General features: G+C 38.3%; 7 protein-coding genes, 3 long non-coding RNA genes and 1 other non-coding gene across 18 annotated transcripts; 7 read left to right on the forward strand and 4 right to left on the reverse strand.

Annotated features, from left to right (window-relative positions):
- The first annotated feature begins 12,919 nt into the window (after window positions 1-12,919).
- On the forward strand, window positions 12,920-15,661 carry LOC110912253 (alpha-copaene synthase-like). Its single transcript, XM_022156932.2, has 7 exons — window positions 12,920-13,113; window positions 13,363-13,633; window positions 13,745-14,120; window positions 14,211-14,429; window positions 14,567-14,693; window positions 14,812-15,060; window positions 15,360-15,661. Exons 1-7 carry the CDS (start codon window positions 12,982-12,984, stop codon window positions 15,651-15,653), a joined length of 1,668 nt encoding a protein of 555 aa, XP_022012624.1. The 5' UTR covers window positions 12,920-12,981; the 3' UTR covers window positions 15,654-15,661.
- Window positions 15,662-23,190: 7,529 nt separating this feature from the next.
- On the reverse strand, window positions 23,191-43,964 carry LOC118487514. The gene is made up of 7 exons (XM_035984424.1): window positions 43,805-43,964; window positions 36,497-37,707; window positions 35,641-36,385; window positions 30,417-30,484; window positions 26,974-27,487; window positions 26,539-26,916; window positions 23,191-26,453 (listed from the first exon to the last, which is right to left on the reverse strand). The coding sequence occupies exons 1-7, from the start codon at window positions 43,962-43,964 to the stop codon at window positions 23,191-23,193; spliced, it is 6,339 nt and encodes a 2,112-aa protein (XP_035840317.1).
- A 2,307-nt stretch (window positions 43,965-46,271) lies between these two features.
- On the forward strand, window positions 46,272-49,512 carry LOC110912254 (F-box protein At4g35930). Its single transcript, XM_022156933.2, has 5 exons — window positions 46,272-46,357; window positions 47,413-47,852; window positions 47,981-48,055; window positions 48,182-48,291; window positions 49,008-49,512. The coding sequence occupies exons 2-5, from the start codon at window positions 47,466-47,468 to the stop codon at window positions 49,270-49,272; spliced, it is 837 nt and encodes a 278-aa protein (XP_022012625.1). The 5' UTR covers window positions 46,272-46,357; window positions 47,413-47,465; the 3' UTR covers window positions 49,273-49,512.
- Window positions 49,513-62,173: 12,661 nt separating this feature from the next.
- LOC118487667 lies at window positions 62,174-62,788 on the forward strand. Its single transcript, XR_004882552.1, has 2 exons — window positions 62,174-62,502; window positions 62,568-62,788. It is a non-coding gene; the product is annotated as an uncharacterized LOC118487667 (long non-coding RNA).
- A 10,431-nt stretch (window positions 62,789-73,219) lies between these two features.
- On the forward strand, window positions 73,220-75,331 carry LOC110912255 (peptide methionine sulfoxide reductase A5). The gene is made up of 4 exons (XM_022156934.2): window positions 73,220-73,642; window positions 74,402-74,514; window positions 74,595-74,739; window positions 74,919-75,331. The coding sequence occupies exons 1-4, from the start codon at window positions 73,352-73,354 to the stop codon at window positions 75,114-75,116; spliced, it is 747 nt and encodes a 248-aa protein (XP_022012626.1). The 5' UTR covers window positions 73,220-73,351; the 3' UTR covers window positions 75,117-75,331.
- Window positions 75,332-89,367: 14,036 nt separating this feature from the next.
- Window positions 89,368-89,474, forward strand: LOC118487852. Its single transcript, XR_004882795.1, has one exon. It is a non-coding gene; the product is annotated as a small nucleolar RNA R71 (small nucleolar RNA).
- A 5,073-nt stretch (window positions 89,475-94,547) lies between these two features.
- Window positions 94,548-99,845, reverse strand: LOC110914069 (leucine-rich repeat extensin-like protein 5). The gene is made up of 3 exons (XM_022158889.1): window positions 99,754-99,845; window positions 99,415-99,539; window positions 94,548-95,464 (listed from the first exon to the last, which is right to left on the reverse strand). Exons 1-3 carry the CDS (start codon window positions 99,843-99,845, stop codon window positions 94,548-94,550), a joined length of 1,134 nt encoding a protein of 377 aa, XP_022014581.1.
- Window positions 99,846-101,061: 1,216 nt separating this feature from the next.
- LOC110910132 (zinc finger MYM-type protein 5-like) lies at window positions 101,062-102,580 on the reverse strand. The gene is made up of 2 exons (XM_022154852.2): window positions 102,452-102,580; window positions 101,062-101,978 (listed from the first exon to the last, which is right to left on the reverse strand). Exon 2 carries the CDS (start codon window positions 101,783-101,785, stop codon window positions 101,117-101,119), a length of 669 nt encoding a protein of 222 aa, XP_022010544.1. The 5' UTR covers window positions 101,786-101,978; window positions 102,452-102,580; the 3' UTR covers window positions 101,062-101,116.
- A 1,123-nt stretch (window positions 102,581-103,703) lies between these two features.
- Window positions 103,704-110,422, forward strand: LOC110912256 (PHD finger protein EHD3). 3 transcript variants are annotated; one of them, XM_035984794.1, is made up of 6 exons: window positions 103,964-104,102; window positions 104,579-104,707; window positions 106,271-106,456; window positions 106,582-106,884; window positions 108,673-108,759; window positions 109,349-110,422. In XM_035984794.1, exons 2-6 carry the CDS (start codon window positions 104,699-104,701, stop codon window positions 110,159-110,161), a joined length of 1,398 nt encoding a protein of 465 aa, XP_035840687.1. In that variant the 5' UTR covers window positions 103,964-104,102; window positions 104,579-104,698; the 3' UTR covers window positions 110,162-110,422. The 3 variants fall into 3 exon arrangements, with proteins under 3 accessions (XP_022012627.1, XP_035840687.1, XP_022012628.1); XM_022156935.2 differs by lacking the exon at window positions 104,579-104,707 and having other exon boundaries at window positions 103,704-104,102; XM_022156936.2 differs by lacking the exons at window positions 103,964-104,102; window positions 104,579-104,707 and adding an exon at window positions 104,722-105,834.
- Window positions 110,423-130,264: 19,842 nt separating this feature from the next.
- Window positions 130,265-130,594, forward strand: LOC110910133. Its single transcript, XR_002575880.2, has 2 exons — window positions 130,265-130,325; window positions 130,401-130,594. It is a non-coding gene; the product is annotated as an uncharacterized LOC110910133 (long non-coding RNA).
- Window positions 130,595-138,035: 7,441 nt separating this feature from the next.
- Window positions 138,036-143,271, reverse strand: LOC118487668. 6 transcript variants are annotated; one of them, XR_004882554.1, is made up of 9 exons: window positions 143,003-143,271; window positions 142,721-142,780; window positions 142,505-142,603; window positions 142,280-142,388; window positions 141,755-141,872; window positions 140,841-140,992; window positions 140,179-140,307; window positions 138,518-138,956; window positions 138,036-138,432 (listed from the first exon to the last, which is right to left on the reverse strand). It is a non-coding gene; the product is annotated as an uncharacterized LOC118487668 (long non-coding RNA). The 6 variants fall into 6 exon arrangements; XR_004882555.1 differs by lacking the exon at window positions 142,721-142,780 and having other exon boundaries at window positions 138,518-138,623; window positions 138,744-138,956; window positions 143,003-143,268; XR_004882557.1 differs by lacking the exon at window positions 142,721-142,780 and having other exon boundaries at window positions 138,518-138,571; window positions 138,744-138,956; window positions 143,003-143,266.
- Window positions 143,272-144,179: the final 908 nt, after the last annotated feature.

Here is a 144,179-nt window from a genome sequence, read left to right on the forward strand (position 1 = left end):
TTCCACGGTCATCTTTCTTACATTTGAAAACCCAACGGGTGCCAATCTTCTTGTAATTTTCAGGTTTCTCAACCAGTTTCCAGACACCTAGCTTCTGGAATTGTTGTAGTTCCTCCTGTATAGCTTCCACCCAAGAATTATCCTTTAACGCTTCTTTCCAAGACTTTGGTTCTTCTTGTAAGACATAACACACGAAGGACCAATCATTCTGCAAACCCGATTCTCTGATTGCTGCATACAGGCCAGCATTGTTGTTGTTTCTCAACTGATTTCTCGTCTGCACGCCACTATGAACATTGCCAATGATGTTTTGTTGAGGATGGATATTATGGATTCTTGTGTCTGGATTATCTGGAACTGGAACATTTATACCCAGATTGTTGAAGTTGAGATCAACAACCAAATCAATACCCTGAACTGGCGAAGAGGATGATGCAGTAGTTTCAGCTGTTTTAGGGCAGTGCTTAGGGGGTGTTGCCTCAGAAGTACCATGCACTGCTGTTGCAGGAACTTCTTGGTCTGCATCGAGAAATTCATCATCCTCTGAAGATTCGTTCAGTTCAGCAGCATCATGAAAATCCTCATTCTCGAGAGCATTATTGTTAACTGATGATGATTCTTGATTGTTGACAATAATGGGACGAACCAACGGTGAATCTGTTGCGTTGTCACTCTTGAAAAGCATCTGTGTCGTAACCTCTACTACTTCTTCTTCAATATTGATCGAATTGAAAAGGTCATCGTACTCAAACATCCATGGTTGACCCGGACATCTGACTAGCAAGGTGTGCCTTTGTACTCTGACTTCAGACCATTCCTCGATCCTTTTTGTTTCGAGATTCCAAACTCTTAAATTTGGGGTGGCATACCCAAGAAAGTATCCCTCAAATGCTTTTGCCCCAAACTTTCCATCCGGATCGATCATAGTGCAAGGAGCCCCAAACGGTTCAAGAAATTGTAAGTCTGGTTTCCATTTGTGAAGAAGCTCAAAGCAGGTCTTGTTATGTCTTTTTACTGTAAGGACTCGGTTCAACGTGTAACATGCAGAGGCCACAGCTTCACACCAGAATGGAATGGGCAACTGTGACTCTACCAACATAGTCCTTGCAGTTTCGATCAATGTTCTATTCTTACGCTCAGCGACACCATTTTGTTGAGGAGTGTATCTAGCACTGAATTCGTGAAGAATGCCTTTGGATCTACAGAACTCCTCCCATGATTCTTAAACTCGGTACCATTGTTGCTACGTATGCATCTAACTTTCAAAGTATACAAATTCTCAATCGTAGTGATTAAATTTTTGATAATTTCGAAAGTTTCACTCTTGTGTGCCATAAACGCCACCCAAGAAAATCTTGAATAATCATCCGTCACTACCAGGCAGTACGAGTCATTACTGATGCTTTTGCGATTGACAGGACCGAATAAATCCATGTGCAAGCATTCAAGCGGCACTGCAACTGTGTTGATCTTCTTTATCGGGTGCGATTTCTTACTTTGTTTTCCTTTCTGGAACGAAACACAGGCGTCTTGTAAGTGAAAATTTTTTACAGGAACACCATTTACTAACTCATTCTTCACCAGATGATTCATTTTCCTTAGGTGAATGTGTCCCATTCGTCTGTGCCAAGAGATTGTTTCCTTTTCCGTGGCTTTAGAAACAAAACATGTTACTTGTGCAGACATTGTGATTGCTTGGCTCATATCAAGGACATACAAATCATTACCCCTTAGTGCAGATAAGAGAATCCAATCTTTCGGGATCTTGAAACCGGGCTTCAGCACATAACATCCATTAGCATCAAAGTGCACTGAAAACTTCTTATCATAGATTTGAGAAACACTTAGAAGATTGTGATCAAGTTGTTGCACAAAGTTGATCTTGTCGAAACTGACAACCCCGTTGGAAACCATTCCTTTACCAGTAATATATCCGCCTTTATCTCCAGCAAAAGTAACATAACCTCCTCTAATAGATTTAACATCGTAGAGAAGCCTCATGTCGCCTGTCATGTGCCTGGATGCCCCACTATCAACAATCCAAAGACTACTGATAGTTCCTTCTGGAACACCCTGCACATGAACTCAAATGATCAGTTGGAGATGGGTACTCAAGCCTTCGTGGACTTGGGTCTTCCTTTTTCATCGACAAAAGTTATTTCGACTTCGCGATGATTTGGAAATGGTGATGCTCCCCCTGAGTTTGTGGCCAATTTAGGTTTCCATGCCAGTTTAGTTTTACCAGTTTGATTGTTTGAAATTTTAACTTCGTGATTGTTTGAAGTTTTTGAAAGTTTTGAAATTTCTGGTTTAACTGAAACAGATTGTTTTTGTACCACATCGGTTTTAAGAACTTTTTCAATTACCTTGATTTGCTTGTGTTTGTGTTTCTTCTCCCTTTCTTTCACAAGACGGGGATCTTGTTTCGGAGAAACAGATCGCTTTTGGTAATTTTGCTCACGGGGAATATCAACTTTAGCTTTTAACTTATGAAGATACGGACAATTACGAATTATATGTCCAATTTCACCACACTCGAAACATGATCTTCGTTCAACAAACCCCGAAGTATCATGTTGATGTCTCGTTGATGAACTTTGTGTTTTCGAAGTACTTGGTCCTGAATTGCTTTGACCATCTCTTTGCAAAATTTTAACTTGCTTAACATAATCTATGTTAGATTTGTTTTCAAATGTTTCAATTTTATCAGTTCCCTTCGACTTCACAAAGTTCACCTTCTTGTTCTTTCTTTGGTTTTGTTCCTTTCGACCCTGAGCTGTTGATTTTCCCTTTGGTTTGGTGTGATTTTGCTGAATTTTCTCTGTTGGTGTATTTTTTATTGCCATATTGTTTTCGAATTTCAGCTTTTGGAATCGGAGGACATTGTGTTACCACAACTCGTGAACTCGACTCTCCCAAAAACTTACTTGTCGAATCTTCAAAAACTTTGCAGATTAGTGATTGATTGACATTTTTAATCGGAAAATCTTTGTTTGAATAAACTTTATCATCACCAACCAGAGTGTATAGCAAATTCACACTCTCAGATTCTCGTGCAGGAGTGGACTCAACCTGAACAGTCTTAGCCGGTTTTGCGGGAGGATCACACAGAATGTGATTCTCGAGAGGTATGTCCTCTTCTTTGGTAACTGCTTCAAACTGTGCAGAGTCAGTATCATCGGATTCATCATCTGAAGAATCAACATCCTCAACAATGACTGGAGGATCCTGATTTTGTTCAGCAGTTGATACTTTCGTATTTGCTGACCCATCCGAATCTGATGATACTTCCTTTTGGTAACCAAGTCCAGCTGCAAATTCCTCGACACTTAAAGGAACGGATGGCTCAAATTGAGGTTTATTTTCCTCATCAGGCATTGCAGTATAATTGTGAATGTACGGTGGAGGACACTTCTTATATCCAATGCACGTGACATCCTTTTTCTCCTTCTGTATGTCAATGATGTGATCCAGCACATACCTAGAGTTTGAGTAACTATCTATCCTAAGCTGGATCGCTTCATTTTCACACTTGACACAGGCCAACTCCTTTTGTGCTTCCTCGAGCCTAGTGATGTAGTTATTTATAGCAGATTGTTTTCTTGAAACTGTTTTTACTAGCTCGGTTTTATCTTCCCTTAATGTGTCGATTACTTTCTTAAATTCTTTTTCATGATTTTTATGGAACAAGTTGGCCTCTGTGCATTTCGCAAGATCCACGATCAAACTTTGATTGTGGATAAATGTCACGTCATACTTGCTTTGCAAATCATCATATTTGCTTTGCAAGTCAGACAACTCCCACCCAAATCAACACAATTGTCACATTTATCAGATTTAGATTCATCGACACATACCTGACTTGACGAACTGCCAACATTAGCCATAAAGGCTGAATGATGAAAAGACAAAGAAGAAGAATAAGCAGCTTGATCCACCAGAATAGATCTTCTATCATTTCCTGCTTTAGCTTCCCTTAAGAGCTCCTCAACATCTGCATCAATGGACCCATGTGACACTTCATCCGTGCCGTCTTCTCCTGAACTTGAGGTTTCCTCATCTGAGCTTCCACTATAACCAGAACTGTCTTCATCAGAAGATTCTCCACCACATGCGTGTTTTAGATCTTTGACAACTTCAGCAAAACAAGCTGTACCACCTTGATCACCACCACCTAGTTGATGGACCTGCTTGATGAGTGTTGTTTGCAGGCATTAAGGCACGCTCATTATTCCTGGTTTGAGTCTGATTCTGTTGATTGCCTTGATTTTTGAACGGATTCTGGTTCCCATGCTGAGCTGACTTTGTACTTTCCCGTTTGAAATGACCCCGTTCACCACAATTGAAACACTTGACCGCTTGTTTATCGAACCCATACTTGGTGTCCTTCTTGCTTTCCAAGTTGGTTCTACCGGTTCTTTCCATAAAATCTTTTGCTCGCTTCACAGCACTAGCAAATGCCCACTTGATATCCATCAAATCCATTTCATCCTTATCTATCTGCTGATAATCTTCCTGAGTCAAATTGATGTTCCCAATTTGCCCTGCTACTAACCCACAGTAGGCGCTCACCAAAGTGTTTAACAGCTCCATATGTTCCTTTGCCACCTCAACACTCACTTTCGAGAAACTTGAAGTGTCTAGCCGAACTGTGTTTGAATTAGTTGGTTGACCAGCGTTGACTGTTGATGAAGTGCTTCCATAACAGGCTTGTTGTTGACCTTTGTAGTTTGGATCAAGAAATGATGGTACTCTAGTAGACTGATAGCTTTGCTCTGGGGCAGCTAGTTTTGGTGTTCCATACATATCGGTGCTCGAGATGAAAGCCGTTTGAAGCTGAGCATGTTGAGCAGGTTTTGCAACTGTGTTGGTCCCTCCACAGTTTCCATAGTACATCTCGGGATTTTGTGGAACCGGCACTCTTTTTGCCTTCCTGATTTCCTCCTGATCTTTGTTCTCCAAGATTTGAATGAAATCATGGATGTTGGTTGTAGCCAGCGTGCCATTATACTTCAGAATCTCCAAGAAACCATTCCATTGAACTGGCAATGCATCAGCAAACTTTGTGGCAACCTCTTCCGGAGTAACCACTACCCCAAAATTACCCATTTCATTCAGCAGATGATAATATCGGCTTGTAAGATCTCCTAGCGACTCCCTTTCCATACACATGAAACCGTCGAATTCCTTTTTGAGCAGATCATGTCTCAGTTTGCGTGACTATGCATTTCCGTGACCTCGCGCCTTCAATGTATCCCATAGACCATTTGTCGTTTTGAATCTCACAAACTGATGATAAATATCTTTGTTTATGTCACACCCCCCAAAATCCACACGCGGAGTACCACCGCTTGGAGGCGTGACATGACCAGGATCAAGCCATCAATCATATCAAACACAGCATTTAATAATAAAAGTAGATAATGTAATTTATCACGACATGATTGATGTTCAAAACCAAACTTTGTTTAAGTAGCGGAAGCATATAAATAAACCCAACATAGTTAATAGTTTGAAATGTCATAATGTTTAGCAATCAATCACTAATCCTTGTCCACAACGACCTGCTCCTTCCTTGTGCAAGCTCCGTATGTACCTAAGGTCCTGCAAGGCATGCAGCAGAGAGTCAACAACTAGTTGAGCGAGTTCACAGTTAATAGTTCAGTAATAGTATAGTGTGAGTAGTAAGTTCGTTTGTGATAGCATATATCGTATTTCCATCGCGGCCTCCCAGGCAGGTATGCGAAGATGTTAGGGGATGTTCATCCCAAGTATACTAGACTAGGTTTGTTCGTATCGCGGCCTACCAGGCAGGTGTGCGAAGATTAGCAAGTTTAGTTCGCGGCCTTCCTAAGGCAGGTGTGCGAAGACAGTCATAATATCGCGGCCAACCCTTGGCAGGTGTGTGAAGATCAGTTCAGTAAGTGTTACTAGTCTAGTTGTGTCATATCATTCGGTTCTATCAGCTGAGTATGTACAATAATCCAACAAATCCCATTCCCACCCGGGAACCCCATGCCTTGGCTGTGTGAACTCACCTTGGGTTTGCTCGGTATGCTAAGTATGTGCTCAAAGTAAATCAACCACGTCCTAAAGTACGCACGTATTCATAATCAGTTTGAATTCATACAGTTCACGTATAAGCATAGTCAATGATCACCAAGTAGTACACATCACAAATCAACAACACACAAGTCATGCATAGTGTTTAACATCAGTTAGTTAACTCAGTTACACTTAACAGAATTAAACCAGTTTACTGTGCAGGTTTTCAAAGTTGGCGAAACAGAGGTTGGCGAAACACAGGTTGACGAAACACAATGTGTTTCGTCAACTACCCCTTGACGAATCTAAATTCTATTTCGTTAAGGACCCTTGGCGAAACACAACTTCTAATCCGTCAAACATCCTTTGGCGAAACACAACTTCTAATTCGCCAACATCCTGTTTCGTTGACAAGTCTGTTACTTCATTAGTCAGTTACGTCAATCACGCTAATCAGTTACAGTTTTTGCAGGAAAACCCTAATCATTCTAGGACAGCCGTCACAGTCATGCAATCATCATCAGTCACCGAATCAACAAACCCTTGTACAAGAAACGTAACTCAGAAATCATAATCAGTAACGTTTAACAACACCAAACCGACACGAGCTTCGATAATTCCAGTTCTACCAAATCACGTAATCACATCAACTCGATCAGTTTATCTTAAGTCCCCAACCCACATCGTGTTTCGCATAAACCTATGCAACTGATCATTCATGTACATACGAATCAAGATCACTGTATTCAATCATTCACAACCGTTTATGATCCTAGACATGCCTACACAAGACTCGGTCAAACAAGCAAATCACGGTATCAACATAGCACGAATATGAATCGAAAATCATGAACACATAACGACTAACCGAGTAAGTGGAGAGATGAGTTAATCGCTAGCGGGTTTCGGGAACACACACACAAGTGTCGTCTGCGCACAGGAGCTCTAGGGTTTCTGTTTTGCTAAAGTGTGGTGAAAGTGGTTCTTCCGTCTAACATATACGTGTTTTAATGGTACTGGGCCCTTAATGGGCTTGACGAATCATATGGGCCGGCGAAATAGGCTGTTTCGTTAAGAATGGGTTGACGAAACAGTGCTTCTGTTTCGTTGAGTGGTCCTTGGCGAATCACAAGTTTGATTCGTCGAGATGGTTTGATTGGTGAATAAGTCTAAGTGTTTTATACTAATACTCACATCATGACAGTAATCACATATATGCACAATACAATATGTTTCATTAACACATAACATGTACAGTTACAAGTCAACAAGTCAACTATCAACAGTCAAAGTCAACGTGCATTTAAAGTCGAAAGGTCGAGTTGTCACAGTTTAAGGCTTGAGTTAGAATTGAATATGCTTTCTTTTCTAAATCATATGCCTTTTTATCCTCGGTAGAAAGATCTCCAAACGTTGCAGCATTTGAACCGGCTTCTTCAAGTGCTTGATCAAATTCTGTGGTAAAAGATAACCATAACTCCGTGTTTTTCCCAAGAACATACTTGTGAAATCGTTCTTCCCAACCGGGATACTCGTTCATATGCATCATTTTCGGTGGACGATTGTTACTATCGGTTTCATTTTCGCTCAGAAGAAGACTTTGTATACTTTGATTTTGGTTAGTAACAAGTGCCCACTGGTTTGCCGTAATGGAAGTCGTTTGCACTGATGACGAGGTTGTGGGAGACTGAGCCCATGAAGGAACTAAACCTTTACCCGTATACATATCCGCATTGGGATCCGGTTTCCAACCCCACCAATCTGAACTCATGATGGATTGAAAAACAAACAACTATAAACAAGTTACACCCACCAAATCTTCTATTTTGACGAAGTCTACTGGTGACAAAGACTTAATCTTCGTTGGACTCAAACAAATACTTAGTCAAATAATGTTTGTGTGTAAATTATGGTGTCAGCCCAATGAAGATGTTTAAAAGAAATGGCCCACGAAAATTTTTAGATCCACAGGCCCACCACTTGGAGATATTATGACCACGAAACTTCAATTGTGATAATGGCCCACTAAGACTCCACAAGATTTCAATTTTGGTTTGTAGTTTACAAAGCCTATGATTTCAGTTGACTACAGAAATTACTTGTACACAAAAAAAAAAAATATTTGATAGACCAGACTATACTATGTCACGAAGAGTTGTCATGTTGAAATCCTAGGAGCACTTTATGCAGTGTGGTAGGTGAATTATTTCCTTAAAAATGAGAATATTGTCTCTGAAATTTAGAAAGTTGTTTAGTGAATATCCAAAAATAGTTAAGCAACAAGGCATACGACAAAACCACTTTCCAAAAATTTTTTTGAAGATTATCTTTTCAAACAAAGAACATTCCGGTGACCTTTCCGGTGAGCTTGTTCGCCGGAAAAAATGGTGAGATGAGATTATAACTTCAAATCTCAAAACAACTTGTACTTTCGATTGTCTGCAACGATTTTAAACTAGTTTTAAACAAAGACAACACCAAACAACAAAGATTTTTGAGTTTTAATTCATATTTTCAGCCAACAAAAACTAGGTTTTCGATTTTTGTCCAAGAAAAGCTCAAAAACCCACTCGAAAATCGCATCGGAAACTCGGTTTTCAACAAGAGAGCCTTGGCTCTGATACCACTTGTAGGTCCACTAGCGGAGGATCTAGTTAACCGTATCCTTGTTATGCGACAAACACGGTTGTGCGGAATCCAACCGGTAAGTTAAACTGAGATCGAGACACAAAATAAAGCAAAGAAACAATACAACGTTTAAAGCTTCAGATCTATTATGAACCAGAGAGTTTTGTTTACAAAGATTACAAACGATAAAGCTCTCACAAACTCACTCTGTTCTCTCGTGTCTCTCTACTTTGTCTTCTGTCTTCAGTCTTGTTTATATAGGACCAGGTACGACGAAACTGAAGCAGGGAGTCGACGAAACAAGTTCAACGACGAACTCGAAGTTCGTCGTCCATCATCACGACGAAATCACATTTGTCTTTGACGAAATCATTCGTCACTTTGATGGGCCTGGGCTTGGGACTTGGTCTTCGTCGCATGATGAAACTTCGTTGGATTCAAGACTTCGCCAAAGGCAAGCCCAACCAAATGAGTGGCATATATACGTGCATGATTCTCAACAATTCAAATTTGTAGAATTTAGTCAACAAGTGACATCATCATGATGATGTCATGATGATGTGGCGGCGGGAAACGCTCACGGCTCTCCGTGCTTCGCGTGTCGAACTCTGGGGCGCACAACGAAGGAATGTCGTGACGTCGGACTTGAGCCGAACCTAACCGAGTCAAACCGAACCGAAACAAATCGAGTCGAGTCGCGTCCACATAAAGTGTATCAACAAAATCAAAGAAGGTTGATTTGTTGAGCACAAGGGATTCAGTTCTAGATTCACGAGTATCAAGGGGAGCTAGCTGAACATTGACACCTTCCTTTTTGAAAGTATAGATGTTAAGGAACCCATCATGCTTTACACGTCTATCATACTGCCATGGTCGCCCCAATAAAATATGGCAGGCATCCATAGGAATAACCTCACACCAAATTTCATCCGAGTATCGGGTTCCTATGCTGAAGTGAACAAGACATCTTTGATTAACCTTGACAACATTGCCTTTCTTTAACCAGGTCAATTGATAAGGCTCGGGATGCGGTTCCACTGTTAACCCCAATTTTTCCACCATGGCTGAAGCCACCATATTTTCACAACTACCACCGTCAATAATAATAGTGCACACCTTTCCCTTGACCGTACACCGCGTTCGGAATATATTGTTGCGAAGCCAAAGTTTGTCATCGACTGAGCGGGCCGGATTGTTACTTAAAACCCGCTGGGCAATCAAAGCTTCACCCTTGTCTGGGTAATCTACTTCAACTTACTCTTCTTTCGGTTGATCATCGTCCGTATCATACAAGGGTAACGTATCCTCGGTAAGAGTAACCAACTGAGTATTAGGACACTCCCGCGCGAAGTGTCCTAAATCGCCACATTTAGAACACCTGGGGGGTGCACGGGACGAGGCCGTGAGTGCAGTGGATGAGGAGCTTCCTTCGGTTTTAGTGGGTCTAAGTGAAGAGGCCCCTTGTCCGAAGCGGTTTCCCGTTTGGGTAGGGGTTCTCGTGACTTCAGATCGGACCGAGTTCAATCGGGCTACCGGGGTTTTTATTTGGCCTTGAGTGACTTCTCCACTTTTAGAGCTAGTTGGCATACATCATTAAATGTCCAATATTGTTGCAACTGGACAATATCGGCTATTTCGGGTCGGAGAATCCCAAGAAAACAGGCAACAACTTGTTCCTCCTCTTCTTCAGCCCCACACCTCATTCGCAACCTGTCAAATTCACAGATCAACTCCTCAACGGTGGTTGACCGTTGGGAGAGATTATGATATTCGAGAAAGGCCTCTTGGCGAAAATTAACGGGTAAAAACTTTTCCTTAAGCAACTTTTTCATCTTGTCCCACGTTCTGACTTTAGACTTCCCCTCTTGAGTCCTTTTTTTCTTAACATGCTCCCACCATAAAGAGGCATAATTACGAAATTTGGTAGCTATGAGTTTTACCTTGATCTTGTCTGGAATATCACGGAGATCAAAGATGCGCTCCATGGTTTGAAGCCAGACAATAAACACGTCAAGTTGAGCTCTTCCATCAAACTATGGGATGTCACTCTTGACTCCCAAGTTTCGCAACGGGTCAGGCCGAGGTTCACTTCTCGCGAACGGGTTCCGCTGGTCATTCGCGAACGGGTTCCACCGGTCATCTTGGTCAAATGCTCGGGGACTGGCCCCTTCATCCCAGATGATGGAGTCAGTTTCGGTTTCTTCATCGGATCTGATCGGTCGCCGCAGTTCAAGGTCCCGGACCCGTTGTTGCAGTCGTGCGATCTCCTTGATGTCTCGTGGGTCACGTCAATAGTCCTTGTTGCCTCGGTCGGCGATTCTACGGGGATATTTATTCATACGTGCTCCACGGTCGCCCATTGATCTCGCTGAAGCTCTGATACCAACTGGTCCAGTTTTTCTTATGCAATCAAGTTGGACTAAACACCAAACGAAAACAAGCTGGAACGGTTCTTATAACTTTTAATAATCAAAAAACTATCCATAACAATGAGGATTCTGGAACAATTTAAAGATAACCCTGTGCCTCCAAAATAGGCAAAACGCAGAAAAATGAAATAAACATACTCCAAAAATCAAATAGCAAAAATAAAAGATATGGAAAATAAAAGAACGAAAATAGTTCCAGCTTGAAAACATCCCCAATCGGACTAGCCTGGACTGCTGACTGGGCTGTCCACTTCAGTTGGGCCTGCTGAGCCTATGGCGGGTTCTTCAATCAGGCATTTAAGGGTGTAAGGAGTGGTTAAACACTTGAGAGTGGCAAACCAAAAAATCAACCAATAAGAGTGTGTCACGTCAATTAGTGAAAAGTGTTTAAACTTTGGTGAAAAGTGTTGGCAATGATTTAGACATTTGGTGAAGTGGTAAACTTTTTAAATAAAAAAAATGGAAAAAAATGTGATTGGTTGAGATTGGAATGGACCCCACCCCACAACCCCCCTCCCTCTCCTTCCTCCCCTCACCGATTCGGTAATGCATCACCGATTTTTGCCCATTTCGTCAAACACCACATGCGGCAAATGGGTTGGCATTGGTTTGCCACCCATTGCCGATTCGGTAACGTGGGTTTGCCCCTCCCCACACCGAACACCCTAAAAGGGGTTGCATGCGTTTTGTCCCTGTTCGATTCTAGAAAAAAACCTTTTTAGGCGATTTCTATCCATTTTTTCCCTAGTTGATTTTGCCACTTAATTTCTTTTTATTGTTATTTTCTTTCTATTTGAATTTGAGGTACTGAAGTAAATTATTATTTACTTTTTTGTTATTTAAATTAAATATATATTAACTAAATTACTTTTGAAATGGTTTTATCGTTTTATTATATAAAAAACAAGTGAGGCGAACACGTTTTGGGCATATTACGACTATAGTATTTTGGATTTTCAATTTCGTTTATTATATCGAGTGCATCGAAACACACAAAGTTTTCACTTGGCGCAACGGACGGGTTTGATCCCACTATATATATTTTTTTATTTGAAAAAAAAAACATATTTTACCGCTCATTTCTTCATTTTTACTTATGTTTTCTAGTACATAAATATGTACTAATTCAAAAGTATTTTTTTGAACCGCTATTCAAAATGCATTTATCTTTTTTTTTTTAGAATTGAGTTATTACCTTTATACGACAAGAGACTCTTTTCTCTGCTCGCTCAGGGCCTAAATCTTTTCTGGGATTATCGGGGAATACCCTGGTATGTGTGTAAGTTTGACATAAAAATGACTTTTTAAGAAAGTGTGAAGAATTTGAATGACAAGCAATTGAAAAAGTAGTGAATCCGTGAATGGCAATGAATTTGAAAAATCAATTGAATGGGGAATCAATGATAAATTAAGATGATGATTGGGGAGTTGAATTCTAAATTGACAAAATGATGATACAAAATACGTACAAACTTGAACCCTAGAACCCAATTAAGACCCTGTATAATCAGGCTATTAATTATTATATCATATGTCGGACTAACACGTGATTCGTTTACAGTCGGTGCAACCCCAGGTCATGTTTGACTACAAAAACTAACATGTAATTGTCTTCTTGTCATATGTTTATTTATTTATTTATTCATAAATGAGTTCCAACTAACACGTGATTATTATTAAGATTTCTTTATCTTTTTATTATGCTGTATAGTTTTAACTTATAATTTATTATTACTTCAAACTCATGATCATACAAATTAAGAAATCCATGCATGTGAGTGGATACATCATCTATAAATACTACTGAGTAGTGAATGCCCAATATCGATCGATCCATTAAAACAAGAGGTTTTATTGGCTACCAACTCCCATTCCAGAAATGGCTGCAACTGAAGCTAACACTATCCCCCAGGCCAACACAAAATCCACCATACAGTCGGCACGTCCTTTGGCCAACTTTCCTCCTTCGATATGGGGTGATCGCTTCCTATCATTCTGTCTTGACAATTCGGTAAGTGCTCAATCGATTACTCGCACAAACTTGTGGCACACACAGACACTTGCAAAACATTGTTGTGTTGGTATGTACGTGTATCTTAAATTAAAAATCCGTTGTTTCTTAACTGTATGTGGATTATACTTTAGTACATTCACCTCTCATCAATTCCTATCATAGTCACACAAACTTGTGGCGCATACGCACAGTTGCAAAACATTCTTCTGTTTCTTAATATTAAGAATACGTTGTTTCATTTTCTAGCAATTGGAAGCATATGGTAAAGCTATGGAGCAGCCGAAAGAACAGCTGAGAAGATTGATAGTAAACCCTGCTATTGATTCAAACGAAAAACTGAGCTTGATTTATTCAGTGTATCGTCTTGGTTTGGCATATCTTTTCTCGGAAGATATTGATGGCCAACTTGATAAACTTTTCAACCAGCTTAACATGCAAAGTTACCATGACGCAGATCTCTATACAATATCTATTCACTTTCAAGTCTTTAGAATCTTTGGTTACAAATTTTCTTGTGGTAAGTCAGTCATAAAAATTGCTTAAGCAAATTTTTACTTGTACGTTTTTTTTTTTAAATTATTCTATGTTAACATGAACTAACTATCACACGATACCCGGGTTTATGCAGACGTGTTCAACAAATTCAAGGATTTTAGTATGGGTGAATTCACGGAAGACATTACTACAGATGCGAGGGGCATGATGAGTTTCTATGAGAGTGCTCAGTTAAGAATAAGTGGAGAATCTATTTTAGATGAAGTCGTTTCATTCCTAGAAACTAAACTAAAAACCGTAGAGAAAACACTCCAAGGTGCTCTTGCACGGCAAGTGAAACGTGTGTTGGAGAGACCTTTTCATCGAGGGCATCCAATCTTTGAAGCAAGGCAGTATTTGTTGCATTTTGAAGAAGAAATTTCTGGATATGACTCGCTACTAACTCTTGCAAAAGTGCATTTCAACTACTTGCAACTCCTACAGAAGGAAGAACTTCGAATTGTATCAAAGTAAGTTATCGCTGAAGAAAAATTTATGATTTATCATCAATCCATTTCAAATCTGATAAAAAGTATAAACTATTTATACTTGTGATATAGGTGGTGGAAGGAGCTGGAATTACAAGTGAAAACATCTTATGTAAGAGATAGAGTGCCTGAGTGCTATGTATGGATATTATCACTATTCTCGGAGCCTTATTACTCTCAAGCCCGAATCATAACAACCAAAGTTATACTACTTGTGTTGGTGTTAGATGACACATATGATGCATATGCTACAATTGAAGAGATCCGGCTTCTAACAGATGCAATAAACAGGTATTCGTTATAATGTTCGTATATTAAGTAGAGGTCTTTGTGTACATATATGGTGGTCTATCCTTTCACTTCAACATGTTAAGTGCTGATCAAATATTTGGTTAGTATGATATTAATTGTTGTTTCGATCTTTTTAGGTGGGACATTAGTGCGATGCCGCAACTACCAGAATATATAAAACCATTCTACGAAATTATATTGAATGAGTATGCTGAATTCAAGAAACAAGGATTAACTGATCTTACCGAGGCTTCAAGAAAAGCTGTATGGTTTCCTCGTACATTATACTTCGATATATATAGTTTCTTATTTAGGAACAAAGTAAAGAAATTATACTATTATTGCTATGATTTTTCCCTCATTTATGTTGTTATGAACCTAGTTTCAAGAACAAGCAAGAGGCTACCATCAAGAAGCTGAATGGAGGCATAGTGGAGAGGTGCCGTCATTTGAGGAATATATGAGGATTGGGTTACCAACATCAACACATGACCTTCTATGTAAGTCTGCCTTGATTGGTATGGGCAAGATTGTCACCCAAGAGGCTTATGCTTGGTACCAAAGTCATCCGAAGATCATGATAGCTTCACAGACGATTTCAAGACTCCAAGATGACGTGATGACTGTTGAGGTATAATTTAAATTCACACTAATTATATTGTAACTTAATTATGAAAATGATTTTGTTACATTCCAGAAAATTAGACCCCAAGAAGCTTATCCTATAAAACATTTACCACAGTGACTCTTTTGGAGCTTCTTTTAAAATCCATAAGTTAGTTTACATGATTTTTTGGAAAGATTTTGTAGTATATAACATGCATATAGATCTCATAACATTTTTTTATATAGTTGATATAGGCTGAACCGCATTATGTTTTTTTGTCATGGCTAAAATAATATCTTACAACGTTTGATATTCATATGAAGTTTGAGCGTGAAAGAGCTCCATCGGCCACGGGTATAGATGCATATATGAAGACTTTTGGGGTGTCAGAAAATGTTGCTGTGGAGGCAATCAAAAAAATGGTTGAAAATGCTTGGAAAGATATAAACGAGGGATGTCTAAAGCCAAGGGAGGTCCCAATGGATCTACTCGCTCCAATTGTTAACCTTGCACGAATGATAGACGTGGCGTACAAACATAATGATGGGTTCACTTTTCCAGAAAAGACACTTAAGGAAATTATTACACTCTTGCTCTGTGTTTCAGTCCCCATGTAACAACCAGTGTGTTCATTGTTACTGTTTTATATCTTCCTTTGTGTATTGATGACTAAGAATATCCTGTATGGCTATGTGTACGGTGTGTTTTATGCCTTCCTTTCCTTTATGCAACGATGAATAATGTTGATATCCATTATGGATACAAGATATTATATGAAATAAATTTATATGAAGTTAAAATGTTCAAATTTAATAAAAATGGGATTTTCAAAGAACATTTTCGACTTTCTTACCCAATTCAAAACAAAAAACAGGACTCCGTTAAGGGCCCTCTTGGATACAAGAAATGAGTAATATTCCTGAAACAAAAACTGAACCTGAGCCTGAACTGTAGCCCAATGTAGAGCACCGCTTCCTGGTGAAGGCGAAGGACCAAGAGGTACATAATTCAAGTACTGATTGGATTGATTTTGCCATGATAACGGAACCAACTCCTGACAAAAATATAATTGATATTACGACTTATACTGGATGTTAAACCGACAGAGGATATAAGATGATACATCATAAACCCGCTGTTGAGAACGCCTACGTTACCTTTTGTATACAGGCTGGTATTAAAATAGGCGGGCCCAACCCTTTCTTTGCGCTTCCTTCTTACCAAAGTTGAGGAGCAAGTTCACACTATATCATTTGTACGGCCAGTATACAACAAAATATGTTGGTTCAGGCCTAGTTACACACTAAAAGAACACCACAACTCACGAACCAAAGAATTGATTTTCTGCTTAAAACTTTCTAACTTTCTGCCCTTTCATTCATTCTCAAAGACTAAGAAAAGGAAAACCTACCCACTACCTATAACTTTGACTAAAACAAACTACCAATTACTTAATAAAACCACTAAAAACATGCGATTAAAATAAACTTCTAGAAACGTTCTGGATAACTGGTACCCGTTCGTTGTTGTTCGGTGACCCGACTTAACCCGTACTCGACCCGAACCATCAAGATTAACCCAACAAAATATACATTAGTAATGCTCAAACGAAAAATCTGATTAGACTAATAAACCTTTTCGGTTGTAGCCAGTTCAATAAATGCATAAGCCAAGTCGAGATTGTCATTTGTAGCAAGTTAAACTGCATATTCAAGCAGTTCACTTGCAATATTCCCACTAAGTTCCTGAAGATTGTTTCTTAGCTGACTTGATATTGAACCACAAAGAGGTTCTTAATAACATATCAAAATCAGTGTTAATTATAGAATAAGACAGGTAAATTCGTAATTTAAAGATATAAATAAGCAATTCAATAAGAAACCTTGAGCAGATGGAAGCTTATCAAACAAGCCGAAAGCTGAAAAGTCAACTAATATCACCTTGACCAACTAAAGATGGCAATTGTGCTTGTAGAAGCCTTGGAACTGTCGTTCATGAAGAAACAAAGTATGTTCAAGTCCTAAAGTTTGTTGAAGCAAAGGTCTGATAAAGAAGACCAAACATCTGTCCAGCCAAACAGATGTTTGGAACAATGCAACAGATGATAGCTTAGAAGATGTTTCCTAATGTAACAGTACTTGCTTTTTAAGAGTGTTTAGCATACTTAGAACAGTTGTTTGATTTGTATAGATGTTTGCAGTATCTGTGGAATCTTTTATGTTATGAATGCTAGATGTCACTATTAGGGTGATGTCACCCAAATCACAAACAGAGCATATGTCACACCCTACAAAATCAGAGTTGGTGTGATCTGACTGGTATCTTCATTGCACAGTGGAAGTATAAAATGCTAAGACTTCTAGAAAGTTGAACGCCCACTAAGTACTCGAATCACAATGGGTTCTCCTATTCCAAACGTGCCATAGTTTGAACGTGTAACCTGAGAAAGAACATGCAAAAAATCAACATAAAGTTGGCGAGTTCATATTTTTTTTTTGAAAAAGATTCAAAACAAATCTTTTTGATAATCGGTTTCAATAGTGTTGAGAAAACGTAATAAAACCATTTTTCTCGGCATGTCATTTGAATAAAAACTTTGTACTTGTAAAACTTGTTTAACAGTCAATGTCCACGTACGACAAAGACAACATGCCCGCATGAGCCTATAACCAACCTCGAGCTAGAGAGTGCCTCGCCAAACTGTTTACTCAAGACTGTAGACTAGCAGGCGGTTATAGTTCCGATATGTAGCGAGTACTTCACTGTACAGTTTTAAGGGCCCTACGACCCTTATAGTTGAGTAAAGGACAACCCAGTCCTTGTGTTTGTATGTAGAACAACCCAGCCTGTTAGTTGTATGTAGGACAATCTAAGTTTATGTTTGTATATAGGACAATCCAGTCCTATGTTTAGATGTTGGGCAACCCAATCCCTATGTTTAGATGTAAGGCAATCCAATCCCTATGTTAAGATGTAGTACAATCCAGTCCCTAATTGTAACTAGGACAATCCCGTTTGTGAGTACATACGTCTATCGCTTCCGTCAATCACGTATCGTAGCTGAGAAATGATCAAGACAAGGTTTAGATATGTTAAATATAGGAGAAAAGTCCATTCGGACGGATGGGAGCTCATTCGGACGAACGGGGAATCTTTTGTACTAAAGGAGTTCATCCTTAGGTAGAATCCTATAAATAGGAGTCGTCTTGTTTCATTTTAGAACTTTTGGAGAGTTTGAGAGAGAAACTCTTGCAAATTGCTTTCGTGGGTGTAAACTGTCAAGATTATCAATAGAAAGCATACTATAATTACGTTCTTGTGTCTGATCCACTCACGTACACGGACTTCGCACGTGATACGGGATATTCGCATTCAGCGGGATTACAAAATCGATCCGGAAACACACTTACAAGTGGTGTTAAAGCGGGAGATCGATTGCACGGATTCAAGATACAAGGATCCAAGAGATTTCATCAAATTGGAGCTGAATTGCATCAAATTCGTCACATTTTCTCTTCTACTCAATTTTTTTCACTTTTTGGACTGAAAATCTCAGATTTACGAAGATTTAACGGACGAAAATGGCTGAATTTCGGATATGTTATGAAGGTCAACGGTCACCTCCACCTCCGCCTCCACAAAAACCTACACCTCTCTTGACGGTGGCGCTGGTGGTGGTTAACGATGACGGTGGTGCTGATGGTGGTTGACGATGACGGTAGCACTGATAGTTGGGGTGGTTGTTGAAACAAGTTGTGGTAGCGCAGATGGTGGTTGGTTGTCGGGGTTGTGCGGTGCCGGAGTGGTGGTGGAGAGGGAAATGGATTAGGCCATGGACTAGGTTGCCGATGGGGTTGAAGCCACCCACCACTAGGCTGCCGGACACCATCACCCACCTCTACCACCGGTCACCACCTAAGGTTCGATGATTGAGTAAGAGAGAAAGAGATCAGAATCTTGTAAATATGGGAGAGAGAGAGAAACAGATATCTTAAAGGTAGTCTAATTTTTCTATGAGAGAGAAAAAGGGATCTGTCACTGTGAGTAAATTACAAATATACCCTTAAAATAAGACATGTGTATATATGAATTGGCATCTTCTTATTGGTCCATAACAGTTCTCACGGTTCTCACAACTGGGATGATTTTCATTTAAACTGATCCCTATATATATACATATAGATTAAAGATCTTGTACATTAATTCAAAAGTGTGAGAAGTGCGAAAAATATTGTGGAGATGACATGTGTCCTCGATCTAAATTAATTCAAAAGGGTAAACAAGTAATTTTCTCATTGATTAAATTAATTGATAACCTTCCATAATCGCCACCCTTTATTTTAGAATATGAATTAATCTACGAATTTGTATTTCTTTATCGTTCATCAATTATAAATTTCTGAAGATCGCATAATGAAGGTTTTATAGAGTGTTATATAGTGATGGATGTAGAATGAAGGGTTTATACAGTGTTATAGTGTTATATAGTGTTATATTTTCTGGTAGCAGAATGAAGGTTTTATATAGTGTTATAGTGTTATATTTTCTGGTAGCAGTCTATGATGATGTATAGTGTTATATATTGTTATAGTGTTATATTTTCTGGTAGCAGATCTATGATGGATGTATAGTGTTATATAGTGTTACATAGCGTTATATGGTGTTATATGGTGCTTATATGGTGTTATATAGTGTTATATAGTGTTATATATTTCCTGCTAGTAGTTACATGTTTATGAATTCTTAGTGTTAGTTTAAAAATGGATCGCTGGAATTTAGGAGATGTTTCCTTATTTGAAACATATAAAAAGACACTATTACTCATACAATTTTCAAATCAGTCCAAATATTAAAACACAATTTACAATTTGGTCTCTATTGATCGTAACCATTAGATCAAAGATCTAATGGTTTAAAACACTTCTTATACTTATCACACTTTAGTCCCTTTTTACACTATCATTACCCTATATATATAGTAGGAGTTGGGTAGAAAGCCTTATTTTCCTAGAAAGTCTAGGAAGCAATCAGAACGTGACATGTGGCATAGAAGGATTTTAACTAAAAGGGAAATTGTGTAATTTGACATTTTATTTTAATTTTGGAATTTATATCTTATTAACTAACTATGCACGATTTTATGGTAACTGATTCTCCATGATTTGCGAATTACTACCACATGTAAATATCAATCAAATTCTCATTCGTTCCTTTCACAGTCTTGATCAACTTTATTCGTAAATCATTTTTTACGTGAGAGATAGTTATGGCTTCAAACACAATTCTTGATTGCGGATATGGCAAATACACTTCTTTTTATGTTTACTATTATCTGGTCTGTATCGATTTTTAATTATGTCTAGAAACCACCAGAATGTTCTTGACGTTGTGTTTTAACAGCAAGCAGCTTCATACAGTTGTGTTTTAGCATTCAGATTCATACAGTTGTGTTTTAACAAGAAGCAGATTCGTACAGTTGTGTTTTAGCATTCAGATTCATACAGTTGTGTTTTAACAGCAAGCAGATTCATACAGTTGTGTTTTAGCATTCAGATTCATACAGTTGTGTTTTAACAGCAAACAGATTCATACAGTTGTGTTTTAGCATTCAGATTCATACAGTTGTGTTTTAACAACAAGCAGATTCATACAGTTGTGTTTTAGCATTCAGATTCTTACAGTTGTGTTTTAACAGCAAGCAAATTCATACAGTTGTGTTTTAGCATTCAGATTCATACAGTTGTGTTTTAACAGCAAGCAGATTCATACGCTGTGTTTTACCATTGATGTGCACATAATGCAACATATAAATTACATCAATTGTGGCATAAAACTAACCCTTTTTTAGTACTAATGTTGGAAAAAGTGTGTTTTTGTCTTCCTTTTGTATTTTCAGGATTAAATGAGCTCAAATGAACAAAAGAAGCAAAAGGCAGCTAAATCTAACATAAATACAAGAAAAGGAACAAACGTGGCATGCCCGACCCCCCGACAGCATCCTCCCAAGCAAAACAAAAGAACAGAAAGCTGAACACGCCCCGTGCTCAGTGAGCACGGGGGCGTGCCCAAGTGTCAGCAGAAAAGACAAAGTTGTAGAAGCTTCTATCGCCCACCACGGGGTCGTGCTCAGCTGACACGTGGCCGTGGTCAACTATAAGATTCGCAGAATCCAGGCAAATCTTGATAGTACAGATACGCTTCTGCACACGGGGTCGTGCTCAGCGGACACGGGGGCGTGGTCAACTAATGCAGACAAACTGCAATTAATGAAGAAAGAGAGAAGGATGGACACGGGGTCGTGCCCACCGGACACGGGGCCGTGCCCGAGCTTCTGTTCAGCCTATAAATAGGAGTGCTTGGATCACTTGCAACTCATCCCTTGGCACACCACCTCTCTCACACTTCACCCACCACCCACTACCATCACAACACCATCATCCATTGTCCACCATAGAGTGTGTGAGTCGTCTCGGGATCCAAGATTGATCGTAAGAGTTCTTGACAATCAAAGGCCATGTTTGCCTAAGTCTCTTACATCACTTGGTGAAGACAAATGTTTTTTATTTTTAATCTTTTCGTACTTTTTATTTGGTTACGTATCAATGACTTTAATAACTAGTTTCTTATGTTGAAGGTGATTCTTCCTTATCGTTTGTCCGTGGTGTCTTGGCATTATTTTACTTTCTATATAAAATAAAAGTTTTTCACCAATCATATCTCCACGGCCTATATGGAGATATGTTGGCTATCTGGTCGGGGGTTAAGGGAACGGTTTGGTAAGAGTCTGGCCATTGTTCAGTGTATAGATCCTGCAAAGGACCTGGGTCAAATTTAGTAGGACCTCATTGAATACCCACCGGTATTGGATGGCGGGGGTCCAAACTCTTTGATCCCCTCATAAGTTAAACTACTATTAAAACTTTAACTCGGCTACTTAGGACTGTATCCCTGCTGACTCAGACTACTTAGCCGAGGGTAACGTCACCTTCAAAAGAGGGGCATACCACATTATGCATTAATAACTTAATTAATTATCTTTCAATAATCTGACCCTTTAGGATTGTATCCTTGCTGACTCAAACTACTGGGTTGAGGGTAACGTCACCTTCAAAAGAGGGGCCTACTACAATAAGTAAGATAATCTCTTAAAATGTGCAAAAGTGCGGAAATAATCAAAGGTTACACTACACACGAGTCGGATCCAAGCGATACGTCTTGTCTATCTGTTTTTACTTTTATTTTAATTTTCAAGATTTTAGTTAGTTTTATTTTTCTAGTTTAAAACCTTTTCTAACTTTTTGATTTAATTAGACGTTGAGGATAAACCGGTATTAAAAGCTCCTGTGTCCTTGGACGACCTCGGTATCTTACCAACACTATACTACGTCCATGATCGGTGCACTTGCCCATATGTGTGTTTAGTGTTAGTAAATATCGTGTTTTATAAATTTAAAACTTGGCTAAAAAGTGTAAAAAAGGGCTTAAATATACACCTAAAATATATTACACTACACACGCATCAACCATCCATGCTGGTAATGCTGCAGGATTTCTTGACGCTGTGTTTTAACAGCAAGCAGATTAGCAAGCAGATTAATACAATTTGTTTTCTTGATGTGTTTCTTCATGTGTTGGTCCCTGGTTGATCGGGATCTTCCTGTTAATGAATGTCACACTATGATTGCTGTGCGGAATCCAGCAAATCATACATAGATACAGAAAGACATATGATTTCCATGTTCAACAATCTGCAATTCAATTGAAATATATGACAAGATACAAGTTCCAGTTGATCACAGACTTCAGCTCTCTAGGTTACAGGCAGATTCAAAAGTCCTAAATGAGCTGACAGAACTTCTATTTATAGGCAAGTCAGAATAAGCTAAGTGCTGTCCGATCGGTTAGGCTAACCGATCGGTTGGGCCACCCGATCGAACAGCTGTTCGATCGGTTAGGCTGTTCGATCGGCTAGGCCAGCCGATCGGCTTACAAAGCAGCACTTTTACAAAACAAACCCTGTATTCTGACGCCTTATACATTAAACTATACAACTTTAACAAAATAAAGACTTTAAGCTGACGGAAGCTACAGACGTTTATGTACTAACAGACTCCCCCTCGGATGAAGCTGTAGTCCCTTCCAGCAAAGTCTTGATTACTTCCTGTTGCGTCTTCTATCTCGTGCCTTTTGTTTTCTCTTCTCTTCTCGTTCAGCTAACATTTGTCTTCTCTTATGTCTTCCCTCTGTTATCCACCAATTTCTGTACACTGGATCTCCATCTCTTTTTCTGTCCCACTTAGGGATCTTGTTCTCTTCAGACTCTATGGGTGTCTGATCAGTAGGAGGTACAAATCCAAGATTTCGTCTTCCTCTTTCAACAGCTTTTCTCTGAATTTCCTTGGATCTTAAACTTCTCTTGTACACCTTTAGAAACTCATCAACCTCTAGTTCTCTCCATGAGGTTTTCCAGTTCTTACCAGAGTTGATTTCTTTAGCAAAACAGACATCAACTACACTCTGGTACTGCTGAGCAATGGCTTTGTCTTTCTTGTCATAGATTATCTTGTTGACAAACAAGCAATCTATGTCTTTCTTTGAGCAATTTACCAGCCACATCGGGTCTAGAATACAAATTTTCCTAGCTTCACCAGTGTCTTTATCGTACAAAGAGATCACAGCTTCAGCAGTAGAAGGATTATAGAGCCATGCTTGAAATAAATCATAGAAATCCTGCTCAATAGCCCTTAAAGGCATGCTCTTCAAACACTTTGGCGGTTTGACATCAAGAGTAACGTCCTTCTCACCTTTAGCTGTATACTTCACAATTCTTTTAGGAAACTGTGGTTTCCAATCTGGATAATTGATAGTTGCTTGATACTTGATGTAATTCCACAGCTTCTGGTCTCTCTGTTTTACTTCAGGACCGTAGTAGAGTTGTTTAATATTCTTTGTAACCACCAATTCATCTACGTCCCACCAAGGTAAGGTAGCAAGATCAGAAATGCACCTGAAGTATTGAACACCTTGCTCTCTTCGAATTGCATAAACATTCAAGTCTTCCAGATACCCCCAAGAAAGAATATCACCCCAAGATAAGTCTTTATCATGAGTAAAATACTGTAGGGCTCTAAGAGGCTTTCTTTCCTTTGGCATTGATCTGAACCATTTCTTTCTCTCTTCAACAGAAATTTCTCTTGGAACTGGTTCAGGCATATCAGCAGATGCAACTCTTTCTTCAATTTTTCTCTTCAATAATTCTGCATTCATGTCTTCAAATAACTCTGTGAATGTAGGAAATGCCATGTCTTCACCTTCATAGTGAAAATCTATTCTATCTTCTTCCGAATCTGAATCAGTCTCTACGGTCACATTATCATAAAATTCTGCTTCAAGTGGAAATTGTGGTTCAAAGTTTTTAATCGGAGACTCTGGGATTTCATCTTCGATATCAAATTTAAACTTCCCATCTTCTAACCCCAACTCCTCAAGCATTTCAGCTCTTGTTCTGATAATATCTACTTCTCCTTGATGATATTCAGAAAGAGAAATAAAAGTAGATGTGAGTTGATGTACCTGATCACCGGATTGGTTTCCAGAAGATGACCCTTCACACTCTGCATCATCATTCTGTTCATTCACTTCATCATTCATGAGTTCATTTACTTTATCTTGAACAGATGGATCATTGATTAGCAAACCCGATGTGCCTTGATCATCATCATCATCATCAGGCTTATCATCATTATCAGATTTATCGTCTGCTTTATCATCTTTATCATCATCTTCATCTTCTTCCTCCCAAAAATCACTATCAGATTCTTCTTCCACTTCTCCTCTAGCTATTTTCCATTGATCCTTTAATTCAAAAAATCTTAACAGCTTGGCAGATTCTTCTTCACTATAGGGCACTCTATAGGCATTTCCAACTAATACAAACTTGTCGGTAGAGTACTCCAGTAGTAATACTTCTTTAGCCTTTTTCTTTCTTTGTATGATTTGAACGTCTCTCAAAACATTCTCCGGAATAATAGGCTCTACAGATTCACCAACCATAATAAACTCTGGTTCATGAACTACTTCAATTTCTGCTTCCACCATTTCTTCATCATTTACTGTAACATCTTGAGCATCCACCATTTCAATTTCTGGTTGAGAAGATGATCCACCTACCTCAAGTTGATTTTGTGAAGATCCAACAACTTCAACTTCTTCTGCTATGCCTTTATTTTTCAGGTTAGCTTCTTCAGCAAGCTGTCTTTCTCTTTCTTTCCTTCTTTCATTTGCCTTGATAATGTCAACTTGATCAAAAGCCTCGTGGATGTTCACCTTCAGATGTGCTTCAATCACAGCCGTAAGCATTTCTAGTTGCTTATCTTTCATCACCTTATCTGCTCTCATAGCTTCCATCTCTAGCTTCATTGCCTTCATTTCATTTGTCGAAGCTTCATTCATCTCATTTAAGAGTTGATTCAAAGTCTGATTGATATTCTGCAAGTCTTTGACTTTGGCGTTCAATGCAGCAATTTCATCAGTAAGTGCGCTAATAACTTCTGCATTATCTTTTATATCTTCCTTCATTTCATTCAATTTCTCATCTTTTGTAAGCACTGCATCCATTACGTCTTCGTGCCGTTTCTCCAACTCATCAATCATTTCCTTCAACTTTATTTGTACAGCTTCGTTTTCTTCCTTTTCCTTTTCCAAGGCTTTAACTTTTTCTTCCAATTCTTTCATCTTTTTATCATGAAATAGGTCTCCTTCACTCTCTGGCATATCTTTAAAGAAATCTCCAGTAGCACCACCAAGGCTATCAAAATCTAAGTTGAAATAATCTGTCTTTCGTTGTGATGATTCTGGAATATCATGACGATCAGATGTTTGTTTAGCAGATTTGACTCCGGTGATCTCCACATAATCATCATAAGAAGTTTGTGTTTCTATTGGAATTTCTGTTAAAGGAACTTCTTTTGGTATCTCAACTACAGGACTAGTTTCAGCAGTGTCCTGTTTCTTCTTTCCTTCCTTCTCTTTTTGTGATTTAGCATTCTGTTTCTTTGCTCTAACCACTCTTGGAATATCACCGCTGCGAGTAGCTTTTCTTTTCTTTCTGTTTTTCTGGGAATCCTCAGGATTGTACGGTGAATCTTCATCTTCATAATTCTTTCTTTTCTTTAAAGGTCTTTTCTTCAGTTGTACCTTTCCTTTTCCCATTGTCTCTTCGACCAGTTCAGATTCAGATAAAGTTTCTTCTGAATCTTCATTACTGGAATTCTTTTGAGCTTGTGCTTGTTCAGCCTCTTCATGTTTTTTAAAATAGCTTTCCAAAGTCTCTTTTAAACCAACACCTTTATCAACCACCTCCCTCGGTTCTATGACAGGTTCATCAATTAGCTTTCTTTGAGGTTCTTCAGAAGACCCTGCAAACACAATTATTTAAAGCAAAATTAGTAACAATTTTCATAACATACTCTAAGAATCATATAGCTCCCCCTATCACTGTACCCTTTGCTGTTTCTTTAATTACAACCACAGGGGTCGACTTTGGTGTTCTCTTTCTCTTTCCATCTTTGATACACCACCATCTGGTTTTCTTTTCAATCATTTCACTCATCTTATTGTCTTCATTGTCTGAATCACTATTATCATGTCTCCATTTATCATTTTCAGGAGCTACGTATGCTTCATCCTTTAATGCACAGATCAACTCTTTTGTTTTAGCATCCTTCTCCTTTGTGATTCTCTGAATAGCAGTCTTATTCACTTCAGCCATTGTCATAATATCATCATTATTCTTTGGCAAATCCTTAACTTTGTCATTCAAGATCATCATAATGAATCTTGGGTACATAATGTATTTGTCTCTCCCGGCTAAGCAATTTTCTTTTAAAAATTCAAAAATCACTTGTGAAATATTGTATTTCCTGTTTAGCACAATACTTACAACAATGTTCATTATGTAGTCAGACACCTCATCATAGGCTCCCTTTCTGTGAGATAGGGAATGCACTAAGCAATGCATTAAGTATCTGTATTGACTCGAGAAACTCCTTTTGAACATTTTTCCGTTGATGTGTGAAGAAAATCCCAATCTACACCATAGCCCTTTAGCAAGACGTTCTGACATGATCGTTGGATCATTGTCAGAATCTTGTAAATCAAGAACCCTTCTTATGTCCTCTACTCCAAACACTACTTCAACATCAATATCCTTGTTGTTTTCATCTTTCTTCTTGACTACTGCATGAATTTTATTATCCTTTTCTTCAAACCTTGCAGTGTCCCAAAATCTTCTAACATGAGATTCATAAACTATTGTTGTATCAGACAATGCCTTAGCAATTCTGCTTTTTCTTAAACACTCAGCCATTTTTTCTGCTTCTGTTCCTTTTGTAGAGCCCTCATCAATTGCACTTGGAACATTGTGTCCTTTGTGAGTGTCTTTTCCTCGTCCCTGTGAAAAATTTAAACATTAGATATAGAGACTTGAAACACTTGAAATATTTAGAGTGATAGAACAGTGAATCGAATGGCTTGTTCAATCGAATAGTATTTGCTGTTCGATCGAATAGGAAAGATGTGTTGAAAGAACCTTTGCTGTTCGATCGGCTGGTCTGATCGATCGAGTGGTCTACTCGATTGGCTAGCAAAATACTGTTCGATCGATTAGCAAAAGACTATGCAAGATATCTAAGGTCATCAAACAATGCAACTTGAACGGCTAGAACAATGCTATTCGAATGGTTAGCAAGTTGCTATTCGATCGACTAACAAATCTCTGTTCGATCGGTTAGCAATGGGATATGCAAACGGTTAGCAAAATGCTGTTCGATCGACTAGCATAAAGCTGTTCGATCGGCTAGTAAAATACTGTTCGATCGGCTAGCAGAATGCTGTTCGATCGGCTAGTAAAATACTGTTCGATCGGCTAGCAGAATGCTGTTCGATCGGCTAGCAGAATGCTGTTCGATCGGCTAGCAGAATGCTGTTCGATCGGCTAGCAGAATGCTGTTCGAACGACTAGCATTTTACTACTCAAAAGATTAACCAAGATAGTCATGCATATATGAGATAATGCAATGCTGTTCGATCGACTAGCAGAATGCTGTTCGATCGGCTAGCATTTGCTGTTCGATCGGCTAGACTAACCGATCGGCTAGCATTTGCTGTTCGATCGGCTAGACTAACCGATCGGCTAGCAAATGACTAAACAAAAACAACATACAACAGATTCATTCTAACACTTTAAACAATGACAAAATATATCATGGCACACATTTCAAGGCAGAAAAACAAAAGATTTAAATATTATTCATAAATGAAAAATGATGCTGTTCGTTCGGCTGGTCTAGCCGATCGGCTAGCAACATCTTCATCATGAAGAACAAACTAACAGATATCTCAAAATTGAACACAGATTATTATTCTTCCTGATATCGACATCAAAACCCTGTTATCATTTTCTCAAAAAAAACAACCTAAAACCTGTTCAAATCTTCATCTAAAGTTCCGACTGACGTCACTTTCAATCTTAGATCTATCAAGATTAATTAAGATTTTGCAAAAATTAAACCGGTAATCTTGTAGATCATGCAATTCCGATCAAAACCCTATTCTCAGAATCATCTAACTCTATCTTAATCTTTCCTAATCTTGATTTTTCTAACCGACTCAATGAAGAACATCAAACAGTTAAGAACATGAATGAAATGACTGATTCAAAGATTGAATGACATACCTTTACCATTTGTGATGATGAGTGAACCAACAACACAAATTTGAGATGAAAAAGGAATCAAAAATCTTCAAGAACAATGAATCGAGTAGCAGTCTGTTCGAACGGAAATGAAAAAGTTTTCTAGAAGCCTTGACTGCCTATTTATAGGTATGACCTGTTCGATTGGCCTAACCGATCGGCTAGCCTAGCCGATCGGCTAGTCTGTTCGAACCAAAGATCATGACCTCTTTACTCGAATAACTTTTGACCCTTTTTTTGATTTTGAACCTTTTCATTATTTTATCAGTGAATGAGAAATCCATTTAAGCATCTAGGTCCAAGTTAATGACCCTAGAAACTTAATTCGTCTACCAAGTTCAACTTAATGACCTTGGTTGACCTGAAGCAAAACACACTGATTGTTTTTCAAAGATTTTTCTTGAAAATTTACAAGTTACAAATTAATGAACTTGTATTTTGATATTTCAAAACTCTCTGTTTTTGATTAGTTCCCAACTCGCCTTTTCAGTACAGGATCAACTTTCTGCATTTGTATCAGACTGTGAATCTGATGATACGCTTTCTACCTTGGTTTGTCAAAAATAAAGTAGAAATGTAAAATATATTTTTGTATTTACAATGCATGAAGTAGATCAAAAGAAGACTGAAATATTAATAGGAATGAAAGTAAATCTTATTTACAAACCTCTTTGTAAGTTTGTGTAAGAGGATCATATCAGTTCATGAGACAAATCACTAGCACCGTTAAGCTTTTAATCGTTTTAAGTTCTAAACGATTCACCTCGATTGACGATATAGTTGTCCTTTTAAATTTTCACACAATTTTCAATCTATTCAGGATACGATTTAGATGTTTTAGGAACTTAGCTCAATTCATGTGTCCCACCTCTTGAATATACTCCCGTATCCAGAATCTCAATATTCAGTCTTACAGACAAGAATTACTACAATGATGTCTGTACATAATTTAGGGGTTAAATGCGAGAACTGAGGGATCTCAGGTCAGAACTTCCGTTCAGCAGAGAGATATCAGCTTCGACTTAGCAGTGTGTCCCCTTTAGAGGATCTTTTTAGCTACAACAGATGATTATCAATTTTATTGTCTAATCACTGAGGGCTAGAATGCTATGTTTCAAGCATTTACTGCAAAGCATTATCCAGGGACTAGGTCAGAACTACCGTTCAGCAGAAGTCCCGGAATAATACCCCAGACATCATAGAGTATTAACACCTAGTATATCAGAATACGAGACCTTTCAAACGAGATTTCAGGGGTTACCTATATATCCAAGTAGTGTTCCCCACAAATTTCGCAAGTTTGAAATTTTATGTTTATATCCCGAATAAATCTACTAAATGTACGAAAACCTATCGTCACATCATTAGTGAGACCGTTTATCACATTTGACATTACATTTCTTTAGCATGCTGTGATAGTCCACTGATGTACTATCATTTCCTCTTTTATCAACAAAACTCATTTTTGCTTTTTTTTTTCAATGTTTTTGGTATTTTGAAAATTTTATCATGTTTTTGGCTTTTTGAATTTTTACTGTTTTTGTCTTTTCTAAAACGATATATTTACAATATTTACAAATATTTCTATCTCCCCCTAAAGACCAAAACATGTAAAAAGACGACAAACCATTGCAGATTGTTTATCATCATCATCCACAGTGGTTTCTGCATCAACGCTAACAATTCCATCAACCACTGAAAAGAGCATCATACCATTTAGTTTTAAAAGATATTTAAAACGATTTCTGTCAAAAGCTTTGGTATGCAGATCAGCTTTTTGCTCATCAGTGTGGATTTTCTCAATTCGTATCAACTTTTTCTCGAAGCAGTCGCGAATAAAGTGATGACGAATTTCTATGTGTTTTGTTTTAGCGTGATGTACCGGATTTTTAGTTATGTTAATTGCAGCCTCGTTATCAACAAAAATAGGAGTGTTAAGAAACTGCAAACCGTAATCGCGCATTTGTTGCTGTATCCACAGGATTTGAGAACAGCAGCTGCTTGCAGATACGTATTCTGCTTCACATGTGGATAGCGCAACAGATGTTTGTTTCTTGCACTGCCAGGTGACCAAGCGAGGTCCAAAGAACTGGCATCCTGCAGTTGTTGATTTCGCATTTTGTTTGCAGCATCCGAAATCCGAGTCGGAATACCCCTCGAGTGTGAAATCGCCTTTTCTAGGATACCATAACCCCAATGATGGAGTTCCTTTCAGGTAGCGTAGTATCCTTTTCACAATGATTAAGTGCGATGCTCTAGGGTTAGATTGAAATCTTGCTGCGAGGCATGTTGGGTACATAATGTCGGGCCGAGAAGCAGTTAGATACATCAAGGAACCAATCATGGGTCGATATAGTCGTTCGTCTGCCCTGTCTCCGGTGAGATCTGGGTGAATCCCATGATTTGTTGCTAGTGGGGTTGCAGCAGATGAAGAGTCTGACATTCCGAATTTCTCTAGAATATCATGGACGTACTTTGTCTGGTGTATGAAAATTCCTTCAGGAAGCTGATCAACTTGTAATCCTAAAAAGAATTTCATTTCCCCCATTGACGACATTTCGAATTTCTGCTTCATCACTTGCTCAAAATCTTTGCACAAGTTTTCGTTGGTTGACCCGAAAATTATGTCATCCACATAAATCTGAACTATCAGCAAGTGACCATCGACAATCTTTGTGAAAAGAGTAGCATCAATTGTTCCCCGGATGAAGTTATTGGCTAGCAAGTGCTGAGACAAAGTCTCATACCAGGCTCTCGGGGCCTGGTGTAAGCCATATAAAGCTTTATCCAAAAGATACACTTTGTTTGAGTGATGTGGATCGACAAACCCCGGCGGCTGTCCCACATATACTTCCTCTTTCACTTTGCCATATAGAAAGGCCGACTTTACATCAAGCTGATACACTTTGAAATTCTTCCATGATGCAAATGCTAGAAAGATCCTGATGGCTTCGAGTCTTGCTACAGGAGCGTATACCTCTGTAAAATCAATTCCCTCCTGTTGACTGAAACCTTGAACGACGAGCCGAGCTTTGTTTCTGACTACTACTCCTCTGTCGTCCCTCTTACACTTAAACACCCATTTGGTATTTATTTTCCGATGACCTTCAGGTAGATCCACCAGCTTCCAAACTTTCAACTTTTCAAATTGATTCAATTCTTCCTGCATCGCGTTGACCCAGGAATCCTCAGTAAGTGCCTCTTTGTATGTGCGAGGTTCTATCTGCGAAATAAAACAACACAGTGAGAATTCATCTTGTAAAGACTTTACTGAAGAATAAAAACTTGAAAGGCCCTGTTCAAGTTGACGTCTGGTGCGAACTCCTGATTGCAAATCTCCTATAATCTGTTCCTCTGGATGATACGAAAGAGTTCGAGGCATCACTTCTTCTGGAACATCTACATTTCCTTCTAGATTTGTAACATTCTGTTCAGCATCCTGCTCACTAACTTGGTTTGTTTGACTTGATACCTGGATTTGCTCCCCCTCAAGATCTGAATCACTATCATCAAACACTGGCATATTTTCAGCTTCTTGATTATCATTTATCACTGACTGATTACCAGGAGCAACTTCATCCTCATGATCACCAGTATTGCTAGGACCTGCTTCATTGTCATTTGATGTTTCACTAGATCTTCTCGTATATTCTGCTGGAAATCTGAGCGATGATTCATATTCTCGAAAAACATCCAGCTCATCAAAGAAATCTTCTTCCTCTTCAGATTCTTTTCTCATGTCAAACGATCCCCAAAGTCTATCATAGTTATAACGCCATGAATCACCAGGATTTTGAGGTGGCATAGTATAACCTTGACATTCAACATTTGCTGCTTCAATAATACGCTTTTCACTTGGAACAAAGACTCTCCGTGTAGGACCTGAATAACCAACAAAGATTCCTTCAAAGCTCTTTGTACCAAACTTCCCATTAGGCTCTATAACCGTGCATGGTGACCCAAACGGTTCTAGATATTTCAAATTCGGCTTGCGTTTATTGATTAGCTCAAAACACGTCTTGTTGAACTTCTTCACAGTAAGGACTCTGTTGAGAGTATAGCATGCAGCAGAAACAGCTTCAGCCCAGAAATTGATTGGTAACTTGGAATCTGCAAGCATTGTTCTGGCTGTCTCGATTAGCGTCCGGTTCTTGCGTTCTGCAACTCCATTTTGCTGAGGAGTGTATGGAGCACTAAACTCATGCAGTATACCTCTTTCATCACAGTATTCCTCCATCTTACTGTTTTTGAACTCAGTACCATTGTCACTTCGAATTCTACAAATCGGTCTCTGGTACAGATTCTCAATTTTCTTAAACAAAACCACCAAACTATCAAAGGTTTCATCTTTCGTTTTCAAGAACATGACCCACGAAAATCTGGAGTAGTCATCAGTCACGACCAAACAGTAAGAATCTCCTGTTATACTTTTAACATTCACTGGACCGAACAAATCCATGTGAAGTCTTTCCAAAGGTCTCGAAACTGAATTGACTTGTTTTGTAGGGTGTGACTTTTTCTTCTGTTTACCTCTGACACAGCTTATGCACTCCCCTTCCAGATGAAAACCTTTAATATTCACTCCGGTGACCAAGTCGTTATGCACTAAGTGATTCATTTTCCTTAGGTGAATATGCCCCATCTTTCTGTGCCATAACCTTGACTCCTTTTCCGTTGCTCTGGACACAAAACAATGAGCCTGACCCGTGGTTGTAGTAGCAACGCTCATGTCCAACACGTACAGATCATTGACTCTAGGTGCCCTCATGATGATCCACTCTTCAGGTATCACAAATCCCGGTTTCAAGATTAAACATTCTTTGTCGGTGAAATAGGTAGTATACATCCTGTCACAGATCTGGGAGATACTCAGCAGGTTGTTCTCCAGCTCAGCGATGTAGTTAACTCTCTCAAACGTGATAATACCATTTGATAATGTTTCTTCACCTATGATCCTTCCTCCTTGATTACCCGCAAAACCCACATAGCCACCATTAATGTCATTCACATCATACAGCAATGCGGTCTTCCCTGTCATATGCCTTGAAGCTCCACTATCCATTATCCACCTGGATACAAGTTTTGGAAGATCCTGCACATAACAAATCATCATTTAAACAACTTCGAGAAAAATGCCGATTCATGCTTCGCAATCCAGGAAGCTCCGGCAATTCAAATTGTTTAGTCAAACATGGAGTCCACCCAGGCCTTATCAGCCTTAGGGACAACCGTGACTTTTGCAACTTGAATTTTGAAATTCTTTGAGTTAAGAGGTGGAAAATTTGCATCATAATCAATTGTCATTGATTCTTCAGCATTTTTCACCTCAGGAATTGAGACCTTCTTCTCAATTTTTGTTACAACCTTTGGTTTCCACACTTGTTGAGTTTCAGCACCCCGCTTATAAAATTTATCTTGTTTAGGTACCAACTTCTTCACGTGTTTAGAATTTTCTTTCAAAATGTTAGTTTGAACAACTTTCTTCTCAACATACATCGGTGCTTTTCCCTTTTTGTCATCTTTTCTTTGTTGAACCTTCACAATTTCAGTCTTAGGTTTTACAACAGTACACTTTCGTGCAATATGACCCATTTGATTACATTTGAAGCAAGTACGAGTATCAATTATTTGACTTGTGCCTTCAGACTGAATTTGTGAAGCTTTCTTTTCAAAAAATTCTTTGTTGGATTTTGAAAAAATTTTCTGTTCTTCCTCAGCAAGTGAACTTGAGCTGTTCACAAATGTTTTCTTTTTGACATATCTTTTATTTTGATCAAATCTTTTCTGATATGATTTACCCCCCTGATAACCACCTGACCAATTTCTGTTGTTATTATTATAACCACGTGATGGATAGGCAGTTTTCCTGTTATGAACCTTTTCGACCTTTTGAGTGTTTACTGTTGACAACTCGACTTCAATCAATTTAAAAACTTTGGCCAATTTGTTCAGATTCACATTCTCTAATGGAAACTCGGAATCCGAAAACAACTTATCCGATCCTGACATCTTGTACATGACAAGATCAGATTCATCATGTAAGTTGCTTTTGGATTTCTGTTTCGGAATGTATTTGTCTAGAAAACAACCATCCTCCTCAGAAGTGTCACAATCTGGTTTAAGCACATTATCCACCACACTTTTCACCACATCATTTTGGACACCCTCGTCATTGGAAGACGTGAACGTGACATCAATACTCTCAGGGACTGTAACATCATTTTCTTCTTCAATTTCCACCAAACTAGACTGCTTTTTCGTGTAGTTGTCTAAGATTGGCGGTGGAACTCTGTGAAACCCTACACCTTTTCCATCCGAAAACACATCCTCACCAGCTTTGTTTTTCCCTATGGGTTTAGGAACTATGTGCTGCAAAACAAAGCTAGCTGAGCTATAGCTGTTTAATTTTAACTGGATTCTTTCATTTTCAATTTCACTTTCTTGAACCTTCAGTTTTAATTTTGCTATCTCATCCAGTTGTTTGTTGATTGTTTCCTCTTTTATTATCAAAACAGCTCTTAAATGCTCGTTTTCCTTAGTTGTTTTTCCATTTCTATCATCACTCTCTTTAACGACATTTTTCAATTTTTCAAATTTTTCAACAACATTTCTGCTTTCAAGAAGAATTTTGTCATGATCAGCTTTAATTTTCAGGTTTTCAGTTTTTAATTCTTTTATTTGTTCAGCTGATTCTTTTGACTTTTTGTCACAATCAAGAATTTGACTTTCAAGTTTTCTAACATTATTTGTCAGATTCTTGATTTTCTCCCCTTTGAGGTATGTGACTGTTGTACAAAAGTTGCATTGTTTATTACAACTTTTGCAATCAGTATTGCAATTGTTTTTGTTACCTGATACAGTTGATGACTTAGTTTGACTGACCTGTTTCTTTGACTCAGAATTAGGAGTAGAATCTACCTCAAGTGCTTTGACAGCAAGCACTTTATCAGCCATTTCTCTCAAGTTTTCAGCTGTCATCTCCTGTGCAGTGTTGATCAACCCGGTGTCAATTTTCACAGGTTCTTCTATCTTCTCCTTTTCTCTTCTTTCTTTCTCTCTTTCTTCCTCGATCATTTTCGATGTTGGTGTACCCCACCATTTGTGTTGCCAGTACTCATCCTCTTCTTTGTATTCTTGGATAATGGCTTCAATGTCTATCTTCTTGTAGTCGACAGCAATGTTACCATATTCATCCAAATAACACTCTCTATCTGGATCCCATCGGTTTGCACGTGTTGCTTCCTCATAAACACCTGAGAGTCGGATGATCTTTGCTTCAGCAACCATTTTTCGATATTCGTACTTTTGTTGTTCTGTACGATTATCCTTCCATTGAATTGGTTCATTATGACTCGCCATAAAAGCATAACCAATAGCATCATCTTCAGGTAATACTTCCTTACTCCAATCATATCCTTCATCATCGTAAATCACTGCCAAAGCTCTAGATTTTCCTTTGTTGTCTTCAGATTGCTTTATTCTTGGCGGTTCGGACTTATTCTGATGATAGATAGCTTTCTTGTAGTAGTCATCCTTGAATGGATTCTCAGATTCTTCAACATATGCATTTCTGCATTCTCGTTTGAAGTGGCCTTTCTGTTTGCACTTGAAACACTTCACCTTTGATTTATCAAATCCCAGCTTTGTTGAAGGACCACCGATTGTTTTTCTTCCCGTTATCTCCATAAAGCGTTGTGCACGTCGCACTGCACTCGCCATTGCCCATTGGATATCAATTAACTCCATCTCTTCTGGATCTATCTGATCATAGTCTTCTTTTGTCAGATTAGTATTCCCAATTTTTCCAGCAATCAGCCCCTCATATGATTCTAGCACAGATGCTAGAAACACCATCTGTTGCTTCACAGATTCTTCATCAAAGTTTTGTGCATTCTTCAGATCAACAGCAATATTACATGAGAACTTTGAATCAGAACGATTTGTCGAGGCAGTAGAAATAGAAGTAGACCCACTATGATATCCACTGTGACTTTCTTTGTTTGAGTTGCTTTGATTTTCTTTAGGAGCTGGAGATATGTTTTCGGCAGAAAATGCAGTTTTCGGTGATGAGGCTTTGGGCATCAAACTTTTGGGATAGTATAGTTCTGGATTTTGTTGATATGAATGATTGACTTTGTACGTTTTCTTCAATTCTAGCTCATGGCTTTCCAGTCGTTCAATCACTACATCTGGTTTTAGTTCTTCTGGCGGAATGGTGTTTTTCAACATCAAAGCATAGTACCTCCAGTCCATTTCATCTGGTAAAGAATCGAACAGTTTATCGACTATCTCCTCATCAGGATATTTGATATCATGACGTGCAAGTTCCAATTTAAGATGACCAAAACGTTCGATCATTTTGCAGACTGACTCATTTTTGAAACAACTGAACATATCAAACTCCTTTTTTAGTAGTTTAGTTTTGTTCTTTAAGATTTCTTTACTTCCCAGACATTTCTTTCCCAGTTTATCCCACAAATCTTTGGCGTTGGTGTAGCTGATTAGTGAAATAATATCTTCCCTGACAGATTGAAATAGTAGTGCTACACATTTCTGTTCAGCAACGAATAGATCAATCTCTTCATTACTTCTCAATACTTCACCATTGTTTTTACCCGCAGCATACCCACTTTTCATACTTTTCCAGCTGGGGAAAGCAAACGCCATCAGCCATTCTTCAAATTTTATTGCCCATCTTGTATAATCTTCAATAGCCATTAACTTTGGAGGACGATTAAAAGTTCCAAACGCGCTTTCTGATTCCCATGCTTCCTTCCTTTTCTCTTTGATTTGATTTGTGTTGGTATTGTTTGATGTAGAATCATCATTTTCTGGATTTCCTGATCCTCCTGAGCTCACAGTGAAACCATACATATCACTAAAAGGGTTTGTGAATATGTCATCCATTTTGAATGTTCCTGTAAAATCAGACAAACACTTAGAAAAAGTTTGACTTCTTAAAAACACTTAACACTAACACTTGAATCGAACAGGGTAGTCGATCGAGTAGTGTGTTCGATCGAGTAGCTTAGCCGATCGATCAGCTGTTCGATCGATCAGCTGTTCGATCAGATTACCAAGATGATGTCAGCAATAACTTCCAAAATATCTTTGAACGGTTATCTCTTTCAAATCGATGACATCAGCAAACGAATGAATATGCTAATCGATTCGACCAGCTGACATCAGCAAGTTCATGCAGTTTTTCATTGAAATTGTTCAATTTTAACACGAATTTGTTTGAATCTGATTATGAAACTTAGTAGGATTGTAAAATTTGAGATTTCGAACCGATTGATAGTAATTTTATCAAGTTTTATCCACTGAATCTGTTTTAATTTTGAGTTTTTCAAGTTTTATGATGAAAAAGATGAGGAACGGAGAGAAATATGAGAAAGATAGAATAGATCTGCAAGTTTTCCGGTGAAAACTATATCAGAAACAAATTTCCGATGAAATTTGTTCTTCACAATGCAATCTTCGCTTGAATTCAGTTGAATCTCTCTTCAAATCTACAAGAATTTGACTGAAATCGATGAACTATGTCTTCTGGTATCTTCAATCAACATCCATAGCTCTGATACCACTTGTTGGTCCCTGGTTGATCGGGATCTTCCTGTTAATGAATGTCACACTATGATTGCTGTGCGGAATCCAGCAAATCATACATAGATACAGAAAGACATATGATTTCCATGTTCAACAGTCTGCAATTCAATTGAAATATATGACAAGATACAAGTTCCAGTTGATCACAGACTTCAGCTCTCTAGGTTACAGGCAGATTCAAAAGTCCTAAATGAGCTGACAGAACTTCTATTTATAGGCAAGTCAGAATAAGCTAAGTGCTGTCCGATCGGTTAGGCTAACCGATCGGTTGGGCCACCCGATCGAACAGCTGTTCGATCGGTTAGGCTGTTCGATCGGCTAGGCCAGCCGATCGGCTTACAAAGCAGCACTTTTACAAAACAAACCCTGTATTCTGACGCCTTATACATTAAACTATACAACTTTAACAAAATAAAGACTTTAAGCTGACGGAAGCTACAGACGTTTATGTACTAACATCATGAAGGATAGAAGGAAGAGAGAGAGAGAGAGAGAGAGAGAGAGAAAATCGCAAGAAATGTGGGGGTGGTTATAGAATAACAATTATTTCTAGATTTAAAACAAGCTAAATGACATATCTACCCCTGATTAATTAAATAATCCTATTTTTAAGAAACACATATTACCAAAATGCCACATGATGATCTCAACCATTAAACACACCCATTGGATGGTCCAGATCGCTTCCTAGACTTTCTAGGAAAAACACACTTTCCGTAGGATCCCCACTCTATATATATATAGGTAGGGTTCATGAGTGAACAATGGTGTATTTTTGAACAAAATGAACTTATCCTGACCATTGATTTTGTAGATCTAGATTTTTCTTTAGTGGCAAGATTGTAATTATTTTTTTGTAACTTACATGTATTTTAATAGACACAGAGTTATAATTGTATTTTTCTCTCTTTATTTAATTTATTAATTTTTTCCCTCTCCTGATTTCTATGTCCAATTAAAAGAATATTTAATTAAATTATCTATATTTTTTTATCTCACAAATTACCTAACTTAATATTTAATAATTTAAAAAAAAATACAAACATTATCAAATATTGTTCCATCTAGAACACGATTAAAAATATTTAATTACATTGTCTATACATATATGTATTAGATCAATGTTTGATGAAAATATGCATAGTGGAAACAAGATGTAATAATACACGGGTGTATAAGTGTGGTATATACCGACCTGTATACACTATGCACTTGAATAATACACATGTGTATACATATAGCGTATACCGACCTGTGTACACATATATACTTAAATAAAACACAGGTGTATAAATCTGATTTATACCGACATGTGGGAACAAGATGTAATAATACACAAGTGTATAAGTCTTGTATATACTGACCTGTATACACATATATTAAAAACATAATTTAATTAGGTTTAATATGTAATTTTAAAAAGAACTTAAGGGGGTGTTTGTTTTTTGTGAAAAGCTCTTCAGAACCTCTTATGTCTGCCCCACGCAGACCAAGCGTAGACATATGAGTATGCAGTGTGTTGGTTTTCTCAAAAACCTTTCATTAAAAAAGGTCTGCGTGACCTCTTTTGGGTGCAGACATGGATCGATGTCTTCTTGGGTTTGCAGACTCTCTTCTCCTCCACATTTTGAAAACACAGAGAAGCTTCTCCCAAACAAACCCTAGCACCTTCTCCTCCTCCCACCCCCGCCAACCTCCACAGCAGCCATCGAACCCCACCACCTCAACAGCGCCGTCAACCTCCACCCCCTCCACAACGTCGTCGACCTCCACCACTTAACGCCGTCAACTACAGTCGTCGGTTACATGGACGGAAACACACAAAGGATCTGACGGCCATCTCGTTCTACTCATGTGAACACTCTTAATGATGGTTGTTTGATGCACATCTTCAGCTTCTTATCCCCAATCTCAGGTTTGCTTTCCCTAATTTGTGGGTATTTTGCTATTTTAGGTGTTAAATTTCATAAATTTGGTGGTATTTGATGATTTTTGGTGTTAAATTTCAGAAATTTGGTGGTATTTTGCTGATTTTAGGTGTTAAATTTCAGAAATTTATTAGCAGCTTGCAGAAGTTAAAAAACAAACAGTCTTCTCCATGTAGACTGCAGAGGTTTGGTCCACCTCTACTGCTACAGATGTCTGCAAATGTGGTTCGCAGACTGCAGATGTTTTACCTCTGAAAAAATAATCAGCACCTAAGAGTTTATTTACCTCCTCTACGTTCTTGACGTTCTTGACAGCCCATCTTTGTCTCAGTAGAGTCTTTCAGTGGCATGTTTCGGTGCTCTTCCCCATTACTTAGAAAAAGTGAGCCACGAGTTCAGGTACAAGATACTATCATTACTGCCTGGAAAATTAGATATCCAACCCGTAATCGTAACGACCCAATTGCAAAAGCGGAGCTCTACCAACTGAGTATATCCCCCCGAGCCAAATGGAGCATGCATGAAGGAGTCAGACGCTTCTTCTATTCTTTTCCTTGGCGCAGCTAGGACATCCTGGACTTGAACCAGATACCTCGCCCGTGAAATAAATGATCGCACCTATGGTCCAACCAATTGGGAGAGAATCAATATAGATAAAATGACAAAACTACTCTCATGTGCAAGGCACATGACTAGATTTAACCAAAAAATCTAACTGGATTAAGGCTAAAGGACATAACATAGAGGATTTTGAAACGTTAAATAAAAAACTTATCAACTTTAACATCAAAGGACACCGCCTGAAAAACGATGCTAACATAAAGGACAAAACTTGTAATTTACTCTTTATTAATTTTTTTGCGACTTTAGTTCTAAATATACGTTAATTTAGCTTTTGTTGTTAGGGATTGTTAAAAATACATTTTTTTTCCATTGTAAATATTTCGTTCATTTATCTTAAAATATGTATAACTAGTTGGTGAGTTTATTTGTTGTTAGCGATTGTTAAAAATACATTTTTTTCATTGGAAATATTTCGTTCGTTTATCTTAAAATATGTATAACTAGATGGTGAGTTTTGTGAGAATATTTAATATAACTAGAATAAATTTTGATATCTCATGATTTTATACTACGACTTTTCAAATTATGACTTAGTGTGTTTTTACCTTTCGATGTATAGAATTGAGCTGCCACAATAAACCGAACACGTGAAGATTTATTTTGGTTATATTACGATTTTCGTTTTTGTTTCACTCTTTGCTTGCTATAGCAGTATAGCATGTGCCTGTACTTTGAGAATCCAAACAAACAACAATCGAATTCTTGTTGTGTCCCCACGACAACGTTCACGTTCAATTCTGCTAGTTTTTTTTAACTACAAAGAATCTCACGTGCAAACCCACCCTGCTCGGGGCTATATCCAAGGTCGACTCCTCGACCACCATGAGACCATGCCCCCTATGCGCGAGAACCGGATAGAATCCGTAAACCCTCGTCCCTGTTAGGTCCGAACCCGAGATATAAGCCCTGATTCATTAATTCACCCAAATGTCCCTCAAAATGACACAAGCGGTATTCAAACCTTCTTCTCCACTAGAGAGGGGAGGGAGTTTACACCATGAACTGATATGCTGCCAAACTACCGTGGCAGTAAGACACGATGTAAAAATATGGCTAATGGATTCGTTTTCAGTCCTGCAAAAACAGCATAGGGATGTACTCTGGATGATGTTTCTTCTCACTAATTCATCCGTAGTCGGGAGCCTTTCTGGCAGCATTCTCCACCCAAACACATTTAACTTTAGCGGGATCCAGCTATTCTAGTCTAATGTGGGGTTGTTTTGGTTATCTTCACCTAAGGCTATGAGGTGTGGGGGCTCCATGGGGCTCCATCCCCGCCACTAGGGGTGTTCAAGATCAGATAATCCGGTTTTCGGATATCCGAAAATTGGATATCCGAAATTTCGGATAGTGAAATATTGATATCCGAACCCGAATCCGAAATTTCGGATATCCATCGGATATCCGAACATCCAATTTTTTATTTAATTTTTATTTTTTTTATTATTTTTTAATATTTGGAACCAGATTTTTTCGGATAGTTTCGGATATCCAAATATAAATTTCGGATATTTTTCGGATATTTCGGATATTTCGGATATTTTTCGGATACTTCGGATATTTTTTGGATACTTCGGATATTTTCGGATATTCGGATATCCGAAAAAAATAAATATTAAATTTTCGGATATTTTCGGATAATCCGATTATCCGAAAATTCTCTAAATCACTATCCGAATCCGAATTTTCGGATTATCCGATTTTCGGATATCCGAAAATTCGGATATCCGAAAATTCGGATATCCGAAAATTCGGATATTTCGGATACGGGTTTTCGGATATTTCGGATTCGGTTTCGGATTCGGATTCGGATTTTTTTGAACACCCCTACCCGCCACGTCACCATCCATCACCACACCCTCCATGTGGGGGCTCCATGGGGCTCCATCATGGTAACTAGTGGTAGCGCCCATATGCACATATTCAGGTGGGGCCACTAGTTTTAAACCAATCAATTTTTTTTTTAATTTTGTTTAATAAGGGGCTTCATCCACACCCTACAAATTAAAGAGGGGCTCCATTGTTGACGTGGATCCTACGTGGACTTGATAAAGCCCCATGGGGCTCCATCAACACCTCATAGCCTAATAGAATAAGTTTCTTAACTGTAGCGGTAGAGAATGAATCCAACATCTGATCACTCCAAACCCATTTATCCACCCCTTCGCCAAAGCGCATCTGGGACAACATGGCTTTAAGACTATTCAGCTCATTTATGGCTTCTTCTTGGGACAATTGTTGTTTCCAGGCCCATGAAAACTCAACAACTTCATTGCTCGTGTAACATCAGTCCGCGATAGAGCATCCTTTAACAGATTCAAGACGAAATAAACATGGGAACACAGCCTTCAATGGTTTATTATCCAACCACACATCCACCCAAAATCTTATGGTTTTGCCATCACCTACCTTACCTTTTATAGCATTCCCCAAAGGCAACGTAACAGAGAGAGGAAAATTTTCCAGTTTTTGCAATAGAATTCCATGTCCCTGTCAGATGTTTGTTATGAGGAAGCGCCGACCAAGTCCTCGGAGTTGAGTGTAAAGCTAGAATGAAACGTCTCCATAGTTTATTTTCCTCCACTTTAAACTTCCACCACCACTTCGAAAGAAGCGGAATGTTCGAGTCTTTTAGAGGACCTAAACCCAACCCCCCATCTTTTTAGGTCTAGTGACCCGATTCCAAGCCACCCAGCTTGTCTTTTTGTTATTATCATCACCTCCCCCCTCCCCCCCCCACAAGAAACACCTTCTTTTTTCCTCCAATAAATCAATGTTTTTTATGGTGCTTTGTACAATGAAAAATAGTATGTGGGTAAAGTCACAAGAACCGATTTGAGCAAGGTTAACCTACCACCCATGGATAAAGAGTTAGCCTTCCAACCCGCTAATCTAGCATCGGCAATATACAAAACGGGCTGCCAATTATTAATCAGGCTCATGTTGGCTCCCACTTTGAGCCCGAGATGAATAACAGGAATCCTCCCAACTTTGTAATGCAGAACTGATGCCATCCTGTTGACTTCATTATCATCTACTCCCACGCCAATTAAACTAGATTTACATAGATTAATCTTTAGGCCAGATAACAAATGGAAGCACCAAAGTAACCGAGCCAAGTTTTTTGCATTTTTTTTTCTGACCATTCACCTATAACCAATACATAACAAAAGGTGAGAAATATAAGGGCCATCATTAGGAGTAGAATACCCACAGATGATACCCCTCGAACAAGCTTTGTTAAACATGACCGAAAGAGCTTCCATTCCGATAATGAAAAGTAAAGGTGAGATGGGATCTCCTTGACGAATTCCCCTAAAACATTGAAACTCGAAAATTGGCAAACCGTTTACTAAGACCAAAGACCTTCCCGAGGATATGATACCAGAAATCCACCTTTTCCACTTAACCGGAAAGTCCATTTTTTCCATGGTCGAGTCCAAAAAACTCGAATTTAGATGATCATATGCCTTTTCAAAATCAATTTTGAATAGTAAACCTTTCTTTTTCTTTTTCTTGAGCCATGATAAGATATCATTAATAATGAGAGGGCCATCATTGATCGATCTATCTTTCAAGAAAGCCGTTTGAGAGTCCGAGATAACCAAGTTAAGCACCACCTTCAATCCATTCGCCAACACCTTCGAAATCACCTTAGAAATGGAGCCGATTAGGTTTATAGGACGAAAGTCTTGGAGGCGTCTGAGATAACCGAGTTAAGCACCTTTGAGAGTCCGAGATAATCGAGTTAACTGAGTTAAGCACCACCTTAAACACCTTCGAAATCACCTTTGAGAGTCCGAGATAACCGAGTTAAGCATCACCTTCAATCTATTCGCCAACACCTTCGCCAACATCTATTCGTCAAAAGTAATCACATGTTTTCTTTAAAACATATTGAGTAAACTGCCATTTTGGTCCCTAAGGTTTGGTCACTTTTGCCACTTTAGTCCACAACTCAAACCTTTTGCATCTGGGTCCCTGTGGTTTCAGTTTTATTGCCATTTTGGTCCAAAAATAAAATCAGTTCATATTTGTCAAATTAAATCCTGCTATTTTGTCCTTTTTCTCAGTGGCAAAATGGTAATTATATAGAAAATTTATATAATATATAAACTCTGCACTCTCTATATCTCTATACCATCCCGTCTCTCTCTCTCTTCTCTCTCTATCACAGGAACACCCCTCTGTTTCTCTCTGTTCTCTCTCTCTATCACACTCTCAATGGTGGAAATGGTGGTGGATGATCATGGTAAACACGATAGCGGTGGTGGATGTTAATGGTGGAGACAATGGCAGTGGTGGATGTTAATGGTGGAGATGGTGGTGGATGATAATGGTAGAGGCGGTAGCGGATGATAAAAGGGGCAGCGTTGATGTGGAACTTGGATATGGTTTTGGTGTGAAACTTGGATCTGGTTTTGGTTCAGATCTGAAAGATTTGTAAATGAACGAAAGGTTGCGTCGATGAGAAGAATGAGATGGTGGTTGTGAAGAGGAGGTCGTGGTGGCGGTTGTGGTGAGGAGGTAATGGTGGCGGTGGTGAAAATGTGTTGTAGTGGTGGTAGAATGCAAGATTAGAAGCTCCGACGAGATGTTTGGTGCGAGGGTTCGAGCGACGAGGTTTCCGTTGACCCACATTTTTTCCTACCAGTTGTTCAGATCTAAGATTATCTATGCCCCTTCTTCAAACTCCCATCCTTTTCCATTTTGTTCATCCCCGAATAGGTATGTTGATCGGTTGTTTGTGGTAGTGGTGGTTGAATAGATCAGAAAGATTTATAAAATTGACCGGATATTGGAGGTGGTGGTGGCGGTGGTTGAACAAATCTGAAAGAATGGCAGCTGATGGGTTGTTCGTGGCGACGGCGGCGACTTTGTGGTGGTGGTTGGTGTAGTACCCAGCGGTGGTGTGGCGGGGGTGCAATGGTGAAACAGATCCACTTTTAATTAATAATAATGATTATTTTGCCCCTGAGGAAAATGACAAAATAGCAGGATTTAATTTGAGAAATATGAGTTGATTTATTTTTGGACCAAAATGGCAATAAACTAAAACCACAGGAACCCAGATACAAAATATTTGAGTTTTGGACTAAAATGGTAAAAGTGACCAAACCTCAGGGACCAAAATCGTAATTTACGCAAACATATTGAATCTATCCGCCGACAATTCGGCCCATGAACACACGAAACACTTTGGATTCCCACAACCCACGTACGCCTCTGTCACCTTACCAATTACAACACGCCACGTGTCGGATTCTTATTTTCATTTTTATAAAACACAATTTTGGCGGGCGTTTCAAATTGTTAATTCAAAACCCTAGCAAGCAAGCAACCTCTCTTTTCTCCAATCTTTCTCTCTACGGCTGCTGCCTCCTCTGTGTTTCCGCTTCAATTTCAGGTCTGTTTTTAAGTTATCGATGTTATTTATTCTTTTCATTCTCGATTATCTGATATTAATTATTTTGTAGCTTGGAAGTGCATATATAATTGTTGTAATCTAGGGTTTTATTTTCTTAGCTTTTGAGGCTGTATCTTCATTGATTACAGTTACACTTGTTTGGAATTTGAGGTGCTAACTGTTCTCTTCGGTCGGTTCACCAAAAAAAAAAATAATTTATCATTTCCGTAGCATAAAAATATATATAATAAAAAGAATTTTGATTCTTCAGTTTGTTGTTTGTTGAATTTAAAAGTCAAAGTTTAATCGTATGGAAGCGTGACCGGAATACCTAAAACCTGAAACATCCGTAATCGGATATGGGATTAGGTGATACCCGGCTTGGTTACCCAAAACTATATACCTGTTTACTCGAACCGTGTACCCAAAAATTCCCAAGTCGTATATATACCCGGTTTTATAAAAAAAAAGATTAATCTTTTTTCTTTCTTGAACTCTTGTTTAGCAATGCTTTATTTTAGTGGATGATACTCTTGGTTTTAAAAAGCGAGAGGCACACAAAAGCAACGGGGTCTAAAACCGAGGCGCGAAGCGCAAAGCACAAAAGCGGTGGGCTTTTCGTACCCGAGGCGCAAAGTGATTATATAATTTTTTATATATATCCCATAGGTTTTTAGCATCACTTATCCAAAATATAGCTATAAATAAGGTTTATATATGATTTTACCTACAAGTACAAGCCAAAAACCCTATCGTACAACAGTTTGATGCTTAAAAACAGCATAAAAACACCTTATGTACATGAGGCGAGCGCCTCAGGCCAGAAAAACCCCCAAATTTGTGCTTTTGTGGGGCTTTTTGTAAAAAGCGTGCCTCGGGCTACCTAAGGCGCCAAGGCTTGCGCCTTGATGCGCCTAGGTGCGCCTCAGGCACGCTTTTTAAAACCCAGATGATACTATTTACATTTTTATGCTACGAAATACAAAGTGAATTTAGGCATTTGGCTCTAAAGATGAGATTTGAATTGGTTGTAATAGTTTAAGCTCTGATGACAGGGTAAAGTTTCTGTTTCTGTGAGAACAAACGGGCCGGAATCGAAGGAAGTAGGATGGGGAAAGCATCTCATAAGAACAAAACATCGATGAAATCGAAGCAGAAGCTACAGATTCATGACTGTAACAAGTATTTGAAGCCGGGTGCTCTTGCTCAGCTTTGTAATAGCAAAGCATCAGCATTGGTATCCATGTCGTGTTTGGACCTTGGGAAGAAAAGGGTTGCGGTTTTGGATGCTGAAGAAGCTGGGTGTAATCTTTTGTGTCAGAACAAGTCTGGTGATGATAGTCCGATAATATCATCTCCTGAACGATTAAGGGTTGGATACGCGGATGAACCTGTTGATTCGCTGAAAGAGAATAGCTTACAGAGAACACCGCGCCCTGATGAAGGGAAGGCGGATTATGAATCAAGGCTTGAGTCTCTTCCAATGGAAATGCTGGTAAATTGCTTTGTATGAAGAGTAATTTAATATATTCTTCTGTGTTTTTGTCACCATCTTTATATGTAATCAGGTGAAAATTTCTACTTTTGATCTGACTAATTTGTATTATGTGTTTGTGATTCAAGGTCAAAATACTTTGTCACCTGCACCATGACCAACTTAGAGCCGTTTTCCATGTTTCAGAGAGGATCAGGACGGCTGTAAGCTTCTCTCTTTGTTTTTTTTATATGCATACATACAAAACTGTTTTTGTGTTACGGTGTAGAACTTGTTTCTGCAATAGTCGGCATTTTGTTAAATGGCTGCTTGCTTATGCATTGAATCAGGTTATTATAGCGCGTAAGTTTCATTTTAACTACACTACCCCCGATAGATCTCGACAAGAAATGCTGAATATGATGACCCCACTCCCTACACAACACTGGCCTTTTGTGAGGTTAGTATCTTACGTCTTGTTTCTTGCTTTTGCTGGAAAAGATCATTTCTAGTTGACTGTTGGAAACACTTTTTGTGCAGTATTTTTATGTTCAAGGTTTTTTATGAACAATTAAATCATCAAATATGATTATAACATTGTATTGCGTAGCGAAACGCTCATTCATTGCTATCTGATTTTGGCGCCTCCATAGCGAGTAAATAGTGGGATTTTAGGTTTTCTTGTTTTTTGTTTTAATATAAATAACGTTAAAATATACGTTTACAATAGCTGGAATTTAGGTTTTTTTTTGTTAAATACGTATAGAAACACCGTATTTGGAAATAATATACATATAAAAACATTTGTTTGTAATTTGTTGTTTTGTCGTTTTAATGAAATTTAGAGATTTATACCTTACATGTTAATAACACAAAAAAAAAGTTCTGAAAACCTTTTCTAGTCTAGTGTATTGCTAAACATAAAATAGCGCCTGCTATTTCAGCGCTATCGCTACGTAGCGTATGGGTTGCTTGTCGCTACCGTTCACATATTCGCTATTAACAACGATGGTATTATCTTAACAATTAGTTTTCATAATACATTAGTTTAGGATTTTTTATGCTATAAAAGTACACTTTAATTTTCTTTTGACTCGTTAGAGATTGACCCATCAACAAGTAAATGAGTAATTGACATATGTAACTTTTGATAACATTATTTTGCATCTACTACAGTAAGGAAGATGAGAAAAAGAAAGCACTGACGTTACCAAGAACTCCGAAAGCACCTAGGCATGGGGCCCGCCCTCCTTCACGTTACAAACTGATCGAGATGCGACAAGTGGCGGCTGTTTTGTTCCAGGAATCATCGTTTTCTCCAAAGTACATTGTTCCATCTGTACTCCCAAAACCAATATGCAAAGCGATTCCTTCCAACAGAGTGTTGTTTGATGAGGAACTCGAGCTTTGTCAAGCCGTTGCTCAGAATAAACTTCGTTAGTAACTTAGTATCAGGCTGTTGCTCAGAACAAACTTCGTTAGTATTTGAATATACTTTATTTATATGCATGTACAGTAGCCATTTGTTTTCCGCCTTTTTGTTATTTAGGTTCTTACAATTTTCACATGGTGGATTTTGTTGGATGGCGCTGTGGTTTGTGCTAGTACGATAGATCGGTTGTGAAGCGAATAATGTTCTAGTCTTTTGGTTTTTAGTTGTTGTGAAGACATGTTATCTATCTTTGAGAAATATTACTACTATACTGCTATAGAGTTTGTTCTTGTATGGTTTATTTTGCTCACCTTTAAATAGTGATCTTATGCATGCAACGTATTTATGTCGAAAGCAGTTAGACCGATTGGAAATATCATTTGTATCTGTATTCGAATTATGTTGTGGCGGATACGAATTTGATTTGTATTTTTATTCTTTTGGGTATGCATATATATGTTTTGAAGTATTACTAAATCATAAGAAGTTGAGCCGAAAGAAACATTTTTCTAAGTAAAAAGACAAATTTATAAGGCTGGAGGGTGTGGGGGCGCCACCCCCGCCACCTCACCATGTATAGTGCCCATATGAGCTCCATCACCACACCCTCCAAGTGAAGAGAGGGGCGCCATAGCTTCATCGCCACCATGGTAACGCCAAGCTTGAAGGTTGAAGTGGGGCCCACAACATGTCAACCAATCATTTTTTTTTTAATTTTGTTTAATAGGGGGCTCCATCCACACCCTGCAAATTAAAGGGGGGCTCCATGGCTGACGTGGATCCTACGTGGCCTGATAAAGCCCCTAAGGGCCTCCAACCACACCCTCTAGCCTAAGCAATTGTAGAGCATGGAACCATGAGTAAGTTAACAGTAATTTGTGTTTTAACTTTTGATTAACAAAATGTAAAAGCTACTGACAAAAAGAGTGTGGGGCGACTTCATAGATGTTTAGTAAAGAAAGCTATGATGCATGTTACCTTCTTTCATTTTCACTTGATTAATCATGATTTCATGCATCTTTTTTTTTTAAATGAGTTGTTTTGAAAATGAAATATTATTGATTTTTTTTTGTCGGACTTTAAAGTTGAAGTCGCTATCTTAGACGAGGACTTCACTTTGCATAATCTTAGTCGGATTGAAGTTTCATTTTTTTTTTTGTTGGTTTGCTCCCGAGTCAAAAGTGAAGTCACCATTTGAGACTCCGACTATGGATACTCATTTGTAGTTAGATTTTTATACTCTAATAATCTAATCTCGCTACCTTAAATTTCTCCATGGTTTACTCATCGCTTTCGTTGCTCACACTATTCGAGTGACATGAGATTAAAAATTAATCTCAACACCAACTACTTCTTCATTCCACATGCATGCTTCCATGGAATCCTCCAACCAATTGATAAACAGTTACATCCTCGGTATAAGTTACACACGCTCTAGCGAACGATCGATCAACTAGATCATAATCAAACATTATCACTCCGTCTTGGCTAAGGTCAAGCATTATAAACTTTCCGGCTAAATTTCATTCACCATGTCTTGGCTGATTCTACTGACCATAACGTTTATGGTGATTATGGGCAGCATCAACCGTAGCACTAGTGGTGGCGGTGGTATTTTGTTCGCGGTTGCACAACAACCGCAACAACAGGCAGCACCAACTCCGGCACAAGATAGAATCGGAGGTATACTAGGAGGTGGTACAAGGGCTCAACAAGTGATGCAATGCTTCACAGGATGCGGGCAAGAAATCGTGGGGTGTGGTGTCACCTGCACCCTTGGATCGTCTCAAAGTATCGCACCTTGCTTTATGGATTGTGGCCTCTCTAACTTTGTATGTATGAACACCTGCTTCCAACCCACCATTCCGCAAGAGGATGCTTCCATCCCCATCACCGGTTCGAACCCTGATCAGCAGCCCGCAACCATTCATTGATCAATTAATCACCGGTCTATATAGCTAGCTGTAGCGGCACCACTCGCTAAACATACATGGATCATTGACCTTTTCAATATAGTTTTCTAATATCACTATGAATATCATATCATATAAAGAACCAATAGTATATGTACTATGTTCCTGGTTAATTGCAAGCATGATCATGTTGTCCTGTTCCCTATAACTTATTTCACATGTTTACTTAGTGAGATTCTGCAGATTTTAAAACAGGTTAATGAAAATATGATTGATGCTTCTTGATATATCTTGTTGAGGTGAGTTTTGGTTCAAGCATTTCATCAAACAGTTGGTGTGCATCAAAAGCTATACTGTTAACATGATTAACAATGAACTATACATGATTTTTTAACCCAAAGGGCACAATCTTATGTAGTTACGGAACTAACATGATCAGTATCGGACTATACATGCGATCTCAAAACAATAATTACATAAAAGTGGTTTTCAACACTTCATCACTATCCAACCATTTCCGGTCTAGATCCAACACTTTTGATTCAGTTTAAGGGTGCAACATTTTCAATGTTGATTATGACCTAATGTTAAGTATTTAGATTTGATTTGTCATATGAATTCCATATGATAAATATATTTTTATATGAACAAGTATATCATAATCTTTTGAATTTTTTATATCAAGAATTTTAATATTAACTAGCATAATTATCCCGCGCTTTGCACCGGGTGTTCGATTGGTATTGTTTTGCTTCTTTATGGTAATGACACTCGCTCTGTTAAAAGAAAAATTAAGTGTGAGAGTATTTTAGGATAAAAAGAAAATAAAAATAACTCCAAAGGGAACAGTCAACTAATGTACACTCTCGATATATAAAATCTTTAAAAGTTATGCAATCGACCACCAACCAAAAGGTAACTCTCGGTAATAAACATAAAAAATATATGCATTTATATGCTATTAAAATTAATAAAAGTAATTGTATAAAAACATATAATATATAGGGGGTAAGGATAGTTTAAAAAGAGCCTAAAGTGTGAGAAGTGTATTATAACACTATATATAATACTATATAACACCATATAAACACCGTATAACAATATGTAACACCATATAATACCATATAACACTATGTAACACTATATATCATTATATAACAAATATAACACTATAGGTTGTCTGATAGCATGTCTATGATAGATGTATAGTGTTATATTTGTTATATAATGTTACTAGGTTAAAACCCCGTGTATTACACGGGTTGCATAAATATAATTTTATATAATAAATAATAAAAGATATACTTTTAAATAAACTTGTATATTACACGTGTTGAATAAAATATGAGTAGGGTTCCTACGGAAAGTGTGTTTTTCCTAGAAAGTCTAGGAAGCGATCTTGTCCATCCGATTGGTGTGTTTAAGGGTTGAGATTAAATCAATGGCAATCTTGTAATAATTAACTATATTTAATAGAATGTTTTAAATGAGTAGGGGCAATTTCGTCCTTATGTGTGTTTTAAACCAATCAAAAATAACTGTCAGAGATATCACATCTCCTTAATACACGCTAATTTCCCTCTCTCTCTCTCTCTCTTTCTCTCTCTAAACCCAAATTCGGAAACCCCCAAAATCATACCAAAAATACCTAAAATCATGGATGAAGATAAGAGATTTTCCTTGTTCCATATACGTAAGATCAAGCTTTCATTGTACTGCGTGTTTTACAAAGCGATTATGGGTGATTCTTGTTTGTAATTGACGGTATTTTGCTGGTTGCAGGGAAGAGATTCAAAAAGCAGAAAACTTTGGAAAGGATAGATAGCAGCGGAACAGTTACCGGAAGCCGATCGAAAGCTGGGGCGAAATCTGCTGATGTAAAACACATTTGTATGAATCTGCTTGTTGTTAAAACACAGCTGTATGAATCTGAATTGCTATTAAAACACAGCTGTATGAATCTGAATGATAGAACACATTTGTATGAATCTGCTTGCTGTTAAAACACAGCTGTATGAATCTGAATGATAAAACACATTTGTATGAATCTGCTTGCTGTTAAAACACAGTTGTATGAATCTGAATGCTAAAACACAACTGTATGAATCTGCTTGCTGTTAAAACACAACCGTATGAATCTGCTTGCTGTTAAAACACACCTGTATGAATCTGAATGCTAAAACATAACTGTATGAATCTGCTTGCTGTTAAAACACAACTGTATGAATCAGAATGCTAAAACACAACTGTATGCATCTGCTTGCTGTTAAAACACAACTGTTTGAATCTGAATGCTAAAACACAACTGTATGAATCTGCTTGCTGTTAAAACACAACTGTATGAATCTGAATGTTAAAACACAACTGTATGAATCTGTGTGACAACCCATAACTTCGAGGTAGAAACCGTTTATTACGCTTTTATTAATCAAATCATATGCTTTTATTATTCGAGGAATTAATTCACGTCGCGTGAACCGACCCGGACTAGTGGAACCTACTCACGTAGCTCAGAACTTAGTAGACCAAACCATAACTTGATTATTACCCTTTATATTAGTTTAGTTGAGTTGTTTAGTTGTGGTTTTATTATTACTAGGTTGTTATGTGTAAAAATAGTTAATATTATAAAAAAAAAAGAAAACAAACAATCGTTCTTTCTTTGCATTTTGTTGGGCGCAGCCCACATTCCTTTGGTAGCCCAACCTTTGTTCCCATGTATCGGCCCAAGTGACTAAACCGAGCCCACCTTTCCTATCTATTATTTACGTACAATAACATTAAGATACCACAACTCTTTTGCGAACCCTATTGTTCCTCAAAAATCATCGACGACAGTAGACCTACCCCCCCCCCCCTGAGTTATCATCTGATTCGGATTAAATCTGGTTAGTGGTTCTTGTCTATGGTAATGCATATTTACATGATATTATTTATATGTGTTATTGAATAAGATTGATTAGTTACTTGGTGTTAATATGTGATATGGTTATGTGATTACGTGAATAGGTAGGTGACTAGGGTTTAGATTTCGAATGTGACAAATAAGCAGGAGGCACACGATTGAATAGTTAAGTGTGAGTACTTAATTGTTGTTGAGAAATTATGTTATGTGATTTGATTCTATGTAAATGATTTATGTTAAACAGAATTTGTTGGTGTGAAAATATATAGTTATGCATGATAGAAATTAGCTTATTAACACAAGACTGGATGGGGATAATTAGGGGTTAAAGCTAATTGATTAAATGAGTTATATGGGTTGCTGAACATGTAGAAAAGATATGGGTTCTGATGGTGTGCGAAACAAATAGGGAATCTGGACCTGGGCCGCACATTATCATGAATAATGTAATGGACCACCAAATTGTTATTAGCCTAGCATACTTGTGATACGAATGTACTCGTAACCCAAATACTTGTTGTGTGTTATTTGTACTTTCATGTTTATTTGAGTATAAACCGAACCGTATGATATGCGCCATGCTTGCTTACTACTTGTGAAATTTGTGCAAAGAATATGTGACTTGTGGGTACATGAAACTGACTGTCATTGGAACCATATTAGGATTCGGGGTGTCCCACAATAATACAAGTAACTAAGTCTAACCGAGCAAACCAAAGGTGAGTTCATTGCATTTTCTCAAGCATGCGTCCCGGTGGTTTGGGACAACTGGTAAACATTTGGAAGGGAAACATTGGGTAAACAACTTAATCGGTTTTGGTTATTGCCTGGGGGGCAATGGAGGTATTTAGTTGATAGCGCTATTAGGTGGGAAACCTCACACCGGGCCGTAAGGACGGGCGTGAACTAATTATCTGGGTATGGCTATGGTTGTTAGAGGCACACTCCTCGGATACATATGGGCACTCTCCCTAGGGTATCTAACGAAGGCAACATAGCAAACGGTCGTTAAGGGGTACCCACTCCCCGGATACATATGGGCACATTCCCTAGGGTATCTAACATGAGCAACATTGTACCGCAGCGTTAAATCGCATTAACATACATATGGTAACATAACTTGTTAACAAAACCTTGAACTCACCAGCATAGTCTGACACACTTGTTTACATGCTTGTAGGTAATTATTGAAGGAACATGGGAGCTTGCTGTCTGATGCTGCTGGAGTGGTTGTGGTCATGATAAACAATTACATTGATTTGGTTTCGATACATTTACACACTTATACATTTATGCTTCCGCTCAATACTTTGGTTTTGGTTTAACTTTCAAACGATACATTTCTTCCAATTGGGTATTTTATTACATTATAACTAGGTGGTAATTTGGGGGTGTGACAATCTGCTTGCTCTTAAAACACAACTGTATGAATCTGAATAATAAAACACAGCTGTATGAATCTGCTTGCTATTAAAACACATCACCAAGAACAAACTGTTAAAACACAGTACCAAGAACATGCTGATAGATTCCAGCAAGAAAACGAAGGAATGATTGATGTTACGTGAGATCAGAAATCGAAAACAAAAAATTCCGAAATTTATGTATAGTTAGTTATTGAAGATAATTTCCTAAAATAAAAATAGATTGTGAAAGTACATAAATGCCCCTTTAGATAAAATCCTTCAATGCCACATGTCGCGTTCTTACTGCTTCCTAGACTTTCTAGGAAAAACACACTTTCCACCCAACTCCTACTCATAAAATATAATGTTATATGTTAATACAAACAATAATCAAGATTTATCTTTTAAAAATGAACATTGATGTACCATTTACTTATTATAGATTTATCCTTTAAAAATAAACTTTAATGTACTATTTACTTATTATAACATTTTATTTTGTTAAACGTGTATTTTTAACTATTTTTTGTTTAAAATTATTATTATTATTATTTAATATGATCATAATAAAAATAAACGTTTATATTCTATCTATTTTTTTGTTTAAAATTATTATTATTATCATCATAATAAAAACAAATGTTTATCCTTATCTAACTATTTATTCTTATCTAATATTTTTATTTAAAATTATTATTATTATTATTATTATTATTATTTAATATTAGAGATAAATAGGAAAATAAGGTGAGAAATCACCAGGAAGTGACACGTGTCCAAAAAAGATTTTCATTTATTAGTATAGAAAGATATAATGTTACATAGTGTTATATGGTATTATATGGTGTTACATATTGTTATACGGTGTTTATATGGTGTTATATAGTATTATATATAGTGTTATAATACACTTCTCACACTTTGAGCACTTTTTACAGGATCCTCTACCATATATAGGTTTTAGAAATTTCTAAATAGATGAAGATTGAGACAGGCATGTATGACAAGACCGAGACAGATGTGTATGACAGGAGCCATAGTCATCACCTAGTCACCTACTATGCTCACAATATTATTTCTAACCTAATAATTTAGTCGTTTAGTGGTAATTTTTATCAAGTGTTCGAAAGAAAAAGATAAAAACCAATCACGTTGGATCTCAACACTCCTAATCCTGTGGATTTGGTTTTTGACCCGAATCTGAGCCTGCAAAGTAGTTTATCAAAGAAGCAGGTGGAGGCCTTTCCTGATCATTCTAAAGTTTCTCTCAAGGTTGGTAAAAAAAATGGTTTGGGGGAGTCTAAAAAACGGGAGATTATGATTATGACAAAGACAAAGGTAACAAAGGTAGTGGCAATCCTGTTCGTAAGCCAAAAAGGAGAGCAAAATCCTGCTGCATAAAGGATGGCAAGGTCCCAACTCCAAGAACGCTTCCTAAGCTGGGGTACATGTACCATCCTTCGTATCCGCCTTGATATGTGTGTGGTCCTATAGGTTTTGCCTTGTGTGGTGATTTTTGTTAGCATTGCGTGGCGTTTGTTCTTAGGGTGTTGATGTTGTTCTTTGGGGGTTGGAGCCTTAGTGTTGGCTTGGTGTTCCCCGGTGTTTTTTGCTTTCTTAATGTTTTTGTTGCGTTGTATCTAGCTTTTTGCTAGGTTTGGTGGAATAAATTATCTTTTGCCGTTAAAAAAACTATTGTCCTCAAATCTGAAAGTCCTAAAAGTACACTATTCCACCGACTTTTATGAATTAATATATGTATGCAATTTTAAATCTTTTAAGGTTAGATTATTTATAAAAATAACTTGTCTCAAAAAACAAAATGTATTTATAAAGTAAAAAATATTATTCTAAAAAGACTTGAATTAGCTACAAATAATTAAAATAGACAATCCCCCACTTGTAGTGGAGTGGTGGAAAGAACTTTGGGTTTTCTTGGAGACCCGGGTTCGATCCCCACCTGTTGCATTTGGGGGTAAGGGCAATGAGGGCGAGGAGACCCGTGGACACAAAGGACCGCGGGCTTGAGTCTGAGCCCGCCCCCGGTTTTCATCCGGCTGTTACTCTAGCGAGGCTTCTCGTGTGGAGGCAGAACGGTTTCCGGGGGAAAGCCGTAACCAAGTCTGATAATCAGCGCGGGCCTGGTTAAGACAACGTAGTCTGGGCAGACTTGGCTAGGGCCCCCCGGTTTGGGGGGTGTGGAAGTTGCTCTCACAACCAAAGTAGACTCTCACCTTTCAAAAAAAAAATAAAATTAAATTAAATAAAATAGACATTCCCTGTTAGCTACAGTTTATCCGACGTTTTTTATCAGCTTTAGCACACAGATTTACCGATGTAGTCTATGTTTTAAAGTCGATGAATACTTTTGTGACTTCTTGGTAAACGTTTATATCTTCATGATTTTCCCTATGTTTAAATTATCACTATACTGTATAAATTATCATATAACTTTAATATAGGGTTGTTCATGAGCCGAGCTGAACTGAGCGAACCTTTGCTCGTGTTTGGCTCGTTTACAACCGAGCGCAATCCGAACGAGCGTATTCGAGCGGATTTACCGATGTAGTCTATGTTTTAAAGTCGATGAATACTTTTGTGACTTCTTGGTAAACGTTTATATCTTCATGATTTTCCCTATGTTTAAATTATCACTATACTGTATAAATTATCATATAACTTTAATATAGGGTTGTTCATGAGCCGAGCTGAACTGAGCGGACCTTTGCTCGTGTTTGGCTCGTTTACAACCGAGCGCAATCCGAACGAGCGTATTCGAGCGCACAATTTTCTGAGCGAGCGGCGAGCGAAAAGCGAGCGACGAGTGATTTGGATAGCCATAGATTTAGAAAGTTTCCTTTGATGTCTCTGCTATCGGGTCACGATTAGGGTCCAACTGTCCGATGATGACATTAAGACTTAAGGTCGGACTGTCCGAGGATGAGACTCAAGTTGAGACTGAGGCAGGTGAGGCGATGGATATATAACAAATAACAATTGTTGCATTGTGGCATATGGTGAGAGCGAGAAACGATTGACAACTGATAAGATAAAAAAGTTAAATATTGTTGCTTCACGACTTAAAGTTTTAGTTTTAAATTTAGTGATAAACTTTTTATTGGTTTCATTATGCTAGTATGTATATTTGCATATAGTGGACCAAATCTAATAAAACGGTTTGATGAGATAAAGAAGTCAAATATTGTCGCTTCACGACTTAAACTTTTAGTTTTAAATATAATTGTTTATACATGTAATTTGTATGGGTATGTATAATTATTGCTAGGAGTTAGCTACAAAGTCCAAATTTCCTAAAAAGTGTAAAAAGTCATAAAACACCAAAACCCCACAAGTAATAAAATGAAGATTACTAAAACATCATATATGTGAGTTGTGTTTTGTGTTTTGAATGATAAGGCTATGATTATCAAATCACAAACATTATTGTGTTTTTTGTTGATTAGTATGTTGTGTTTTATATTCATAATCCTACGACTGTATGTTTGAAGTTTGTATGGACTACTTTGGTTTGAATATGGTATTTTAGTAATCTTCACTCTATTATTTGTGGGTTTTAAGTGTGTTTTATGACATGAATTATAGTATTTTATGACCTTTTACATTTTTTTAGGAAATTTGGATTTTGTAGTCAAACCCCACCCTATAATTATACTCTTGTACAATTACCAACCAAAAAACTGTCAACTAACCAACCATTACGTCAAAAAAATAAACCTGGTCACCAAACGCTTATAACGTACCGTTTTACATATTTAACATTTTCCTATCGATTCAGTCTATCATCATCCAAAAAAAAAAAAACCGCCTACCCTACCATTGCGTCAACAAAATAAACCGTCGTATCCCTTTATCAAAAGGCACCGATTTGAGAACAATCAATATATATGCATTTGGTTTCAGAAAGCACCGATTCAAGTTTAACATACTGAAGAAACAGTGATCTAATTAGGGAGTTAATTAGATTGGTTTATGTTCCTTTCATGATGGTTAATCTTCTTAAGGATATTTGAGCTCCGACTTGGTAATCAATCCTGCAAAACAGAACACCGTTACTCGTTAAGAGGGGAATGTGGGGGTTTCCCTCTTAACCAGGCTCCGGCGTGAGAATAAGCGACTGCTTTGAGAGTAATTAAATGTAAAGAGTGAGAGTAGAGGGAATCGAATGTTTAACCTGTGGAATGAGGTCTCTATTTATAGCCGGAGAGGTGTAAGGGGTTATGGGTTGATGGGCCTTGGGCCAGAAGCGGACAACAAAACGGATATGCTCTTTGTCTCACTGGCGTCGACCGCTTAGTGGCTTCTAGACGCTCGTCGGTGCTGGCGCACCTTGATTGGAGCCACGTGTCATTGTTGTCGGCCTTGTTGTCCTTCTGTCATCAGCAGACAAGTGGAGATCGTGGGGCAGTTGTCTCCGTCCTCTGATTAGTGCCACGTAGGCGTCCTTGTGTACTTCTCGTCAGGCGATCGTGGCGCACGATTGACCAGAGCCTGCTAGACGCTCATTGGCTCCTTTTACTGCCACTTGTACCTTATGTACCACTGTAGGTAGCCGTGCGCTTCCCTACTGAGTGGCTCTTGTTGGACAACAAACTAACTTGCGCGGGGTTAGCATGCTCATTTGTTCCATTGTTTTATGCTAAGTGCTGATATCTGGGCCTCTTGTGAGCCTTGCCTCGCGCGGGACAAACTACAACGTGTGTAAGTCGCGCGTGGATACTATTAATAAGTTTTCTGAAATAAGGAGTATGGTTCCGCGCGCAACCTGGCGGAGGTTTGCGCGACTTTTTGGGACCATACCCCTTCAAGTCCCCCCAGTCCAGTGCTGCACCATGCGCAACGCAAGTGGTTGGAGCTCTGGACTTAATAAAATTAGGAGAAATAAGTGTAATAGGGGAAATGTTCTTTTGATCCTGATTGGTGTGGCGCATGTGGAAAATGTTGTTTTCAATTGCGCAAGTACCAATGCAGGTCTTTAGGGATTGCCGTTTGTCTGATCAGGCGCGCGGGTTTATTGGAGGTGACGTGTAGCTTGCGCAGCTCATGTAACTTTTGCATGAAGTTACTTGTAGTTTTTATGGCGGGAAACTTCGAAATTTGAACTTCTGACAAGTTGGTGGGATAAGTCGTTGAGTGCGACGTTTGAGTTGACCTCTGGCACGGGTGTCATCATGCCGTCTGCGGCGGTTGCACTTCGTGTCAGGAGAGTGAGGCCCACGCGCGCGTGGTAACCGTCACCCCTGGTTTCCCGCTTGACGTGGCAGCCCCTCGTTGGTTAGCCTAGTGGCGAACGCGGCACGGTTACCCATCGCATTAAATGCGATGGGTATATATATCCGAAGAGAGGTGAGAGACTCTTCACTTCTTTTCGTTTCTTCTCTATTTTCTTCTCAAACTTCTCTTTGAATCTTCAAACCTGTTCTTCGTATCTTCAAGATTTCTTCAAATCTTCAAAGTTTTTTCCAGAATTTTCAGATATGAGCGAAGAACACCAAGAAGTTGCTGTTACTGAGGAAGGACCAGTTCCTGTCCTCAGATGGGATCTAGGGCTTTTTGAACAAATTGTTCGAAGCTTTCGATTCCCGTCAGAGTGGGATGCCCGGTATCCGGCTCAGGGCCAAACCGCGGCTGATGCACCACCCGGATATATTACTTTATATGAAGACTTCTTTCTTCAGGGCAATTTCCGACTGCCGGCGACCAACTTCCTGGGCAATATCCTCCATTACTACAACTTCCATCTATCGCAGATGAGCCCACCGGGAATGGTTAGGATACGACACTTCGAGTTTTTGTGCCATTCTCATGGCATTGAGCCGTCGGTGGATAAATTCCGGGCCTTTTATCAGTTGCAAAGGACGATGGGCTTCTTCTCCTTTGCGAGCCGTGGTGCGGCTAAGAAGATCTTGTTAAACCCACCGAAGAGTTTCCACGACTGGAAACCTAAGTTCTTCTTTATCCGGGAGGAGGTTTTGCCGATTGCTATGCCCTTTAGGGACTGGACCGAGGCAATACCGAAGGAAGACCTACCGATTCCCAAAAACGCCCTGTGGTACCAGCAGCTAACCCCAACCCCGAATCGGGTGTTTGGGGAAAACGTTTTGGTCGCAGCGAAGATGAGTGACCAGTGGTCACCTAGCAGCAGGGAGATTCCAGTGTTGAAGCTTGGCGATCAAGGTTAGTTATTTCTTTGTTCTGTTTCCAAGTAGGTTTGCTTTAATTGTTACTTACTTACTTCCATGTGTAGAAGCGCAACTCTATCAAGCTGCCTTCTCGACATTTGGTGGCTCCATGGGCGTTCGCCCGTTGCGCGATGATGAGGAAAGCTGGTATGACCAGATTAAAGGCAACTTCATGTTCCCAGCTGCTGATGCCTTTGCTTCGCCGCCAACTACTACTGAAGGTGCGCAATACCCTAAACCTCGTCCTTTGCGCTCTGTGACTTTCGCTGGGAAAGAGACTCTCTATCTTTCCAGCGAGGAGTCAGTAGGTTCTTCCAGCGGCGAGCTAAGTTCCTGGTCTAAAATCTTTGCAGGTGTGTTGCGCGACCTGGGGATTGACCCCGAGGAGAAGAAGAAGAAACCTGTGAAGAAGAAGAAGAAGGTGGAGCCTGAAGTGACCAGCAAGGGTATTGGCACTAGTCATGCGACAACTGCTGCTGTCAAAGGTACTCTTCGCCTTCGTCAACGTGACTTAGATGATTATGTGATCATCAGTGACTCATTTGAAGGCTTGTCACGTGTAGCTAAGGGAAAAACTGGTGCTGGTGGGTCGAAAAGCTCTGGGAGCGCGGGTTCTCGTAACCCTGAAGCTGGCGCGACTCCATCTTTTCCTGAAGATGATGAAGCTGAAGAAGAAGATGCTGGTGCCCAGCTTATTGGGCGGAAGAGGGGTAGGAGCGAAGCCACGACTGGTGTGGCTTCCGCCCCTACATCTGTTGTGATTCCCGCGGTTGGGAAAACGAGCAAGCTGCGCTCGTTATACAAATTTTCTCCTGGTATGTTCTTCGCTTCTCTTCTTAATACTTCTCTTTGCTTAAATGCACTTGCTTTATTTTTTCAGAAATCAAGAAGAAGACCCCTGAGAAGGGTGTCACGTTCAGTGAGGCTGCGGCGAAGAGGCCCAAGATTACCATCAAGTCCACTGACACTGCTGCTCAGGATGCCGCGAAGGCTGCTGAGGCGCAGCGAAAGGTGGAGGAGGGTCGGAAGAGAGAGGAAGAGAAGAAGAGGGTTGCCGAGAAGAAGAGGAAGGATGAAGAAGAGAGGAAGAGGAAGGAGGAGGAGGAGGAGAAGAAAAAGAAAGAGGAGGAGAGGAAAAGGAAGGCGGAGGAGGAGAGGGTGGCCGAAGCGGCGAAGAAGAGGGCCCTGGAGGAGTTAGAAAAAAAGAAGGCTATGGAGCAGCCTGTTAATGTTCAAGGGCCTGAGGTTACAAACCCTACCCACTCCGCGCCTGTCATTACTTCTAAGGGTGCGGGTCGACATGCTTCAAGCAGCGCGAGCTCTGGTGGTGCAGGGGGTTTTAACCCGAACGTGATCGGGGCGAAGGATACCGTCGGCGATATCTATTATAAAACTTATAATGAAGAAGAACGCGGCGATGCTCCTCACCAAGCCCCTTGGAGCTTAAAGCAGAAAGATACATTTCATGAATTTGCCCCTTGCCGCGAGTGGTTCTTGAATTCGTTTACCCCTGCAGAAGTTAACCGGCAAAGGGCGAAACCCCATGAAATGTTATATCGCACCTTTATACTTGGGGAGGCCAACGCTCGTGCTGCCAACCACCAGATAGTTCGTGAATGGCGAACGATGGTTAGAGAGCGCGCCGACTGGGAGGCTTATCGTGAGCGCTCGTTAAAACGTATTGCTGAGTTTGAAAAGTCCAAGGCTGCTCTTGGTGAGGAGAGAGCCAAATTTGAAGCTGATAAGAAGGCCGAAGCATGGGGCCGCGAGGGCCTGCAAAAGAAACTCCACAATGTTGAGGAGCAACTGGCCAAGGAGAAGGCCGAGTTTAAACGTATTTGTGCCCAAGACAACGAGCGCGCCTATGCGGCTCGACAGAAGATAGTTGATCTTGAGGCTAAAGTTGCTGATTTGACATCGAAGGTAGAGGAGGCGCAGGGAGAGAAGGCTGCCAAGCAACAGGTGGAGGTTAGTCTTATTTGTTTTCCTTTATTCTGGATATGTTGTTAACAAATTGGCCTAAATTGTTTTGTCGGTCTCCAGGTTGAGTTGTCTGAGGTCAAGGTGCAGCTGTCTAACAAGGACAGAGATCTCCACGCCAAGGACGTTGAGATTGCGGAGCTCAAACGTCGCTTGAACGAGCAAATCGACAGATGTGAGTCGTTGGAGATCGACCTGGAGGCCGAGAGGGTTAAGGCTGCTACTGCTGAGGAGGCGCGTGCTGTCCGCACTGCCGCGCTTAACGTGGCTCAAACCAACTACTCCGAGGCCCAAGGAATCGTTGACACGCTTGTCTCGGAGGCTGAATGGATGCGCACTCGTGGAGTAGCGCTTGTAAGTTTGTACTTCTGTTTTTTATGACTCCATCTGGTTAAGGGTTGTCTTTAACGCTTTCCTTTTGTTGAAGGTTGCCAACTCCATCCTAAATGCTGGCGAGCTTGATCGCGCCGTTGCTGCTCTCACGGATGCGGCGCGTGCGGTGGGTCATCGAGGAGGTTACTTGGAATGTGCTAGTCACGTTGAGCAGATACTAGGGCAAGAATTTGATGTAAGCCATTGCTCAGTGACTGATCGTGCTGATGCTGCGCTTGCACATGCTGAAAACTCGTATGACAACCTTAGCTTGCCTATCATGGATCTGGTTGTGGAATCTTTGAAAAAAGACGACTGGTGCCAGCGTCTTAAAGCAGTCCTCGACCCACCAGTTACCGTCAAACTATCCGATGAAGACCCAGCTGGTGATGACGGTGGAGATGGAGATGATGATGGCGACGATGACGATGGTGAGGATGCCGGAGATGATGATGGTGATCGACGCGATGAATAGGATAGGTTGTTAAATAGGTTGTTGATAGGCGTTTGTGCCTTATAATTGTCTTTTGCAACTTGATTGTAAACGCTGCGCTGTTGCGCAAGTTTATTATATAAATCGTTTCCGTTTTTTCCGTTGCAATTATTGCATTGCTGTCAAAACTTAGGTTAAATTAGCTCGAATAAATGGAAGTGTTATAAAGGGTGACCGCCCGGTCTCGCGCTTTGTTCGCGGAGGACCTTGGAGGCGGTTCTTGTCAACAATTTTTTAAAATGCTGGAGTGTTTTCGCGTTAATCAAAAGTTTAGCATGCATTTGTAACGAAAAAATGTAGAAAAACATGTCGTATGTTTTCATTAAGTCTGGAATGGGCGCATAGGCCTTCATACATTAATTGTAATGGCGTTTAGCCGACATAGGAAGGTAAAAACGGGCGCAAGGCCGAAGTAAGTTACATATAACATTTGCGCAGTTGTTGCGCGTTCCATGTTCGTGGTAAGATGTGGCCATCTAGGGTGCGTAACTTGTAGGCCCCTTTGCCCAGGACCTCGTGGATCAGGTACGGGCCTTCCCATTTAGGTGCCAACTTTCCTGGGCGTTCCGCATTTGACGCTTCATTGTCACGGAAGACGTATTCCCCTGGGGTGAAGGTACAGATACGGACCCTTGTGTTGTAGTACCTTTCTAGCTGGGTCTTGTACTTGGCCTCTTTGATACGCGCGATTTCGCGTCTTTCTTCTAACAAGTCCAAGTCAAGGCGTCTTTCCGCTTCATTGTCAACTGTGTTGACCGCTGTCATGCGTGGTGAGGGTAGGCCAATCTCCGCCGGGATAACCGCCTCTGAGCCATAAACCAAGCTGAAGGGGGTCTCGCCGGTACTTGTTTTTGGCATGGTTCGATGAGCCCATAAGATGCTCGGGAGCTCATCAACCCATCCTCGTCGCCTTGTCCCCAATCTGGCCTTTATCCCCTCGACAATGCATTTGTTCACGCTTTCCACTTGTCCGTTGCCTTGGGGGTGTGCAACAGATGTGAAAGTGTGTTCAATTTTCATCTCCTTCATCCACTTCTTGAGATCTTCCGATGCAAAGTTGGTGCCATTGTCTGTTACAATCTTGAGCGGGAGGCCAAATCTGCATATGATGTGCTCCCAGATGAACTTGCGCACAATCATAGCTGTGGTGGATGCAAGGGCTTTGGCCTCCACCCACTTTGTGAAGTAATCAACAGCCACAATGATGAATTTTACGGCGCCGGGAGCATCCGGGAAGGGTCCCACCATGTCAATTCCCCACTGCTGGAAGGGCCATGCAGTGGATACGGGGATAAGATCGTTCTTGGGGCGCAGTGTTTTTGGAGAGTGCCTCTGGCAAGAGTCACATTTGCGGATCTCCTTTAGCGCGTCGACATGCATACCAGGCCAGTAGTAACCGGCGCTCATGATCTTCGCGATAACCATCCGTGGCCCGGAGTGAATACCGCAGATCCCCTCATGGATTTCCCTTATCAGGTAGTTCGCATCCTGGGGGTCCACGCAGCGCAGTAATGGCCCCAGGAAGGACTTTCGGTACAGAATACCGCCGTTCATTTCATATTGTAGGGCTTTGTTTTGGATCTTTCTCGCTTCCGCTTTGTTTTCAGGGAGTACCCCCTCTTGCAAGTACTTGATTATCGGGGTCATCCATGAAGATTGGCCCGTTTCGATCACGTTCACTTGTCGCAGCAGCACCGATGGATTCTTGAGTACCTCTATCCTTACATCTTTGGCAAGATGTTGAAAGGAGGTCGAGGCAAGCTTGCTCAAGGCATCAGCTGGCTTGTTTTCGGAGCGATTGATGTGTATAACTTTGTGGGATTTGAATTGTTGGAGCAATTCTTTTGCTTGTTCCAGATACAAAGCCATGACTTCTCCCTTCGCGTCGTATATGCCATTCACTTGACTGGCTATTAGGAGTGAGTCAACATGTGCGCGCAAGCTTTTGGCTCCCATTTTGATGGCGAGGCGTAAGCCTGCCAGAAATGCTTCGTACTCAGCCTCGTTGTTGGTGTTTTTGAAGTCCAACTTAATGGCGTAAGTAAACTCGTGATTCTCTGGGCTCACCAGGCGCAATCCTGCTCCCGCGCCATCTTCATTTGATGCCCCGTCGGTGTAAAGCATCCAAGTTTCATCTGTTGTATCTTTCTCGGGAGTCTCTATCAGCTCGCACTCCTTGATTTTATCGGCCGGCACTTCTGTGATGAAGTCGGCTAGGACCTGACCCTTAATGGCCGGGCGCGGCCTGTACAAGATGTTATGGCCGCCGAGTTCAATGGCCCATTTTGCCAACCTGCCTGATGTCTCAGGCTTCTGTAGTATAATGCCAATGTGGAAATTTGTAAGCACAGTTATCACATGGCCTGTGAAGTATCGGCGCAGCCTCCGGGAGGCGTGTAATAGCGCAAGAACCAGCTTCTCCATTGTGGAATATCTTGTTTCTGGGTCGGTGAGTACCCTGCTGACATAGTAGATCGGGGTTTGTACTCAGTTTCTGTCGACCAACAATACTGACCCTACTGCCTTATCCGAGGAGGACAAGTACAGTACGAGGGGCTCCTTTTCAAATGGTGCAGTCAGGGTAGGGAGTTCGATCAGACATGCTTTCATTTGTTGAAAAGCTGTTTCGGCTTCGGGGGTCCATTTGAACTCTTGTTTCTTCACACAGTTGCGCAACGTGCTAATGAAGGGACACGACTTTGCGGCATGATTGGAGAGAAAACGATTAAGCGCGGCCAGCCGGCCGGCCAGTCGTTGCATTTCGTTGATGTTTCGCGGTGAGGGCATTCGTTCTATAGCTTGTACTTTCTCTGGATTCACCTTGAAACCGCCGTTTGTGACAATGAAGCCTAGAAACTTCCCTTCTTCCATGCCAAAGGAACACTTGGCTGGATTTAGCTTCATATTTACGCTGCGCAATGAGTTGAACGTTTTCTCGATGTCTTTCAACATTTGGTCCTCCTCAGGACTTTTAACCACTAGATCATCGATATAAACCTCAATATGCTTTCCGATGTCACCTGCAAAGGTCTTGTCCATCAAGCGTTGATATGTCGCGCCTGCATTCTTCAGGCCAAAAGGCATCTTTGTGTAGCAGAAGATTCCAAGATCCGTTTTGAACGCTGTCTTGTCTTCATCTTCTAGCTTCATCTGCACTTGATGGTATCCTTTGTAGCAGTCCAAAAAGCACTTCCATCGGTATGGCGCGAGAGAATCTATTTTTTTATCGATCTCAGGCAAGGAATAGCAATCCTTTGGGCACGCCTTGTTGAGATCAGTGTAGTCTACGCACATGCGCCATCCGCCATTTGATTTTTCGACCATCACGGGGTTCGCCACCCAACTCTGATATCTTACCTCTCGCAAGATCCCGGCTTTGAGCAGCTCACATACCTGCTCGTTCATTGCTTTTGTCTTGTCTGCCCCTAGGCTGCGCCTTCTTTGGACCTTTGGCTCGACAGATGGGTACGTGTTTAAGCAATGCTCGGTGATGTTGCGCGGGACACCGGTCATGTCTGCCGGTGTCCAGGCAAATATATCCATGTTTCGAAACAGCAGTTGCTTTAGACGTGTTCTGATTTCTGACGAAATGGCGTGGCCAATTGTCACAGTCTGCTCGGGGTATTTTCGGTTTAAAACCCATTTTTCTGGCTCGGTCGTGGAGACCTTCGCCGCCTTTGTTGGGCGCAGCTCTTCAGTTGACATTACTTCTTTCTTGGCATATATGATTGCTACTCCTGTCTTGGTTGGGAAACCTATCGCAGAATGAGGCGTTGAAGTCACCATGTTTAGCTCGCCTTGCGTTTCCCTCCCAATAAGCACATCATGCCTCGATTTCACTGGCATTACCATGAAGTTCACATTTGTTGTTCTTGAGTGTTTCCCGTCAGAGAGCGTGACGGGGAAACTGATCTGTCCGAGAGGAAAAACCATCTTGTTGCAAAATCCAGACAAAGGATAATCGACTGGTTCGAGTCGCGCTTTATCCTCCTCATCCAACTGATTGAAACACTGTTCGTAAATGATGTCGGCAGTACTTCCCGGGTCTATGAATATGTAGTCAGTTTCATAATGCCCGATTATGCCGGTAATGACCACGGGACGTGTGGCGCGAGGTCCGCCGCGCACTACCGGAAATATAACTTGCTGCTCTTGCCAAGAAGGTTCATAAGGGCGTTTGCCTTTCTCTTTCGCGCTATACCTGGGTCCGTTGACCATGTGAGTCTCTAGTCGTCGGACCTTTTTGTGGTTCCCTTCATCGTGGCGCTGGAGTTGACGGGTTTCCTTGCGTACATTCTTCACTAAATGGCTTAGCTTACCGCTTTTGAGCGCTCTCTCGATTTCTTGGCGCAAGCTATAACAGTCGTCGGTCAGGTGCCCTGAATCTTTGTGAAAATCGCAGTACAAGTTGGGGTCTTGCCCTTTCTTGTTTGTCATTGGTCTGGGCGCCTTGAAATCGACATTCTCCGTCATCAATACCTCCTTTGGAGTTTTTGTGAGCGGAGTCCAGTGTTTGTCACGATTGTCGTCTCTGACCGCCTTCTTATAACCGATTCGGTCAATCGTTTCTCGCGCATCTTCTCTGTAGCGTGGCCTGTCGTCACGGCCTCTTGGTCTCTCAGACTTCCAGTCATGACTCTTGTATTTGTTACGCTTGTTGTTGTTGTCGCGCGTACTTCCTCTTGAAAATCGATCTTCTGGGTAGTAGCCCTTTCCACCAGCAAGGGACTCCTCAGTTTGCGCGACGATTTTTGCGGCTTCCATTAGTTTATCCCACTCCTTTGGCATTCCATCTTTGCCTGTGATGGTTCTAATGAGACTATCGCAGCGTATAGCCTTTTTGAAGTGACAGCGCATGAGTTGCTCACTGACGTCGCCTATTTCCAGACACTCTTTGTTAAAACGCGTGATGAAGTCTTCCAGACCTTCACCATCTCTTCGCCAAATATCTTCTACTTCGGCTGTGTCACGTTGGTAGCGACGTTGTTGGCTAAAGTAGCTTAAGAATTGCGTCTTGAAATCTGTCCATGATATAATCTTCCCAGGCGGAAGGCTGTCAAACCAGGCGCGAGCCGCTCCGGTAAGAGTTTGAATGAACAGGTGGCACCACATGGGCATGTTCCAACCTCCCATGCAGCCCACACTCGTGAATGTTCTGACGTGATCGTCTGGGTCAGTCAACCCATTGAATTTCCCAACAGTTGGGGGTAGCTTCTCTCATGAAAGCGGCGCGAGTGCAATTTTCGGGATACACTTGGAGTGTTCCGCAGCTTCCGCTGGTCTGTATGCCAGGCGGAAATCTCTTTCAGCTTCTTCTGTGTAGCCAATGTGTTGTCTTGGCTTGTAGTACTCATGATTTTTTGGTAAACGATTAAAGACTGACGATTCCTCGTCACCTTCCCATGTGGGATCATACGGGTCCGTTTCTTCCCATTCGTTGTTCATGTTGCGCGGCGTGAGCCGGCTGTGAACAGGGCCTCGCTGAAGGTTCGACGGATAGTCGTAGTAACTATCCGTTTCCCCTCTTGTATCGCGCGTGTCTTGTACGCTTAAACGTCTTGTAGGGGGAGGCCTGTTGATTCTGCCTTGTAGGTTGGCTGGCGGGGGCATTTGGCGCACCCCCTGACTCTGAGGGGTGACCAAGGACGGTTCTGCCGTCAAAACTGCTTGCTGCGCGATGAGCGATTGGTATGCTGCATTGATGGTGGCGATGTTCTTGGCATACCACGAGGCTGGGGTTTCGCCTTCTGGTAAGCCAAGTAATGCAGATACATTTTGAGGTGGCGCTGTGTTCGAAGGTCCTTCTCCGTTGTTCCCTGGGGTGACCACTTGGGTGATGCGGGTGAAGCTCCCGCGCGGACCCCCAGTATTGTTGATTTCAACTTCGCCGATTTCTTCGATTTGTTGGGCTTGGAAGTTTTGGATTCCTTCACCCAACGCCGTGTTAGAGTTGGTTCCGAAACCGAACTCTGGGATGATTCCTTGACCAGTCATAGTCGAAGGAAGAAAAAGATGTAAAAGGCTCAAATAAAAGAAGATGAGGGTGGTTATAGAAAAAATCGGTGGGCGCCAATGAAGAAACAGTGATCTAATTAGGGAGTTAATTAGATTGGTTTATGTTCCTTTCATAATGGTTAATCTTCTTAAGGATATTTGAGCTCCGACTTGGTAATCAATCCTGCAAAACAGAACACCGTTACTCGTTAAGAGGGGAATGTGGGGGTTTCTCTCTTAACCAGGCTCCGGCGTGAGAATAAGCGACTGCTTTGAGAGTAATTAAATGTAAAGAGTGAGAGTAGAGGGAATCGAATGTTTAACCTGTGGAATGAGGTCTCTATTTATAGCCGGAGAGGTGTAAGGGGTTATGGGCTGATGGGCCTTGGGCCAGAAGCGGACAACAAAACGGATATGCTCTTTGTCTCACTGGCGTCGACCGCTTAGTGGCTTCTAGACGCTCGTCGGTGCTGGCGCACCTTAATTGGAGCCACGTGTCATTGTTGTCGGCCTTGTTGTCCTTCTGTCATCAGCAGACAAGTGGAGATCGTGGGGCAGTTGTCTCCGTCCTCTGATTGGTGCCACGTAGGCGTCCTTGTGTACTTCTCGTCAGGCGATCGTGGCGCACGATTGACCAGAGCCTGCTAGACGCTCATTGGCTCCTTTTACTGCCACTTGTACCTTATGTACCACTGTAGGTAGCCGTGCGCTTCCCTACTGAGTGGCTCTTGTTGGACAACAAACTAACCCGCGCGGGGTTAGCATGCTCATTTGTTCCATTGTTTTATGCTAAGTGCTGATATCTGGGCCTCTTGTGAGCCTTGCCTCGCGCGGGACAAACTACAACGTGTGTAAGTCGCGCGTGGATACTATTAATAAGTTTTCTGAAATAAGGAGTATGGTTCCGCGCGCAACCTGGCGGAGGTTTGCGCGACTTTTTGGGACCATACCCCTTCACATACATATACAAATAGGAACTTTAACACACGTGTTCACTAATCCATCCACATAATCACATCGCTTTGCAAAACACTAATAAAATCAGAAGGTCAAAATGCTTTGCAAAATGGACCGACGCCCCGTTTGACTTACAAACTTGCTTAACGGATCGGCATTTGCAGTTAATAACAAAACGGACGTGTCTCCTCCAACCACCGTTTCCTCCGTCGTTCGCCACCGTTTCACACCCTATATAAGCCCCTCCCCCGCCAGCAACAGTCTCCGGTCATCTTATCACCCTTCTAAATCGCCGTCGGAATCTGGTAGTTTGAGCGAGTAAAGAAGAGAGCAAAACGTTTGTTGTGACATTAGAATAGGTTAGTGGTGGCCGGGGTTGCAGATGTGGTTGCATTGTTGTCGCCGTCGCGGAAGATTTCCAGAAAACTCTCCCGTTTTCCTCCCTCTCACTAAACTTTATGCAATATTAAAACACAACGTTCACAATACTATATTTTCTCGCCAGAAACAAAGCGTGCACCAACCACCGCTGGTTCTACCACCGTGGGTTTTGGTTTTTTTGGCCGGAAAACGACAACTGAGAAGTTAGATGTAAAGTCTTGATTGTCATCATGGTACAAAAAACCGAGCACATGATACACACAGGGGTTTCGTCTATGACTTTGTTGTTGTGGGTTGTGGCGAAGAGGGTGAGATGGAAGAGGGTGTGATGGAAGAGGGTGTAATGTGAGATGCCGTTTGTGGTGGCTGTGAGCAGTGGCGAAGCTTGAAATTTCCGACCGAGGGGGCAGAAGTCACCTGACCTAAAAATTTCTATAAAACTGGGGGGTCGAAAACGTATATACCCAAGAATTTCTATACAAAAACTACATACTCTCCACTACTGAGCGAAAAGTTCGGGGGGTCGGCCGCCCCCTCCCGCCCCTTAAAAGCTTCGCCCATGGCTGTGAGGGAGACATTGATTTTTGAGAGAGATGGATGAAGGGTCTGGTTTGGATAAAGGTAGTTGTTTTTTACATGGGTGGTGGGTGGTTTTCCTATACCATGTATGGGTTTTGCTCTTTTTTATTTTTGATAGTCATATGGATATATTAATTTGTGTTGCTATTAATTTTTGCTCTTTTAGGTAAAAAAAAAAATCTGTTTAGCATTAATATGGATACATTAAATGTATTAACAAAAAGAAATTATCATGCCAATTGTTACGATTTTCTATCCTAAAATAATAATAAAAAGATAATAACTTCTATTTTATTTATAATATAAACTTTTGTTTTCAGTCTCTACTTCAGAATTTTTATAAACTTTTCTTATAATATCTTATGCATCAATTAGCATATAAGTTTGAAATAAAATTTGGGAATAAATTTTATTGTATAAAATTTTGAGAATATTATTTTCTAATGATTTAGCACGACGCTAACATATTCTTCAAAACTTTTTTGGTTTTGTGTTGCAGGCCTAAAAGCAAAATGAATATAATGTTTTGCATAAGCTTAAAAATTTTCGATTCTCATATATTGATACTAAAACATTATAGTCAATATCCCGCCGCAACGCGCGGGTTGACGTTAACTCGTTATATATACAATAATTTACTAAAAATTTGCTCGTGCTTGGCTTGTTTGCAAATCAAACCAAACCGAACAAACATATTCTAAACATTTTCCGAGCAAGCAACAAGCGAGTAACAAGCGACCAGCAATTTAAACAAGTATAACTTAATTATCTTTAACTTAAAACATCATCAAGTAGAAAATAAAGGTACGGTCCACAACACAACCCTCGTTATCTATCATATAACCGATCGGAGATTATTCCGGTCACCTTCTCCGTCACTCCTCCGTTCAAACCACACAAAAACCCTAATGAAGCCCTCTCACTTCCACCATATCCTATCATACATCATCCTCACCATCACACTCACCCCCAATATAACAACCCTAGCGATTAGGTTTCCGAATCCGATCTCTCAGGTCACCGGAAATCCGCCGGATCAGTTCCTCAAAACCGCCGTTTTCTCTCTCGGAAGCTTCTGGAGGGCGGAATCCGTGTTCGGTTGCTTGGATGGAGTTGTACGGACCACCGTCGGTTACGCCGGTGGATCTAAATCCAATCCTGAGTACCGGAGTTTGGGTGATCACGCTGAATCTGTACAAGTATGTGTTGTGTTTTTATAGTTTTGAATCTGGATTGTTTGATTTTAGAGATGGTTTTGATTTGGTACAATTTGGTGTATTGTAATGCGTCTATAGGTCGATAAATGAACCGAACGAACGAACATAAATGAGGGCGTGTTTGTGTTTGTTTATTTAACTTTAAATGAACACGAACACGAACGGTTAAATAAACAGATTTTTTGGTCATGTTTGTTTGTTAAGAAGATAAACATGTTGGTGTTCGTTTATGTTTGTTCATTGACATTGTAAATGAATGGTTTATGAACATAAACAAACACGAATGAACAAACACAAATAAAGCATAAAGCATTTTGTATATGGTGCTTTGGATGTGATACATACATAACAGTGTAAGACAGTTACGTAACCGCCACATTCGCACTCTCCTACTACCTTGATTAGCTCAAATGTGTTACGTAGAAGTGTGTTATGCGGCTCTTACAGTTATCAGTATATTTACTGATTTGGAAAAGAGCGCGTACCTGTAATGCCCTTTATGCTTGTTTATAGATTTTTAGGTGAAATTTTTTGAAAATTAACTCAAGGACAATGAAATGACGCACTTTATTTACTTGGGAAATGTAGGATAGTTTGGAGTTGAGGGAGGTATGATTTTAGGGGGACATATTTATATGTTCGAAATCCAATTTTCTTGCTATATGATGTTCGTTTTGAGATAGATTGTTAAAATGTTTTTTAAGAGAATTTGCATTATGGTGTTCCATGAACTCTCTGCAGATTGAATATGATCCTCGGGTGATTAATTTCAGGCAACTTTTGGAAATTTTTTGGTCTAGCCATGACTCGAGGCAAGTATTCGGTCAAGGCCCTGATGTCGGCAACCAATACAGGTGACATATCGTCTCTAACATCTTTCTGTGTTTACATATCCATTGTTTAAATACTTAAATCTCAAGTTTTGGTTCAACAGGTCTATTATCTTCATCAATGGAACCGATGAGTCGAGATTGGCTGCCTCGAGCAAAGAAAGGGAGCAAACTAAGTCAAGGAGTAGCATTGTGACAACTCAAATTCAACAGCTTGGAACCTTTTATCCTGCAGAGCCTGAACACCAGGTTTGTTTGTTTGTTTGTTTGTTCTTGATTCATTGGTCCGGTTCTGATTCTTGGCTTGCGTCTACATTTTACCTTAAAGAAACATGTTGCGTCAGTTACTCTGAGTTTAAGAACAGTATAAGCAGCTAAGAACAACATGTTGCGTTGCTGACTTGAATTCAACGCTTTGAAATGTGCAGAAGTTTGAGCTAAAACGAAACCCCTTTCTCCTTCAGTTGATTGGTAACTTGGCGGAAGAAGAATTGGAAAAATCGAGCTTGGCAGCAAAGCTAAACGGGTATGCAGCAGAGTTGTGTCCACCAAGAATTCAAAGCCGGATCGATGGAAAGGTCAATGAGATTATAAGAAAAGGGTGGCCTATTCTACGAGATGTGTAGACTTTTTCTGAAGACCTGAAGAGTCACTTGTATCAGTATTTTTGTAAGTTTTCAGGTTAATATGTTCTGGGTTTTGAATGCTTTTAGTAACTATTTATGGCTCTGGTCACCTCTGTACTTGTATTTTAAGATAACAGTTGCAACATTGACATATATGTAGTGTTTACTAATTGAGACCCATGTAATTTTGTTAATGATGGACTTCTGGTTGATGATTGAGACACTCGGAAAACGACATGATATGGCTTTCGGCCTTTAGCTAATGCTTTATCGGGATGATACGTGTTCGTTTCTATCAGTCGACGAACATTTTTTTTCAATTTGAACTATTATACATGTATCATGTAAGCATTAAAAGGTGATTTTTTAAACCATTATGGTGTAAGCATAAAAAGGTGATTTTTTTTGGCAACTTAAACCATTAAGTGATCGTCTTATAAACTACTAAAATTAATTCCTTTTCCCAAAAGTAGGTTTCTGAAAATTTTGAGATTATCCAAAGCCTAAATAGTATACTACTCATCTTGTTGTTAATACTAATTTTTTGTTGATTTTTTTAAAGTTCAGTAATTGATTTTTTTAAGTTAAGTATTTGATTTTTGTAGTTCAAATAAAAATCTAATAGTTTTTAAAGTTAAGTAATTGCTTTGGTGTAAGTTAAATATATATTGAGGGTGAGTGATTTTAACGAATATTCTTCTATGTATAACTTAAAATTGAAATTTATATCGGTTAAAATGGGTAAACTAAATACATTCTAGATTTTGAAGTAAAAATGATAAGGTTTGACCCATTTCAGTTAATTTATGCAAACTAATTACATAAACCGTACCGAACGCGTATATGTATAACGGGTAACCGGATGAGTCATATGCAGGTTTCACAAGTTAATATGCTTTAAATATGATATGATATCAGTAGGATATCAACAATTATGCCCCAAATGAATTTAAGAACAATTTAAGTCCCGTAAGGGTATTTTGGTCATTTTAAAGTTTATAAAAGAGATTTAATAGTAAACTAAGGTTCTGGTCTAAAACATTCACTAAAAATATTTATTTTATCAAGTTACATCAGTAAAATATCATACATATATGAGGTTTACCATTTATGGCCAAACTATGCACCGTAGGGGCATTTTGGTCATTTCACATATGCTTTTAAGGACAAAATTGGAAATCTAAGTTCAAGACTTATACTTACTGTTAAAGTATTAAAATTTAATTATAAAATCAGTAGGTAACAAGTCTTAGGTGTTAAATATGGTTTTAAACCATACTATGCGCCTAATTTGCGTAAAAGTCAACAATTGACGGTCTTTGAGATGTTTATGGAAATCTGAGAGTTTTATCAGTCTTGAATGCTTAAAATATTCTATTTAATATATAACATCAGTAGGAAAAGGTTTGGCATGCAAATGATATGTAAATCTCGTTTTATTAATGAAAAGGGCATTATCGTCAATTACCGAATTCATGCAAGAACTCTATGTTATGATCAGTATAAAATCTAACAAAAATTTCCAAAAATCTCTAAAAATTATATCATAACAGTAGGCAATAAGTTTGGTGCCAAAAATTGGGTTTAAATATGATTTATGCTAAAAATGCAATTTAATTAACAACAAGTTTTGTTTTACGATATCTTGGATAACTTTTGTTTGAGACCAGAAACTGAAGTCAAAATTCTTGGACATACTTATAAATCAGTAATAAAGCTTTTTGTCCTTTCACATTTTCAAAAATCTCGTTTTTATAACATAAGGGCATAATGGTCAATTTTAAGCATATTAACGGAATCATGCAAATAACTCAGATTTCTATGGGACCATGTAGTAGAACCTCAGAGGGTTATACTAACATATAATATGGTCACAAAGGAATCCTAAGGCATAAAGAAACTATGCTAAATCGGGTCAGAACTGAAAGTCAAAGCAAAAGTCTACCTTTGCGACTTTCGGTTGCGCACCAAGCCTAAACTCAGAATTGTCGGGTTGAACATGCCTAAACATGTTCTTATATTATTTACCAAGTTATTTAAGTTACAAAACGTATTTTATAGCTTCTATATTATCAGTTATGAATTATTTTATAAAAACTGACTCGTTTGACTTTTCTGTTCATTACTTTGACCCGAAAATTGACCAAGTAAATGTGATAATTAGGAAGTGCCCTTTTGAGGGATTATCACCTACTTAATTACCAACACATTGCCACTTTCAATTCGAAAAATGGCTGGACCGTTAGTGATTAATCACAAAGTCAAAGTGTAATTACGATATCTTTGACTTTCGGTTATTAAACTAATAAAATCTTAAGTACAGAAGCTAAGAATGCTTACAAGGGTCCTTAGCACGAAGATTAAACTTGAGAGAGCTTCCTTGATGACTAGGATGCTCCAGAGAACTCAACTTGAGAGTTTGTTTGAGATTTTCTTTGAATGAGCAAATTTGAAAGCTCCCCAAGAGCTCTATTTATAGTGAGGGAGGATGAATCAAGATCAATCCAAGTGTCCTCAGGTGAATTATGATGTATACAAGTGTCCAAATGGTTTTAGAAACCATCAACAAACTGCTGATTTTGTTTACAGGTTGCAGAGAATCAATTCAGATTTTCAGGTAATGCATGCTGGCAGCTGCCAGTTCTGGCTGAAAAACCGTCCTGCCCGCGACACGCGCCAGGCGCAGGGAAACCCTGCGCGACACGCGTGGGAGCATAATTTCAAATTTTGTTTTGTTGTTTACCAAATCAGTCCCTGCACTTCCATACTTCGATTATCTGACATTTCAAGCATGAGGGGGCCACATAATTAGGTCTTAGATGTTCTTGGGAGTAAGGCCATGCATTCACATGTTTTGGACTTGTTGAAAAAAGTCTCCCGAATGAAGAATTGTCACATTTACACTTTTGACCCTTTTTCTTGAAAATTGAATTTTACATCACAAGATTGTATCAAAACTTTATGAAATCATTATATGATATTCATAAGAGTATAATAATATATTACAAAGCCTCGGGATCGTTAAAAGGTCACTCAAAGGTAAGAATTAACATGTTGACACTTTTAACCCCTGTGTTTTGTAAACTTTTGATTTCAAGCACAAACGGCTTCTTGTGTCCGACAATTTATTTAATAACGAATACGAACATCATATGAGGTAAATCAGAGGCACAAGTTTGGCATGTTGATGCTTTTGGTCCTTCTATTTACATTTTCATTGTTTGGCAACTTTAGTCCTTTAAAGTTATCTTTTAACATGATCGAGGTTTATGACACGTGTCACCACTGAATTGGACATGATTTTGCGAGGTGTTACTTCCTCACCCCCTTAAAAGAAATCTCAACCTCGAGATTTACTGAAATAAATGAGGGTATTTTTGTTTCATCGTGGATTCAACTTCCCACGTATATTATGGGCCTCTACGGGCATCCCATTTCACTTTTACTATCGACACATTCTTTCTTTGAAGCTTCTTAACCTGTCGATCCTCGATCGACAAAGGTTTTTCAAAAAACTTTAAGCTTTCGTCAATCTACACGTCCTTATGAGACGTTGCTAGCGACTCATCGGCTAGACATTTCTTTAAGTTGCAAATGTGGAATACATTATGAATTTCACTAAGCTCTTCAGGTAGATTCAGCTTATATGCTACACTTCCGACACATTCGATGATCTCGAATGGTCCTATGTACCTTGGGCTTAGCTTGCCCTTTTTGCCAAAACGCATCACCCCTTTCCAGGGTGATACCTTGAGTAGAACTTTATCACCAACTTCAAATTTTAGAGGTTTGCGCCTCATATCTGCATAGCTTTTCTGCTTATCCCTGGCAGCTTTAAGACGATCACAGATCTGAACAATCTTGTCCGTCGTCTCCAGGACTAGATCAGGTCCTGATAGTTGGGTTTCTCTGACTTCCACCCAACAAACTGGTATTCTGCACTTTCTTCCATACAAGGCCTCGAAAGGTGCGGCTTGGATGCTCGAATGATAACTATTGTTGTATGAAAATTCAATCAAAGAAAGATGGTCACCCAACTTCCACCCAAATCAATAACACAAGCCCTGAGCATATCCTCAAGCGTTTGAATCGTACGCTCGCTTTGCCCATCCGTCTGAGGATTATAAGCAGTACTGAAATTTGAACGAGTGCCTAGAGATTGCTGAAAGCTTTTCCAAAAATGAGATGTGTATCTTGTATCTCTATTAGAGATAATAGATACTGGCACTCCGTGGAGAGATACTATCTCATCCACATACAGCTGAGCTAGCTTATCGGAGCTGTGCGTTTCTTTAATGGGCAAGAAGTGAGCTGACTTGGTCAGCCTATCGACTATAACCCATATCGTATCATTCCCGTGTTTCGTCCTTGGTAACTTAGTAATGAAATCCATAGTTACCATTTTCCATTTCCATGTGGGAAGTTCTGGCTGCTGCAACAAACCTGACGGCTTTTGATGTTCAGCTTTAACCTGTGCACATGTCAGACATTTAGCCACATAAGTGGCTATAGATTTCTTCAAACTACCCACCAATAATTTGCCTTCAGATTCTGGTATATCTTATCACTGCCTGGATGGACTGAATATTTTGAACTATGAGCTTCTTGGAGGATCACATTTCTAAGTCCTCCGTGGATTGGAACCCAGATTCGACCATTTAATCTGAGGATTCCGTCCTTGCCATATGACAATTGATTTGCAGTTACGCCTAACTTCTCATTCGGAAAGTTAGTTTCCAAAACAGCTTCCTTCTGAGCAGCTAACAGCCTTTCATTCAAGTTGTTCCTTAATTCGATGCTTTTGGCATTGATCCTAATAGGTTTGATCCTTTCTTTCCTGCTTAGTGCGTCAGTAACAACATTCTCTTTACCCGGATGGTAGCGAATTTCGCAATCATAATCGTTCAATGTCTCCATCCAACGACGCTGCCTCATGTTAAGATCTTTCTGGTTAAACAAGTGTTGAAGGCTTTTATGATCAGAATAGATTATACACTTGGTTCCATATAGGTAATGCCTCCAAAACTTTAGTGCAAATACAACGACACCCAATTCCAAATCATGGGTGGTGTAGTTCTTTTCGTGCACTTTCAATTGACGTGAAGGATAGGCAATAACCTTGCCTCTCTGCATAAGCACGTAACCCATACCTGTGTGCGATGCGTCGCAATAAACAACAAACTCTTCTATCCCTTCTGGCAATGTCAACACAGGAGCATTGCTTAATTTCTGTTTAAGAATCTCAAAAGATTCTTGTTGTTTGGGACCCAATCAAACTTTATATTCTTGCATGTTAACGAAGTTAAAGGTGCAGCAATCCTTTAAAAGTTTTCGATTACGCCTGTAGTATCCTGCTAGACCCAAGAAGCTGTGAATCTCTGTAGGTGTTTTCGGTGCTTTCCAATTCATAATTGCTTCAATCTTAGCGGGATCCACCTGGATACCACGCTCACTTACCACGTGTCCAAGGAATTGGACTTCTCAAAGCCAGAATTCACATTTAGAGAATTTTGCGTAGAGCTTCTCTTGTTGCAGAAGTTTAAGGATGCATCGGAGGTGTCTTTCATGATCGGCTTGACTCTTGGAGTAAATGAGTATGTCATCGATAAAGACAATGACAAACTTGCCTAGATACGGCTTGAAAACATGATTCACGAGATCCATGAATGCTGCAGGTGCATTAGTGAGCCAGAAAAATAACTCGTAGTGGCCATATCGTGTTCTGAATGCAGTCTTGTGCACATCTTCGGTTCTGACCTTCAGCTGATGATAACCTGACCTCAGATCAATTTTTGAGAAGAAACTTGCTCCTTGAAGTTGATCGAACAAGTCGTCGATCCTAGGCAATGGATATATGTTCTTGATTATAACTTTGTTTAGCTCGCGATAATCAATGCATATACGCATTGAGCCATCTTTCTTCTTCACAAATAGAATGGGCGTTCCCCAAGGAGATGAGCTGGGTTGAATAAAACCTTTCTCCAATAGATCATCCAATTGTGTTCTTAATTCTTTCATCTCGGTTGGTGCCAACCGATAAGGAGCTTGTGCTACAGAGGCTGCTCCTGGAATAATATCAATTCTGAACTCCACTTGTCTGTCTGGAGGTAAACCAGGTAGTTCTTCAGGGAATACGTCTGGGTAATCAGAAATAACAGGAATTTCTTCTATCTTGGGTTTTGGTTCGTCTATAGTTACTTGTGCCATGTAAATGACACAACCTTTCTTCAAACACTTTGATGCCTTAAGCATAGATACTTGTTCAGGCAATCCATATTGCGTATCTCCTTGAATAGTAAGTGGCTCACTATAAGGGGTCTTAATGACAACTTGCTTCTTGTCACATGCAATTTGGGCTTGGTTACGAGATAACCAATCCATGCCTATAACTGTATCGAATCCTACCAAGTTTAACAAAAACAAAGACAACGGAAAAGAGTGATTCCTAATGGATATGAAACATCCATCTAAAATTGTTGAAGCAGTCTCTATGGTACCATCAGCCAATTCTACCTAATATTTTATGTTTAGAGTTTTAACATGCAGATTTAACAGTTTACAAAATTTATTGTCTACAAAAGACTTATCTGCACCAGAATCAAATAAAACTCTAGCATATACATCATTGATGAGAAAAGTACCTGTTATAACATTATCATTTTGCACTGCCTCCTGAGCATTAATTTGGAAGACTCGAGCATTTGTTTTCTTTGCCTCTTCAGGCTTCTTTGGGTTTTTCGGGCAGGTGGTCTTAATGTGCCCCTTTCGTTGCAACCATAACAGGTTTCGTTCTTCATATTCTTGCAGTCCAAAGTTTTATGCTCCTTAGACTTGCAGATCCCACAAACTTTAGGCTGCGATTGCGATTCGAGTCTGCACTTCCCAAAATCGTGTTTCTTGCAGACTTTACACTTGGGCTTCTCACCTGTCTGCTGGGAGTCCTTTTTAAACCCAGAATTCCTCATATGCTCAGAGTTCCCCTTTCTTTTCTTATCGGAGCGATGAGAGCTCTCATCCTCCCGTTTTCGCTTTCCTTCATCAGAAGCCTTGATAGACTTATTCCTGACCGCATCGAGTGTGAGAGATAAGGACAGATCCACCACGGACCGTATGTGGTAGGTCTGGACGCTTTCACATTACTCTTGATTTCTGGGGCCAGGCCTCCAATAAAACGCGCTATGCGCTTTGGTTCCGGTGTGACCAAATAGGGAACCAATTGAGACATGGTGTTGAAACTTGTAACATATGCCTGACAATCCAAATTCCTCATGACCAGGGTCAAGAAGTCAGTTTCGATTTTCTCTACCTCATGCTGAGGACAAAAGTTTTCCTTGATTAGTGCTACAAATTGTTCCCAAGACAAGTTATAAAGTGGGATCTTCCCTATGGCTTGGATTAACGACCTCCACCAAGCCAAAGCCTCTCCTTTAAACGATTGTGAAAAAAAACTTCACAATATCCTGCTCTGCGCATCCGCTGATATCCACAACGGTATCCATCTCATCAAGCCATGTCATACAGTCAATGGCACCCTTTTCGCCTGTAAAGTCCCTTGGCTTGCAAGAGGCGAAGTATTTGTATGAACAAGTCTTAACACGTGGTTCCTGATTAAGCACAATTTGTTTAGACGGCAAACTTTTCTGATTCGAAGAATGTCAAGAATTGTCCCTATGAGATGTATGTGTTTTGGAAGGAGGTTTTGTATGAGGTACAGATTGGTTCCTAGTGCGAGTACCACTTGGTTCTTTGAACTGTCTGTCAATGGCTCTAGTGACAGCATTATCTATCATTGCTTGTAGATCTGCACCCGTTACGTTCATTCTGGTATTGTCATTCCTCACATTGGGATGACTGCTAACCTCGTCTGATTCAGGCATGTTGAAGCTTGATTGCTATAAAATAATTAACAACAATTTGTTTAGAAGTCTATTATGGAATCACCATTTTATGATTCATTAACCATGGTAAATATAAACCATATTGGTTATTTTGATAATTTAATTTACCTAAATTTTCATGATAATTAATCCCAGTTATAGAATATTTTGGATATTAAGGTGGCACATAAAGGCCTAGTCACAAGGACAGTTTTAAGCCATGATCTTATAGGATCGAGGCATTAAGGTTTGAACGTAGTTCATCACCTTTTCTTAACAGGAAGTCATAGACTACACTGTCATTTGTCTTATAGGACAATAAATATAGCCCGTAGGCACTTCATCACTAATGGATGTTTATAATATGGTCATCTCAATTGATGATATAAGCCATGATTTCTAGATCATTAGGCCGGATAGGGAATTTGGAAGAATCCAATATAAAGATGACAGGTGTGATTTTATCGAACCACTATTGTCAGGAGTGCTAACATGTTTTCAGATGTTAACAAAGATTTATTTTCTTAAAAAGGATTTACCATCATGGCTATGTCTCAAAATGACATATAGGCTAGGTTTTACCTTTAAGATTTTATTTTGAGATTTTATGGCGGATCAGTTATAAATTGGAATGATATTTTGATTTGCTTTATATAGTACATACATATATATAATGACAAATAAATTTTAAAATGAAACATTCCATAAATTGTCTCAAAAGTACAATAACTGCCCTAAACGGGACTTTAAATAAATAACTTTTCCACGCAGGGACTAAAATAAGAAAGACAAGTCCACGCAGGGACCAAATACATAAATGAAATGTCCACGCAGGGACTTAATTAAAATAAAATAACAATACAATAAATAAGGGTTTCTAATAATCCCTCTTCTTCTTCCCCTTAATGAGACTTGCCAAACCCTTTAGAAGACCGCGACGACTTCTAAGCTCTTCGTCTACCCTTTGTTCCACCTCATGCAACCTTTGGAGAATTTCTTGCTGCTGAGGTTGCCGGATTTGAGGTTGCGGTGGTTGCTGCTGCTGAGGTTGAGGAGGCGGTGGGTATTGATACCCATATGCAGGGTACCCAATTGGGTACGTAGGTGGAAAGGGCCCAGGGTAGAGAACGTTGTAGTTTGCTGCCTCTATGTACGGGTCAACGACAGGTGCATTGTTGTAGTTGTAACCCGAGTAAGTGATGCGTGTGTAGCGTTATATGTTTTTATATATATTTTTAGCCCTTTTTAACACTTTAGTCAAGTTTTAAATTTATAAAATACGATATTCTACTAACACTAAACACACATATGGGCAAGTGCACCCATCGTGAGCGTAGTATAGCGTTGGTAAAATACCGAGGTCGTCCAAGGACACAAGAGCTTTTAGTACCGGTTTATCCTGAATGTCTAATCAAATCAAAATTTTAGAAAAAGGTTTTAACATAAAAATAAAAACTAAAAATGCTGAAAATAAAAATAAAATAAAACAGACAGACAAGATGAATCGCTTGGATCCGACTCGCCTTTAGTGTAACCTTTGATGTTTTCCGCACTTTTGCACTTTTTAAGAGATTATCTTAGTTATAGTAGTAGGCCCCTCTTTTGAAGGTGACGTTACCCTCAACCCAGTAGTTTGAGTCAGTAAGGATACAATACTAAAGGGTTGGAATATTGGAAGATACTTAATTAAGTTATTAATGCGTAATGTGGTAGGCCCCTCTTTTGAAGATGACGTTACCCTCGGCTAAGTGGTTTGAGTCAGCAGGGATACAATCCCAAGTAGCCGGGTTAATGTATTAATAGTAGTTTACATATGAGGGGATCAAGCCATTCGCACCCCCGCCATCCAATACCAGTGGGTATTGAAGGAGATCCTAGTAAGCTTAACCCAGGTCCTTGCAGGATCTATACACTGAACAAGGCAAGAACCTTACCAAACCATTCCCTTAACCCCCGACCAGGTAGCCAACATATCTCTATACAGACCGTAGAGATATGAATCGTGTAAATCTTTTATTTTATATAGACAGTAAAATAACGCCAAGACAACGAACAAATGATAAGGAAGTTTCACCTTCAACATAAGAAACTAGTTATAAAATTCATTAATACAAAACTAAATAAAATGTGCGAAAAGATTAAAAAACAAAAGTATTACACTAAATGCTTGTCTTCACCAAGTGATGTAAGAGACTTAGGCAAACATGGCCTTTGATTATCAAGAACTTTTACTATCAATCTTGGATCCCGAGACTACTACACACACTCTATGATGGATGATGGATGAGGGTGTTGTGATGGTGGTGGAGTGTGGGTAAAGTGGGAGAGAGGTGGTTTGTCAAGGGATGCCTTTGAAGTGAACAAGCACCTCTATTTATAGCCTGCACAGAAGCCCGGACACGGCCTCGTGTCCATTGGGCACGGCCCCGTGTCCATCCACTTTCTCTTTCTTCTTTAATTGCAGTTCGTCCGCATTAGTTGACCACGCCCCCATGTCCGCTGGGCACGGCCTCGTGTGCAGAAGCGTTTCTGTACTATCAAGATTTTTTTGGATTCTGCGAATCTTAGCGTTGACCACGGTCGTGTGGAGCTGGGCACGCCCCCGTGTTGGGAAATAGATGTTTCTACGCTTTTGTCTTTTCTGCAGACACTTGAGCACGCCCCCGTATGCGCTGGGCACGGGGCGTGTTTAGCCTTCTGATATCTTGTTTTTGCTTGGGAAGATGTTGTCGAGGGGTCGGACATGCCACGTTTATTCCTTTTCTTGTATTTATGTTAGATTTACCTGTATTTTTGCTTCTTTTGTTCATTTGCGCTCATTTAATCCTGAAAATACAAAAGGAAGACAAAAACACACTTTTTCCAACATTAGTACTAAAAAGGGTTAGTTTTATGCCTCGTTTGATGTAATTTATATGTTGTATTTTACACACATCAAATACCCCCACACTTGAATCTTTGCTTGTCCTCAAGCAAAACTCTTTATAATGTGGCTTACACACCTAAATGGAATGGGTAGAAGAGAAGTTTTGGGCTTGTCTTGAGTGTCGGGATTCCAAGATCTTTATTAGGCTTTATTTTTATGTTATTTCCAATCCTATTCATTATGATTTATTTAGAACATTACATAAGAGAAATTACTTATTTGGGCATAACATGCCTTTTTAAAATTCCATTTATATACAAGTTCACATACCTCGCGGGAGATCACTCAACACTCGGCCGAAGATGTATTTTTGTGAAACACTCGAGACCGGCATGGAACTTACTTCTACCATATGCTTGCCAAGCAATCAATCATCCTCCTTTTAAACTATAAACCATTGTAAATATCAAGGGGACTTTGGGGAAGGGTTAGGCTTGGGTTAAAGGAAGGTGGTTTTGGGTTAGTGGTTAGTAGAAAAGGGCGAAAGACGTAAAAAGCGTCGGTTTTCGTAAAACTTTTTGTTTTTGTGACTTTTTATTCAAATGAATTATTTTTCAAACAAAGTTTCTTTTGATGAACTTGTTTGTTTATTGGAAAACTTTATATTTCATTTTTTTTGAATGTCACATGAAGACCGAGCTTTTTACTAAAATAAAGGGTTTAAAATGAAAAAGGGTTTTGGTGGGTAAAGGGTGTTTGTTTTGTGGGTTTAGAAATGAAAAGGTTTAGGCTCAAAGGGGTTAACTAGGGGGATTTTGGGTAGGTGGTAAAAAAAAGAAAATAATGGTGTTGAAAGAAAAATGGTTAGTCCTAATGCCTCCATCATTTACTTACTTGGGTTTAAGTTGGTAAGGACCGAGAATGTATCGTCATGGCAAGTTCTAGAGTCGTAAGAAACCAAGCGGCTATTCACAAAAGAAACGAAAAATGAGCATCTAGTTTAAAGATGTGTATTTATATGCTCAATTAAAGGCTCAAAACTCACTTTTTGTGGGAATGGGTTTTCAATGTGATCAAGTATATATAATCAAATTTTAACTAGATTTGTCATGCCGTTTCATAATTTTCTTATGTTGGTTTTTTTTATCACGACGCTATCGGTTGTAAATTTGTAAAAATATAACCTTTTTGGAACTTGTTATTCCCAATTTAAACCAAGACAAGTAAAAAAAATGAAAAGTTTTTGAAAAAATTTGGGGTGTTTAGTGGTTCCAATAGAGTTTTGTGTAAGGCCTGTAATTAGGACTTGCAAAATTCAAGGTTTTAGCATCCCCCCACACTTAAATTACAAATTGTCCTCAATGTGTCCCAAAAATAAGTTTTTAGGTTGACTGAATGTGTAAAAAGGTGCGTTAAAAACAGAAATTTATGTTACTGGGCAACTGTACATTGGCCGTGGTGGGCACGGCCCCGTGTTCAGATTGCCAGTAACAGAAAGTAACAGAAGGCTGGGCACGGGGGCGTGTTTAGCGAACATGCCCCGTGTCTAGTTACCTGAACTGAGCGTTCTTCAGCAGAACCTTGAGCACGGGGCGTGTTGGCTGAGCACAGCCCGTGCTGAACTTGCTGTAATGAAGAAAAATTGTCGGGTGGCTCTGTTTTTGTGCATGGGGTGTTGGTTCAAGCTTCCCTTAGTATCCTTCACCATCTCGAGTGTGTTTTATTCCTGAAAATTAAAACTAAACTAGGAAACATAAAAGTTAATCTAAATTAAACTAAGGATAGTTCTGCGGAATGCCTCCGTGGTGCGCCACGTTTATAAGGGTCCTTGGCTAGACCCAAAGCCAGTCATATGTTACTCAAGTGGGATGGATTGCATCCCATGTTGCACCGTCGGAGAGCATCATCCAAACTTGAGTCTATGACCTTCATGTAGTTGACCGGGTCGTCATCTTCTACTCTTTTTCCAACCCCGAACTTCATCTCCTTGTCCCCAACCTTCAATGTTAGTGTCCCACCACTCATGTCTACCACGGCATAGGTCGTGGCCAAGAATGGTCTTCCTAGGATGAGTGGCACTTCAGTATCTTCCTCCATATCTAGTATGACAAAGTCGGCCGGACAAAGCCTCCGACTTTTACCAATAGATTTTCGACGACACCTTGTGGATATTTAATGGACCTATTGGCGAGTTGTATGCTCATTTTTGTAGGGCTTGTTATCCCTAGTCCGAGTCGGTCGAACATCGATGCGGGCATGAGGTTGATGCTAGCCCCAAGATCGGCTAGTGCATTGCGTATGGGAGAGTCCCCAATCGAACAAGGGATGGTAAAGCTTCCGGGGTCGATCTTCTTTTGTGGGAGTTTATTGAGTAGTAAGGCGGAGCATTCTTCGCTTAAATTAACTAATTGCAATGATTCAATTTTCCTTTTGTGAGTGAGAAAGTCCCTCATGAATTTTGAATATTTAGGCATTTGGGTTAGGACTTCTACAAATGGAATATTGACATGCAATTGTTTTAGTAGATTTACGAATTTTGTGAATTGCTCATCGGTCTTTTGGCGAAGTAACCGACCGGGATAAGGCACCGGAGGATTCTTGGTGGCTCTTGGCTTGGTGTAGGAGTCGTCTCTTTTTGGGGTGTTAATGAAGCTATGGTTTGGCTTGGCGAATTCCTTTCAGTTGTGGGAAGCGGAGCTTCCTCGGGACCTACGGTACGGTTTCTCAATGTGATGAGATGTACTTACACCTTTGGGTTTGTTTCGGTATTGCTAGGTAACCCGCCTTGTGGTCTCTCGGAGAAATTTTGAGCTAGTTGATTTAATTGTTTTTCAATGTTTTGAATACTAGCTTGTTGGTTTCTAAAATTCGATTCTATTTGTTGAAATCGATCCGAGTTTTTCTTATCGGTGTCAGAGATGAGGCGTGAGACGGTGTCTTCAAGCCTCTCTCGTCCCCCTTGTTGTTGTTGAGAGAAATTTTGTGAATCATTGCGTGGTTGTTGAAAGTTTGTTCTTTGGTTTTGATTTTGTTGGTTAATACTATCGCCAGGTTCTCTCCAACCAAGGTTAGGGTGGTTACGCCATCCTTGGTTGTAGGTACCTGTCGGAGGACCCGACGGCTTAAGTCTATTATCAATGTAGTTTACCATTTCCGTTTGATTATCCATTTCTTTCATACAACTCCAATTTTCATGTGGCCCACCACACCCTTCACAAGCCATGACCGAGGCCGTTTTTGCCATTTTAACTTTTTGATTTTCGAAAAAAGGGCCTCGACTTGGGCTTGTAAAGAAGTGCTTTCGTCAACCTTATGGGCGCCTGGGGCAATAGATTTAGTGCCTTAGGAAGTGTGCCATTAAAAATTGTTTTGAGCAATTTCCTCAATTTGATTATAAATTTCATTTGGGCGGCGATTACCTAAAAGTCCCCCGGAGCTAAAGTCAAGTGTTTGTCTTGTGTGTGGCAACAACTCATTGTAGAAAGTGGATACTTGTTGCCATACCGCAAGACCATGATGTGGACACTTTCTTAGTAGCTACTTGAACATTTCCCAAGTTTCATATAAGGATTCCCCATCCTCTTGTGAATATGTGTTAATTTCAGTCATTAATTTAGCCGTTTTAGTAGGAGGGAAATACTTATATAGAAATTTTTGGGCTAGTTCATCCCAGGTGTTTACCGAACCAACTGGGAGGGTATTAAGCCAAGCCTTAGCTCGGTCTTTTAGTGAAAATGGAAACATTCGTAGGCGGATGGCGTCATTTGATGCTCCGTTGATCCGAAAAGTATCACATATTTCCAAGAAGTTAGTAATACGTAAATGTGGATCTTCGTCCGCAAGCTCGTGGAAGGTTGCGGAGTTTTGGAGCATTTGTATCAAATGCGGCAGAAGTTCGAAGTTGTTGGCATCGACATTCGGTGCATTGATAGCGGCGCCAAGATTACCTACGGTGGTATGTAGGTAATCCATGAGGGTACGTTGATCCGCCATTGGAAGTGGGTCCCCCGAAACTTTCTCTTGGTTTTTAGCTTTAAGTCTTTTTCTTAGAAAGCGTTTGGGTTCGTCTAGAGGTTCTTTTATGTCTCTACTGGAACTGGAGCTCATACACTACGTAGAAAGTTCAGGTGTGGCGCCTGGGTTCCAAGTCCTGCAATAAAAACAAAAAGAACGTTGGTCAACAGTTTCACCACGGCCTCGTGCTCAGATGAACACGGCCCGTGGTCGGAGTTACAGTGATTATTTTCCGGATCCCCGTTACTGGAGAGCTCGACACGGCCCCATGCTGCACCGACACGGACCCGTGCTCAGCTCTCTGTAACTCGGAAAATAAAAACTGCCAGTAACAATGCTGGGCACGGCCCGTGTCCGACCAGGCACGGCCCGTGTTGAGCTCTGCAGATGTTGGAAAATTAAGAAAAATCCTAAAAAAATAATAATAAGAAAAACGATTAGGCCGTTGATTCCTAATTTTCTTAAAATCCTTGTGTCCCCGGCGACGGCGCCAAAAACTTGATGCGTGTGTAGCGTTATATGTTTATATATGTATTTTTAGCCCTTTTTAACACTTTAGTCAAGTTTTAAATTTATAAAACACGATATTCTACTAACACTAAACACACATATGGGCAAGTGCACCCATCGTGAGTGTAGTATAGCGTTGGTAAGATACCGAGGTCGTCCAAAGACCCAAGAGCTTTTAGTACCGTTTTATCCTCAACGTCTAATCAAATCAAAATTTTAGAAAAAGGTTTTAACATAAAAATAAAAACTAAAAATGCTGAATATAAAAATAAAATAAAACAGACAGACAAGATGAATCATTGGATCCGACTCGCCTTTAGTGTAACCTTTGATGTTTTCCGCACTTTTGCACTTTTTAAGAGATTATCTTAGTTATAGTAGTAGGCCCCTCTTTTTAAGGTGACGTTATCCTCAACCCAGTAGTTTGAGTCAGCATGGATACAACAATACTAAAGGGTTGGAATATTGGAAGATAATTAATTAAGTTATTAATGCGTAATGTGGTCGGCCCCTCTTTTGAAGGTGACGTTACCCTCGGCTAAGTGGTTTGAGTCAGCAGGGATACAATCCCAAGTAGCCGGGTTAATGTATTAATAGTAGTTTACATATGAGGGGATCAAGCCATTCGCACCCCCGCCATCCAATACCAGTGGGTATTGAAGGAGGTCCTAGTATGCTTGACCCAGGTCCTTGCAGGATCTATACACTGAACAAGGCAAGAACCTTACCAAACCATTCCCTTAACCCCCGACCAGGTAGCCAACATATCTCTATATAGATCATAGAGATATGAACGGTGTAAATCTTTTATTTTATATAGACAGTAAAATAACGCCAAGACACCACGGACAAATGATAAGGAAGTTTCACCTTCAACATAAGAACTAGTTATTAAAGTCATTAATACAAAACCAAATAAAAAGTGCGAAAAGATTAAAAAACAAAAGTATTACACTAAATGCTTGTCTTCACCAAGTGATGTAAGAGACTTAGGCAAACATGGCCTTTGATTGTTAAGAATTCTTACTATCAATCTTTGATCTCGAGACTACTACACACACTCTATGATGGATGATGGATGATGGTGGTGGATGAGGGTGTTGTGATGGTGGTGGAGTGTGGGTGAAGTGGGAGAGAGGTGGTTTGTCAAGGGATGCCTTTGAAGTGAATCAAGCACCTCTATTTATAGCCTGCACAGAAGCCCGGATGTCAGACCCGCAAATTCCACAAGTGGATTATCACCGCAGGAGGCGTGACATGACCAGGATCAAGCCACCAATCATATTGAACCATGTATTAAAGTAAATATAAAACCAACCACAATATAATTGGTGTCCAAAACAAATTAACTAAGTTCAAGTTATCAGCGGAAGCATAAAGTTTAAAACCCAAACATAAGTTTAAAAGTTCAAATGTTTAACATGGAACTCAACAGTCCATGTCCCACAACGACCTCTCCTTCCTGTGCAAGCTCCATCTCAGCACCTAACGACCTGCAAGGCATTTAGTAATGAATCAACAACAAAGTTGAGCGAGTTCACAGTTGGGTGTTCGTTTTAAGTTGTTTCAAAAACATAGGTTTTGTTTAGTTGGCTTACTTGTCGTGGGGGTTACCCCATAGTTTGAAAAACATGATTAACCTTTTCCTTTTACTCTGGCTCCCAGCTGTGGGGGCTACCCCATGAATATCCCACTAGACCCGTTACCATATCGACTACTAACTGAGAAAGTTGGGTGCCCTAAGTCAATGTCTATCATCATTGACGTGCCCAGACCCATTAGTCCACTTCCGTCCTCTGCGGCACGGTGTGAGGCTTTTCAAACCTAATAGCGCTGTTTAACTAATGACCCGTTCGCCATTGGCCCGACGATTAAGTCGATATAAAAATGAGGGACTTAATGATAGAGTTTTTGGTCTAGTATCAATGTTGTCACCCTTCAGTTAAGAGGGTGGAGGTACGTGTCCCATACAAGGAGATCACGCAGGTTCCAATGTTGTCACCCTTCAATCAAGAGGGTGGAGGTACGTATTCTAACCAAAGAGAATACGCAGGTTTCCTTTCAATCCTTTACCCATTCCCAACCACCGGGAATCCCATGCCTTGTAGAAAGTGTGAATTCACCATAGGTTAGCTCGGCAGATACACAAAAAGGTCACTTGAGCTATATGTGGTCAACCACGTCCTAACATGGTTACCGTACAAGTCAGGTCTAGGTTCAAGTAGTGCACATAAGTTTACACATAAGCTAACAGGTTACGAACACATAATGATCATGGCAAACACGTAGAACACGTTACCAGTCAAGTACACTCATAATGTCCAACTTGTGCGACTCAGATGATTGGGCCATTGAGCTTGTTCGAGCCCAATCATCTTGTGCGATCCAATATTAAAGCCCAATAACAACCGGCCAACCTGTTGTGCGTCCAGCACAACCTTGTGCGACTCACAATGGGTTGTGCGATCCAAAACATACCCGACCCAATAACATGCAATACAAAATCCATACGGCCCAAACATACAAACAGACAATCAACTTGTGCGGTCTAATTACACTTGTACGATCCAACTTAATTTGTGCAATTGGGTTTTGGGCTGCTCGGCCCAACGGCACATCATAACTGAATATATTTAGTGGCCCAACATCTTGTGCGATTCACAAGATGTTGTGCGACTGAGCTTAAAATAGTTGTACAGTGTGTTTAAACATTTGCACCCTATGGCTTGTGCGACTGCCTTATGCGACCGGGTTGTGCGACTAGCCTTGTACGATTAGTTTTATGTTTCCTAAAATCATGCAATCTATTGTAACAGTTTCCAATTTCTTATCCATTCTATCAAATCAACAGTAACAGTTTCCAATCATACAATAATCGATCAAACTAGGGTTTTAACATCAAATTCCTATGAACCCTAATCATATTCAAAATATAAACAACAACCATAACATTTAAACACATCAACATGGCTCATGTTCTTGATTACTAGCATGCACCCTAACATAACAACACAACCATTCATCCACATATCCCAGTCCGATTAACATGCATTCGGTTCTCAGTCATCTTTGATATCATACGATTATCAACCCTATATTGATCTAAACCTACCACACATGTGAGCCGATACATAAGGATACCAAATCTCATCAATTGACATAATAATCAATCACAAAACATCTCTAAGTCATCATGTAGAATATATGGATCACAACATCATCCATCATATAATCAATAGTAAGATACTAACCGGTTAGAGGGTAGAACAAGAGTTGATCCGAGCAAGGAAGCTTCAAGGAGAGGGGATGTTACCGTCGGCTTCGAGAGGAGAGAATGAGAGAATAGGGTTTGGTGTGTTGTGTGTTTTGCAAAATAATGAGGAGTATACACCCTCCTCATAGGTTATGCGTGTAAGGGAGTGGGCCGAACCCATCATGGGCTGCCCTTGGTTCGAATACGAGTGTGGCCCGAATGGACTTGTGCGAATGGACATGTGTTGTGCGATTACATTATATATACATACATTACACACATTCACATAACATGTAACATTTATTCATTAAAACCAACATATCAATTAGTCACATAGAGTTCATACACGTTACATCAAACACAAAGATAGGTTCTGGAATACGAGTTGTCACACCGGACACGGCCCCGTGTCTATCCACTTTCTCTTTCTTCATTAATTGCAGTTTGTCCGCATTAGTTGACCACGCCCCCGTGTCCGCTGGGCACGGCCCCGTGTGCAGAAGCGTATCTGTACTATCAATATTTGCTTGGATTCTGCGAATCTTAGCGTTGACCACGGTCGTGTGGAGCTGGGCACGCCCCCGTGTTGGGAAATAGAAGCTTCTATGCTTTTGTCTTTTCAGCAGACACTTGAGCACGCCCCCGTGTCCGCTGGGCACGGGGCGTGTTCAGCCTTCTGATATCTTGTTTTTGCTTGGGAAGATGCTGTCGAGGGGTGCATGCCACGTTTATTCCTTTTATTGTCTTTATGTTAGATTTAGCTGTAGTTTTGCTTCTTTTGTTCATTTGCGCTCATTTAATCCTGAAAATACAAAAGGAAGACAAAAGCACACTTTTCCCAACATTAGTACTAAAAAAGGGTTAGTTTTATGCCTCATTTGATGTAATTTATATGTTGCATTTTACACACATCAGTAAGCTTGCTGCTCAAACGGGCTATACCCAGCTGCACCTGGGTATGATGGAATTGGGTTTTCGTAAGCTATGGGCGGTGGTGCTGGTGCGACTGGTGCGGAGTCGACTTCAGTAACTGCGTTTGAAGGCCCACCCATTTGCGGGTCTTCATAGAGTGGCGGGTAGTTGGAGGAGTGTTGGGGGGTGCTGAAGTGAAAACTCCCACGCATGGACATCCGTGCACTTCTCCGCCTAGATGGTTCTGGAGGCGGTGGCTGCTCTGGCGCTGGTGGTGGCGGTGGCGTGACCGCCTGAAAATGTGGGTCCTCAGAAGGGACCTGTTGGTGTGGTGGTGAGTTGCGGTGAGGGAGAGTATACTCCCACTTGTACGTGCTCCATCGTTTGGCCCAGATATCAGGGCCCCTGTAAGGCGAACCATGAAAGGATGATCCGCTAGAAATCTCGATGGGATGCATCGGCGTCCCAGATGGCGGCATCTCAGGATCTGGATCATCGTCCACATCCATGTTTTGGTACTCGGAAAAATGGTCAGCTGGTCCCAAAGGGTTTTGGCCCTCTGGTTCTTCAATCTGGTTCATCGGGTTGAACCGGCTCTGAAAGTAGGGTGTTAGGTTCTGGAAGGAATTGTGTGAACCCGATCGCTGCAGAGGAATGTAAGAATAGTGAGAGTTGTTGGGCTCGTGCTCCTGCTGCGGCCCAAAGGAATGATGGTAAGATGGTGAGGAGCTAAGCGAGACAGAGCGTCTCGCAGGCTCAAGGTATGGCCTCCAGTCTTCATGAGGACTTGATCCAAGTGATGGGGAGGGTGTGCGCCAGTAAGATGGCCCAGCTTCGTGATCGTTCCTAGTCACAATCGGTGTTTTTCCTCGTCCTCCACGTCCTCTCACTCTTGGTGGCATGTTTGCTTGTGATCCTGTCAAAACAAGAGAAACAACAAAAGATAAAAACCAATTAAGATTAGGATTAATCCTAGGTCTTTTTCCTAGACTCGGAAGTCAAGGATTATGTTACTGTGTCATTGAGATTAAACACAAAAGGCTAGTATTTAATTCACTCAATGTTGGCTCTGATACCAACCTGTCACACCCCGATATTTCCACATATTACCGGTGGGCCCGGTGGGGAGTATCGTGACGTAGTTGATATCATCATAGACAAATAATCACAGTTTAATGCACAACGGAAGTCTAAAAATAATAATACAAACCAAATTGAAAAGCATAATTAAATATTATACAAACGATTGTAAGTGGATCCACAGGCGGATCTAAATATTGTTCGACAGACTTTAAGCACTAGAACTTGCAAGATTCTTTATTTAGTACTCAGGAGCTTCCAGCCAATTTCGCATAGTACCTGCCACTTAGTCTTTTTTTTTGAAAAATACGTCAGTTTACACTGTTAAATACAATTAATTGACTATTTTGAAAACATTTATGAAAATTGATTTAAATGCAAAAGGCACAAATATTCTTCTATAATTTGGGACAATTAATTTAAATAATCTTGTATGCAGATTCACATGTTTGTCGTACGTTCAGGGCCCGAGATAGAAGCCATGACAAGATTAATAGACACACCACTAGTATAAGCCCACAAGAAGTTATCCTCACGAGTGAGATATCATTTTACATATGAAACTGTCAGGTGTATGCCTACACCCCGTGCTTAAGTCGTGGCCATTTCAAATGAATGAGCCAAGTATATCCAGGACACGGTCATTAACCCCCAAATGCTTAAATCAAACAAAACAGATTAAAAAGGGTCATCTCAATCATTTAACCACTAATCGATTAAATATTCAATACTCGACCAAGCGGTAATAATTTGTCGTATCCCAAGCCCGTATAAGGGAAAATAAGTTAAAAGTATTTACCTGAGCTTAAAAATGTAAAATTTGTATTCTCAGCCGTATATCCTACTCAGCAAGTGTAGGTAGCTTTTACTGGGTTCCTAAATCTGGAACGAAGGTTTTAATAACCTATTAGATTCCTAACGGGTCTTATTTAAGTTGTAACTTAGACCGGTTAGTTTTAAAGAAAGTTTACGGTACGAAACACAAGATTAAGGTTTGAACCGTTTCAATTAATGATAAGGTTTGAACCGTTTCAATTAATGGGTAAACTAAATACATTCTGGATTTTGAAGTAAAAATGATAAGGTTTGAACCGTTTCAATTAATTTATGCAAACTATTTACATAAACCGTACCGAACGCGTACATGCATAACGGGTAACCGGATGAGTCATATGCAGGTTTCACAAGTTAATATGCTTTAAATATGATATGATATCAGTAGGATATCAACAATTATGCCCCAAATGAATTTAAGACCAATTTAAGTCCCGTAAGGGTATTTTGGTCATTTTAAAGTTTATAAAAGAGATTTAATAGCAAACTGAGGTTCTGGTCTAAAACATTCACTAAAAATATTTATTTTATCAATTTACATCAGTAAGATACCATACATATATGAGGTTTACCATTTATGGCCAAACTATGCACCGTATGGGCATTTTGGTCATTTCACATATGCTTTTACAGACAAAATTGGAAATCTGAGTTCAAGAATTATACTTACTGTTAAAGTATTAAAATTTAATTATAAAATCAGTAGGTAACAAATCTTAGGTGTTAAATATGGTTTTAAACCATACTATGCGCCTAATTGCGTAAAAGTCGATAATTGACGATCTTTGATATGTTTATGGAAATCTGAGAGATTTATCAGTCTTAAATGCTTAAAATATTTTATTTAATATATAACATCAGTAGGAAAAGGTTTTGCATGCAAATGATATGTAAATCTCGTTTTATTAATGAAAAAGGCATTATCGTCAATTACCGAATTCATGCAAAAACTCTATGTTATGGTCAGTATAAAATATGACAAAAATTTCCAAAAATCCCTAAAAATATATCATAACAGTAGGCAATAAGTTTGGTGACAAAAACTGGGTTTAAATATGATTTATGCTAAAAATGCAATTTATTAACAAAAAGTTTTGTTTTACGATATCTTGCATAACTTTTGTTTGAGACCAGAAACTGAAGTCAAACTTCTTGGTCATACTTATAAATCAGTAATAAAGCTTTTTGTCCTTTCACATTTTCAAAAATCTCGTTTTTATAACATAAGGGCATAATGGTCAATTTTAAGCATATTAACGGAATCATGCAAATAACTCAGATTTCTATGGGACCATGTAGTATAACCTCAGAGGGTTATACTAACATATAATATGGTCACAAAGGAACCCTAAGGCATAAAGAAACTATGCTAAATCGGGTTAGAACTAAAAGTCAAAGCAAAAGTCTACCTTTGCGACTTTCGGTTGCGAACCGAGCCTAAACTCAGAATTGTCGGGTTGAACATGCCTAATCCGGTTCTTATATTATTTACCAAGTTATTTAAGTGATAAAACGTATTTTATAGCTTCTACATTATCAGTTATGAATTATTTTATAAAAACTGACTCATTTGACTTTTCTGTTCATTACTTTGACCCGACAATTGACCAAGTAAATGTGATAATTAGGAGGTGCCCTTTTGAGGGATTATCACCTACTTAATTACCAACACATTGCCACTTTCAATTCGAAAAATGGCTGGACTGTTAGTGATTAATCACAAAGTCAAAGTGTAATTATGATATCTTTGATTTTCGATCATTAAACTAATAAAATCTTAACTACAGAAGCTAAGAACACTTACAAGGGTCCTTAGCACGAAGATTAAACTTGAGAGAGCTTCCTTGATGACTAGGATGCTCCAGAGAACTCAACTTGAGAGTTTGTTTGAGATTTTCTTTGAATGAGCAAATTTGAAAGCTCCCCAGGAGCTCTATTTATAGTGAGGGAGGATGAATCAAGATCAATCCAAGTGTCCTTAGGTGAATTATGATGTATACAAGTGTCCAAATGGTTTTTAGAAACCATCAACAAGCTGCTGATTTCGTTTACAAGTTGCAGAGAATCAATTCAGATTTTCAGGTAATGCATGCTGGCAGCTGCCGGTTCTGGCTGAAAAACCGTCCCGTCCGCGACACGCGCCAGGCGCAGGGAAACCCTGCGCGACACAATGGGGAGCACAATTTCAATTTTTGTTTTGTTGTTTACTAAACCAGTCCCTGCACTTCCATACTTCGGTTATCTGACATTTCCAGCATGAGGGGCCCACATAATCAGGTCTGAGATGTTCTTGGGAGTAAGGCCATGCATTCACATGTTTTGGACTTGTTGAAAAAAGTCTCCCGAATGAAGAATTGTCACATTTACACTTTTGACCCTTTTTCTTGAAAATTGAATTTTACATCACAAGATTGTATCAAAACTTTATGTAATCATTATCTGATATTCATAAGAGTATAATAACATATTACAAAGCCTCGGGATCGTTAAAAGGTCACTCAGAGGTAAGAATTAACATGTTGACACTTTTAACCCATGTGTTTTGTAAACTTTTGATTTCAAGCACAAACGGCTTCTTATGTCTGATAATTTATTTAATAACGAATACGAACATCATATGAGGTCAATCAGAGGCACAAGTTTGGCATGTTGATGCTTTTGGTCCTTCTATTTACATCTTTTCATTGTTTGGCAACTTTAGTCCTTTAAAGTTATCTTTTCACATGATCGGGGTTTATGACACGTGTCACCACTGTATTGGACATGATTTTGCAAAGTGTTACAACAGGTGGGGGAACGCTTGAAGTAGGTGACTGCAAGAGTTGGTCGAGAGTGATTTCATCCCCTATAGGTGCACCGGTTGCAACAGGTTGGGAGTCAGGCCAGGGAAAAGCAATCGGGTCTGGCATCCAAATGGCATAAGGGCTTGGGTTGAGTGGAAGGTAACTAGACCAGCTTCAAAGCGAGATGTTGTAGGTTGTGAGCGGCTCGAAGGAGGTGGTGGTGGTCCCGGTGATAGCAAAGGTTCAGACTCATCAAGGGCTGGCAAATCGTGTCTTAGCTGGTTTAACAGGTATCTGATAACGCAAACAACAAAAAATTTAAACATGAATGTGACTCGTTTAACTACTTTATATCCAATGGCTGGCTATAAGACATATGTTTATTTTATGCACCTAGATGGAGAAATAATGGATCCTAACTTTCAAATTTTGATTATTTTTAAAAACGTAAAAAATCACATGGTGTATTTTTCTGTTATCGTGTCTTAGAAGGTTATCTACAGGTTACCTATTGCCAGCCCTAGACTCATCATAGTCTAACCTTATTCTTACCCCTTTCTCCCTTTCTTTGCTCACATGCTGGTTGAGAAGGGATATCATCTATAGGAAGTTTTTGGTAACTCCTTCGGGTGTTAGATCTATGTGTTCTGGTGTACTTGTAGCACCGATTTGGGGAGAGGCAATCTCCGAGCGGGAAGGGGTTGGTGTTTGGAAAGAGGAGAACTCCAAGAAAAAAATCCCGTTGGAGTGCATCCTGGAGTAGAGAAAGATGTAGACATAGCTGGTGATGTTTGACCAGCTTTTGGTGTTGAAGTAGTGACACGAGGCACTTGATTCACCTCACCGGGAGATTCACTATCAGACATGGAGAACTTTGGAAAGTTGGAGCTACACTACTGGTCTTCGAGATAGATTTAACTGCGTAGCCCCACGGATGGCGCCAACTTGTTGCTACAACAAATATGAGACCAAAGGTAGTGACATGACCTACTAGGTTAAAGGGTTCAAGGGTTTCGATTAGCCTAACGCAGGTCGTGGGGTCCCCCCATGTTTGAAGTACGTGGAGTTGGATCAAGTTGTTGTTATTATTCTTGAGTACTGGATTGAAGGATATTCAACCCAGAATATTATGTATTTGTGTATTATTGTTATTTGAAGTTTAAAGTGAAGAATAGATCATGCAAAGTACACAATCTAGAGAGAGAGAGAGAGAGAGGAGAATGTGGAGTGTAAAATCTGAGTCAAGGTGTTCTGTCATTTATAGAAGAATGGATATTCTGTAAGAAGAAGCCCTTGACCTTTGATACATGGCTGCAGTGGAGGACTTGCCCATTTTGGTAAATAGATGGCTTTTGACCTGCGGGTAATAGAGTGTGTTCTCCTACATGCGCCGAATGCTGCTGGAGGGGAGAGTCCACACGTAAAGCGTGATGTGACTGATCATTGTTTCATTCCTTTTGCTGCTTATGACAGCTGCTTACTTTCGAACCCTTTTGGCTTTCAACCTTTTAAGCTATGTTGTATTCTAACAAATTTATTAGGCTTTGAGGTCACCCACGTCATCAGCTACTATGATGGATTTAAACAAGCAACCAAAGCCACGAGTGAGTAACTCTGAGCCACCTCTGTTTTTAACTTGTAATAAATATTTATTAAGAATTGTTATTTGTTGGAGTTTGAATTTCTGGTAATCATAATTTATATGTTTATACAGGTTATCGATGATGTGTTGCGGTTATCCTACTTTGAATTTAGTATTATATCGAAGGGTTATTTGGTTTTTTCGAATAGCGAAGTGAATGGAAGTGGCTTTGGGTTGTATGAATATGTAAATAGTTATTCAATAGGTTGATTAAGGGTAAAATAGTAATTTAATAAGAGTAATTTTCGCGAAACGAGTAAATGTATAACCTTTGGCGCATTTCAAACCTTTGATGCATATCAAACCATTGATGCATATTCTTGAGATGTTCAAAGCTAACTTCATGCATATTCTTGAGATGTTCAAAGCTAACTTCATGCGCTTTAAGACCTTGAGAAGCATGCCTCCAATCCGCATAACCTTCGTTATCTAACCCACCTTTCGGATGCCCTTGTTTAAAAAGTTTACAACAAAAACAAAAGAGTTTGTCAAGCTCTTTTGAATATACTAGCCATTCTCTTTCACGTGTCTCCCTGTTTGATAGAATTCTAGTATACATGACTTTAGAAAATCGTCTTCCATCTTTATCCATGGTACCCTTATCAATAGTCAACTCTCTTTTTGGACCTTTTTTAACCAATTCATTTTTCAAGTTAGGATTAAGCGAATCCCAAGTTCTAGGATCAAAAATATCAATACTAGGATTACCATTAGCATCATCTTCACCCACATTTGCTTCATCCACATCCACACTAACATCATCTTCACTCACATTAGGTTCATCCACATTAACATTAACATCATCTTCACCCATATTAGCTTCATTCAAATTAGCATTGATATCACCTTCACCCATATTAGCTTCATCCACATTAACATTAGCATCATCTTCACCCATATTAGCTTCATCCACATTAACATCCGCATTATCTTCACCCACATTAGCATCCACATTAGAACTAGAACTTTGAGATAGTTTTGAGAAAAATTTGTGTATACGCGGCCCTTTGTCAGCCTTTGCTCTTTCTTCCTCTAGCTTCTTCTTTTTACGTTTTTGACAACCAGATAGGTATTTGTATTTGGGAACGGGCCTAGAAAAAAAAATACAAAGTTTCAACATTAACTGTCAAAGTTGTTAGCATTAAAATAATGAACTAACATAATCCTAAAAATCACTTCTTTAAATCGTTAGTATATAAAAAACACCTAATACATTGCTTAATATCCAAAAACATATTTAATGCTTCAAAGTTAAAGTTACTGTGAAAAAATGAATTAAAACAACTTCTTCTTTTATTTTAATGCTCTATTAGAAGTTTACAACCAACTTTATTATTTTGGTTCAAGTTTCAAAGGCATAATAGTTCAAGTTCAACCAACCAAATACACACACTTTAAATTTCAAAGTTTAAAAATAACCTAAAAACTTTGAAACAAAGCTTCTGAACAAAGATCAAAGACAATTGTATGCTTTTTTGAATGAAAGATATTTTCAATTTCATAAACTCTAAACAAAATCAAATCACTACGATTACGAAACTGATGATATCGGCCATAACCATACCGATGAGGGGAGCTGCGAGCGATTGACTGATGATATCGGCCGAATTTCGCAATTCCTAATCGCTTAGGGAATCGTGTGCTGCAAGCTTGGAACCTTGGAGATGAATCGTATTATCGTAATTTCGTAACACCTGCGTGTTTCTTTTTGCGCCCCCACAGCCAACATGAAACATAAAAAAGAACAAATTGTATTACAATCGTAAGTGGACTTAGGGATTGAGGCCCAAATCTGAGTTGGGTTTTTTGTTTTGGACTTTAGACAATCAGATCAAATTGAGTTGGGCTTTTATTTTAATCTCTAAACTACCAGATCTAATAAACAACATAGAAACTTAAAAAAAAAATATTTGGGCCCCTTGTCCATTTGGGCCTTGTGCAGTGGCCCGACCTGCATAGGCCCAAAACCGCCCCTGGTAAGGGGAAATACGTTATTGAACATATACAATCATTAAAACAAAATTCAACAACCTGAATATCAGTTTTCATGGTTATTTGAATCGGTTATTTGAAAGTGAGCTTGAACCGGAAGTAAATCATAATTCAAGATGAAAATCTGAACTAGGATAGATTCGAACAAACCAAATCAGAAGAAGTATTGTAAATTTATAACAACAGAAAAAAAAAAGTATAAATGTTGTAGAAGGTGGAGATCGATGTTGATGTTGAGTTTATTATTAAAAGGGTTAAATTATGAAAATGAAAAAAAATAAATAAAAAGAAAAATATAAAATAACATATTTGCCTCTTATTTAACTTTTAAAATGAATTTGTTTAGAAAGTGGATGAAAATGACAATATGTTCAAAGCTTATAGACCCAAAAGAGAAAAATAATCTATTTTAATGAAAATGATAAAATAAAACGTCGTCAAACATATGAACGAAAATGACATTTTACTAGGGCTGTAAACAAGTCGAATCGAGTCGAGCCAGGATGGGGTCGAGCTTAAGCTCGAAATTAATTCAGGCGGTTAAACTTGGCTTGAGTTTTACGTCAGAGTTAAACGAGTCTAAGAACGAGCCAACGAGCCGAGCCATGGGCTGAGCCGAGCTTAGCTCGAGCTGGGCTTGGTTATAAAATGAGCCAGCTTGGTTCACGTCATCTCAAATTGAGTTTTTTTAGCTAGTTTTTCTCGAGCTTCTTTTGAGCGAACTACGAGTCGCGAGCTTTATGAAGAGCCCTACATTTTACTCATAATTAAATAAACTTGATTTTTTTTTATCAAATAAACTTGATTTTTTTAGTTTTTTAAACGACACATGTGATTGACTTCAACTCTCTGTTTCAAATCTCTGAAAACCCCCCTTTTATCTTCTTCTTCTTCTTCCCCAATTCTACACTTGCATACTTCCAAATCCTGTAGCACTTACACACCTACTCTACAACCAAACACTTGTTCAATCAACACCTTCTTTTCCCCCCACAAATCCCGTATTCAATTCTTCAAACTTCAAATCAACAAACTCACTTCATATTCTAGGGTTTCTGCATTGCTGTTGCATAATTCTGTTACAATTAACGATGATTCAGGAGAATGAAGCCACGAAAGATAACTGTAACGGTGGCGTTAGTTTCCGTGAGGGGAGTTCTTCGGAGGGATTAAGGTTCTATAAGAGGAGAAAACGTATCAAGATGAGTGATTCAGATGATAAGGTACTGAAGTTGATTTTGTTTTGAAATTGTTGGTGATTAGTTTGATTTTGTATGTGTATATTGTACAAGTTTGATAACATAATTGAATAAGTTATATTAAGTGTTTGATATTTGCAATGATTTTTTAGGGTTTTTTTTTTAGTATCTTTTGGGTTGAATACAATAACATATTATAGATTTATAGGTAAGTAATTAGGTATTAATGTAGAAGGTAGAATGATCATGGAAGTTGTCTTACTATAAGCACTATGTAACCTGTGATGATTAACTTTGAATTTGACAGTTTGGAGATCTTAGCATTTGAGGATTTGAAAGTATTTTCTTTCTGTCTTGGAGTACTTTAACAGTTTGGTAGAACTTGATCATCTAAAGAAATTGGATAGGAGAGATCTTTTAGTGTTACATGATGAATATGATTTTGGCATATGTCTTGCTTTTGTTTATTTGTCTAACCTCTTTGTGTTTACAAACACTAGTATGATGCCTGCCTCGTGTTGTCACCATGTCTCAGAAGATGTCTCATTGTGGTGGCTCCCAGCTTAGAAGAGTTATTTGGTAATGACAACTGACAACATTAAAAGGAAAAACTAAGAATAATGAAACTGGTACTGAAATTTCTTCCCTTATTGCAGCCCATGCTACTGAATCAGCTTCTTTATTTTTAGTGCCAACAATTAAGAATTGTTTTCCCCTACTTGCTGCATCAAAAACCAAATCACAAGCTTCTGATAAAAAACGAGCAGTTCTAGTAAGATTTGTAATATGAATACCTTTACGTTTTGCAGAGATATAAGGTGCCATTTTAGGATTCCATTTTCTAGTACCATGGCCAAAATGAACTCTTGCTTCCATCATCTCTTCTAAATTAATGTTCCAATGTCTTCTTGTCATTTCTCCCCATACTGCCCCCCCCCCCCCCCCCCTTTTGAAAAAAGCGAAGAGGTACACTGAAATAAATAATTGTTCCGATGGAACCTTCTCTTCTACCGTAGATTGGCGTAGATACACAGCCCAAGCCATTATTCTTTTCTATTTGTTATTTTTTTTTTATTACTATTACCAAATCAAATGACTGCACCGAAAAACCAACGGATCGTTTTAAAAGATAAAAGAAAGTAAAAGATAAAAGAAAGGGGTGAATCTGCTCTTAGGTATCATGAAATCCTAAAAATCCTAAAAAAATGATTGTTCTTGTGTATCATGGAAATTCTTTGAAAGGCAAGAATCAAATCATTTTCTATGGTAGAACAAAATATCTTTCATTTCCCCCTCTAATAGATTCTTTTTTTTTTGAGTGCAAAGGCAATGTTGTTAGGAATGTTGTTAGGTTCGCTTGAAGGTGTTTTGAAGCCGCTATCAACAGGTATCATCCCCCCCAGAACAACGTTTTCTTTTAGGCCTTTCAACCGATCGATATGCCCTAGGAGAGCTGCTTTTGCTAAAACTCGAGCGGTTTCTTGAAAACTCGCTTCGGATGTGAAACTTTGAGTATTCATGGATGCTCTTGTTATTCCCAATAAGACGGCTTGGTAACAGATCGCTTCTTCCAAAGCGCGCCCCATTCGTTCTGCTCGCAACAATCCAATTAGTTCTCCGGGCGAAAAAACATTAGACATTTCATCTTCTGAAACCAACACTTTTGATATTTGACGTACAGTAATTTCTTAACTGCTTTTTGGACAACAAATTTGTAGTGCTGCAAGCGTCACAGCTTGTCGAGTTTGTTGTATTGGTAAGTTTTTAAGCAAGCTTCAGTCAATTTATGTTATGGGATCACTCCTATATACTTGTTGTTCTTATTAAGTAGTCAATCACTCAATATAGTGGTTATAAGGCTTACCAAAATAGGTGTCAATAGTGGTCTAGAATAGCGGAACTGCTATCCGATCGACATTGACTCGGAGAAAGATTTCATAGCTTACGATTAGATCATGTTTCAAGTATTGGCACTTTTGAGTTTTGACTTTAGATATTTCTATCAATATTATACATGTGTATATATAAGATAAGTTCTGCATGATATAAAATTACCGATATCCCACCGCGATAACCTATATCTCAAATATTGGCCCTTGACCGCTATTTGATTTTAGACCGCATTAACTGCAGAATCAAAGAACTTCTTAATGTTCAACTGAATTGTGAATTAATGAGCCTGTTTCTGGCAGATGAAGGCTGCTGATGGTAGTGTTCCCAATCAAGATAATCACTTGTTGAGTTTTGATGCATCTACGTACGAACCGGGTGAATGCTCTCTTAGACCTTGTAGCAATGGGCATGAAAATAGTCTTGCGGGATGCAGCCAAAACACTTGTATGACTCATAAAGAAAGTGGTTTTACGCCTGTGATTAAGGTAAAGTACCTTCTTTAGAATTTTGTATGATTCTTACTCGATGAAATCTTGCTGCTGCTTGTAAAAATGTATTTTTTTTTTGTTTGTTTGTTTGGATTCATGTAAGCTGTTTTTTTTTTTTGCAGAAATCCCTCGATAATGTTGAAAGAAGTGACAATCAAACAAATAGTTCTGCTCCAGAACCTTCTCGTGACATGTCTTGTGGATTGTCAAAACAATCAGAAGGTTCTACACACTCTGAGTTGTGTTTCGGTGCGTTATCCGACATTCTAAACTCGGACAAATTCTCTCAAGTATGTGGTTTACTTCTCAAGAATTTTGGTGTTGTTAATGTTAATCAAGTTTTGAACATCGATGCTATAAGCTCGAAGATGAAAAATGGAGCTTATGAAACTTCACCAGTGCTTTGCGTTAAAGATATCCAACAGGTATGCCTTTTGTTCAAAGTTGGACTTTTCTTATTCAAATATTTGATTTACTGTATAGCCTGTAGCTTAGAGTGTGATATCTCTCAGTGGACACTTTTTTCAGTTGTAACTGTTTCAATGCGCATGTAAGATTTTACGCTTCATCTAACAACACTAAAAGCTCCATCTGCCGTAGTCTAACTGTCAACAGGTTACACAGTTAATGTTTATACCAATGATAGCTGGTGACGACTAGGAGCATTACTAATTAACTTAGCTTTGTAAATTAGTAACAGATTGACAGCATGAGTCTTGTACATGCATAAACTGAAGTGCGAAAGCTGGCCTCATGCCCTCTTTTGTGATAAATGAACTAAATGATTGATCAAACGAATTTTGTCCAAGTATTATACTATACTAGGTGTACGTATTCTTAAATATAGAGAAGGTTAGTCAAATGAAATTTTTTTAATGGAAGGGGTGAGCATAAAAGCAACCACTATCTTTTGTAATGGGTTACTGGTGATGGAAACTATCTTGTAGCAAAATGCATGGACCTGGTTTATTGAGCTCATCCTTTCATTTGGATAAAACTATATATAAGTAAAACAATACTACTCGTCTGATTGTTTTTTTTTAAGTTAGAGGAAATCCATAACGTCGATGATGGAACTCAAGAGATGATCATGTGTTGTGTAGTTTACTTTATTAGTATAATAACAACAACAACAAACTTACCCAGTAGAATCCCATCTATAGCCAACCTATTGACAGGGTCTGGGGAGGGTGGTAGGCAAGCCTTACTTCTATCCCAAGGGATAGAGAGACTGCTTTCAGTGAGACCCCCGCTCCAAAACCAAGACATAAGATTCCGAAAAACATACATAGGCACACAACTACTAAAATAAATAAATAAATGATAATAAACAGATAAATAAATACGTATTTCTGAGTAAAACTACGACATCGGGAAAATGTGACAACTTAAAAAAAATGCCATATAACACCTCATAGAAACTGAAAGCTAAGTCCTAAGACAAGAACCTAAAACAAAGCAGGCCGACCTCCTAAAAGTCCTTAAACCTTAATCCTTCGTCTCCACGAAGTTCTATCCTTGACCGTGTCCTCAGAGAGGTGCAGATCTAGCGAATCCTGCCTAATCCGCTCATCCCAAGTCATTTTCGGCCTGCTTCTACTCTTCCTTCTATCTGCAGTGAATGTTTCAACTGTTCGAACCGTGGCTGTTGTATGTCTCCTCCTTACATGCCCAAACCATCTCAATCTCCCCTCCCTTATCTTATCTGAAATACTAGCAACCCCTAATCTTTCCCTAAGCGGTATAAAAATGTCTCGCTCAAAAGAGGCAGAGGTTTGTAACATGGTAAACATTAATGGTCTCTCGGATTTATTTTGTTGCGTTAGATGTTGTCCTATTTTATCATCCAAGTATAAAGATGTTAAGATGCTTTTCTGAACTCTGAAGTTCTAGGTGTTTGCTTTTCATTCAAGTAATTTACTCTTGTAATGTATGTTTGTACTCGACGCTTGATAAGATCATAAGAAAACAACCACCAGAGTTGGGAGAAGTCCCTAGAAAAACATTGACATTTTGTCCAACTTTGACCCCAAGCTAAATTTTATTGAACTCAACCTACCAACATTGAACTGAACAGAAAGAAAATGTAATTAAGAGTCAGCAGGGTGCTCACCTCAGCATTTTAATAATGCCACCGTATATAGAAGATTAACCTGTTAAAATTAGAGGTTTACCATGTTCACTGATTTCTTCAACTTGACCGCTGTGGATAGGTATGGACAAAGCTTCAACAAGTTGGCAATGAGATGGTTACACTTGCAAATAATCTTTCTGACATATCTAGGGCTCATTACGATCAGGTAAATCTAAACAACCTTACAAATTTGAACTCCGTCATTATGTTTAACGTTTGGCCTCTCAGCCTTAATAAAGTTTTATTTTCCTCTTTTTCTCTAACCGATTCAAACTACAACCCCGGAACTTTAATAAAGTTATCATTTGAGTTTTTAACGAATTTCCTGTTACATGATTTTTATGGGTTTTCGATATTTATCTCCACGCTCTACACTAAGTTTCAATGTAAATTTTCGTAATTTGGTTTCTAAACCGACCGGTTGTTTTAAACGTTTTCTTAAACCGTTTGGTTTTTTAAACCTCCTGGCGCTCATCTCTAAATACACCATTGTGTCGTTTTCTTTATCTACATTTAAACCGACTCACTGTAATGCACGGCCGTCATGTTGATCTTTATATATAATTTGGTGTAAATTTTGTTTGAATAACCTGGCTTCGTATACAACGACGTAACTTTCCCGTGACTTTCGAATATACCATCACGACATGGTTTTTTAATCGTTACGTTCGTGATTTGCTTATTTTTTATCTACATTTCGAACCCGCCGCAAAGCACAGGTGGTAACCCACTAGTTTTTAACATTTATACAACAGTGTTTTAGGAAACCACACGCAACCGAAGCTGGCGGCTGCCAGAGATGCGGAGAAAAAGCAGAAGTCAAAAACTGTTTAGTTTGCGATTCGTGTGAAGACGTATACCATCTCTCTTGTACAGAGCTCGTAGGTACCGAAATTCCTCTAAATTGGTATTGTGCAAGCTGCGTTTCGAACGGAGCGGGATCGCCTCATGATAATTGCGTAGTCTGTGAGAAGCTGAAGGCGTCTGCTTCCGTACCACTTGTTAACGGTGTTTCAACAAACGAGCAATCACAAGACGTACCAAATCTGCATGATGTAACTGATGAAAACCAAAGTTCGAACATATGTTTCATGTGCAAATCCGAGGTGAAGATTGGAGACGATTATAAAAGGTGCGGGCATTCTTTATGTGGTCACAAGTTCTATCACGCCAAATGCCTAACAAGCAAGCAGTTGGTTGTGTGCGGCCCGTGTTGGTACTGCCCGTCTTGTCTATGTAGACGCTGCCTTGTGGACAAAGATGACGATCAGATTGTTCTTTGTGACGGTTGTGATGAGGCGTATCATATCTACTGTACGTTACCGCAACTCCTTTCTATTCCGAAAGGAAGTTGGTTTTGTAGGAAGTGTGATAGGAAAGTGAAGGGAATTAATACGATGAAAAGGGTGTATGAGAGTATGCAAAAGAAGGTGAAAATAGAAGATGGGTTAGAGAAAGCGGAACGTGAAGCAACGGATGAACGCGAAGGGATAGACATGCTTGTAACTGCAGCTAAAACACTAGGTTCCTCGGATGCCTTTTGGAATACGCGATCAAACATATTGTAGGACATGAAAAATGAAAGTTTTTGATACTCATAACAACGGTGATCCGGGCTGTATTCAGGTTTGTACACTTTTTTTTTTTTCTTTTTTTGACGGTTTTTGGTTGGGAAGGGGTTACTTTCACATTAGTAGCGAAAAACATCCGTCTATACTTGTTGTGTTAACCCTGGTGGAATGATAACATGTTGGGGATTTTTTTGTACGTCTAACTTTTGGTGTATCATTATGCCAATAATTGAATGATTACTACTGTCAGTTTTCTTAGAACTGGAATGAATAATTTTATTTGCATAACACTTGAGATTCCTTTTCAGATAAATATGTGTATAGCTCCATATATATATTTATTTATTTATGTGAACGATGTCGAATGTAACCTAGACAAACCTAAAATCATTTAATCTGAATACGATTGGTTTAACCCATTTATACAAATGCGTTGGTGGGTTGACGAGTTGTAAATGGGTTGTAACTTGTAATCAAGTGAGTGATGATTGTGTTTATGGGTATAGGTTGTAATAATAAATAGGTTAAAGGTTGACCTTTAATTAATTCAGTGATATGTCAACCTGAACATAACTCGTTTAGTTAAACCAATAAACCTGTATGATGATTAAGGAATTTGACAAGAGATTTCAATTTGATGAAAACGCGATATCATCCATATCTATCTATAGTTATGGTACATATGAAAGTGTATAATGGTAGGTCTAGATGCTCAAATGTCATGATATATCATGCTTTGTAAAACATGAGAGGGGGGGGGGGGGGGGGGGGGAGGAGGAGTTGGAGCAAACGTTAATAGTTTCTTCACAGTGGGTGATTGATTTAAAGAATACAAAACTTATAATAATAACAATAACAATGTTAAGTTCTAACTTCTAGCATCACAAATATGTAGAAACTTTTGTAAGTATCATCTTCAAGAATTCAAATGAGTTGATGGATCAATTGGTTGTGTTCACAAACTGCTGAGACGGCTTAATCCGAATAAACACTTTCGTTTCAACGGTTCGATTTGAAATAATCATATACAGGTTTTTTTTACCTTTTCTTACATGTAGTTATCTATAGAGATAAAGTTTAAAATACAAAAGTCCCATGACGTGCGAAACGTACACGACCACCAAATAACGTACTTAATTATGCATATAACATGCGTAATTAGGTTTTACTCATGCGTGAATTGTGTTTTTGTCCATGCGTGATTTTGTGTTTCAACCCATGCGTGATTCTGTTTTGTGACCACATGTTGTAAGACCCCAAAAATATCTGGTATTATATATGTTTACTTGTAATAATTATGATAAATATAGTCACTAGGAATAGTTAACCTGGTTAAAAACATATTGTTTGTTAATAAAATGGATATATGGTGGCTTAATTATAATAAAACCAAACCATAGGGGTAGAAATGGGCCATGAACAAAAGATGTGGGTATTTAAAGATGAAAAACACAAAACACACACAATTGTGAGTGTGTGTGTGTGTGTGTCATGATTGAGAGAGAGAATGGGAGAAAACCCCTCAAAACCTTCAAACATAAAATCTAGAAATCAAGGGTGGAATCAAAAGGGGTTTTGTTGCATGTTTAAAGATTTGAATCACACAACATCACCACAACATAAGGTATGTCATAATTTCATCTTTGGTGGAATTCTCTAGTTAGGAGAAATTCATGGAATGAGAAGGTCTAGTGATGTAACCACTATAAAGATGTGTTCTGAAGATTGTAGGAATGATTATGATTGTCCTAATTGTTGATTATGTGAATTATTTGATCTATGACTTGTTTAGATGATTATTCAAGTATGATGTGAAGTGGGTTTTAACCTAAGTGTGAAACCCCCCCCCCCCCCCAAAAAAAAAAAAAAAAATTGATGTGCAATACATTATGTGATAGCCTGATAGTTGAGATCTACATGTTAATTGATTGTAGACGGAAGTGTGAACTTGTTGAATTGAGATAGGAGGGTAAGAGATTGACAAATTGAGCTAATAAGAGTTTGCTTAAGAATTATACCCATAAGGTGTTTGGTAAAATGCGTAAGTGAAAACTAGTTGCTAATAATTCATGAAAAACTTTGGTCAAAACCCCATGAATGGTTGTTAGCAAGTATTAATAAAATGGCCATATATGATGGTGTCCTAATGATCAATTGGGTTGTAAATTATAGGCAACTCGAGTGATATACAGGGAGACCAAGCGGGAAAAGATACTCGTCTCAAAGGGAAGCTTTAAGGTACGTAACTACACTGTTACTTTTATTTATTTGTATATTTATTGATGTTGATGTTTAAGTACATGCTTTAAGAAATTGAGTAAAAGGCCCCTTTTCGGGCCAAGTGGGAATGTGTTTTAGTCAAACCTTACCAAAGGCATGTAATACCGAAGTATAAATGACCCACGGGGTCATAGAAGCAGAGGTGTTTCCTAACGAAAATAATCATAGTCATGGAATATGATGAGAGTTGATTAAAGGTTGATCACCACTCATGGTTTTGAAGAAAACTATGAGTGGTAAACTAAACGGGCCATTTGTGGTCTATAGGGCCACAAACAAAGAATTGGACATATAAAACTGAAGTATAAATGATCCACTGGGTTGTAGAAGCTAAGGTATTGTCCATTATTACCAACTACAATTGCGGTTGTAGAGGGTAATAAGGAATATGGGAGGATTGAGATAGAATGCTCAATACCTCCTAGCGGGTCGATTTGGGTAAAACGCCAAACCGAAAGAATGGTTTGGGAGCTAACAAGTTCAGACCCAGACATTTTAGTTTAGTGCATTGATGCTCTAAAAGTGATAAATAAAACTAAACTAAATTAACCTAATCTAGACACTCTAAGCTTTAAATTTATAAACTTAGACTCGATCTAAACCTAAACCACACAACCGGCAAGTGTACCGATCAATGCAGTATAACTAAAGTAAGTCCGAGTATCAACCCATGAGACTTTCTAGTTACGTTAACTAGACTCTATTTAGACCTAGACTGACACGAACACGACACTAACCATTTTTATATTAGGGGCGGGGTGGGGGGGGGTTGTAAGACCCTTGCTTGATTTGTACGATTTTCATATAACTATTGACATTAAATGTGTATTTACGCTTACACATACTTTTGAAAATACGGATTTCTTAAAACATTTTAAGAATTAACACATTTCAACATAATTTATATATATTCGTCGTTTAAAACGTAACGACGAAACTTAATGCGGTAGCTTGAATCTTGATCGTGTTCGGTTCTTTGTTGAGCTTGATCGTCCTCCGGTACCTTACATTATACCTACATTTCATAAAACATGAAATGAGTTAGTTATATGGCGTTTAAAACGGGTCTAAACGAGTTCGCAATGCAAAATAAACATCACAGCAGCTTTTGCTGGTTTTAGTACCTGTCGCGTGCCGCGACGGGATTTAAAACAGATGTCGCGGGCCGCGACCACAAAGGCTTATGGCCGTCGCGTGACGCGAGGCCCTTGTTTCGACAAAAGGTTTTATTTCAGTTGCTGCATATTTCCAGCCAAACTAACATTCACCAAAATGATCATAACTAACTGAATTTTTATCCGTTTTACGTCCCGTTTCTTCCTACGTGATCGTAATTCAATTTTCCATCATATGGAGTCAAAATCCGACACCCGGATTAACAACTTTCTAGGTTTTTAAGCCCTCGGCTTTATATCTTTTTACAAAACTTTTGACCCGTTCATGATTTTATCAAACAAACATGTTTGTTACATCCAAATTCTCATGAACATCATATTTTAAATGTTTCCTATTATACAAGGTTCTAATCACGGGTTTTATTCATCATTAACCCGTTTATACGTATATGCTTATTTTGACCCGTTAAGGAATTTAAGCATTTTTAACTTATGTCTCGCTCATTCTTTGCTTGCATTATATTTCCACATTTACGTATCAACTCGTCTTCCACCACAACTATATTTGTGGTGGATTTAATATGGTAAACTATTTATTCCAAGTTCTACCCCTCAGTTTATCATTTTATGAAAAATACTCATTTCGAGTCATTTGACCCAAAGTTTCATATCTTTCCCTTTTATGCTTATCCTAAGGATTTACTTAATCATAATGCTTATTTCTAAACAACCCGTAAGGGTCGTTCGCCCGGTTTATCGATCAAGGGCGTTTTGGTTAACTTTAGCCCTTCTTTTACGACAAAGGACTTCCAACAACATATTTGACCAAAATCGCACATCTTTGCTAAATTTTTACTTACACATACCTGGCTCGGGTCAAAGTATAGACCTGTTTTAATACCTTGCTTTAATAACCGCTAATTAATAGTGAGGCAAATATCCATTCGATATTTACTCCTGTAAGCATATAACTCGACAAATAATCATTAGTCGATATTGTCAAATGGTGATATCTTCACCCTTTGACCCGTTTGGTCTAAGTGACCGTTTATCTTTGCGAGATGATATTTATTTACCATCTCATCCACATGACTCGTTTCAGTTTACACCGTACGTTCATATTACTTATAAATTATTTCTTAATTCCTTTTTGACCCATCATGGCTTATTCCATAGAGTGTCTTTCAAAAACTAATGTTTATCGTCAACGCGTGTAACACCTCGCAAAATCATGTCCAATATAATAAAGACACGTGTCATAAACTTTAAACGTGTAATGAATTGATTTCGAGGGACTAAAGTTGATAAACAAAGAAAGTATGTGTGTGAAAGGATCCAAAAGTGTCAACATATACAAACCGTGCCTTTCAACAACCCTACACGATGTTTATACTCTTAAACGAATAAATTGTGAAACGTATGAAGCCGTTCGTGAAAGAAAGTGAAAGTTTACAAGACACGTGGGTTAAACGTGTCAACATGTTAAATTACTACCTCTGAGTGACCTTTTAACGAACCCGGGGCTTTGTAATGATTGATTATACTCTCAAGATCAAGTGTCGAAAAATTCACGAGGTTTCGATATCGTTTGATATTAAATACGTTAACTTTTGTAAATAAAGGGTTAAAAGCGTCAACATGATAAAACTAATTTTTTCGGTTATCGTTCAACGAAACCGGACCTAACGGTGTTTGGTTATATCCTAAAGATCATCCAAATATAAAATTTATGGGTAAGAAGTGCTTGAAATAGAAGTAATCACGTTTTAAAAGGTCCAGGGGCTGTTTCTGCCAAGTTTTAAACTTGTTATGCTGGTCCCCCAAGGGGTCGCGCTGCACGACACCAACAATCCTCTGCCGTCGCGCGACGCGACGACCTGAATTTGACAAAATGCATGCACAGGTGCAGGTCCTGCGCAATTCTTCACCATTTTCAGCTTTAATCACTTAAAATTCGAAACTATGGATTGTTTGCTGGGTTCTAATACCACCTAGGACACTTGTTATCATTTGAATACAACAACGAACACCTGGGAAGATCTGGTGATGGCCTCTTGTAGTATAAATAGGGGCTTGGTGTTGCTTCATTCATTGCACAAGTTCAAATTTCTTACTCTCACAATTTCTAAAGCTTTGGAGCATTCTCTGGAGCATCCTAAGCATTAAGGAAGCTCTCTTAAGTTTAATCTTCGTGCTAAGGACCCTTGTAAGCGTTCTTAGCTCCTGTAATTAAGTTTTTATTAGCTTAATGACCGAAAGTCAAAGATATCGTAATGATACTTTGACTTTGTGATTAATCACTAACGGTCCAGCCATTATTCGAATTAAAATTGGCTATGTATTGGTAATTAAGTAGGTGATAATCCCTCAAAAGGGCACCTCCTAATTATCACGTTTACTCAGTCAATTGTCGGGTCAAAGTTATGAACAGAAAAGTCAAACAAGTCAGTTTTTACAAAATAATTCATAACTGATAATGTAGGAACTATAAAATACATTTTATCACTTAAATAACTTGGTAAATAATATAAGAACATGTTTAGGCATGTTCAACCCGACAATTCTGAGTATTAGGCTCGGTTCGCAACCGAAAGTCGCAAAAGTAGACTTTTGCTTTGACTTTCAGTTCTGACCCGAATTAACTTAGTTTAGTTATGCCTTAGGGTTCCTTTGTGACCATATTATATGTTAGTATAACCATGTGAGGTCATACTACATGGTCCCTTAGAAATCAGAGATCATTTGCATGTTTCCGTTAAATGCTTAAAAGTTGATCATTATGCCCTTATGTTATAAAAACGAGATTTTTGAAAATGTGAGAGGACAAAAAGCTTTATTACTGATATATAAGTATGTCATAAAAATTTGACACCCGTTTCCAGTCTCAAATAAAAGTTATGCAAGATATCGTAAAACAAAACTTTTTGTTAATTAAATTGCATTTTTGGCATAAATCATATTTAAACCAAATTTTTGGCACCAAACTTGCTACCCGCTGTTATGATATAATATTTAGGGATTTTTGGAAATTTTTGTCAAATTTTATACTGACCATAACATAGAGTTCTAGTATGAATTCGGTAATTGACGATAATGCACTTTTCATTAATAAAATGAGATTTACATATCTTTTATATGCCAAAACTTTTCCTACTGATGTCATATGTTAAATAAAATATTTCTAACATTCAAGACTGATCAAAACTTCAAAATTTTATAAACATCTCAAATATCGTCAAATACCGACTTTTACGCTAATTAGGCGCATAGTATGGTTTAAAACCATATTTAACGCCTAAGACTTGTTACCTACTGATTTTATAAATAAATTTTTATACATTAACAGTAAGTATAAGTCTTGAACTCAGACTTCCAAATTTGACCTTAAAAGTATATGTGAAATGACCAAAATGCCCCTACGGTGCATAGTTTGGCCATAAATGATAAACCTCACATATGTATGATATCTTACTGATGTAACTTGATAAAATAAATATTTTTACTGAATATTTTAGACCAGAACCTCAGTTTGCTATTAAACCTCTTTTATAAACTTTAAAATGACCAAAATACCCTTACGGGGCTTAAATTGGTTTTAAATTCGTTTTGGGCATAATGGAAGATATTCTACTGATATCACAACATATTTTAAGCATAATAACTTATGGAACTTATACATGACTCATTCGGTCACCCGTTATGCATATACGCGTTCGGTACGGTTTATGTAACTAGTTTGCATAAATTAGCCGAAACGGGTCAAACCTTATCATTTTTACTTCAAAATCCAGAATGTATGTAGTTTACCCATTTTATACAAGTCTTCATACTTGTTGGGTCTAAATCACATTCCAATCCGGTCATCGCTTAATCTTGTGTTTTGTACCATAAGCTTTTCCTTAAAACTAACCGGTCTAAGTAACAACTTAAATAAGACCCGTTAGGAATCTAATAGGTTATTAAAACCTTCGTTCCAGATTAGGAGCCCAGTAAAAGCTACCTGCACTTGCTGATTAGAATATACGGCTGAGTATAATTTACATTTTTAGCTCAGGTAAATACTTTTAACTTATTTTCCCTTATACGGGCTTGGGATACGGTAAATTATTACCGCTTGGTCGGGTGTTGAATATTTAATAGATTAGTGGTTAAATCATTGAAATAACCCGTTTTAATCTGTTTTGTTTGATACAAAGCATTTGGGGGTTAATATGACCGTGTCCTGGATATCCTCGGCTCATTCATTTGAAATGGCCACAACTTAAGCACGGGGTGTAGGCATATACCTAACAGTTGCGTATGTAAAACGGTATCTCACTCGTGAGGAAACTCCTTGTGGGCTTATACTAGTGGTGTCTCTATTAGTCTTCTCCCGGCTCTTCTATTCCGGGCCCTGAACGTACGACAAACATATAAATCTGTATACAAGATTATTTTATATAATTGTCCCAAGTTATAAAAGATTTTATGCCTGTGCATTCAAACCAATTTTATAAACACTTTTCAAAAGAGTCAGTTAATTGTATTTACCAGTGTAAACTGACGTATTTTTCAAAAAGATTAAGTGCAGGTACTACGCGAAATGGGCTGGAAGCTCCTGAGTATTAGTTAAAGAGTCTTGCAAGCTCTTAATACTTAAAGTCTGCTGAACAATATTTTACTTTATGTTTTAGATCCACCTGTGGATCCACATACAGCCGCTTGTATAATATTTAATTATACTTTCATTTCGGTTTGTATTATTATTTTCTACCAAGACTTCCGCTGTGCATTAAACTGTGATTGTTTGACTATGATGATATCAACTACGTCACGATACTCCCCACCGGGCCCACCGGTAATACGTGGAAATATCGGGGTGTGACAACGCGTGACCGAATTAACGTTTTACCCTTATTATTTATTTTGGCTCACCCTATAAGGTAACCATTCAAACTCATTGTCTATTCGTCATTGTATGACCGAATAATCATATTATTCCATTTTTTAACCATTAAACATGGTTTCTTATTATTTTCATTTATTTCGTTCCTTATGACTACACGTCGGAACGTCATATTCCAAGTACTTATTTACCTTATTCGTACTTAATACAATAAGGGAATATTCTTCAAAATAAAAAGGGTGTAAGCTTTACTTACCCTGCATCCAAATTATGCTTTTCCTTCATACTTGATTCGTTTGACCCGCTTTCTTCCCAAGCTTCCACCTATCTTGTCCAGCGTCAAACTATCGTTATAATTCGTAAGATGGTTAGATTAGTCATTATTAATCACGACTATTCCATCTTACAGTTTTTATGTTGAAATTATTATTCGATCGTATCAATGGTCAAAGTCAAACTGTCTATTGACGTAAGAATTACACGATGTAGCTCAACTACTCGTTTAAGTACTTTGTCAAATATCCGGTAAGCATCATTCTTATGCTACCGTTTTAACCACTTTATTAACCATGTTCATGTAACCGTAAGTCTTCGAATTAACACAACATCAATCATTGTATGCTAGACTATTACATCATACAAGGATTTGGGATTGTTTTTATCAATATGAAACAATTCATTGCATCATATATATATATATATATATATATATATATATATATATATATATATATATATATATATATATATATATATATAATTTACCTAAACATCAAGTTTAGCTAAATACCTTAATCATTCGTAACACATGATGATATCAAACATCATTTAACATGAATACATCATCATTTTCATCATATCATACAAAACCCATTTTATGGCAAGTATGATCATGTACTCAAACACATAAATTGTTCAAGTATCCTCTTATTACTATCATGTCTGATGATTCTAAACACAATTATATCATCAATTTCATCATATGATTAAAACCCACTTATTCTAGGGTGGTAAATCATCTAAAAATTCAAATCATTGCAATATATGCATAATTTTCACTTAGGGTTTTGTTCCTAAGCAAGTATACATCACTATTCAGCCATAACTTCTATGATTCATACATAATTCGCAAATTATGATGTTCATCAAATTTCACAACTTCAAAAATCATCAAAATTCTACATACCTTATGATCCCCTAGCTTGGGTGATCGTTAATTCACGTTCAATTATGAATTTGAGCTCCAATTATCCCTTCAATTTGATGTTTTTGATAGAATTAGGGTTTTGGCTCCATAGGAGCTCGTTCTGGTCGAACTAGAACACACACTAAGTGTGTGTTTTGTTTTAATTTTCTTTTTATAATTTAACTTTCAAGTTATCCAACTTTGGCCCCTCATGTTTGGTTAGTTATTAAGTAGGCCACAATCCATTTAGTTCCAACAATATTCCCTCTTATTAACTAGGTTAAACATTCCTAGTTAACTAAGTGGGTTAGGGGAGATTATAACTCGTTTTATTTTAAGTCCCGTTAACTCGGGCCTTTTATATACTTTATTTCCTCAAAAGTCTTCGTTCAACTTTTATTTAATATTAGGTTTATTTATTTAAATCCTAATATTCATCGGGTTAATTTTTACCACTAACGGTACTTTACCCGTCTTGTAGTATTAACGTGGTTTGATTACCAAACCCGTTTTCAGGGTGTTACAAGGGGGGGGGGTTCTAAATATCCTAAAATTGCAAATTAAATTAATTAACTAAAATTAACTAGCGCGAATAAACTTGGGTTTTAATCAACTGATGGAAACGACTGCCTAGACCGGATTCCTGATCTATTATAGTATTGACTTTATTATGTTTATTAATTATTATGGAACCGAGATCTTTATATTCTAAACCTATCGAGACACCGAACAAGACCCTCGACCCTTCTCAAGGAGATACTTATGGAACTCAAATAGGTTGTTATGATTACCGGTTACTAGACTCCTTCACAGGTTATCTAGGTTTACAAAAGTACCCTATTATGATTCACTCCCTCACGGGTTATAAACCTAGAATAAGTTTGGAATTTCAGTTTAACTTGTTAGACAACAATCAATAAGGAAACCAGTTCAGACTCCTCACAAAGACCCTACCTAGCAATTTAATAACGAAGACCTAACAATAATTTCGCACCTCACAGCTATTGAAATTAGTAGAACACTTTAATTTATTAAATTACCAATTATTACTTCTAAGGTGTACTGCGCAATTAACCCTAAAGATTATAAAATTAATTTATAACCTAGCATGAATCTATTCCGTGATACAGACACTCACCAAAATTCATACGAAGCAACGAGAGACAATAAAACAACTTAAAGCATGCAAACACATTAAACCAATAAATGAAACCGACTACTATTATAAAAATCCATAAATAATTAAGTAAACATAATAAAAATCAAAACTTATAAATCCATCATCACATTCTAGGCAGTAAAAGAAATCTAGCCAAGCAAAGTCATTGAAAACATGATCACAAGAGTAATTTTAATTGCTATAAACATGATAGAAGAATAAGAAACAAAAAAATAAATAAACCCGAATGATGCAAAGATGACCCGGATGACTTCCTCAGCTCCCGATCTTCAAACCGATGCTTCAAGCCCTTAAAACCGCTCCTAAAGTTGCAAACTTGCTCTGAATTTCGTCCCTAAAAGCTGTTAATTTGTAACTAGGGTTTTATGGGGTTTAATGATGTTTATATAAGGTTTAGAAATAAGAATCCAGCATCAATTACAATTCTGACGCGTATTAACACCCTTCGCGCTACGCGAAGGGTTCATACTCTCTTCTTCGCGCGGCGCGGCGTATACAGGTCAACTCGGTCAACTTAAGCCCTTCGCGACACGCAAAGGATGTGGGTGATTCCGTTGCGACACACGACAGCCTTCAAGATTTCATTTTTTATTCTTTTTTCAACTCTTGTTTACCCGTTCACATCCTGACACTTGGTTTTAGCATATTTTGACTCGTTTTCACTCTTTTCAGCTGATTTCACCAACCAAGCCTGTAAAACATAAACAATTTAGAAATAACTAGTTCTAACTAAAAACTAATGAAAACAAAACGAAAATTATATAAACTTTACATGATAAATAGAAGTATTTGGCAATACATCATGCACATTTCAGCGTAGTGCACACGTTTGTATAGTGCACATTTCATTTTAGTACACACATTAGTGTAGTGCACATTTCCACATAAGTGCACACGTTAGTATAGTGCACATTTCAGTGTAGTGCACATTCCAGCATAGTGCACACATAAGTGTAGTACACATTTTAGCATAGTGCACACATTAGTGTAGTGCACATTTCAACATAGTGAACACCTAAGTGTAATGCACACATTAGTGAAGTGCACATTTAAGAATAGGGCGCACGTTAGTACAGTGCACAAAACAAGTCTTCATAACATTAAACGCCTTAATTGGACCCAAATTCAACTTAGACATCCTGTGTATAACATGCTTCTGGAGCTGAGTGATGTGTCGTTCAGTTGGAAGAAAATGCTTATCAGGACGTTCAACAAGATCATGGTTGTGCTCCTCAACAAACTTATAGAGCTTCCATAATCCAGCCTCAAAAATTACGCATAACAGTGCACCACAATCAATCCTCTTTGAAAAGTTGGATCGCACAATCTGTTCCTTTTGATTGGGGTCCAACGTATTAACCTTCTTGTCCTTATATACCTCAGCTCTCGTACACATGTAATACTTAATATGTTTTTCACCTTTGGCGTTTATCTTTTCAATCCCTTTCCTGACTGAAAAACCACAAGCCTAGGCATACGTAACATACATTGAATAACAATCATCGAGGCTTGTGAATATCATGTCCATTCTGGGCTTTATTTCTTCACTAACGTCAGGAATGATAAATGGTAAACCAGTTTTGGGGCAAAACCTTTCATTCGAGGAAACACCTTTGTCTGAGAAAACACAGTGATGAACAAATTTCAGAAAAAACGCCATTAAAATAGAAAATGTCTCCTCATAACATTATCAATGAAAATGCCATTAATTGAATAATAAACAAGACCTAATAAACACATAATTGAAAACGCCATAATACAAACACCATAACTTGATTGATTAACAAATATGATGAATTAACAATATTAATTCAACGTGATAATCAAAACGCCATGAGATGAATAATTAAAAACAATTAACAACGTGAATAATTAACAAATATAACATGATAATGAAAACGCCATAGTTAACAAAATTGATGTTTACAAATTAACAAATAGTAAAAGCTGATGTTTACAAACACTACTAAATAATATTCAAAACTAATCAGGTGTAAAACACCAATGATCGTAAAAACCTAAGAAAAATACTAGATCCCATACGACAATTAAAATTAATAATGAAAACTCTAATTATCAGTTCTTACTAATTGTTTAACTACCAATGAAAACGCAATAAATTGGATACATAAACAACGCCATTGTAAAGCATACAACACATTATGAAATATTAATTTGAAAAAAAAAACAATGAAACAAGCATCAAAGAACAAAACGCCATATCTGTTGTATATGTGTTGCATGATTTGCTGGAACAAAAATATGAAATGTCATCAAATATTACTTTGTCGAACAGAATCCACGTTAGACGCCATAGATCTGAGAAAGCTTGGAAAGCAAGTAACAGCTAATACGAAATCTTTGGAGTTTTAATTTGAAACATATTTATAACGGGAATAAGGAGGGAACGTACAAAAGGACAATTGTACCCCTGCATATCATTTAGCGCCCCTGCAACGTGTTGGACCAGGATCTGTTCTCACCGTTCTCACACTTTAGGGTGTTTTCTCCTAATCCCGTACATATATATATATATATATATATATATAGAAAAAGTATATCGTACATTACGGCTTAACGTATTTCACGTACGATAACGTGCGTGATTTGTTCAATAACATGTGTGATTAATGGTTTCAATATGCGTGCTTATTCTGCTTCAACATGCGTGATTTTGGATTTTTGAGTTATAACGTGCGTGATTTTAAAATGAACGTGCGTAATTACCTGTCGTACGTGATCTACGTTAAGCCGTAATGTACGTTAACCTTCCTATATATATATATATATATATATATATATATATGTGTGTGTGTGTGTGTATACATATATATGAGTAGGGCCTTACACATGTGCAATTAGGGGTTACTCATACGCGATTTTTGTGTTTTGTTCATGCATGATTTTGTGTTTAACCTACGCGTGATTAGGGTTTGAATTTTACAACGTGCGTAATTTACAAATGAACATGCGTAATTAAGTCCCGTACGCTTCGCACATTAAGAAGCTATTGTACATTAACATTCCCTTATATATATAAGGATGTTTCATTTTGCTTCATTTAATATTTGTATTAAATGTTATTGTAAGGTTATATTGGTAAATTTACATAGAACATTAATATTTAGTCTTCCTCTTTAATAGCTAATTACATTAAATTTGTAACTTATTTTCAAAATATGTATTTTTTTTTCAAAATAGCTAATTTCATTATATTTGTAACTTATTTTCAAAAATAATTTAGAGTGTAAAATAAATTACGAGGTGTGTAGGATAAATTACGAGTTGTGTACAATAAATTTCAATACGTGCAAGATAAATTTCGAAATGTGTAGGAAAAATTTTGACGTATGTAGACAAAAATTTTAGTGTGGAGGATGATTATGACTAGTTAATTAGTCAAATATAATAATAAATGAGAGGAAAGGAAACTATTTAATGCTTTACAATTATACCACTTGTTCTTCTTTTTTCAACTAGAATTGATTCCCGCTGTTACGGGGTCAGTTTTTTAATGTGATTTGAATGTACTCCATTTTTTTGTAATTGGTTATCGATCAAAATGTAGACTAAATTGGAAAACGTGTATAAAAATAAGCACAAAAATATATTGTATTTGACATGACTCACTTTCGAAAGAAATGACATCGAAACATAAACTAAGTTGAATTTATACCGACACGTACATAAAAACAAGCACGTAAAACTTGAGAGGGTCAAAATGTCATTACGTCAAAAAGTAAACCAATTTGAAATTACACCGACATGTACATAAAGGTCAAAATGTAGACCAACTGAAAACGTTAATTAAAATAAGCATGAAAACGTATTATATTTGACATGACTTATGAAACGTAAAGTAACTCGAACTTATACTGTTTAATGGAAAAGTATTACATTTTACATGACTCGTTTCCCAACAAATTTATGTCAAAACGCAAACCAACTGAAGACGTCCAAAAAATAAGCACGAAAACTTATAAAATTTGACACGACTCATTTTTTAGAAAAAAAATTACGTCGAAATTAAACCAACTTGAATGTATATCTATACTACTTTAATAAACATATGTGAAGGACAAGATGGTAATTGAACAAGGTGTTGAAAAAACACTTAATGCACAATGTACAACTGTTAAGGCACAAGAAAACACAAACCCTTTTACCCTTTACAAGGGTATACATCTGCCGTCCAAATGTTTTACTTTCTCACACGGATCAACATCGGGACCGTCCATTTGACTTCACACGGATCACCATATGCTTTCTCTCTCAATGCTCACACATCTCACAAAACAACATCAGATCTTCTTCTCTCTCTCTTCTCTCTCTCTTCTCGGCGATCTAGGGTTTCATGAGATCTATCACCAGATCCGTTTGAATCTATCACCAGATCCGTTTGATGAGCAGATCTAGGGTTTCATGAGATCTATCACAAGCTTTATCTGGCAAGGGATCCACAGATTTGAACAAGGGATCCGTTTGATGTTCTGATGTTGTTGCAATGAGTGTTATATATCTTACCATGTTCTTTTGTGATTCTTACTTTTCTGGTGAAGCGGTTGACGGATGTTCGAACGACGAAATCTGAGGTTTACGAAGGATTTTCGCATGTGTTTTGTGATGAATCGACTCAGGTTAGGTTCTAAATGTTGATTTATCTTTAATCTTGATGCGGATTTGTTAGTAGATAGATGCGGTTATTTCAAATTATGTTGAAAGTTTTGTGATATTTGAATTTGTATTTTTGGTGATGATAGTTAGGTTAATTTCAGATATGACATAGTGAAAGGATAAATTGTTTTTGTAGTTTTGATTTTACTGTGTTCTGTTATATTTTGATCTTTTCCTTCATTTTTGGGACTGATAAGTGTCATGGTTTTGTGAAAATCTGAGGTTTACGAAGGATTTTCGCATGTGTTTTGTGATGAATCGACTCAGGTTAGGTTCTAAATGTTGATTTATCTTTAATCTTGATGTGGATTTGTTAGTAGATGCGGTTATTTCAAATTAGGTAGAAAGTTTTGTGATATTTGAATTTGTATTTTTGGTGATGATAGTTAGGTTAATTTCAGATATGACATAGTGAAAGGATAAATTGTTTTTGTAGTTTTGATTTTACTTTATTCTGTTATATTTTGATATTTTCCTTCATTTTTGGGACTGATAAGTGTCATGGTTTTGTGAAAATCTGAGGTTTACGAAGGATTTTCGCATGTGTTTTGTGATGAATCGACTCAGGTTAGGTTCTAAATGTTGATTTATCTTTAATCTTGATGTGGATTTGTTAGTAGATGCGGTTATTTCCTACATCCGATGTTTTAGTTAGGATTTACCTTTTTAATTTTTTTTATGTTTACTTGTTTGTTTATATGTCACATGTAGATTAGTAAGACAAAGGTGTTTCTAAGGGCCGGACAGATGGCAGAGTTTGATGGTTGTCGGACTAAGGTCCTAAGTTATACGACCTAGATGGCTTGGATGTTTCCCAAGTGTTCTATGATGCATAAGCTGAGCCTGTGAGGCTATGATGCATAAGCTGAGCCTGTGAGGCTATGATGCATAAGCTGAGCCTGTCGACTCTATGATGCATAAGCTGAGCTTGTGTTCTTAATATGTCTGAACTGAAACTGTTAAGGCTATGATGCATAAGCTGAGCCTGTGAGGTTACATATGTGTTTCTTGTGCTTAAAACACTTGTACATCATGCTTTAAAGGTTGTTTAAGTTTAGTGGAAAATTACTCTTGTACATCATGCTTTAAAGCGGGGTTACATAACACAATAGACTGTGATGATGATTGTATTTTGAGGGTACATAGAAGATCCGAGTAGCATCTTGGCGGGGCAATATCCAGGTTGCATAGTTCTCACTTTGCAACCGTGTGTTGCAGCCATGGCTTTACCCGTACTTGTGTTCATCTCTCAATTACATGTCTGAGTCTTCCAGTTGTAAAAGTATTATCACAGATTCACAGATCTAAAAGTACATGTCTGAAAGACAGATGTTGATTTATCTTTAATCTTGATGTGGATTTGTTAGTAGATGCGGTTATTTCAAATTAGGTTGAAAGTTTTGTGATATTTGAATTTGTATTTTTGGTGATGATAGTTAGGTTAATTTCAGATATGACATAGTGAAAGGATAAATTGTTTTTGTAGTTTTGATTTTACTTTATTCTGTTATATTTTGATCTTTTCCTTCATTTTTGGGACTGATAAGTGTCATGGTTTTGTGAAAATCTGAGGTTTACGAAGGATTTTCGCATGTGTTTTGTGATGAATCGACTCAGGTTAGGTTCTAAATGTTGATTTATCTTTAAGGCTATGATGCATAAGCTGAGCCTGTGAGGTTACATATGTGTTTCTTGTGCTTAAAACACTTGTACATCATGCTTTAAAGGTTGTTTAAGTTTAGTGGAAAATTACTCTTGTACATCATGCTTTAAAGCGGGGTTACATAACACAATAGACTGTGATGATGATTGTATTTTGAGGGTACATAGAAGATCCGAGTAGCATCTTGGTGGGGCAATATCCAGGTTGCATAGTTCTCACTTTGCAACCGTGTGTTGCAGCCATGGCTTTACCCGTACTTGTGTTCATCTCTCAATTACATGTCTGAGTCTTCCAGTTGTAAAAGTATTATCACAGATTCACAGATCTAAAAGTACATGTCTGAAAGACAGCTTGCTTGCTGCAGTCTCTATAAAGTACTATACGATATATCACTTGGATGTTTCCCAAGTGTTCTATGATGCATAAGCTGAGCCTGTGAGGCTATGATGCATAATAGACTGTGATGATGATCCAGGACAAGATGGTAATTGAACATCCGTCAAGCTCTTCCTCACTGTGATGATGATCAATAGAGAAGATCTGATGTTGTTTTGTGAGATGTGTGAGCATTGAGAGAGAAAGCATATGGTGATCCGTGTGAAGTCAAATGGACGGTCCCGATGTTGATCCGTGTGAGAAAGTTAAACAACCTTTAAAGCATGATGTACATCATGCTTTAAAGGTTGTTTAAGTTTAGTGGAAAATTACTCTTGTACATCATGCTTTAAAGCGGGGTTACATAACACAATAGACTGTGATGATGATTGTATTTTGAGGGTACATAGAAGATCCGAGTAGCATCTTGGCGGGGCAATATCCAGGTTGCATAGTTCTCACTTTGCAACCGTGTGTTGCAGCCATGGCTTTACCCGTAGTTGTGTTCATCTCTCAATTTATCCGTGTGAGAAAGTTAAACATTTGGACGGAAGATGTATAACCTTGTAAAGGGTAAAAGGGTTTGTGTTTTCTTGTGCCTTAACAGTTGTACATTGTGCATTAAGTGTTTTTCAACACCTTGTTCAATTACCATCTTGTCCTTCACATATGTTTGACGGATGTTCGAAGGACGAAATCTGAGGTTTACGAAGGATTTTCGCATGTGTTTTGTGATGAATCGACTCAGGTTAGGTTCTAAATGTTGATTTATCTTTAATCTTGATGTGGATTTGTTAGTAGATGCGGTTATTTCAAATTAGGTTGAAAGTTTTGTCATATTTGAATTTGTATTTTTGGTGATGATAGTTAGGTTAATTTCAGATATGACATAGTGAAAGGATAAATTGTTTTTGTAGTTTTGATTTTACTTTGTTCTGTTATATTTTGATCTTTTCCTTTAATTTTGGGACTGATAAGTGTCATGGTTTTGTGATAATTATGATATTTAGGTCATTTTTGGGGATGATAAGTGTTGTAGTTAGGTCAATTTTAGATATGGAATAGTGAAAAGATAGATTGTTATGTACTTTTGATTTTAGTTTGTTCTGTGGGATGTTTTGATATACTTTTTCATTTCCCAAGTGTTCTATGATGCATAAGCTGAGCCTGTGAGGCTATGATGCATAAGCTGAGCCTGTGAGGCTATGATGCATAAGCTGAGCCTGTCGACTCTATGATGCATAAGCTGAGCTTTGTTCTTAATATGTCTGAACTGAAACTGTTAAGGCTATGATGCATAAGCTGAGCCTGTGAGGTTACATATGTGTTTCTTGTGCTTAAAACACTTGTACATCATGCTTTAAAGGTTGTTTAAGTTTAGTGGAAAATTACTCTTGTACATCATGCTTTAAAGCGGGGTTACATAACACAATAGACTGTGATGATGATTGTATTTTGAGGGTACATAGAAGATCCGAGTAGCATCTTGGCGGGGCAATATCCAGGTTGCATAGTTCTCACTTTGCAACCGTGTGTTGCAGCCATGGCTTTACCCGTACTTGTGTTCATCTCTCAATTACATGTCTGAGTCTTTCAGTTGAGTGTAGTTGAGAGTTTGTAAAGTGTGAGTAGAGTGTAGATATCTCTGAATTATTTATAGAGACTGAAGCAAGCATGCTGTCTTTCAAGCATGGTGTCTTTCAAACAGTGTATGGAAGAGTGTTGATATATTATAGAGACTGCAGCAAGCAAGCTGTCTTTCACACAAAATTAAAGTGTTGCTTTTTCCTGAACTGAATTTAATTAGTTATACCTTTGGTTAACGACTGTCACGATCACTATTATTACAGAACAAGCTCACTCCGATCTTCTGGCAGCCGGAGAAAGTGTATCTGCTTGGAGAGTCTCGGAATCGGCTTTAGTGACGCTGAACGCTGCTTCATTAGAATAAAGGTTTTTATATTTGCAACTTGACAAAATGTGATTTATATTAAATTTATTTTAAGTTAATAGTGTACTGGTTATAACTAATATCAAATCTTTACTAATACTTGATTTCTTTTTATGATGGTTGACTTTGCGAGAACTAACGGAGCTTGTGTTCTTAATATGTCTGAACTGAAAGTGTTTGAGGCTATGATGCATAAGCTGAGTCTGTCAGGTTACATATTTGTTTCTTGTGCTTAAAACACGTGTACATCATGCTTTAAAGGTTGTTTAAGTTTAGTGGCAAATTACTCTTGTTGTGTACTCTGGATTTTGTGTTCTTAATCTGTCTGAACTGAAAGTGTTTGAGGCTGTGATGCGAAAGCTGAGCTTGTGTTCTTAATCTGTCTGAACTAAAAGTGTTGAGTCTATGATGCATAAGCTGAGCTTGTGTTCTTAATCTGTCTGATGTAAAAGTGTTTTGAGGCTGTGATGCAAAAACTGAGCCTGTGTAATCTATTTGAACTGAAAGTGTTTGAGGCTGTGATGCAAAAACTGAGCCTGTGCAAGGTTCGCTCGGTCCAACAACTCAAGCAAATGTTTTCTTTGCATTTTAGGGGGAACATGTGTGCTTCTCTCCCAGGGCATACAAAACATAGGTTATTGGCGGCAGCTCGCCATATTTAACATATAAAAAAACTTTATATGTTAAATTTGGCGGACTGCCGCCAATAACCTGTGTCTTGTATGCCCTGTGGAGAGAAGCACCCATCTTCCCCCTAAAAAACATAGAAAACATTTGCTTGAGTTGTTGGACCGAGCGAACCTTGCATAATGCGTCAAGGGAAACTATTGGTCGAGCGAGACATTTGTTCAGGTATCCTTATTTCATGATAAAATGATTATGAATAGTTGTGCATAAACTAATCGCAAGTTTGTTTGGTATATGCAGGGTAATAGGGAACAGAGGTTGAACCTGTGGTTTGACGCAACAAAGAACTTCCGTACTTACTCTATTCTATGACTACTGCAGTGACACCGGTCGGCTTGAATCGAGCCCAAATCAGTTTTCTGGATTTGAAATGATAGCCATTCAAGTTTATAATAAAAAGCAATCATGCTGTAGTGAACTACTTTTAAAAAAAACAGATGTATGTATGTATGCATGTTCTGATTATATATTAGAAACCACCTACATATTTCTGATGCTTGAATGGGAACGACTATTGGACCAACAAAAACAAGATAATTTCATATTTATGATGCTAGCTACCAATATGTATTCATAATTGATTATCTTGTATACACTTGTACGAAGTGTCATGCACAACAAAAGGTAAAGTTATTCTTTGTGTGCATTGCCACTCAAGTTCATTGTTTGGGTCAACTAACGGGTCAAAATAGGCTTTCGAACTCTAAAAATGGATCTTCGGAATCAGTTAGTTGTAGCAAGAAAATGGTTGGTTGGGTTATGTGGTTAACTTTACTAGATATGCCATCACTTCATCTGTTATAAAACACAATATTGACCCATCGGTTGGCAGGTTTCAAATCTTGACTTGACCTTTAGAGCATATGTATTGGTAAATATCTGCCAACGTACAGTAAGTAATCAGACAGCGTTACCTTTTCAACACTTAACATTTTAATGTTGTTTTTGTAGTTATGTTTAATACAAGTATAAATAGTTGGACAAAGGAGTGTTGTTGTGTTGGTCCAAACCGACATGTTATAGGTTGTATTTTTTTTAATAAAGATGGTAACTTTATTATATTCGGCAATGTATATGATTTGAATTACACTTTTTTTTAGATTATATTCGGCAATGTATATGATTTATAATCATTAACTTATGAGTTTTTAAGAGATTACAATTTAAATTACATAAGGTACTAATAGATCCTACTTGACCCGGATTACATCTCTAAACAATGAAACCCTAAAATCTTGAGCCATTTTTCTCTCTAAATTCACTTGCTACAATTTATCGCGCCATATTGAAATCGAAGAACAACAAACCTATAGGTGATAAACTAACGGTAAACGAGTATCCTATTGTAAATCGTCACTCCCGCCAAACCTATAGGTGATAAACTAACGGTAAACGAGTATTCTATTGTAAATCGTCACTCCCGCTGCATCGCGCGGGTAAATGGCTAGTCAACATATACGTATAAACAAGCACGTAAAACTCGGGGGGGGGGGGGGGTCAAAATGCCATTTTATAAAGTTTTTTGAAAGTTAAGAGGATGTAGGTATCAATACTACATGTTATATTGATAAGGCAAATTGGATTTAAATAATCCAAACTTTCTTAATTTGGCCAATAATAAACCCAATTCAGTTATTTGCCGATAATAATCTGAACTGGTCCACTTTTGGCCGATAATAGTTTGCGTTAAAAATAGCATAATGGAGTTAAGTTTTTTTCCAAATTACAAAAGGATGTTTAGTGCTTTTGATTAGAACGAGGATACGAGTTGGTTGATGTAAAATTTACCCTAAATACTGCCCCAAACGACGAAAACAATGCTTCAATTCAGGTGTTTAAAATTTCAATTAACAAAAATCAAGTTGTTTGGAGCACCGTTTCGAGATAAGTTTTACATAAATCGACTCGTGTCGTCGTTCTGATCAAAATCCCTAAAAATCGGTTTGTAATTCGGAAAAAAAAAAACTTATCTTCGTTAAGCTATTTTTGACGGTGGACTATTATCGGCCAAAAGTTGACCAATTCGGATTATTATCGGCAAATAACTGAGTTGTGATTATTATCGGCCAAATTGAGAAAGTTGTGATTATTTAAATCTAATTTGTCTATTGATAATGATATTTAATATCCATTGTTATAAGTAAAATGTTACACTTTTCGAGTATTGAACCCATAATCTCTTTTCTTTTAAACCTAGAGGGTTTCTCTCTATGATTAGGACAAAGCCTTAGTGACATTTATAATCTCAATTATTTCATTGGATTACGTAGGAAATTAAATTTCTTTTGAGATAAACCAGATAACATTTATTTAAATTATATAAATAAGAACACCACATAACATTTATTTAAGTAATATAAATAAGAATAAATGATCACTCAGCTTATATCTTTAATTTTAGAAATAAGATAAATTTAATTTGAATGTTTACTTAGGTTATAGGGTGTGGTTATGACCCTCATGACCATCATGACCCTCCATGTTAGTGCCATGTAACTCATCTTTAATTCACCATCCAAAACCACTACCCTAAGGGTATGGTCTTGACCCAAACCATTAGCCCCTTATTTATTATCTTTATCTAAACAAAAAGGAAATGATTTGTTGAAAAATGGAAAGGAGGACCATGGTTGCCATGGTTTAATCCATGCAAACCATGGTGGATTAATCAAGGGGGTGGTCTAGCCTTCCATTCATGTTCCTAGGTGGCAAATCATGTTCCAACCATGATCCCCACACCCTATAGCCTAAGTTGTTTAAAAATTTAAATTAAAGGAGGTATTGACACGTATCGAAATCACTTATTATAAGTTAGATGTAAATATAAGTTAGTTCTAGAGTTATTTTCCTTGAATAAACTTAATTTATTTTATTTTATTTTTTAACGGCGAATAAAATTAAATCTGCAAAACGTGTATATCCGAACACGTTAGCCGGGCTTGCAACCCCAGTCCCATCAGGTTGAGACAGACGACCCCTCTAGTTCTGGTCAGAGACGAAGGAAAGGGGGCGGGGAGATGGATGGGAACGACAGCTGCACGGGTTCGAACCCGGGGTCTTATCTACAACTTCTTGACTACTTTGGCACTACGCTATTAATGGGTGTCTTATTGCATCAAAGTGCATGAGACCAATGGGTATGGGCTTCGTTACATGGCCCGTCCCCCCCCCCCCCCCCCCCCATTAGGAACGTCCAACACCGCCCCCTAGGGGCCCGTCGCGGCAAAGACGTCGGAATTGTGACGCAGGAGACGGAGCAAAATTGGTGGGCCCCCCCTTGGGTAGTCCCCAAAGAGACTATCCTCCTCTCGTGATTACGTGGCGCCTACGTAACGGATAGTCTCCAAAAAGACTATCCTCCCCGTACCCACCGGTCTGAGATGCAATTTGAATGTACATCGTCCATCACTGTCCTTTTTTATCAGCAACCTAGACCATACATCAATTCAACAGTTGTCATCTTGTATCGAAAAGGTAAAACAGCTTCGTACCTCTACAAAATAAAGTTGCACCCCTAAAGCCATCTTTGAAAAATTGTTTTAAAAAGATTCGGTAAAAAACCATAAAAAAAGGCCCATGCTTTATATTCTGTTCGCATTTTAGGGTGGGATAAAGCTTTAAGACCAAATATCATGGGTTTGATTCTTACAAGAGGTTTTCTCATATTTATTGGTTTTCCTCCTGAATTGGTGTATATATATTATGCCTAGTGGAGATGGATATGACCGGGTGGTTCTGCTGCCACTAGTGACATAATGATACTCTAGCGGTCAGTGGTCCGTTAATGATCCAAATTTGCCGTTAAAAAACCATAAAAAAAAAACAAAAGCACGCAGAATATGCAATTATTCAAAAAAAACGTCTTACAATATAAAAATCAACTAGTATTAAACCATCCGCGCGTTGCGGCGGGGGCGTAAAAACATGCCAAGTTGCACCAATGCTACACCACTGTCGGTGACCACCAATACCAAAAAAGCTCGTAAAAACAAAAAAAAAATTAAAAAGAAAAAAAAATAACACCGAACGAAAAACAAAGTAAAATCTTTGAACCACGTACGTACGTCCGTTGCGGCGTGTTAATGTGAAGAAATTAGACCGAAACGTAAAACACAGAAAATAACTAAGATGGTCTAGGACCCGCGCGTTGCGACGAACTTGCCAAACAGGGAAAAATAGACGTGTTGCGATGGGCCTGTCAAACGGGAAAATTGACGAAAAAACGTTGAACCCCACATGTACGTTGCGGGGTGTTAACTTGCAAAATATAGAACGAAACGTAAAACGAAAAACTTGCAAAAAGATGAAAGTATGGGGCATCAAAATGAAAAATCAGTTAAAAAAAAAACTCTTCATGCTAAGGGCACAACTCTATAAAAAACAAAAATGTTTCTTGTTTATTATTTACTATGGTTTCTTAAAACCATCATACAAACTTCAATGCACATAGTACTAACAACATTGCCAAGGATTGTTACAAATTTATAGTATACTAGTCTAAGTACCCGTGTGTTACACGGGTGGTCTAAAAGTAAATTATATTATCTATCAGTGTTTACATATCGTAAACAAACTGTACGCATTATAACTTATGGTGGCATCCTTTTAAATAATAACTTATACAATAACAATAAAATAGTAATTTGTTACACTCGAAAAAAAATTCGAAGACAAATTATTAATTTATCCGTCTTTTTCCAAACTTCATAGTCTTTGTTTTCCTTTTTTTTGTTCACTTATGTTTGGCAGCAACTCTAAGCTTCCTCTTTGCATTTCTCTCTGGGTTAACCCCTTGTTTTCTTTTATCTCTTTTTGCCTTGAGATTTTTTCGAATCGAATTAAAATTTTGGTTAAAATATGATACCCTTATTTCGCCTTTGATGCTATCATGCAACGTTTGATTGTTTCGCCTCATCTGAAACAAAGATGCAAACATACATACGGATAAGAAATTTTAGGAGTAATGTTTGACGCTTTAATCCAGTTGTATTATAACTCAATTTTAAGACTAAGGTATAAGTATTTGAAAATAAATTTATCAAAATTTTCTTACTATAGAAGGCTGTTATTGTATCAAACTTTTCACACTTAAAAGTCTGTATCATCCCAAATCTAGTTTTCAAATTACTCGTATTCAAGAAAATAAAATCAACAATTTTAGTTTTCAACTTGAAATTCGTAGTTACCAAGAAACAATTAGCTCTAAATTCTACAACATATGCAAATGAATGTGTAATTTGTAAATTACTATAGTTTTATTAGATGGGGCACACCTTGAGTAAAGCCATATTTCGGTATTGGTCCTTTCTTTTTAGAAAAATAAACATTCATAACACATTAAATAATTTGATAATTTTATATGAAATAACTATCATAACGTTTAATTTATATAAAATAACTATTATAATTTTATACCCAAAAAACAACAACTCCCAATTGCTGCTGGTAATCAACATCATATTACTTTTAACATCAAAAAACAAGTCCAACCCTTTCCCGGGCTCTCGTTAAAGAAGGTGTATGCCGAATCGCTCAGGTCTATGTATGCACCGAACGAAGTCGATGGAGAGTCCTTCACGGCACAATTGGCACAGGGACGACTATCGTCCAAGTCTTCGCTAGGTATGAAGGTATTTTTGAGAGCAACGAGGTTGTCGGAATGCGGCTCCAACAATTCTTCATGGTCATCGTCTTGGGGCGGATCGATAAAATCCTTCCTAAGTTCTTTTGACCAATTTAGAATTAGCTCTTCTAGTTGAAATAACTCGTCAAGGAGCATTTCCCCTAGAATATCTGGCTGGGCGCATTCGAGGGAGAGATAGTGCTTATTTTTACTTTCGCCCCTCTTAAGGTTATAAGGAATTGGTGGGTCTATGTAGTGGGGCCTATAATTTAGAAAGTAACATTTTAATTCTTTATGTTCGCCTCCACATAATTGACACCACGTACCATAAGAGTACCGAAAGTAAAAAGAATTACTATCACTCATGTTTATGTCAGAAATTACCAACCGCCGGGATCTAACGGTTCTGTTTTCAGTAAGTGAATCTTGGGCACGGGGTCGTGTTGAGTGAGCATGGCCCCGTGTTCAGCTTACTGTCTGACTTAAAACAGGATTGCCAGTTCCAATGATTGAGCACGGGGGCATGTTCAGCGGGCACGGCCCGTGCTGAGCTCTGCAGAAGCTGAAAAATAAAAAAAAATCCTAAAAAAATAAAAAGAAAGATAAAAATATGATTAGGCCGTTGATTCCTAACTTTCTTAAAATCCTTGTGTCCCCGGCAGCGGCGCCAAAAACTTGATGCGTGTTAGGTGTAATATAATTTAGATGTATATTTAAACCCTTTTTACACTTTTAGCCAAGTTTTAAATTTATAAAACACGATATTTACTAACACTAAACACACATATGGGCAAGTGCACCCATCGTGGACGTAGTATAGTGTTGGTAAGATACCGAGGTCGTCCAAGGACACAAGAGCTTTTAGTACCGGTTTATCCTCAACGTCTAATCAAATAAAAAAGAAGTTAGAAAAGATTTTTAAACTAAGAAAATAAAAACTAACTAAATGCTAAAAATTAAAATAAAATAAAAACAGATAGACAAGATGAATCACTTGGATCCGACTCGTGTATTAGTATAACCTTTGATTATTTTCTCACTTTTGCACTTGTTTAAGAGATTATCTTAGTTATTGTAGTAGGCCCCTCTTTTGAAGGCGACGTTACCCTCAACCCAGTAGTTTGAGTCAGCAAAGATACAATCCTAAAGGGTCGGATTATTGGAAGATAATGAATTAAGTTATTAATGCAAATTATGGTAGGCCCCGCTTTTGGCGGTGACGTTACCCTCGACTAAGTAGTCTGAGTCAGCAGGGATACAGTCCTAAATAGCCGGGTTATAGTATTAATAGTAGTTAACTTATGAGGGGGTCAAAGAGTTTGGATCCCCGCCATCCAATACCTATGGGCATTGAAGGAGATCCTACTAAATTTGACCCAGGTCCCTTGCAGGACCTCTAAACGCTGAACAAGGGCAAGACCCTTACCAAACCATTCCCTTAACCCCCGACCAGGTAGCCAACATACCTCCATATAGACCGTGGAAATATGAATGGTGAAAATCTTTTCTTTTATATAGACAGTAAAATAATGCCAAGACACCACGGACAAACGATAAGGAAAGATCACCTTCAACATAAGTAACTAGTTATTAAAGTCATTAATACAAAACCAAATAAAAAGTGCAAAAGATTAAAAATAAAAAGTATTATACTAAACACTTGTCTTCACCAAGTGATGTAAGAGACTTAGGCAAACATGGCCTTGATTGTCAAGAACTCTTACGATTAATCTTGGATCTCGAGACGACTCACACACTCTATGATGGACAATGGATGATGGTGGTGGATGATGGTGTTGTGATGGTGGTGGGTGGTGGATGAAGTGTGAGAGAGGTGGTGTGCCAAGGGATGAGTTGAAATGAAACCAAGCACTCCTATTTATAGGCTGAACAGAAGGCTGGGCACGGCCCCGTGTCCGCTGGACACGCCCCCGTGTCTGTCTGACACTCTCTCTCTTCATTAATTGTAATTCGCAATTACAATTAATGCGCCTGCTGTACTTTCGCCACGCCCCCGTGCTCACTGGACACGGCCCCGTGGTGGGCAATAGAAGCTTCTATAGGTTTGTCTTTTCTGCTGCTTCTTGGGCACGGTCCCGTGCTGGCTGAGCACGGGGCGTGTTCAGTCTTCTGACTTCTCTTTTCTGCTTGGGAAGATGCCGTTGAGGGGTCGGGCAATCCACTTTTGTTCCTTTTCTTGTATTTATGTTAGATTTAGCTGTCTTTTTGCTTCTTTTGTGAATTTGAGCTCATTTTATCCTGAAAATACAAAAGGAAGACAAAAACACTATTTTTCCAACATTAGTACTTAAAAAGGGTTAGTTTTATGCTTCAATTGATGTAATTTATATGTTGCATTTTACACACATCAACTACGCCACCTTTCCTACAGAGCTATGCCTAATTAATTTATGGATGAGAAATGATCTGGTGTGTGCAGTCCTTCAGCTGATGATGTCCCACCATGTGCATAGTGGGAGTACCTTGAACCATTTGCATATGATGACTCAGATCTTCTATATTGGTTAACATGATCTTCCCTCATAGATGCATCGTGTGAGGAAGAAGCATGATGCCTGCTGAATGGATCACCTGAACTCCCTCCAATGTAGACTTGATTCATCTCATGTCTCAAGCTGTCAATCATCTCTGTTTTGATTTTTATTAAAATAAACATTAATAGCTAATATGACCTTTTATTTTTCAATCATTAAAGGTACAAACAAATAGTCACCTGAAGAGGAAATCCTTCTTTAAGAGAAGTAACATAAGAAGGAACATAATCCCACTGTCCACCATTAGCGTGTTAAGCACGGGTAGAATGGTAAAAATGAAAAGTACTGACATACAATAAATGAGATTAAACCCGCAACATTAAACTGTATGTTCAAAGTCAAAACACTTCAAATTTAACAATAAAATGAAATTTCTTTTTTAATAAGATAAAAACAATATTATACCTTTCTGTTCCAAGGGATCTTTGTCTGAAAGAGACTTACCACCTTGTTAATTCGAAGACGACTCAATGAGTGTATGCGACCCAGTTGATCATACTCGACATAGTATTCTCCACCATCCGGTTCGACACCTCCTCCGAACCGGATATGGTAATCCCAAAACCGTGAAACTTTGAGCTGAAACATTAGCCAATTACCAGATTGTTGATGATGCACCTACAATAATAAATAAACAAAGTGTACATTGTGAATAATAAGATAAATATCTCTCAAAGAACTGATGCACCTACAATGATAAGAACTGATGTGAATCCTATCTAAAACACCTACAATGATAAGAACTGATGTGAATCCTACCAAAAACCCATCATTTCTTTTTTCTCAAATACTAATCAAGAATTGTTGATGATAGGGTCAATATATTCAAAAGTAAACCACTTGAAAAAAAAATCATAAAAAAGTGACCAGCCACATTAACACAACAAATACTTTTAGGTGAAGATGACTTATAGAGTAAAATGGGGTGAGGATGGCTTATAGAATAGAAATAATTGGTGGAAGATATACTTTCCCTCAAACGACCTATTAGTGTCAGAAAAGGAAATGGCCAATGATAATAAGCATTTTGTCCAAGCATGCTCTGACCCAAACCAACATGGTCAGTTTGTAAAATTGGTATTCTCAATCACAAGAGTAAACACACAAATGCTAGCGATGAAATCTGGTATTATCAATCACAAAAAACATTCAGACCTGCCGAAAGCACAATCGTAGAACTTGTAGATTCCACAGAAACGCTACTCAAACTCAATAATTCCTATAAACTTCACATAATTCAACACTAAACCTGCTGTTAAGTACTGCAAATCACACAAATTACCTAAAAATTGCTAAAAAGCACAAACATTACTTCACATCCACCAAAAAACAAACAATTATCCCTAAAAACGTAACAATCTTGGTATTAAAAAGTGTGACTATGCGCAAGGGCAATCGCTTTTTTCACTTAGCGCCTCGAGTAAACCCAAGATGCGCCAAAATGCGCATTTTTGGGCGTTTTTAGGCCTCAAGTACGTGCGAAGAACCTTGACTTTTTTGGCTTGTAACCGATACGAAAAATTTACTACTTTCAACTCCTCCCCGTTTTGACCCGTTACCAATAATTACGAATAGAAAGCTTAAGGTATTGAACGTGAGGTTAACTTTTTTTATATATACACAATAAACCATGTAAAAAGTAGAGGTCATAGAAATAGCATTGAACGCGAGCTACTATCTATCTTGAAGGATAAAACGCACCTTAATTTAGCAAAAAAAATTCAATATATATATAAACCATTGACTACCTCACAATCAAATGACTCAACTTTCAAGAATAAAAGAAAAAGTTAGATCATAATTAAGCAATCACAATGAACAAAAAGAGCACTTGTATTACCGAGGCTTTGTCTCTGCAACCAACTCTGATATCGTCACATCACGGCCAGATGAAAGATGAATATGATATTTCTAGAGGAACGTAGAAAAAATAGCATCCCAACCATGTCATAACAGCAACCACAACAACCTGAAATTTGGAATAACATATGTAACTGTTAAGTTACTCAAACAATAGATCCATTTAAAGTATCTCACATCAACAACATATTAAAAAAATCAAACATCGAGAAATGAGAAAGAATTTGATGATCAAAGATCTTCACGAAGTGTGAGAACACATAGCTAAAATAATACAATCTTACAACTGACTTATCTTCTTGTTTTTTTTTTTTAATTTCAGCAAGCTTCTCTACCTCGACCATTTAACCTTACAGAAGTGTATAACAAATAACATAAAAATTGTTAATAGATCATTGAACTTTCAGCAAGTTTTTATTTTTTAGCACTGAATAAAGATTACATCCAAATTGTCAGTCTTAAATGAAAAGTCTTTAATTATGTGATGCCATAGATGGTGAAGCTTGAAAAGAATATATGTTTCTCGCCAAAACCCATATGTCCGGAATCAAATCATAAGCATGAAACAAATGAGTTAATGAAGAATACAAATCCTGAGTTGCACAAATTGATAATTAGTGAAAGAAAATATAAATAACTAACCAATCTCTCTTGTTCATATAATCGAGCTGCAAAACAGCTCTTTTTATTTGCTTAGTTGCCACATCAGTTCCCCTCAAATTTTCATGGTAAACTGTCTCATATATATTGTAGCCAAGCTCCTTTAACTCTTCAAGATCTTCATCTCTTATAATCTACAACATTGTTAAAAGTGAGAAATCAATATTTTTAATATGTACACAATTTGTTGAATTATCTATTGTAACTAAGATATCCACTTAGAAACTTATTTACCATTAGTATTGACTATTGAGATATCCCAAAAACTATCAGACTTAATTTCAGCCCTATATATTATAGATTTCCATGCTTAAATTCATAAACACCTTCATCCAAACTAATTGCATAATTATTAATAAGAAACATAATAATAAAAAATAACAACGAAGTTTAATTTTTTGTCTCCCATCAGAAATCTTCAATGAGCTAACCCTGCATACACCAACAACATCATTCACAAACAACAGGACTACATTTTGGTGCACGGTTGTTCAGGGTCCAGTTACTGCACCGCTACCTGTTTCAGGTTTAAAGAGTTCTTTACCACATATTGAAAAACCCAGCCACTAACACCCTATTTTGGTGTAAATGAAATCAAAAACCATATTAACTAAATCAATAAAGACAGTATAATAGCAAAATCACATGACTGAATGAAACCCTAAAGTCATGAAACCTTCAAAAGCAACAAACAACATCATTTCAATATAAATGAATCCTCCTACTGTTTAATCCAAGTACCTAATTACAGAATCATTCTGCTCAGAAAACTCGTATTAATCAATATAAATGATCTCGTTGACAACTTAAAATCGTTGACAACTTAAAAAACAACACAGCATTCTGAAAACGGAGATAATATTATGAAATAAAACATATGTTGGACGTAAACAAACCTTAAAATTGGATGATGAAGGATAAACCAGAAGGAACGATTGATCGAGAAGGAAAAGAATAAACGAAAGCGTAGGTTGGTGATTGTATTCGATTAGTTCGCTTGCTTTAAAACACAATCTGTCAATGGAATCTGAGCTAATTAGTTGCAAAGATTGGAAACTTGCGAACGGGTCAAAAGTCGCCCAAAGTGTATTCAAATGATCATAACCTCACAAACCAGTTTAAGAAAAAACATTTTTAGTTTAGTAGTGGATTTATAGTTAATTACCTATAAAATTAAAATATAAATTGACACAAATATAGTTTGTACCTTTGCATTGTTGAATAGATCTTCTGCAACAGTTTAATCCTTGAATTTCTAATGCTATTACTATTGTTTTTTATTATTATCTTTATAATAACAATAATTATATTAGTGATTAAGAGTACCATGGACAATCACCTACATTTACATTTATTTTTCAAATGATTATTTGCAAACCATTCATGAAATCACAAAAGAACAAAGTAGTGATTTTACTAACCATTTTATGTCAACCAAGCGCATAGGGTGACCGCTGTCCATATCCATTCCTTTAAAAGTGAAATTTCAAAGAAGACATAATTCCTCTTTTCTCATTTGTGTGTGTGAGACTGGTCGTGAATAATCATATGCATTTCACAAGCACAAATTCAAACAAAGATCAATCAAAAACAGTAAAATCTCTCATCAATCGTAGAATAAGACAAAAAAAAATTAACAAAATTACCTCAGTAAGATACCCGATTCCTCCTATCATCATCAGACTGGTGTACCTCAAAAGTGCATCCAAGTTCACACCGCATCACACACTCTGTATTTCGATACCCTGACACACAAAATCAAAATTAACATTAATATTAATATATTTAACAATGAAATTAACTTCTGTAATCAAATTCACAATCACTATTTGAATAAGAAAAGATGCAATTAGAGCACTTACAATTAGGGTTTCGCAGCTAGATTACCAAATACAGACAACATCAAAAAAGAGAAAACATGCCTGTGTTACCAATTGTGAAATCAACACATAAAGAAGAACCATACGTAGAATTAACAATTCTTGAAGACAACCCTTAAAAACTCAGATAAAAAATTTGGATAAGATGCAAAAGTTTTATGAAGGAAAAAACATAAAGAAGTGAAATTCGAAATTCACCACTGGATAAGATGCCATGGCCGATGCTCTAATCGGATTACATCATAAAAATCAAAGAAAACATACCTAGATGAGAGTTCGAATGCTTGAGATTTAGGGATTTCTGAAGTGGGTATGGCCAGGTACAATCGCTACAGATGAAGCCGTAGATGAGATTTAGGGTTTGTAAAATTGAACGTGTAATGTTTTGAGAAGCCGTGTGAATGTAAAGAGAAATCAATTTGCCTGGAGATTCAACTGATTGAGAGAATTGATTAGGTTTCCAAATTGAAGAAAGCGTATGTAGGAAGAAGGAAATAGAATTGGCGCTCAAATAACAATTCTCTGGCCAGAGAGCATTGCCACATCAAGGTCAAAAAGTCAACATTATTTTGCTTTAGTATAAGAGATAGATAATATGATAAAAAATACAAAAAGTTTCATAAATATTGTTGTAAAAACATAACTGGCAAAGTAAATTTTATTTGTTGAAAGAATAGAATGAGAGTATAAAAAGTTTCATAGATATTGATGTAAAAACAAAACTATGAAAATATATTTTATTCGTTGTTTCTTCTTCTTCATGTGACAACCAAAAGTAGAATTGTATTTCTATCTTGCGGTTTTCATCTCCGATTTCATGTTCGAGATTATCTTTTTAATTGTAAACTAGTATTAAACTTGTGTGCCCAGATACATCAAAACCGTAAAATCACTAACATGTTTTACGAAACTTTATATAAGAAAACCTTAAACTTCACGTAAAACCATAGTATTAAACTTGTGTGCCCAGGTACATCTAAAACCATTAAATATTTGTACGGTTTAAAAGAACGTCTAAAACAATTGGCCGGTTAAAAAATAACGTTACGAAAATTCACGCCAAAACGCAGATAAAAATAAGCACTTGACAATGTAAAATCCAAAATTTATTAAAAATTTCATTTAAAAAGTTGTAAGTGGAAAATAAAAAATAAACTACATAACAATTGAAACATACAGATTTGACAACCTATACGTTTATACTTCGATGACTTATACATTACTTACTATACACGACTCTTTTCGAATGAAATTTACACCGACACGGAGATAAAAATACATATGTTCAACGATATAGTTCGATAATGATGAAGTTGTCACCAACCAAGTTCACTGAAAAAGTATAAAATAGATAACGCACTGAAAAACTGTAAAATAGATAACTTTACTTCTCCGATAAGAAATACTTTTCCGTGTCAAAAATTAAAAAAAAAACAGAGAG

This window comes from Helianthus annuus, chromosome 15 (genome assembly GCF_002127325.2).
Source record: "Helianthus annuus cultivar XRQ/B chromosome 15, HanXRQr2.0-SUNRISE, whole genome shotgun sequence".
NCBI classification, from domain to species: domain Eukaryota; kingdom Viridiplantae; phylum Streptophyta; class Magnoliopsida; order Asterales; family Asteraceae; genus Helianthus; species Helianthus annuus.

Coding starts and splice junctions, on each gene's coding strand:
- LOC118487514 (XM_035984424.1), bottom strand. CDS start 43,964: ATGGCATCAGTTCTGCATTACAAAGTTGGGAGGATTCCTGTTATTCAT. Junction 37,708..43,804: donor TAACTCTTTATCCATGGGTG/GTAGGTTAACCT, acceptor CTGATTTTACAG/GAACATTCAAAATGGATGAC. Junction 36,386..36,496: donor AATGGGCAATGGCGAGTGCA/GTGCGACGTGCA, acceptor AAGTGCAAACAG/AAAGGCCACTTCAAACGAGA.
- LOC110912254 (XM_022156933.2), top strand. CDS start 47,466: ATGGGGAAAGCATCTCATAAGAACAAAACATCGATGAAATCGAAGCAG. Junction 47,853..47,980: donor CTCTTCCAATGGAAATGCTG/GTAAATTGCTTT, acceptor TTGTGATTCAAG/GTCAAAATACTTTGTCACCT. Junction 48,292..49,007: donor CAACACTGGCCTTTTGTGAG/GTTAGTATCTTA, acceptor CATCTACTACAG/TAAGGAAGATGAGAAAAAGA.
- LOC110910132 (XM_022154852.2), bottom strand. CDS start 101,785: ATGGGTGAAGATGATGCTAATGTTAATGTGGATGAAGCTAATATGGGT.
- LOC110914069 (XM_022158889.1), bottom strand. CDS start 99,845: ATGATATCCCTTCTCAACCAGCATGTGAGCAAAGAAAGGGAGAAAGGG. Junction 99,540..99,753: donor GAGTCTAGGGCTGGCAATAG/GTAACCTGTAGA, acceptor TTGCGTTATCAG/ATACCTGTTAAACCAGCTAA. Junction 95,465..99,414: donor AACATCTCGCTTTGAAGCTG/GTCTAGTTACCT, acceptor TTGTTTTGACAG/GATCACAAGCAAACATGCCA.
- LOC110912256 (XM_022156935.2), top strand. CDS start 103,971: ATGATTCAGGAGAATGAAGCCACGAAAGATAACTGTAACGGTGGCGTT. Junction 104,103..106,270: donor TGAGTGATTCAGATGATAAG/GTACTGAAGTTG, acceptor TGTTTCTGGCAG/ATGAAGGCTGCTGATGGTAG. Junction 108,760..109,348: donor CTAGGGCTCATTACGATCAG/GTAAATCTAAAC, acceptor TTTATACAACAG/TGTTTTAGGAAACCACACGC.
- LOC110912253 (XM_022156932.2), top strand. CDS start 12,982: ATGGCTGCAACTGAAGCTAACACTATCCCCCAGGCCAACACAAAATCC. Junction 14,121..14,210: donor GAACTTCGAATTGTATCAAA/GTAAGTTATCGC, acceptor CTTGTGATATAG/GTGGTGGAAGGAGCTGGAAT. Junction 14,430..14,566: donor CTAACAGATGCAATAAACAG/GTATTCGTTATA, acceptor CGATCTTTTTAG/GTGGGACATTAGTGCGATGC.
- LOC110912255 (XM_022156934.2), top strand. CDS start 73,352: ATGAAGCCCTCTCACTTCCACCATATCCTATCATACATCATCCTCACC. Junction 74,515..74,594: donor GATGTCGGCAACCAATACAG/GTGACATATCGT, acceptor TTGGTTCAACAG/GTCTATTATCTTCATCAATG. Junction 74,740..74,918: donor CTGCAGAGCCTGAACACCAG/GTTTGTTTGTTT, acceptor TGAAATGTGCAG/AAGTTTGAGCTAAAACGAAA.